We start from the raw sequence: 144,179 nt of genomic DNA, 5'->3' as shown, positions 1-144,179 counted from the left end.
TATTACAGAGAATGTGCATTAATGGGAATCGCTTCGCTTAAGTGCCGCAATTATACTCATGACAATCTCCTTAATTAGGGCCGCAGGACAAAATAAATGTTCATTCGCAAGAAAACTAATGTCAAATGCCAGTTGCCATTATTATTTCTGCTAGCTGGACCCTTCGGGGAAAACTATTTACCATCTTTCTCATTTATTTTACACCGTCTCCACCTGGTTTTTTCAGGTTTCCCTTGCCATTCCCTTCCACTTTTCGCGCTCACCTTTGTTTCAATGTGTTTTACAGTTTTCCAGTTGATTTAGTACGCCGCAATGTTTTTATTAGTTGCGAAATATTTCCACTTTCCACTTTCTTTCCCTTTCCTTTTTTTGTTTTTTGCGTTTTTCCACCGCATTTCCTTTTCACTGGCGGACTGCCTGCCTTCCCCATTGTCGTTTTGTGGCGCAATTAGTTCTTGTTTTGTGGCTATTTATTTAATTTCTTATTCCCTACGATTTTGTGTGGCAACCATTAATGCCGATTCCAGTTGGTTTCACGCGTTTTTTCTTAGCTGCTGCTTTCACTAATTAAGCTTAGCATTTGACCATTAATCAAATTAGATTTTCGTTTGCCGAGCAGACGCCCTTCCTGTTGCGCTCATAATTCGGGGATTGTGATGCCGAATGCCAGAGTGTCTGAGGAGATGTCTGAGGATGGCTCTGGCACTTAATTAAAAGATTACTTGTTAAAACTTTTGGCAGAAAACTTGATGTGAACATTGAGGAGACTGCGCCGGAGTAAGCGCCATGTTTGCTAAAGAACTTTAAATAAATAAAAGGAAATTGCAAAGCAAACACATTTGGGCACAAACACCCGAACATGGCACACACAGACTCGACTCGACTCGACTCACTCTTGCACATTGTAGACAAAATGGCAAACGTTGAACTTTGATGATTTATAGCCGGGGCCAGGAGAATGGGAATGCGGCCATAGCTACATATTTCTATGCGGCAAACAGCATTCTTTGTAGCCACTCAAAGTCGAATGGGGCTCACACTCACACTCACCCGCACACAAACACTAAACTCTCAGTTAGCTACACTCTGCTACAGAGTTTCACATTTAATTTACTACGTGTCACGCATACACTTGCAGCTTGACAAATAGAAGAAAGTTGTGGGGAGAAAATAAAAATCTGGTAAAAATCACACTACACAAACACACACTCGCTCTAGGTAAGATGCTCGATTGCGACCACTTTTGCACAGAATTCCAGGATTCTGGATTCAGGATCCTGGGAAACCCGGATCCAGTCAACTCTGTGGCTTTATTTGAAGTCTTTGATTATGTTTTGAGAGCGAGCCGCAGATTACGGTAAATATAAACAAGCTTTCGCTGTCGCTTCCGGTTCCTGTTTTAATGTACTTTTATTCACTCTGAAAAGTTACTCCTTTCGTCCTGGGCGGGGGAAAACGCAAATTTCAAAGTTTAATTTAACGTTAATAATGTTATTTGTGATTTTTATTTAATGCTACCCTATTTCCCCTTCTTCGGCATATGCATATATATTTTAATTTTCTGTTTATTTTATTATAATTTATTTTCAAGTACATACATTCTAGCGTATGTGTCACAGAGGAAAACAAGGGGGGAAATAAGAGAAAAAAGTAATGTTCAGGGAGTTTTAGCTGGCTGCCAACTTTGAACTCAAAGCCACTCACACAGACTCATTTAATTATCAAGTTTACTTTGTGCCCGCCGAGAGTGTGTGCGAGTGTGTGTGTGAAAGTATGTGGATTTAATTGGTTTTTGATAAAAGTCAGCTAAGCATGCTAATTAATGTGGCTTTGACTTTGAATGCATAAGCTTTCGTCACTGCAGGTGGTGCGGAGTGGTGGGGCTTATGTTATTTTCTATTCCGCCATCTAATACGGTTGTGAGACACTGCAAACAACGGAAAGTGTACAAATATTTTTATTTTTCCAGCCAGGATGGGGGAAAAGTTTTCTCTCGCTTTCACTCAGCCTCCTTGCATCTTCTGCAACTCAACACGACTCAACTTAAATAAATAAATTGTTTGGCTGCATCAAGGATACGTAATACGTATACGCAGTGTGGCAGCATGTCAACACAATAAATGCGAATGAAAATTGCAGCAAAGTTTTGCTATTTTTGGCACATGATTCCTGGCCAAGGGAGGGTGGGTGTGTAATGTACAAAAAATAAGTCCCCCGTGACCAAGTTGCAGCACCGAAACAGCAAAAGGCAACAGCAACTGCAAAATAATTAAATTCCAACAAGCAAGTTATAGACCCAAGACTTTTTGCTTGCCTCTTATTGTGTCTTACGACTCTAATTTCATGCAAAATGCTCGTGCTTCTCACTTTTTTTTGGGCTCAAGGCAGAGGCGTAGTCAGAAATCCAAAGGATTTCTTCAAATCTATATTAAATTTGCAGGGAAAACTAATTTAAAATCAGGTAATTTTTAAATAATATAAACTACATATATGGATAATGGAATTTTAATTAAATTAACCGTAAAAAGAATACAAACAAAATAATTGCTGATAGTTTCATAATACAAAGCTAGTGATTTTGATTGCATTAAATATTGATTGAAAAATCTCCACATTTATACCCGGTAAAGTAAAGTGTCTGAACATAAATTTTAAATGGGGATTCTGAGACCCCCTTTTCTGGCGCCCTAAGCCACTGGAGTGTGTGTGTTCTTGATGGCACTGAAAGTTATGCCCTCAACTTATTGCCGCTTTCCGCATTGCTTTTGTTTCGCCAGCCCAGCCCAGTGTTTGCTGTTCGGTTGGGTTTCTTACGGCTTACGACTTGTCAGTGGCTCAGTGACTCAGTGGCACGGCGGCTCAGTGGAGCACTGCTGGGAATCATTCCGTTTGCTTCGGGTCCTGCTCCGGCTCCGGCTCCTCCTCTGCTGCCAGTGCAGTTTTCTTGCACATGCCGGAAGGAAATGAGCAAAAATGACAAAGTTAACGGATGTGCACAAAACACAACGCACCACCAGCTCACACTTTGCCACACGCTGCCCCCTCCCCCCAAATCGAGCCACCAATATGCCGCCCCACAGCTCCACAGTCCTTGGGCTGTCCTGCCCAGGGGCTGGCCAATGCACTTGCACAGGATCAGGATATGTGTGCGGAAAGTACGAAAATTTTACATGCATTTGATTTATGTTTTTCCAGCTCCCCCTCCCCGCCCCCATTCTGCGTCTCACCCTTGTCATTGGGCCAACTCCCCTGGCAGGGATCAGCCCCACGCCCCTGTGCCACTGGCAAGTAAGCAAATCATAGCCTACATTTCCGCTGTTGTTTATTTGAGAACATTTCTCTTTCTTCTGTTGCTGCTGCTGCTTCTGCTACTTTTTCGGTTTCTGTTCTTTTCGACTACTCTGGGGAGTTCACTTCACATCGCATCCCTTTCAAGACGAAACTTTTTTGTCTTTCGAACATTTTTACCATGAATTTTCATATACAAAAAGAAGAAAAAAAAGTTGGGGAAAACGTTGTCATGTTCGGCTAATATGCAATTGTCTCAGCAAAGCTGACAAAATTTATGTCGCTCGAGAGAATGGCCCCAACCCTTGGCAATTGACTTGAAAGAGTATCGACCAGAGGAAGGACCTTTTAATAAATGAAGTGTTTGGGCCAATCAACGCTTAACCTAACCCCATTTGGGCTATAGAGAATATTAGACTAAAGGAGAGGGTCGAGCACCTTTTCGAAGGCGGACAAATGAAATTATATTTGCCGCCCCCTTTTTCCGCTTGTTTTGTGTTTCACTCCAGGTTTTTTTCCTTTTGGTTTCGTTTGTTTTCTGTGCCCCCTTTTGTTGGTTTACGTTTTGAAAATTTCATTTATCAACGGCATTCCCATTGCTCGATCCCAGTCCGGAGCCCTTCCCAACTCACGTTCTCGTGGCTTCCAACTTGCCTCTCGGCCATCCCGTGTCAACAGGCAATTATTATAGAAGCCTGGAGTGGGTCAGGAACTCAGGCTCAGCGACTCTATGGGACTCTGGTTACGGATCCCGGGGTCCGGTCAGGTACTTGTACTATGCTAAATGCCTTGCCACTGAAAAATGTGGCTTTAAATTGCATGGAATCATCGCCACATTCCACAAGTAATGAAATTAGTGCAAACAAAGCAACAAATGCGTGGCGGGGCAATGACTTCTCTCCCAACAAGCGCTATCGAGGCCAATTAGATTAGCAGCTGGGCCAAAACAAAACAAAAGCGAAACAGAATTAGAAAAAGTACAAATAAAACCAAACAGAAACAACAGAAAGCTATAAAATGTGACTGCCAAGTGGATAAACAGATATTGTGTTTATGCCAAGTCTAGTTGGCAGAAAATCATCGTAAAAACCTTTCATGAATTGGATTTAAGCACGAAAATCGTCTAATGGTAAAATCATTTAATGTGGGCCATGACAATTTAGCGTGACCAAATCCCCATGTGCAGCACAAGCGGTCACATTAATTCTAATCGATATTTAAAAGTGTGAGATACCCCTTTACTTTTCTTATAGTGTCAGAGAATTTTAAAAAATTTCCTGTTACCATTATGGCGTGCAACTTTCGTCTTTCGAACTTTGTGTTGCTGATTTTCACTGCTGTAATTTATACTCGGATCTTTGTGTTCTGCAGAGGTAATAACTTATCTCTTATTCTCCGTAATAGGCTTTGGAATCGGTGGCCCTGTATTTCCTCATCCGAATTCTGTTCACACACTGTGTCATGGGCGAGGAGTATGGGATATCGGTGTGGTTGTACCTATTCTTTCTGCCGGTCATCACCCTTCAGAGTGTGGTTCTCGGACTCTTTCGGCTGTTCTGCGTCACCGTGGGCATGGATCCAATTGTGCGTATTTACAGAGTCCTGTGCTGATATTATCCCAATGGGTGTTGTCCTCAGGCGATGGTGTTCAATTTGGTTAGTGGCTTGGTGTGCATTGGGACTGCTCTGACCCTGCTGGTGGCCTCGGCGGCGCATTGCGGCAACAAGTTCCGCTACATGTTCTTCGTATCCAGCTGCCTCGGCCTTATAGCTGGTATCCTGCACATTATAAACGCATACGTGTGCAACTATTTTATGCCCAAAGACGAATGGTATTTATTGAAGAAGCATTTTAAATCGTTTAATGATGAATTTAATTCCCAATCATGTCACAGGACCTACGCTAAGCCATCAAAAAGGCGAAGAATCAAAGATTCAATGTATCGAAATAAATTTTCCACTTGAAGAAACTTGACAGGTTTTTTAAGAGATGTTCACTCCACTCTGCTCTATGTTAAATAGAGCCAAGAATAGTGAGTTTAATTCAGATATTTTATGTGTCTCATGTTAATTATTATTGTTCTTTAGGGATGAGAAGTTTTTGATGGACAGTAAAGGACCCTTGGTAATCACTATTAATTTTTGAGCTTTTGCACCTAAATCAGTTTAAATTCCAAAGAACTAAATGATCTTATAATGGTATTAAACTCTAAATTTGCCAGATACTTGTCTTGAAAATAAACAACTACTCGATTATCTTCCCTCTGAGCTATTAAACCAAACATGCATCCCGGCCAGCTTTATTAAAAGCTGACTATTAAAACATGCGATCGAATTAATTGCATTCACTGTTGAGTGGCTGGCAGACGGCCAGACGGTGTGTGAGCCAAAAACATTTTGGAAATACAAACCCAGTCCGAAAGTTTTCGGCCCAGACGAAAGCCGGCCCCAAATTAAACACGGCCGCTTTGCGCCGATTGTTGGTTATTGTTATTTGTTATCGTTTCTGGGACTTGGACTTGGACTTGGGCCGCCGTCTGGCCAGCGGTCATAATCAATATTATTTGGCGACCTTTGCGTGTTAATAGCCTAAATACTCAAGCCCCTGTCGACAGCATACACAATGGCACATGGATTGTTTGGTGATTTTTGGGGGCAGGGGAGATTGCCTTGAGCGCCATTCATTTGCACAGCACGAGAAATCAATAAATTGCTTTTCGACAATCCCTCCAAAAACCGCTCAGAGCTCTTTTCAAGAGCTCCCAATGATAGTTGCATTCGCATAATGGAAGGACTCATACTTCAATCAATACGCAGCGACAAACATGGATGGCATTTTATTCACAATTCGCAATTCGCAATGTACATTCGCATATTCATAAGCATAAGAGATTTACGTGATGCCATGGCAATCAAATGGAGAGACAGCCACTCCTTTTAGCCAACTGACAATCACTAATACAAGCAATCACAGGAGCTGCAACAGCTGTCATGTAAATCTTTGAGATCATGATGATGATGATGATGGTGGGGGAAGTGTTGATGATACTGAAAGAGGATGGTGTCAGTCAATTGCTGCTGCCATTTCCGCTGCCTCTGATGAATGCAAACTAGCTGACAGCCTCACACCCGAAGCGTTGATTCCGAATATATGTACATATAAATCTATATATATGTATATATATCTGTAGAGCCTCATGGCTGTTGGTTTCATTTGATGACTTTGATGCGCCCCGGAAAATCGCATAAATGTGAAAGCGATGCAACCCACTCATCCTCATTTCCTGCCTTTCGATGCGATGTGAAACCCTGTGCAATGCCGGTAAAAGATTTTACGGCCCAAAGAACGTAATGAAGCCCAACTTAATTAAATAGCTGCTCGCTTGATTAACCGTCGACCTGGCTGATTGCAGCACTTGGTGGCCTAATTAAAAGCGAGAGTAGTGCCGATATCATAAATTCCACCTTTTTGGAGGGGCAATCACAGAGTGTTGTACACCAAACAGTGGCAGCTCTCGGCCCTCCATTCGTCATGGAAACAAATGACAAAAACAGCCAGTATACAAATGGAAAAATATTTGGCACTTCAAAGTGATGCTGCTGCTGCTGCACAGACAAATACGACAAACGTTGAAGAGTCATTTACCAGGAGTGCCGAGCAGCAACAATAACTAAAACAATGCTTTTCTCCTACGTACTGGTGTTGGCTTGAAAAATGGCGGCAAATGCAGGCAAAGCGAAGGCATTCAGTATACGCCATGTGCGCCTCCATCCTCGCTGTTGGGAGCAAACAAAGAGCTGCTGGATGATGAGCAGGCAATCGGAATGAAACCAAGCACTAGAAGTGACTAACACGAGTAGTGCAAGAATCGGGAGGAGAATGGGTGGGTTTTAGAGTGGAAGTGACTGACTGACTGACTGACTGTCTGTGTCTATCCGCTCAACTGGAGCTGGAGCACGTCAAAGGGTAGAGAAGCAGGAAAAATCGTGGAGGGCAACGCGTTGGCGTTGACGACAATTGCACAATTCATAATAGCCAACATGACACCGCACGAACGCACATGCCGTCGCATCTGAGTGTTAACCAGTTGGAGGGAACAAAGGCTTCCCGGAGATCGCCATTAAATAGTGGAAACTGTTGAATGTAACTAAGGATTGCACTGGGATAAATTATGGTAGCCCCTAAGTAACAATTAAAGTAACAATTGAATACTATTTGAAATACTATTTGGATAAAACATATATTCTTAGGCTTTTTAAATCAGTTCTTGTTTTCTTAATGCTTAATTTCAATAGTCTCTCTCTCAGTGTAGAGGCTGTGAAATGGCATAGATAGTGAAAAGCTTAGAGCCAGTTGAGTTCCGTTGTTTATTACCCTTACTACTCACAACACTTTCACTAATGTGCGGGAGTCGAGAGCGTTTGCCTGGAGATTGCATATTGCAATCCATTTTGAATGGAAGGGGCAAACAGAGAGTAGGGAATAGGAGCAAAAGCAGAAACAGGATCGCAGTTGGGAGTCTATGGGCCAGGGCCATGGCCATGGCCAAGAGCTGCAAATGATTGTGGTAATAAGCATTATGCACAGACCGGCGGCCGACATGTCCGTCAGTCAGTCAGTCAGTCAGTTGCCTGGTTAGACATTTGGAGGAGCAGACAAACAGACAGGCAGACATTCCGTCCGAGTATCTTCTCTAACTCGTCAGCGTCAAATTAGGTTGGACACTGGGCATTAGCTGGCTGGCCTCAACCTTCGTCCTTCGTCCTTTGCCCTCGCCAGTGACAGCAGCTCAACTATTTCGCTTTGATGGCAGCATCTCCTGCTCATCCGGCTGCTCCGACTCGGCTTTGATTAAAATCGCAAATTGCTTTGGTCAGCGAAAGGTAAATAAATCGAGGCCAAGATTATCTTTTGTTTGCATTCCAGCTGTGGCCAGCCTTTGAAGTGACCCGCCGCCCACAGCCGAAGTTGGGATTAAGAAAGCCAATGAAGAATTCGCACATTTCACCCATAACCTTAAAAGGGACACAAACAGAGTCGCATAAAGCATCCGGCCAAGTGTGTCTAATGTGTCCTTAAAGGGTTCTTGGCTCTGGCCTTTTACGATGATTGATATCGGTGTTGGTTCTCATAAATGGAGCAATTGGCAGAGGGAAATTATAATTAATAAAATAGGGGGCTCGTCCTGGCATTCTCTGCTTTGGCTGTAATTGCTTGAAATTAGTTGAGTAAAGTTGGCAACACGACGGCATTAGGCCACTCACTGACCGGCAAGTGACACTGGGTCAGGCCAGGGTCCAGGGGCAAGCAAATAAAAAGGCCGTAAAAAGGATCGTAAAAGCGGCATTAAAACCTCTGAGCAACAACTCAAATATTAGCTTAAATGCAATACACATTAAATTACTCGTAGCAACAATAAAAGCGTACGAATAAAACAGATTTTCTGCTAGTAAAACAATAAAAAAAGGCAAACACACACATGCGCACCCTGCAAGGATGGATGACATTTGGGCAGGACACGAGCCCAAATCATCTCCGAAAGCGACTGGATACTAGATGTGCGAAAATTGTCGATGTCGAGGGACATGGCAAGGAGCTGACACAAATTGAGCAAAGATGAGTTTTTAATTCGATTTCCCGGACCGAACCCTTAACGAAAGGAGGAGGGACGTGTTCGGGTTGCTTTCAATATATACAGATATGTCAAAGCAAATTTAAAAGCTACGAAATTGTCAAGGGGCACGCGCTGAAATATGAACGCCAAATGCGAGAAATAAGAAAATTGTATTTGCGAGACAAGTGGCATCATAAACATATCGCCTCGGTCTCATTTTGAATTCTTGGGCCCATTCTAGGTCCGTGTCCCGTGTCCGAGGGCGAAATTCAATTTAATAAAAGGGAAAGCAGCCGGCAGGCTGAGAGGACACTGACACACAGGGTAAAGGACACTCGCAGACATACCCATACACACAAGCCGGATTTTCACCCAATTTTTCTTTTGGCAGAGAGAGAGAGAAAGCGAGCGAATGCCTCTTTTTTGTGGCAACGCGAATGAAGCGAATTTCAAGTTTGTTTTTTCCCTGGCCACGTTTACGGTTACGGTTTTGTGCTCTCCTATCCTGTGTTATTTTGCGTAAAAGTTTAGTTAACAACATTTTTTTGGGGAGGCACCCAACCTGGAGTGGCCGTCCGACCGCACAACGACGTTAATATTGTTCGTGATGAAGCCTGAAATGGAGACACAGCGAAAGCATCTTGAAGATGATTACTTCCATGATAATGATGGCGAGGCCTCAAGGATGAGACGAGTGCCCGGATCCGGACAAACTGAAACAAAATATGGGAAACTCTTAATTAAATTTGAGTTCATTTATAATAAGCGCTCGAGCTGGCAGCAGACTGACAGCAAGCTTTTCTGAGAAGCTCCGAGAGCCTCTGGAATGCAGTTAGAAAAATATATAGTTCCTCAAATAAAAAGAAGCGGAATAAAAGTGAAATTAAGTTTGTACTAAAGATTTATAGTTATGCGAAGTTTATCATATATAAAAGTCAAGTTTTGCTTACTATTTTAAATATTTATCAACGCGAAGGCAAAACTACTCATATTATTTTTAATATTTTGAGAAGAAAACCCTTTTCTTTGTTAATTTAAAGATTTCATTCACGCTTCATTTGGAATAGAAATAGCCTACTGTAATCCTTGTGTTCCTTTTTGGGATCCTGCTGCGATATAAGTCCACCCATTAGTTGCGGGGCCACACATGGCCGGGTTCTTGGGGATACAAAAAGGAGCATGAGTCCTTGATGGCAACCGATAAAGTTTGTAATTGTTTCATTTCCAAGATTTAAATTGCAAATATGAGTTTTGTGTCTTTGGCGGCCGGCGGGGTACTAAATTATGTCAAATGGCGAACACGCGTTCGGCTGCCCCTGCAGAGCCCCCTCTCAAAAAAAGGGGACTGACTTCATTACGGACTCCTCCTGTCCCATGTACATATATGTGCCCCCCATCCCGGACCCAAAATCCTGAGGCCCAACCCAAGGAACCCGGGGAAAACACAGCAGAGCGTCGCACAGTAGATTTAACCTAATTAAGAATGTTCAACAGGACACAATGCTTCGAATACAAATGAAATGCCAGGGAAAAGTGGGAGTGTTTCAAGGGGGATGAAAAAGGGGGCGTGTGCATGGGAGGTGGGTGGTAATTGGGGGGAGGGGCATGAGGTAGGGGTAGGTCGTGGGATCTAAGCACCCCGACAGGCTGTGCGCAAAATGAATGAGCTGCCGAGCAAATCTGCTGTCGTGTTTTTGCTTCCAGAGAAAGGTTGGCTGCAGGGTTACACGGCTTTGTTGCCGCTGCTTTGCGTATTTTTGTTCTCCTCTTTTTTTGTTGTATTTTGTAGCTGCTGCTGGCAAGACGAATGTTAATTCTATTTAAGCATACACACGGAGCACACACACCCAGTTTTTGGGAGGAGGCGGAGCTGGAGGGACAAGCTGCTGCCGCCTTTGGCGCCTTTGGCATTCAAAGTCACAAAGATTGTCAGCGTTTTCATTTTAATTCAAACAAATGTTACTAATGTTGTCATTGTTGTTGGCGCTTTTTCAGCTTGCCGCGTGGCTTGTTGAATATTTTATCGTTTGACTTGACGCCTTGGCAACATTTGGCTCCATCATTTCACCCGCCAAAAATCCTTTCCTCGTCACTCGCTAATGGGCTTAGTCCTCCCAAACTCAGTCAGGCTGATGGGATCCTGCGACCAGGACCCAGCCCAGTTACGGTACGGTTCGGTCTTCAATTTACAATTTGCATATTTGGCAATATTTTGATGGCTTGATTAAAAACCAGTTTATGCGAAATACGGCGTATAGCCCGGTCCCATCGATGGTGGGATAATATTTATGCAACTGCAAAATGCTCTGTATTAAAAGTGTGAAAACAATGACGAGGATGGGACCGCAACATGCAACAACTGGCTGCGAAAATATTATCTTTATTGTTATTTTTATTATTTTTATTTCTTCGGTTTTCGGTTGTGCGTGATGTTTTTTGTTTCATATACTTTTTTTTCTCAGTTTATATTTATTTTTTCATGTATTTTTTTTGTTTGTTTGTTTGTTAACTCCCAACAACCCAGGTGTGCTGGCAACTTTTACAGCACTGAAAGACTGAGAGAACTGGTGACAATTGTCCCTGGAATTCATTTTTTCGTTTTTTTTTGTTTTGTGTTGGGTTGTGTTTTACCTTCTGTTTTGTGTTCGGTTAGTCCTGTTCCTGATCCTTTGCCTGTCCCTTCCCCGTTTTGGTCTTCTTTGGCAACATTTGCTTAAACAGCGCCAGCAATTTGCACACTATCGCCATTGTGTCCTGGATGGCCAGCGAAGGATATCTTTCATCTTTTGGCATGAATTTAAATTGCTTTATGAGTGCAAATTGTGCTCAGCTTGTGGGCGATGCCATGGAAATTATGTGGATCCAGCAATATTGCAAGGGAACAAAGCTGTTTTGAAGCTATGACAGACAAGGAGGATATTCTGAACTGTTATCTATGCATTTTTAAGATATTTTCCGTCAACTTTCTTCCCCTCACAGCTGTGCTTTGTTTATTTTCTAGAGCTTGTTGCTTTAAGACAACCTTTCAAGCTGATGAAGTTGATAGTTTAAGGGGAAAACAAACTGTTTTTTAGCTCATAAATACAAATAATATCAAAACAATCTTAAAGCAAACACTTCGTCTTAAGCTCCCTTGACCTGGCCCAGACGAAGGTCTTAAAGGAATGTGCTTATAAAAAATCATTTGAAATATGAAACACCAAAAGTTTGGCAACAGTGAGCTATTTATCGATTGAATCCTTTACAGCCAGACTGGGTTACCCATTTCATTTTATTTTATTTCTTTTTTCGGCTTCTTCAATTGAACGAAATCCAATTAGCTTTTCTGTGTGCGCTTATCAAGGCGTTTACATTTACTCCCGGCAACAATGGCAACGTCGGCCATAACCGTCGAAATAGTATCCTTCGCAGGATCTTTCCGCCTCGAACTGTCTGTCCCTCTTGTCGACATGTGATGAACTGGGTGGGGTGGCGGGGGAAAAAGGACAGAACAAAACAAAGAGCTTTTGGTATTACAAAAAAATGAAGAAGAAAATTCAGAAAAAAACTCGGTGGAAATTTTTGCACTCTGCCAGCAGAGTGAATATGGCCGTGGCCGCCTATCTATATGTGTCTGCGACTGTCAGTGTCATTGCAACTTCACTGTAACTGCAACCAACTGCGGCCACACACACACATACAGAGAGAGTGTGCCGCTTCCGGTTGCATATCTCTTAACGCTTCGTTTATTTAGTTCTGTGCACTGTTTTTCTGCCTCATTTTTTTCGCACTGGGACCCACACGGCGTATACTTATTGTTGTGCAATTTCCAGCGCAAAAGCAAAACCGTTTCGGGTTTCGAAAGCCGCCAACAACATTAGCAAGTCAAACAAAATTTTGTTTGCCCGGCAAGGGGCAACAAAATCTACAAAAAAAAAAAACGGTGGAAAATAATTTGAAGCAAATTTTAATTAATGCCGGCAGCAATGCCAACGGACACAGACAGACAGACACACACACAGCAAAAGGAAGAAGGGATATTCCGCCAGACCGGATCGTCGGCGAAGTTAACCGCATAGCAACATTTGGTCAGGAGCAGGACTGGGACGAGGACGAGGACGAGGACATCGTCAGCAAGCCACCAGACCGCAACACCGTGTAAATCCCTTTATCAAATTAATGAGCTCATTAAAATTCGTTTAGCAATTACAGTTTTAACAATTTCCGCCCAGCCACCGCAACCATCATCAATATGCTCCCAACCGAAATGAGAGTCCTGGAATATGCTGAGCCAGGAATCGCACAGGTGGCGACTCCAGGACTACCAGGACAACTCCCTTCCCCCCTCACGGCATAAGACTTGCACGTGCGCACTGTCGCCAGGTTGCCAGTTTCCCAGTTTCCCAGTTTTTCGGGCCGGCCTATATTATATCCATAAAAATCATAATAAACTCCTGAAGTGAAATTTTTTCGCTGCCAAGATTGTTATATACTCCTCCTCGACGCCGTGCCGGGCTGTGCGCTGTTAATAGCAAAATCGTGTGGCCGGGAAATAAAAGGGCATAAAAATGCTTTAAAAGTAATAATAATTGCGTTTAGCCTTGTTCGCTCACCATCTCGGCATCTTGGGGGCTGAGAAGCTCCCTCCAGCTTTGACTAGGTAACAGTTCCAGCTGCTCAATCGCGGGTGAAACAATAAAACGGAATAGCAATGTAATAATTTATGATGGCATCATTAAAAGCAACAAACGGTGAGCTGCAAAAACTTTTGCCATTCGAAAGTATTAGAAGCTGTTGCCTGTTTTTGGGTGGCTTTCTGGTGGGCGGTTCGCCTTCGCCTTCGACAGCTCTTGGCAACGCTCCACTGCAGCAGTGTAATAAAAATGTTATTATTTCATTTTATTTATTATGCTTTTTACGGAATTTATGACGTGCGCATGTTTTGATTCATTTTTCAAAAAAACTGTTTTGTAATTTTCATAAAAATGTCGGCCGCCCAATGCAAATCCGTTACAGGATACGGAAAGGAAGCGGAAAAGTGAAAGGAATGGAAAACTTCAAGTTCATCCATACGGCGAATGATTAATTGAACGTTGTGGCAAATGCACATAAACCATAACTGACAAATTCCTTTTTTATTTGCCATCCGGCTTGGGATACAAAAGTGTTTCGCCCCACTTTATACGCACTCCGGTGACTTTGTCCCTGTTCCTGTGTGTGTGTGTGTGTGTTGGTCCTTTTCATTGTCCCTTTGTTGCCTTGAGGCTATTGATTTTTCATCCTTTGCCGCGACCGGTCCTGCCATCTCGCTGCCTTTGTATTATTTTGCCATTTATTGTACATTATGCAGGCGACTAATATTGACATTATCTGTTCACAGTCGAGCCCTGCTTCCTTTTGTCGCTCTGTCACTTGAATCAAAGGCGTAAATCCGTCTTTTTATCGTCCTCGCAGTCGTTTCCCTTTAATATCCTGACGCTGGCTTGAATATCCCAAAGGAATTCCAAGCAATTGAAACGAAAAATTGAAGCATTTTATTTGTACAAGAAAAAGTAAGAGCTGAATGGGAAGCAACATAAATAATTTGTCTTGCCATAAGTTTAAGAGTAAAATTGTGTTGCCCATTCTTTGCATGTAGACTCCAAACTTACATTGTAATCAATAAATTCTGCAAATACCTAAGCCTTCTTTGTGCTGATAAAATATGAAAAAGCCCAAAATGGGCCGGTTTGTATCTCTTAAAAGACATATTCAACCCAGCCCATTGGCCATTGGGAATGTTGATTGTTTCTAGTCCCTCTCGCAGAGGGAAATATCCTTATTCACTTGCAGCTCGTTTCCACCTCCTTTTTGGCAGGGCAATTTATGATATTTATTTGATGCCCTGACATATGGCCAGCGTTTTGTGTGCTCATCTATCCGGCAATTCCCTGGCTGTTGACCCCGCCCCATTCGGTGCGGCCAGGGGTCGTGGGTCATACATCAACCGTCTGCGTGCGTAGATTGCACTCGCAGCTGATGTGTATGTGTTGATGTCACAGCGGTGGCACTGGCAAAAAATTGCATTATTTGTTTTTCCACGTTGTTAGGTACATATAGTAATAGTAGTAGTAGTAGTTTTCCCCCGTTAGCTGCTTTGTCTGGGCGCTGACATCGCATGACTATGCATTTCATTTGATATGACGATATGACGAAGCGGCCCCCCTAGTTCCAGCTCCTGCTTATGGTCCTGCTCCTGCTCCTGGTCCCACCCTCCGCACACACAATGATGAATTATTGTGCCAAAGGTGACTTTCATTATTCCCTCTGCATTTTTCATATCGCTCGCAGCAGCAGCAGGAACAGCAGCAGCGTATCTATGCAGAAAATTGAATTCCAGATATCCTGGTCCCCTTGTATACAGCTCACACTCTGTATACTGCCATGTCACCCTCTGCGTTTCAGGTCTGCAAATTGATTGTATGGATTTAATATTAAGGATTAGACATCAACGCACATCTGAGCAATCCCCGGCACTCCATTTGGGGTCATGCATCATTCGGGGGGCGTGTCTGGCAAATAAATGAAATTGCGCCTTCACCCATATATCACATCACTGAATTCGCAACAAAATGTATGTGTTTCTCTCTCAATTCTCAACTTCATGAGCATAAATTGCATTTTGTGCAATTTTCCATTTCCATTTTACTTTGAAAACGGCTTCGTCGTGGCCAAAGCTAGGCCATGTTTTTTCAATATCTCTCAGTTTTTGTGTTGCCATTTTTTTGGCTTATTTTTATAGTTTATTCTTAGTTTGGTCTATTGATATTTTTGTTTTCATTTTTGGCCTTTGCAATGCAAAAGGCAATTTTCTATAGTCTTTCCTGGCTGCAAGTTTTATATGGCGGAACCTGTGCGCCAGCTGCACGCAGAGAAAACTTTAGGGATTTGGCTAAAAATTACAAAAGAGGGGGAACTAACTTCGGGAAGCTAAAGTTGCAGTCTGCAATTCCCTTTCACGATTGAATTGGATATCGATTAATAGTTAAATCAATATTTTTATATGACAATTTTTGCGACAAATCTAAGCTTAAAAATTCCATAACTTGGCCAAAAAAGCCTTCATTTTAATTCGGAAATCATTCCTATCTTAGTCTTTATCAGGGAAATAAATCTGCATACTCAATTTATAATTTAAAAAAATTAAATTTTTTGGCTAATTTTTTTTTGACAATTTTAACGATGTAACCCTTAAAAAATTTTCAAAATTTGGAAAAAATTAAATTTTTGCCGGACACAGCTAGATTGACTCGGCTTTTGATTCTGATCAAGAATATATATGATTTATAGGGTCGGAAATGACTCCTTCACATCGTTACAAGCTGCTGACTAATATTAGAATACCCTAGAAAAAAGGGTATAAATATTCGTTCAATATTTCTGAATGTAAATTCTAGACTCTGGTAATTCTCTATAAGGTACTTTAATTATAACAAATCTTTTATCCATTTAACACAATTCATAGCAAATATCCACCAAGTTTTCTATATTAAACCTAAAATTTTGATATCAATTTCGTAAACGGTTCTACGCAAAGATTTTTCCCCCAGTGCACACACATAAACACACATTCTAACCGCTTAGATGTTAAGGAAAATTGAATTTTTAAAAACTGTCCTGGCAGCAGACTAAGGCGGAAATATGAAAGCTTCTAGCCAGCCAAACCTCGTCCCAAGGCAAAATGCTTTGCTAAACCCAACGAAAAAAAAAATAGGAAAAACTAAAAATAAAAATATATAAAATATGAATAAAAAAAACACACATGTTGCTGGCTGCACATCATCAGCTTGCGAGCAAAATCGATCCAGCTGCGAGTCCTTTCGTCCTTTTAGTTTGTTGCCTGCGCTGTCTCGCAGTTTATTTGGTTTTGCCAATCCCATCCAGCTATCCATGTATCCAACTATCCAGTTGTCCAGATCCTGCATCCACATACTCGCCGGCAGTCGGAATTTGTTTAATTCGTTGTCAGAAATATGGGTCCATTGTCTGTTGCTGCTGCATTAGACTTCGCCTCTAATATTCGCAGCAATTTGTTAACCAAGTTCTCGCTCATTTCCACCTTCCCCCCTCCTGCTTTTCCCATTTTCCCGGCGTCTGGTTTGTTTTTTGCACTTTTTTCAATTTGTTTTCTCATGCTGCACGCTCTCGCTTTTGTTGCATATTTCATTTGCCGCCTTTTAGTTATAGCCATTGTTGCGAGCCATGTAAAATATTCAACATATTTTGCAAGCTGATTTTGTTTTTATTTCTATTTGAGCAGCGACGGCGGGAAAACAATAAAGGCAGTGATAATAAAAAATGAATTTCACATGCGGGTTAGACAAAGCGGTGGGCGGTGGGTGGTGAGGCCCTGGAGTTGCAATTGTTGTCGTAATAGTTTTTGAAGCTGTCAAAGTATCCAGCTATCCGCGTTAAAGTAAATATTATTGGAGATTAAAACTCATTCCATGAAAAATATTGTTGAGTTTATAAAGAGCTAAACGCATTTTTATGAACTATGTTACAGGAAAATATTATTAGCTTTTAAAATCATAGGAGTATGCTTTGATTATCCAAAATAAATAATCCCTAAGCTAATTACAAATTGTCCCCATTTAAGTTTATTTAAAATCTGATTTAACGAGCTCAATCGCATTTGACTAAAACCCACTTGAAAGCGATTATTTTGACCGCAGATTTAGCAGTTAGTCCGTACCGCACAGGACCGTAACACAAGTTCGATTAATTGAAATAGTGATTTAAATCTGTTATTTTGTTGTGTATTATTAAAAGAGCTTCCTTAACCGAATGTTTGAAGAAATATTGTCAACATATAGCAATTTGGGATATCCATTTGTTAATAGTTGGCTCAATTTCAAACACAATCCTTTCACAGCCGAGCGTAAGCCCATCTGGCCAAAGCAATTCTTCTTTGTCAAATCTACCAGGGCAGCCCTTACTCAATTATGCCTCAAGTTCCGTTTCATTAAATACGCTTTTGTGCACTGCAGCCCCACACTCTCACACATCTGTGAGGGGTGAGGGGTTTATTTATCAATCCTTAGACATATTATAATGCATTTTAAAATGTTATAGTGATGTCTGCTTCATTTACTGGAATAGTCATAATTTTTTAATTTTAATCAAATAATTTAAATAGAGTAAACAGAGATTAAGTAAGTATAAGTTTAGTATAAGTATAGTAAGTAGTAAGTTTGCTTCATTTGCATTATATTTTTTCCTTGCTTCCCCTAATCATTCTTTAGTCTTTCGGCTATATTCAGTTGATTAACAAATGTGACCACCGTAAAAGCCAGTTTTGCAACCTAAAAAGAGAATAATCAATACAAATTCCTATAATTTGTTTTCTTTGAAACCTACGCTTATGTTTGTGCTCGTAGAGATTCGGAAAATATAACCAGCAATGAAAGCAATGGGAATCTGAGTGTTTTGTAGAAAGTAAAGCAGCGATGTTTTATATCTGCGACTAGTTTTTAGCCAGTTGGAGTGGAATATGGCCATCTCAAGATGATCACAATCGGCCTTAATCAAGTCACATACGAAACAGAATGGAAAGGTTTGCAACATCACGCCAATGATATAGACCACTGTGGCGAAACCCGTCCAAATGTCGGCAAAAAAGAGCAGGTTGATCATACACAGGCCCAAGCAAATGCCAATCAGTAGGAATTGGATGAAGATAGTACGAGCGATCACAGGTCGAATCATTTGGGTATATCTTTAAAGAATAAAAGATAAGTACATGATTCTGAAACCGATCTAATAGCTTACTCTTTGACGAGCTTATGATCCTTGATGCAATTGATCAAATCAATTTGGTTTTCCTCTTCACTCTTGCTGGGATCCGTGCAAAGTCTCTCCACTCGCTGCCGCAGCAGTTTGATGTGAACTCTCAGCATCAAACCATATAAAAGAGGGTAAATGTCACTCAAAAGGGTATTGGTCGCCGTGCACATCATGAGCATGGTCTCATGGATGGCTGCGATCCAGAAGTTCTGTCTACTCTGTCGCCAATCCACGAAAGGATTATAGATGCGCCATGGCAGCTGTCCTGCAGCTACGGCCGACAGAAAGGTGGATATAGCGTAGCAAATATACATCAGCTGATAGATTAAATAGGCCTTGTTGTAATGGACGACCCTGCGATGCACTTCTATGCGCTCCTCCAGGCGAGTGCATCGCTTATCCAACTTTCCCAACAGCTCCTTGGCCTTGTGAAATCGCCAAGAGCTAAGATTGCAGATCAGCACCTTGAAAGGCAATCCCACGGAATTGAAGAACAGTTGAAGTACTGTCAGCAATTCACTGGGACTGAAGTTCCTTATATCCTTCAGGAAGCTAATGCTGATTCCAATCGGCAAATATACAACACTCCAAGTCATTATGCAAGCAGCGGCAATATAGTACAATATCTTATACTTCTGGGGGGTCCACCAGCCCATGGAGAACATTCCGGTCTCAAAGTACCGAAATGCATCCGGTGATCCCAGTAGATTCGAGGGAGTCGGTTTTCGCAAATAGTTAAATATCATTATTGCACTCAAATCTCTTTTTGAAACTGAAGAGGAGTATCCACTGACCACGGTATTTATACCAGTCAGGTAATGGCAATGGGTTGAAATAGTCGTTTTTTGTTTTGTTTACAAATGTAAATTGAATTTAATTGACTGTGAAACAGAGCCAAGCAACCTACGCACAATAATCAATTATTTTTTAACTATGGGTTAGGAAAATAATACCCACAGCAGGGAATATTATTTGTTGAATTGTAGATGATACTGTTACATCGGGGATTGCTAAGGAATTTCTCAAGGATTCTTTAAAAGATAAGCAGGGATTTAATAAAATCATTTCGCAAATAGTATACAAATTTAATTGTGCCAAAGCAGCATTCTGCTGGAAATCCTACACTCTCTGAAAAGGATTCGTTTGAAAATGCAAACTTAATTTCTTCAATTTTAACAAACAGTGAGCAGCAATCAATTATCATATAAATATACGTTATCCATTGCGTTCTTTCGCAGGGCCTATAATTTGCTAAAGTCTCGATACTGTAATCACCTGCATTTCTTATTTACTTTGCTTTCCACACATTTTTCCCTCCCTTTTCAAGACAGTGCCATAAAGTGGGCAACAGATTTCCCAACCAACGACCACCGACCATTTAGATGTAAATGTCTTTGCCGCATGATTAATACATGTATGTGTCTATGCTCTCGGCATATATGTACATTGCGTAGCCGACATGGGTGCCGGGTGCCCCCATGCAGCACAATGCCTGGGCATTGTCTGACTCGCGTTCTCGGCAGACGCGTGTGTTCGAGTTAATTTATAGACTTATCAACACTTAATCACCGGAAAAATGGCATGGCGCATGTGTAAACGCACACAGCGCCACGCATGTTGATTACTGGCGCTGTCTTTGCTCGTATTTCACCCGGAGATGAAGTCAGAGCTAGGAGCAGAGCCATATCCATATCCATATCCCAGAACCCAGAACCCAGAACCCAGAACCCAGATCCCAGATCCAGAGACTGAAACAGAGACAAAGGCTTAATAGTTGTTAGTTAGTTGTGCGTGCAGACTGTTGCTCTTCGCAACGCTTCGCATTTGCCGTAATTTATACTTTATAGCCCTGGCCAGATATGAAAAGTCCTGGCACACATTCGCACGCATCACTGTAGCATAATATCGGGGGCTATATTTTTTCCAGCCGCTGTTCAACATGTTGACTTTTATGCCATTTTCTGCGGCTGCCAAGTCAACTGTGGTCAGACCCATGCCCCTCAGATATTTATGCGTGCATTTAAATAACAGGGTCTCTGACTTTCCACCGACTTTTCCCTCTGTAGCTGTAGCTGAACTACTTCTTATAATATTGTTTCCCTTAGAATTCTATGATGCAGCATTTTCTCTCATTTTAGTTTATTTAAAATCTGATTTAACGAGCTAATCGCATTTGACTAAAACCCACTTGAATGCGATTGTTTTGACCGCAGATTTAGCAGTTAGTCCGATTTAAAATAGCGCACAGACCCTTATCACAAGATTGATTAATTAAAATAGTGAGTTAAATCTGTTATTTTGTTGTGTATTATTAAAAGAGCTTCCTTAACCGAATGTTTGAAGATCTATTGTCAACATATAGCAATTTGGGATATCCCTTTCTTAATAGTTGGCTCAATTTCAAACACAACCCTTTCACAGCCGAGCGTAAGCCCATCTGGCCAAAGCAATTCTGCTTTGTCAAATCTACCAGGGCAGCCCTTACTCAATTATGCCTCAAGTTCCGTTTCATTAAATTCGCTTTTGTGCACTGCAGCCCCAAACTCTCACACATCTGTGAGTGGTGAGGGGTTTTGTGTGTTGCAGTGGGAAAAGTTGCACAACAACAGCAAGTTGGCAGCTGCTGTAGGCTAGGAAACTACCAAACAGTCGGGCCTATGGCTAACACCCATCCACACACACATACACACTTCAGTCTTCTTCAGTTTCTACCCAACATACACAGGCACTTCAAATGCAAACGGGCGTAAAATTTTAATTGAGCCTTATACACTTTGCCCTTATAAGTATGCAAAGGTTTATTTTTTGTTTGTACTTCGCCCGTTTCTGTGTGTGTGAGTGTATGGACACTTAATGCGGCAGCAACCTTGAAACCACCACCCACGCTGCCTATCCTCGACCCGGCTTATGTACATATGCATGCATCCTGCCCCAATGGAAACCAATTTGCGAAAACAACAAGAACAATGGCAACAACAGCCAAAAGGACATCAATCAGTGGGCAATAGAATGCGCACAAGGACCTTGTATTCATACGCAGTTACAGCTGCAGGCAAAGCAATAGTATCAATCTTTAGACATATTATAATGCATTTTAAAATGTTATAGTGATGTCTGCTTCATTTACTGGTATGTTGGGAACATGAAGCAAATGAACAATAAAGAATATTTATATTTATTTATGAGTAAATATGAGTTTTTATAGCTATTATTTCATTCTAGTCTGTAGCTTAAACGCATAAGTAGAGGGTATGCAAAATTGTTTTGCAGCAGCTGGCATTGGCATTGTTTTTATCGCCGCTGTCGTCAGAGTTTCACCCACTGTACGACCCATTGGAAAAAGTGCGCATCAATTATTTATATTGAATATTGTGCCTTCGATTAGACGGCGTTTGTTGGCCATCCAGGCAAACTTGGCAATGCATGACAAGTGGGCCAAGAACGAGGGCAAGGGCTCACGGAATTGGGTTCTAGTTTAAGGGGGCTTTCGGGGATATGGCGGGAAAAGACACAGCAGACACACTTTCCTTTTTCAACCAGAATTGTGCACTCGAATCGTGCCAGTTATTGCATTTTGCAAATATTTGCGGAGGGCAATGGTTGGAGTGTGTGCGGACAAAAGAAAAGTTGTCAAGTCCTCAGCGTCATATGTCTTTCAGCATAAATGTCATTTCGATACTTTGCACAAAGGATTCTCGTTTGGATGTGTTTTTTTCTCGGTTTTTTTTTTTTGTATATATATTTGCACCCTCTATTTGCCTATATTGGTGAATGTGTGTGTGTGTCCCTGTATGTGGGTGCGATGTCCTTGTCAGGTTCACGCATGAATTGCTACTTACTGGCCAGGACTTTGCAGCATTTGCAGGATGCGTAAATTGAATTTTGCGGTAAAGTGCAAATTGGTTAGTGCCATTCGCCTCCGCAAAGTCAACTATCGGGCTTTAGTGCAAGGCCTTAGCCACTCTGTGGGACTCTCTCCTTGATTATGGTAAGGCCAGCAGAAGGATGTGCAATTTAAGATGCCGCCCGACTGCTTTCAATTTGGCGGCGTATTAAGTTTTCAAGCTGCAGCTTGAAACTTGATAAATAAATTACTTGGCAGTCCGACAGTCCGGCCTTACACTTTGCACATTTTCCAGAATTATTGCAGTCAATTGACGCGCTCCGCTCGCCGAGACTCCAGACACTGCGATTTGCAGTTTTCATTGGGTCTGCTTTTTTATGCTCCACCATCGCCATTGCCATCGCAGCCATCGCATTTCTCTCCAATTGCAAGAAAATATTTTCATTTCTTAGGGATTCTCCCAGCTTGGAGGCGCAAACGGAGAAGGAGACGACAGCGGAGACTCTGGGACTTCAGGTCGATGCGTCACAGTGTCGAGGATTGCTTTGCCTTTCCCGGAAAAACGAACGGACTCTCAGCTCACTGGGTCTGCAGCCAACCCATCACTTGGCCGTACTTTATTGGCCCGGCAAAAGTTTTGTGCCGTCACTCGAACCGGAGTCTGGGCGATTTAAGTTTCATGGAGCAACAGCGTCGGATTCGGCTCAACTCCGGCGGCAGCCACTGGCACTGCCGGAGCTCAGCTCAGCTCAACCAGTTGGGTTGACTTTGACTGACGGGTACAGCTAATGCTAATGCCAATGCCCTTGCCTGAAGCCAGAGCCAGAGCCAGAGCCAGAGCCGGAGCCAAAGCCAAAGCCAAAGCCAAAGCCGGGCTAACGGGCCAAGTTGGTCCGGTGGAATAGTTGCGCCGTTGATTTAACTAAAGGAAAATTGATTTAATGCCATAATTCAGTGTCCGACCCTGGCTGGCTAGAATGTGCCAACTGACTTTCAATCAATTTGACGCATAATTCCTGATGGATTTAATCGTAATTGATGATTGATTGCCGTCTGCCTTGAAGCACGAGGCCCTCGAGAGCCCCGCTCTCTCCTTTCCGCGAGGCAACGGGGCGTATGCGTAACGCAGCAACGCGAGTACACTTTTGGCAATCGTTTCGGTCCTAATACCTTGTAATTTATTTTCGCTTAGCTAAATCGAACTACTGGCTACCTCTACCTGACCCAGCTGATACAGCCTGCAATGGTCTTTTCATTAAGTTGCCTCACATAAATCAATGTCAGGTGAGAGAAACTACACAGATTGGTAGGGAAGCAGGGCAGAGCGAAAGGATATCCCGCTGACATGGCACTGTGGTCGACATCAAAGCCTTGCCTTGGTCCACGTATTTTTAATTTTAATCAAATACCCAACACACCCCCGCCCGCCCGCTCCACTGCAAAATGTCTGGCTGCCTTTTATTTGACTTGGCCATTTCAATTGCCGAGCAATTCCTTAATGGCTTGCTCGACCCCCACTCCACTCGGTGTGTTGTCCTTAGATGTAAATAAAAATGCATTGCACTGCCATTTCCTGTGAAAGCCAAAAGCATTTGATGTAACTCATTTCAGCTTATGCAGCGGCCACGTGACGACGACATTTTCTCCTCCCCCAACCCACCCAGCGTCCTTAAGCCCTACCCATTTGTTGCTCTATTTGTATTTGCATTTGCGTTTGTGTTTGTGTGGAGGGGCTTCTCTTCTCTTTTTTATACAATATATATACCCCGGCACTCGAAGGGTTCAGTGATATATTGTATTCGTTGGTGTTTATATAACATGCAGAAGAAAACCCAAACGATACCATCAAAAATATAGATATAGAGCAGTATATGGACACTAACGTCAATATTATGAAAGCATTAGATATTTACTAGAGTAAACTTTTTAATAACAGCTTAAATGGGGAAATGTAAATGATGTATATTATTTTGTTTCTATCAAATTATTGCAAATTTTAAATGAATTTGATCAAGCTGAAAACTATGCAAGCAATCTAAAGTTAAGACCTTATATTAGATATTAAAATGTTTTAAGAGGTATCCCCATAGTCGCCACCTTTGGCATTGCTTCCCCTTTTTATAATGTTAAGCTCTCCTCGTTTTTTGTGGCCCTGCAAAACGGCTTTTATATGTTTTTCTTCACCAAAGCTGTGTGAAATCAATGGAAGCTGTTTCAGTCAGCCGTCGCCACCCGTCTTCTGGCCTGCATTTCGTGGAAAGAAGTGAAAACTGAAGCGGAAAACTGCCCCTCGACTGACTGGCCGCTCTCTCGCCGGTGTGTGTCTGAGTCTGTGATTGCGCAAAGTGCGGTGTTGTCCTGGGCGATGCGAAAACGTTTTATTTAAATATGTATACATATGTATGGTGAGTGTGTGTGTTCCACGTGTGCACGCAAATATATATTCTATGGAATGTGTGTGCGTGGTGGCAGGTAAACCGTAACGGTTTAAATCTGCTTGTCCAACACTCGGCTTCCGCTCCGCTCCGCTCTGCTCCTCATCGCTCTGCAGTGGCACTTCAGCGGCCCCGTATTTGTGTCAGTTCCGTGCAGATCGCTTACATTTGGCATAAAAAGGGCTGCCAGCAAAAACGGCAGGAGGACAGCGGGGGAAAACAAGCAGCAGGACATGTTAAAAACAGTTTTATGCACTGCCAGAACGAGTTGGAATAAAATAAATATGCTGGCTGACTGCCTCAACGGGTGGCGACCAGCTCCTGGTTCTGCCTTCGTCCCTTTTTGGTTTTGGGCATGGACTGGATCCTGGTCCTCGTCCTCCGTCCTGGAAAACGCAAAAGTGCCCACGCTTGAATGCGTGTATCTGTCGCTTTAAAAAGTGATTTTTACAAGCCACACTCACTGGCAGTCACTTAATGACACCGACACATGTCCTCCAGTCGTCGTTGTCGTCCTTCTCATATGCTAAAAAATCAACCGGGCATCGTAAAGTACACAGCACAAAAAGGTCAGAGTGTTCTTTTTTGTGCCTGAATAGTCAAGTAAGCTAAGCTGCTGAATTGAATCGCAATCGAACTGAACTGCAATTTTCGGGATTTTGGCCAAAAGGGTTCACGGGTTAATGAATGTTATATTTTCCCGGGCTGTTTGCTTATGCTGCCGCCTGCAATTGATGGAGATTGAATTTTTTGATTGATCGTTTGATTGATTGAACTAGTTTGTGTTTCTTTTTTTTTTTTGGCCGTGAGGTTAAAAACTAATAAAAAACTAACAGCAGCCATGGCAACCAACAGGCGAAATCCGGCGAAGCGGCTTAATTGAAATGCGGCACGGTTAAAAAATGACGTAGAAACTCCGGCGGCCTAAAAAACGAAGGCACTTGGGGAGATGCGGTGTTTTTGGCCCACCTTCGGGGAATACTTGCAATTACGCTAAAAGCAATTCCCGGCACCAAGGACCGCTCCTTTCCTCGCTTCTTCCCGGAAAGAGTTAGCTCCGCGACTCGAACTCAAACTCAGGGCAACCCTTAGCCTTTGGCTCACACAGGACACGGACACGAGCCGAGCTACAAACAAACAAACAAACACACATTTGCCACCTCTCTAATACCAGGCCCACAAATTTTTATTTAAAGCACTTTACCGGGATCGTGTTTCTTTTTCTGGCTTTTTTCTACACGGTGATTGGTATAGTTCCAAAGGTGTAACCATTCTTGGGCAAATGTTGATAATAATAGAAAAGACCCCCTTAAAAATGTTTGGGATAAAAAGTACAGATAATGCAAAATGAACTTTTTAAAAATCCAATAAGATGTTGTTATGGTTTAAACTTATTAAAGTTATATATTTTTTACCGAGGTATCATATAGTCGAGGTCCTTGGTGAAAGCATTTTTTCTTTTTCTATCCGAGTGTCGTACAATCAACTTAAACTAAGATTACAAGCGCCGTCCCGCTAAGCTGCAGAAAAATGTGTGCCAGCGACCGGAGTGGAGTCCTGCGGGTGGTTTTGTGGGTTGGGTTGGAGGATGTGGTGGCGAATCCGCAAAACCACTCACGGCAGACAGACGACTCCCGCATCCGCAGCCCCTCCAGCTATACGCATGCTATTTGTATTTAAAATGGGATTTACCTGGGGTTTTGTCACTTCTTTTAGCGGGGCTTTTAATTTGATTTAATGCGTCTACGCGTGCCGCGTCAGTGGAACCCCCCTCGCCAGGACACATTCCACTCCACTCCACTCCTTTTTGGAGACTACAACTGTGTAAGCCTCGGGCAAATGTGATAGGCGGTGTGCTGTTGTTGCTGGCCATTTGTGCGAATTAAGTTTTTGGCGCCTCGAAGTGGAGCAAAGCCACCGAGATACCGAAGCCACCGAAGCCACCCTCGCAATCAGCCAACCAGCACCAACCGCCGACACTGCCACAATGCCCCTGTGAATTGGGCGAGTGGAAACTTGTGTCGGAAAACTTGCCGTGCGGCTGGGAAAACTATGTACAAACTCAATTGCAAATGTACGCGAGCACGATGCTGCTGCTGCTGTTGTTGTTGTTTTGGGGAAAAATGCAAATTAATTTTCCGCAGGCTTTTCGCTGCGTTCCCATTAAATATGAGTGCTCTGCAACTCTGCGGTGCGGCAAGGTGGTCTCTATTTTTGGGTTTATGTAAATCCAACTCCGATTCCGTCTCCGGATCCTCATCCTCATCCTTCGCCTTAGCCTCGTGCCGGCACATTGCTGCACATCAAAGACTGGCAAGAACATTTTCGCTAGCGGCTAGACTTTGAACTTGGGTCTCGGGAATGGATCTGGGGCCGGAGGAGGTAATCGGGAAAGGAAATCGAGTTGGGGAGTCCTGGAGTCCTTGCTCTTGGCTCAGCCGCAATTAAAACAGATTTCTTGTTTACGATGTCCTTGGCGAATTTGTAAATCAATTCTATGCGTATTTTAAGCAATTAATTTTCTTGAATTTTAATTGACTTTGCCATCCAACTGCTCCAACCCCTCTCCGTCTGCCGCTTTTGTTTGTTTGTTTATTTACTTGTTTTCCCTCAACTTGCCCCAGATATCCCACAAAATTGGTAGTTGTTGTGTAACGGATATGTTTCCTTTGCGGTTTGCTTAAATTGATTTTAAAGCTAAGCAGAAAGCATATGTACTTAGGTCATGTGTGCTGGCAGTTAAGTTCAAACTAAACCTCTTCATCCTGCCGGCTTTGCGAATTTCCACTCATCAGTTGGTATTTAGGAGATGATAGCTCCACCCTCTCAGATATATATAATTGTTTATTTTGACAAACACTTTCTAAAGATTCAAATAATTTAAATTGAGTAAACAGAGATTAAGTAAGTATAAGTTTAGTATAAGTATAGTAAGTTTGCTTCATTTGCATTATATTTTTTCCTTGCTTCCCCTAATCATTCTTTAGTCTTTCGGCTATATTCAGTTGATTAACAAATGTGACCACCGTAAAAGCCAGTTTTGCAACCTAAAAAGAGAATAATCAATACAAATTCCTATAATTTGTTTTCTTTGAAACCTACGCTTATGTTTGTGCTCGTAGAGATTGGGAAAATATAACCAGCAGTGAAGGCAATGGGAATCTGGGTATTCTGTAGAAAGTAAAGCAGCGATGTTTTATATCTGCGACTAGTGTTTAGCCAGTTGGAATGGAATATGGCCATCTCAAGATGATCACAATCGGCCTTAATCAAGTCACATACGAAACAGAATGGAAAGGTTTGCACCATCAGGCCATTGACATAGGCCACTGTGGCGAAACCCGTCCAAATGTCGGCAAAAAAGAGCAGGTTGATTAGAGACAGGCCCAAGCAAATGCCAATCAGTAGGAATTGGATGAAGATAGTGCGAGCGATCACAGGTCGAATCATTTGGGTATATCTTTAAGGAATAAAAGATAAGTACATGATTCTGAAACCGATCTAATAGCTTACTCTTTGACGAGCTTATGATCCTTGATGCAATTGATCAAATCAACTTGGTTTTCTTCCTCACTCTTGCTTGGATCCGTGCAAAGTCTCTCCACTCGCTGCCGCAGCAGTTTGATGTGAACTCTCAGCATCAAACCATATAAAAGAGGGTAAATGTCACTCAAAAGGGTATGGGTCACCGAACACATCATGAGCATGGTTTCGTGGATGGCTGCGATCCAGAAGTTCTGTCTACTCTGTCGCCAATCCACGAAAGGATTATAGATGCGCCATGGCAGCTGTCCTGCAGCTACGGCCGACAGGAAGGTGGATATAGTGTAGCAAATATAGATCAGCTGATAGATTAAATAGGCCTTGTTGCAATGGACGACCCAGCGATGCACTTCTATGCGTTCCTCCAGGCGAGTGCATCGCTTATCCAACTTTCCCAACAGCTCCTTGGCCTTGTGAAATCGCCAAGAGCTAAGATTGAAGAACAGCACCTTGAAAGGCATTCCCACGGAATTGAAGAACAATTGAAGCACTGTCAGCAATTCACTGGGACTGAAGTTCCTTATATCTTTCAAGAAGCTAATGCTGATTCCAATCGGCAAATATACAACACTCCAAGTCATTATGCAAGCAGCGGCAATATAGTACAATATCTTATACTTCTGGGGGGTCCACCAGCCCATGGAGAACATTGCGGACTCAAAGTACCGAAATGCTTCCGGTGATCCCAGTAGATTCGAGGGAGTCGGCTTTCGCAAAAAGTTAAATATCATTATTGCACTCAAATCTCTTTTTGAAACTGAAAAGGAGTGTCCAATGCCCACGGTATTTATACCAGTCAGGTAATGGTAATGGGTTGAAATAGTCGTTTTTTGTTTTGTTTACAAATGTAAATTGAATTTAATTGACTGTGAAACAGAGCCAAGCAACCTACGCACAATAATCAATTATTTTTTAACTATGGGTTAGGTAAATAATACCCACAGCAGGGGATATTATTTGTTGAATTGTAGATGATACTGTTACATCGGGGATTGCTAAGGAATTTCTCAAGGATTTTTTAAAAGATAAGCAGGGATTTAATAAAATCATTTCGCAAATAGTATAAAATATAATTCTGCCAAAGCAGCATTCTGCTGGAAATCCTACACTCTCTGAAAAGGATTCGTTTGAAAATGCAAACTTAATTTTTTCAATTTAAACTTACAGTGAGCAGCAATCAATTGTCATATAAATATACGTTATCCATTGCGTTCTTTCGCAGGGCCTATAATTTGCTAAAGTCTCGATACTGTAATCACCTGCATTTCTTATTTACTTTGCTTTCCACACATTTTTCCTTCCCTTTTCAAGACAGTGCCATAAAGTGGGCAACAGATTTCCCAACCAACGACCATTTAGATGTAAATGTCTTTGCCGCATGATTAATACATGTATGTGTCTATGCTCTCGGCATATATGTACATTGCGTAGCCGACATGGGTGCCGGGTGCCCCATGCAGCACAATGCCTGGGCATTGTCTGACTGGCGTTCTCGGCAGACGCGTGTGTTCGAGTTAATTTATAGACTTATCAACACTTAATCACCGGAAAAATGGCATGGCGCATGTGTAAAACGCACACAGCGCCACGCATGTTGATTACTGGCGCTGTCTTTGCTCGTATTTCACCCGAAGATGAAGTCAGAGCCAGGAGCAGAGCCATATCCATATCCATATCCCAGAACCCAGAACCCAGATCCCAGATCCAGAGACTGAAACAGAGACAGAGGCTTAATAGTTGTTAGTTAGTTGTGCGTGCAGACTGTTGCTCTTCGCAACGCTTCGCATTTGCCGTAATTTATACTTTATAGCGCTGGCCAGATATGAAAAGTCCTGGCACACATTCGCACGCATCACTGTAGCATAATATCGGGGGCTATATTTTTTCCAGCCGCTGTTCAACATGCTGACTTTTATGCCATTTTCTGCGGCTGCCAAGTCAACTGTGGTCAGACCCATGCCCCTCAGATATTTATGCGTGCATATAAATAACAGGGTCTCTGACTTTCCACCGACTTTTCCCTCTGTAGCTGTAGCTGTAACTGTGACGGAGGCTTATGTTATTAGATTTACTGCGGGCGATGGGTGCTGCAGATGCTGATGCTGCTCCTGATGCGGTCATAAAAAGTCTGACATTCAAATAAACCGCAAAGAGTTGACTGCATAATTAAAGCCAAAACACGACGACGACCTTCAATCATGCTTAGGCCGGGAGAAAGTTCATTAAACTGGCTTGCTATCCACCATCTATCTAGCGAATAAGTGGAAGGCGGTATCCTGGCAATTGGCCGGGACAATTGTGAGCTATTTGAGCGGCATATGTGGCACGTTTGTTGATTCCAAACACACTCTCTACACTGGGAGAAATACGCAGAGATGGAAAGCAGATTCAAAGACATTTACGATTCACAGAGGAAAGACTAGAACTACTTCTTATAATATTGCTTCCCTTAGGATAATATGAAGCAGCATTTTCTCTCAGTGCCTTCCTAATGATTGCAACAACGTGACGCATCAACATTTTCTATCTCGCACAATTTTGCTTGGTTTATTCTTGATATTTTTGGTTTGTTTGGCATTTGCTCGATCTGAGCCGCATTGAGCTTTATTGTTGGCCATTTGGACAAAACAGGCTCGTGTGCGGCGGCCGCACCATTTGCGGGCCTAAGTGAAAGGCGCCGCCTGATGAAGTATTGTTTCTGAATCATAAACTGATTTGCCTAAAAGCGTGTCTGGCACTTGCTCCTACGTGCTCGGCATTCGCTTTTCCGGGGGGTGGGAGGCGTATACCTTATTATATTTTTGCGTCCCTAACCGTGTGCTAATTTCTTTTGAGTGGAAACCTCATAGCCAGTGTCCACTCAGCCAGAAGAGCCGTATCAGAGCCCTTGGTTTAGCTGGTTAACCCACACAGAGAGAGAGGGGGAGAGAGCAAGAGCTGGAGCCATTAAAAATTGATTTATTTTTAATTATCAGTGACGTGCGGCGCAATAATAAATAAACGTGGAAATTTATTGCAACGTCAAAAGCGACGGCCGGCAGCCGTCGACCTCAACAATAGCGTGCGTGGGTGGTTTCCATACACAACAGAGGCCAAATTAGTAGGACTGCAACATATTTTAACAACACATTCAATATGCAGAATACTCCTAATGTTGAATGAAGTATTTTTGGATGTATTTTAAATATATATAGTTTATTGAAGATTCATTTAAAATGAAGTTGTTTATTAAATTAAACGTGGAAATACCTCTTAGTATAACTGCAATAAATACATATCCTAAAAGCAAAGTTTACTATTATATTCATGTACATGATCTATAAAAAAACGATGTATACGGAAAAGCTGCAAAAATATAATATATATATTCCTGTTGCTATTACTTTGGTCCCTATTTTATACATTCACCTGTATCTGCATTTATGGTGGGCATTTTTTGAAAAATATTTAGAATACTGCTAGGGGAGTGAGTGTATGTGCATGTGTGTAGGTGTGTATATTCCCATAACAAGCTGGAAAATCGAGTTGTTGGCATATTTTACAAACACTTTGCTAATGTTGGCGCTTGTCTAACATATTTTCAGCTGCCTCCGATGATGATGATGATGTGATGTTGCCCGGGTGTGGCCGGCGATGCCTTTGCTCCTCTTATAATTATTATTACTATTATTGCAGCTGTTGGTCATGCCGAAATGTGAACAAAAATGTGGACAAAAATTCTATTATCATAGCCATTGTCGCGCCAGGCCGTATGACAACCGGTTGACCAAACAACGTTGTTAGGATCCGGAATATTTTACTAATTTATTAACTAAGCCAATGCCGATGGACACAAAACGAGGCAAATATTTGTCAGACTTCATGTGGTGCTGCATTTTGTTAATTTGAGCCTCTCGGCTAGGCATTCCTTCGGGTATCATGTGTGACATGTTGGCCGTTCTGCCGTGTCCTGTTTTAAATGAATTTTTGAAAATTTGAGATTTCTAATGCTAGTTTTCCCGCCCCACCCCGCCACACGTTAGTGGCTCGTTTTGCAATTTGCAGTTGCCACCCATTGTGGTTGCCCCTTTTTGTGGCCTGACGCGTTTAATGAATTTTTCATGTCATCAGCGTTGTTCTGTTGACCAGGGCCCCCATTCAATTATTCACCACCCCAACCGGCCCCAACTTTCAATGGTCGCTTTCAACTGTACTTACCGCATGGCAGTCAAATCAATTTTTGATTTGCCCGGTATATTGTACATTTATTATTTGTACGTACGTACGGCCAAGGAAATCGCTGTTTTTGCATGCGAAAAATTGTAAATTTATTTTCACTGAAATGATGGCCTGGTTTTTGCGTTTTTTTTTAAATCATATTCCTCATGGCTACAGGGTAGCAGGGTATGTCGGTATGCAAGAGACAAAGCAAGAAAAAAGCTCACTTATCCGGAAACATTTTCACCAATTAAACCTTTTATGTTATGGCTTATGTAGTTATCTACCTATTTTTACATATATATATGCTGTAAAATCAATTAGCATTCATTGAGGAGGGGAGCTGGTAACGCGTAGTCGAGACTCTCCTTTGGAGTGTGCATTTATTCACTATTCATTTAAGCTCTCTGTTCAGCCGCACTATCTCCATCGCATTCACTGATGAGCTGGACACATACTGGGCAATATATTTTATTCACATGCCAGTTTTTGCAGCAATATATGCGGTAATTGATACGCTAAACTGCATAACGCAGATTATGACGTTAACGGGGGAAATGGCCGAGTGAATCCCGGCCCCTGAATGCTGGCCAATAAATGCCAGGGACATGTGGAAAAATCCAGGGAAAACATATAGTGGAGAGTGCAACAAAGGAAACATTGAAATATGCAATAGAGGAAAAAATAGCAATGTTGATTATTATTATTATTATTATTGTGTTTTCGCATTAAATTTGCATGCTATCATGTAGTTATGCATGCGCTTGAATTTAATTATTCACATTATCTGCTAATTTTTAAAATAATTCTGATTATTTAATGCTCTTTTCATTGGCATGGCATTGCATTGCATGGAATTTAATATGCCAACTCCTCTACAAGGCTAATATATGAATGTGTATGGGTGTGTAAAAAGTTTGAAAAGCAATTTAAAAACGAAATTTATGAATTGTGTGCGCATAAAATGCAAAAAGCGAAGCGAGCGAGGAGGCTAAGCAAAGCGTAGAAATAGCAATTGCTCCTATTGCCAGAAGGTAATTAGAATTCATGACACGCTTATGAAATATCACACATACGCAGTGTGGCAAAGACGCTGCCTCCGCCTCCTCGTTCGCCTTTCTTCTTTCCACTCACACTCGTTTGATTTACGATTTTCAAATACACAGCCACACACAGCTATACACTCCACAAGGATGGCAGCAAATGCAAAGTAATTTATGACAATGCCTTGGCCACAAAAACTGCGAATTGCAATCAAAGCCAAAAATGGCTAAGACCAGGCCAGGCCAGGCCAGAAGCTCATATAAATGTCAGGATGCTAACGATGAATGCGATCCTGCCGGGAGCTGCTCTGCAGATGCATTAGTCGGCCACTAGGAGTGCCATCTTTATCTACATCTCTGCACTGAGCTAAAAATTAAAGACTCATCGTGGCTGTATTGAGTCAATAAATGTAGTCTTTATTCTACCATATTTTATGTATCCTTTTGAATAAATTACTAAGCAAAAAGTATTATTTACGAGTGTTTCAGTCACCAAAGTCTGCAATGATTTATCTCTAAAAATTTTGAGCAAATGTAAGGCTTCTCTACTTTAAAAAATCAAATTTGGACTTATTTGCAGTGCATTTTCATCTGCGACGCTTTCTTGTCACTCAGACTCCTGTATCCTTTTGTCCTTAAGACGCATTTGAGTCTGCTGCCCGGCTAAATAAAGCTCAAACTCCAATGAGGCAGCTGTTCTAGGAAAGTGTCCCGCCATGGTCCCTTCAACTTTTGCATATAAAATGGGTTCGCTATGTAGGTTGCACTGTGTATTTTAATGGCGTGAAGTCAGCGGCGCGTAAATAAATAAAAAAAGTAAGGAGAGTAACAAAAGATAACTTCCGAAGGCCGAAGGTTATATACCCTTTCAATTTGATTATTCAAATCATCATATCTCAACCAAAAATGCATTAAATTCAATTCGGAAAGCTTTTCTATGCTACTTTTTGATAGGCTTAGAAATCTGCATTTTTAATTTTAAAATGGAACAAAGTGAACATTTTTGTCAATTTTGAATTTTAACGAGTAACCCCTTATAAAATTTTCAAATTTTTGAAAAAATTAATTTCTACGGAACTTAGCTAGATTAATTCCCCTGTTGATTCTGATCAATAATATATATGGTTTATGGGGTCGGAAATGACTCCTTCATATTGTTTCAAGCTTCTAACTGAAATTACAATACCCTACAAAATGGTGTAAATATAGAAAAAACAGCGGAACGTGGAAACATCATGGGGCATCTTAATAAATTACTTTGGGGATTTTGGTGCACAATTTTTAATATTGCCAGGCCGCGGCCCAGACAGCCCACATTGCTGATGTAAAGGCATATATGTATATTGCATATAGTGCACACACCCCCATGGAATGGTATAGGGCCGCGGAGTTGGGGGGCCACTGACAGTTGCTTGACATTTCGAGTTTAATGAAATTTATGCAATTTTTCTTATTTGCCAAATGCACTGCGGCAGTCGCAGCTCACCCGCGGCGTCAGCAACACGCCAAAGTGCAATGCATCAAGCGGGTGGCCTTCCTCGAATGGGGCTGCAAGTGCACCACCGGGTGGTGTGTGGTGCAGTGTGGTGGTGGTGTCAAGCCGCTTAGATATAGACAGAGTCCTGACAGCTACCGGTTAATGGGAAAGTGTACTGGGTGAATACAAGTGTTTAGATTAATGGAAATTATAAGTATTTTGGATGGAAATCCTTTGATAATCCAGACTATTTTTAGGGAAATGTTCTCAGCTTGATTGTAAATGGTTGTAAACTCTATATCCTTTACTTTTTACAGATTTTCTGAGTACAGCAATTCCTTGTTTTGGTTCTCTTAACAAACTACTTTTTCTTAGCTCAAATTTAGGCATGCAATTCTATATGTTTCCCTGTGTTCCTGCAACTCTATGGACCAAGTTAGTTGGACTTGGCTTGTAACTTTTGCTTAGCTCTCCGAATGTTAAATTTAAGGCCAAAAGCTGGCCGAGAAAGTAGGTACTTGTTGACAAAGTTCATAAAGGTGACCTCCCCCCAGCCTGCCTAATGATGATTATTTCTAGTTCATTTTCATTTAGCGCCATTCTCCACTTTTGTTTCATTCTTTTTTGCCATTTTTGTGGCCACTGACAATAAGGCAGGGGCTGGGGGGACTGGAGGGGTAGATCCGACGACATTATATTTTCATTGTTGGTCAGCCAAGCGCAAAAGGCTTCGACGAGGGCGGACCAGGGAGCCATTTCCCGCTGCCTCTGTTTTCTGGCTTATGCTTTCAACGGATTTTGGCTTGGCTGCCGCACAAAATAAAACAGAGTGTCGTCGGAGTGTCATTTGGCTTCGAAGGCAGCGGAAAAGGATGGGGATTCCAGCTTTCAGGGGATAAAGGGGGAGCAGCGTTGAAGCGCCTAATGTGCTCTCCGAGCTGCTAAAGACTCGGCAGTCGAGTTAATGAAACCAATAAATTAATTTTAATGATTGCATAGACATACACACACATACACCGTATATACGGTCACCCACAAATAAGTAGAAAGAGGATACAGTGAAGCGTGCAGTTTGCTGCGTCAGGACCTTCCTCCGCTTCACCTCTTCCTTCTCCTTTTCCTTCCTTGGGCGTGGCACTCGCCATAAGTAATTGACAAAATCTTAATTAGTCCTTGGCATGTCCATTGAATGGCTTCTGTTGGTTGTCGAGTTTAATTAGCGTTAAATATTTGCAGCGTCTTGAGTTTAATCAAATTAAAAATGCCCTCCCGTTGGCCAGACACAAAAATCAATGCCTTGCACGCTAGACCGCCAATCAATTAGACGTTTAATCAAATTTTCATTAACCTCTCCAACGATTTTCGTTTGGGCCAATTAAAAAGAGGCCCAGTTTCGATTGTTGCCCAGAGTGTCAGCTTAATCATTTTAGCGCATTAAGCTCGCACACGTACACACATCCGGTATTACGTATTTCGTAGTCCGTAGCCTGTAGCCTCGTATCCTTGCCGATTGTCCTGGCTCACTCTCTCCCCCCCCCCTGGGCGTAGAAGTGTTGCTTGCATGGAAAACAAACCGTAATCAGTTGAAGAGCTGAGTGCGCTCAAGAATTTCCACTTGCACTTGCCAACGGCCACTTGGAGCTATAAACTGTGAAGAGCTCTTCCGGCTACCAGCAGAAGCGCCAGCAGCATCCGGATGCGGATGAGGCAGCTGCCCCATCGAGTGTCCTTGAAATCGAATACAGCTGCTATCCCTGCTTCTGCACAGAGGTAAAAATCACTATCACAGTTTGTAGAAAAACATCGTACTGCCAAAGCACTTATGTTGTTTTTTTCTCAAATACGAGAGAACGATATCAATTAGGTTAGAATTTGGAATTTTAATTATTGTCTAGAGGCTTTAACTTTTAAAACAAAGTCCTTTAGATGTTCTGTATTTATTATCCAATTACCCAATGAAATAGGTTTTAGAAAAGACTGCACAAGTTTTTCACAGATTAGTTTTATATATCAATTCAATTTAATTCAATTGACATTGATTGATTTTCAGTTGTCTTTAAAAAGACTGAATTAAATTATGTCTGCCGATTGAGCTTTTTTCCCAAGTGTAGTGATTTGTATGCGCTTGTGGTCGAGTGTCCTGTGTTATCCCCTTGGCAGTTTTGAGTGACTGCCGTTGGGAGCCAGAAAAATGGTGCATAAATCAGAGAGCAAGTGCATCGACATTTATGCGTCTGGCCAAAGTTGCTTTAATTAAAGTTTGGCTTAAGCCGGGTCAATTGGGGAAAATGAAAATGAGAGATGTGACATCGATTGCCCTGGCAACCTTTTGGCCCCGCTTACTGTTTTCGCAACAGGACTCGTTTCTGGGCCTGGGTCACCAGGATACACCAGGATATGCGGATCGTCCGTGAGCTGGCCGTTGTCAAAGTGTCAAAGTGTAATCATGCTTTGTGCGAGAGGCTTAAATTAAATTAATTGACGGCCACTTGAAGTAAATTAAACTGGGGCCGTAAGCTTTTATTTCAGCTGCCGTCGGCCCGTGTTGCCATCGTCAATGTCCTGCCATTAAAGAGATTACAAAGGGTCAAAGGGATAGCTGCGATTGCTCATAATTGCGCGATGTCTGCGGCTAGCCATCGAATGTCTCTTTGGCTCCTTTGGTTCCTTTGGCTCCTTGTCCCTTAGTCTACAGTCCTTTCGGAGTCCGACTCTGAGTCCGAGGTCCTTGTTGCAAAGTGTCATTTGCTTTGACTACTATCCAGATACTGTGACAGAGCATTTGGATGGCAAACTAATTAAATTTTGCCGGCTGCGACTGCCTCAGCTGAGCTGGGGGTGACTTGGTTACTTGGTGCGGCGGATATGGGCAGCCAAATTGGCGCCACAAATTGGTAATTACCCCGGCCGAAGTGCATGTCAAACACGTAAAAAGGCGACAGAGACAGAGAGCGGCAAAGAAAGCTACTCGTGCCATCGTAGCTGCCGGCAACCATCTCTGAACAATGTGCAATTAGCCAACGACAACGGAAACTACTGCAACACCACTACACTGACTTTAGTTGCACTGCAAACAATTGAGTGATCTAAGAGCATTCAAAGTCTTTTGAAAGATATTCAAAGATCATGAAAATTCTTTCACTGATCTAAACATTTATTCTACTAACCGATTTTGAAAGCCATCATGGTTAAGAATCCTTCAAGATCCTTTAGTTGAAGGCCGGTGGCTGGGGCTTTGGTTGAGCTCCATCCTGGTTGTTGTGGCACCTGGCACTCAATGGCTTCCTGCTGATCAGTGGACCCCAGGAAGTGGCACACATGATGAAGACTGCAAACACCAAGAAGGTGGCTTTGGTTATGTCAATGCCTTCTCTTCCTGTGCCTGGTCTGGCGGTCTGCTTTTGGCGTAAAAGATTTAAAAGGCGCTGCATTAAAATTCTCCAGGGCCAGGCTTCCGACATGATGTCTAAGGGATTACAAGGATGTGAGTAAATATGAAACCGAACTATAGAATTTTAGTATACAATTTTTATATACGGCCAGCAGAGTTTCAAATTGAAAACATCTAATTTTCAAGACAGTTAAGGCAAAACAAAGTGATAGTTAAAGTTGTGAACTAAAGGTAGATTTTTAGGTCCTTTTAATATTTCTTCCTTTTTTGTAGTGTATAAAACTACAGTTGCATCTACCCGCCATTGTGGCGATGACAATCAAGCAAACGATGCCATCGTCCACGCAAAGCAGCTGACGACGCGTGTCCTCGATGTCCTTGCTTGTGTATTTTAGTGGGTGTGCTTCTATGTGAATATGTGTGTGTGGGGATGGCCTTTGGCCGCCTTGTGGGCGGAGGCGTGGTCAGCTGCAGTGGAGCTGCCTAATTACTTGTAAGTTGGCGAATTTGCGGCATGGCATTTTCGGGGCCCAGCAAACTAAATTGAATTTGACGTGCCAGCAAGCGGTCAATTGCTAACGAGTCACACACCGCCAGCGTCCTGCGTCCTGCGTCCTGGAAAGTCGAGCGAGATCACCAGCACCGCCGGAAGGTTGCTACTGAGACGGACAAACGGACAGACGGACGGATGACGTCGCGTGTCCGTCGTTTCCTGTTTCCTGTGGAACCGCAACTTGCTGATTGCCAGCGTGTAATTATTTTTTAAGCACTTTGTCTGCCCGGAGAAATTAGACCTAACTAAGCCAATCTCTTTTATTTCATTTCAAGGGAATTTTTTGTTGTCCTTTTCTGTTATTTTTTTTTTCTCCTGCATTTGAATAGCCTGAGTGGAGGATGGGGATGGTGAGAGGGAGCAAAAAAAAAAGGAGCCGGCAGATTTGGCTTTTGGGTCACACACGGCGGTCGGGAATCCTTGGCGCGTATATCCTCTTGTTGCTTGGCTTTCATTTTTCGGTTGCCTTGTCCAATTAGCAAACTGTTTTCGGGGGCTACGATTTCATTTCTTTTATTGTGCTCGTTATCCTTTTTATTTTGTTCGCAGTCACTGTTGCCAGTGCTGTCTCCACGCTCGGTTTCAGCTTGTGCAAATTTGATATCCTTGTTACAGCAAATTGTTGTACAATTATTCTGGCTACGCCGTTCCACGGAAACCCCTTGTGTCCGCTGACGGAGGACCTCTTTAATTCGACCATCGACCAAATCGAATCGAATCGAATCGAATCATATTTATATGCTCCACAAAACGTCAGGGTTCGGTTCGGTTGGGTTTCTCTCTCCCTCCCCTCATTGTCATTGTCCTGCGCCAATATTGTCGCCCTTTCGATTATTTATGATCTTTACTTTGCAGCGAGTGCTCCCCACGGGCCTGTGGCCAAGTTTTAGTAGTCATCGTCCTCGACTCGGTAATAAATTTATGCTTTTTTATTTCCTCCTGTCATAATTTTACCCTCAAATACACAGACTGGGCCGCCGCACACACACAGACCGAGATGGTAGGGTGGCGATAGCAAAAATACTTGGGCAATTTTCCCTGGTTTACTCCTTTTACTTCCCCACCGCCGAAAGAGAGAGGGGGGTCTGTCTAGAAATTTTCCAATTGATAAATTATTTTATGGCAAATACACAAATTTCCTCATACGCACACCCTTGCCCCTCCAAACCAAGTGTGCGTGCGGTTTTTGCGGCCTTCGGTTTCTCGATTTTCATTTGGTGGGCTTTTGGCTCCTCTTGAATATTTGTTGTGTCTTGCGCATAAAAGTCGTATATTCGTATTGCTTTGGGTACGCAATATCCTTGTGTACTTTTGCGTATTTCCTGTCCTGTTGGCCAAGCGGTCACTCATTGCTCCGCTCGTCATCATCATCATCATCATTGCTCCTTCGAGCCTGTACTCCCTAGGCTTGCTTCTGGTCTTTTCTTTTTTTTTTGTTATGGCCCGAATACATAAAATCAATCATGTTTCCTCGACGCCCCTCCTTGTGGCCATCTTTATCAATATTTTCCCTGGCAGAACCTTTCATCAAAATTTGTTGCTTCGGTTGTTTTTTGTTTTCTTTTGCTGGTTCTTGTTGTGGGCTTTTTCCTTACCTATGTCTGGGTTGAGTCTTCACATAGAAAGGAATACAAATTCGAGTCGATTTATAAAGCATTTAAGTTGCTTTTGCTTTCACTTTGGGCGACTCACGAATCGAGGCCGCTATAAATATGCTACATTTATTTTAATAGAATTGTTTATGAGCCTCATATTGGCAGCATTCGCGGGTATGCTGCGGGACCCCAAAATGCGCAACTGCCAAAACATATTAAGCAGAGAGAAATGACAATAAACAAAAAATAAAAAGGCAAGAAAAACGTTGAATAAAAATCGAGAAAAACTCATACAGGAATGGCTGAAAAACCGCGCCAAATCAAAGACAACAAATCCGAAATGCGCACACAATATTTTGCGGGATTATTTCAGTTGGCTTGCTGTCACTGCAGGGCAGGGCAGGAGGGGACCGAGAGAGAGAGAGAGAGTCCTGTGCACTATCCTGCAGAGACTAAAAGTTCGGGCTACGATCCAAATTTCTGTTAATTTGGCAGCTTGTCCTGCGTTGGCATTTTGTTTTTTGCCTGTTTGCCTGCCTGCCTGACTGCCGTCGTTTATATTTTTTTACGCTCTGCTTGAGTTTTATTCGCCTGTGGAAAAAAGTCCAAGAAGAGCGGTTCCAATATATACGGATGTTCGTATGTGCACAGTGGGAAAAAGAAGTCAGTTTTTATTCAACTAAAAGCAGTAAAATTTGACATTAAAATTGGATCTTAATGTACAAAAGATTTGAAGCCATGAGAAACCTATAAACTGCAGGAGAAACGGAAACAATAGGATAGAAAAGCACTAAAATCGAGATTCCATATTTAAATATAAGCATAAAATCTGAAACTATCTCTTAAATTTCTACAATTTCAGAAATTATAAGAAGTTTCCTTTGAACTCAATGATATAGCTTACAGTTAGTTACTATTAGCTTACACAAATCTTTAGAAATACAAACTTTTTTCAGTGTATTAGGACATATCTCGCTCTTGGTCGCCTCTATTCTGTGTGCAGATATGCAAAACGCTGTGCGCACATAAATTTCAGTGCTGGGCCACGCTTATTTGCATAGGAATTATGTATTTGGGCACGGCGGCTTAGCTGCATTACACAGGACACCAGCACATAGATCCTGGAGCACACACATACTATACTATACTATAGAGTAGAGGGGACTCTCTGTGGTCATGCAGAAAACTAACGCATATCGTTTTCCTTGTATTTTGCAGCTATAAATTTGCAACGCCCCAGGAAAATGCATTGCAGCAAAACAAGCAATTAAAGCAGTGCAGCCCCGCAACCACGAACCGAACCTGTAGTATCCTGCCGCCTGCCGCCTGCTGTGCTAAAAACCTATTTTGAATAATTAAAATTCCGTAAGTGCTGCAGTCGAAGACGTCGGCAAAGGAGAAGTGGTAGTCGAAGGAAACTGAATTCTAGAAACAAGAACGAAAAGAACCCGGGGCTCCCTCTGTTGCCCGCAACACAATCTGCGGCCTGCAAATTCGTGTGCAGCAATGAAATAATTAATTCAATGCACCTCACTAAGCCGACGAGAAGCAGCAACAGCAGCAGCAGCATTGCTTATAAATTCAAGAGTCCTCGTCTCAGCCACATCCACTTCAACTGCCCCTGTAGCGAGCCAAGTAAAATGGCCGCAGGAACGAGGACAATTAGCCAGCCAGGATATATCCGCGATCAGCGGCAGATATCCATGAGGAATCTATCGCACACCCTGCTCCTGGCCATCGCTATGATGGCGCTGCACTTCGAGAGCGGTAAGTTCAGACAATCATCATTCAAAATATTAGAAAAATCTTTTCTCCCAAAAAGTATTTCATAACCTTTAAGTATAGCACTGTGAAGTAATAATTAATCTTGGCTTAAAAATGAGTATTCAGTTCATGAATTACATAGTTTCTTACTTGCCAGTTAATAACTCTGTGTAGCAACTTTTGCCAGAAAGAAAGCTATATTCCTTAGCACCCACAGTTACCTGTGGCAGGCCCAGGTCCTTGGCCGTAGTTGCAAATTCAATCGCGTGCACGAAGAGGGCCAAGTCAATCAGCGGGCCAGGCCGCAAAGCCATTCAATTGACAAAGCCACAAATTGCGGGCGGACGGGCGGCCGGGCGGACGCTCGATGACGGAGCTTTGTCGACCGGCGAATTAATCTCACGGATGAATATTTCAAAGCGAAACTTGAGCAATTAATTTCGCTAATTGCTTTTCTTCGCCTCGTTTTTGTCTAGGGCCAGTCCTCGTCCTCTTAGGCCGGTCCTTTTTGCATTTAAATGCATTTCAAGGACTCAACTTTTGCCTGTGCATAAACCCAATCTGACATTTATGCGAATGTCCACGGAATCAAATAAGAGTAATGACATTGCCCGCAAAAGGACCGACCGGCAGCAGGGAGCAGTAACCACCGAACACCAACTACCGGCCCAATGTCTTGGGATCTGGCCGAGTTCCTTGACAGAAGCACTGGCAGTGCAATGTCCTTTGGCTACTCAAACATTCCAGTGGCTATTAGTATTCATATCTTGACTGAACTAAACTGAAAGCTTAAATTCCTCTGGCCATTCGCCCTTCCTTTTGTGCTGGCTCCCCCCGTCCTGGACTGGTTTTGGGATTCCGTTTTTATCTGAGCAGCGTTTGCATGAATTTTCATTTCGTGCTAGAATTGTTGAAAAAGATGCAATTAAATTTTAGGGCCAGGGGTGTCGGCAGCAAGAAGATGCAGATGGACGTGGTCCCGGGTTCGCCTGAGACGAATGCGAGAAATAGAGTATGAACCACGTATATATATTTATATATGTATGAGAAGCTAGCGCGCAAAAAACTCAGCACGAAATTTTCCAAGTCCCTGACAGTGTCTCAGTTGAGTTTTCCTCCGTGCGCTCTCCTCCTCCTGCGGCTGCAGCTGCCGTCAGTGGCAAGAACGCATTATTAATTTATTTTTCAACTTGCTAGATGAATAAGCAAAGAGCAAAAATGCTCCTCGAACGCTGCCTCGGATGCAGCCAAGCTGAATTTCCCAATTTAAGCGATGTCTCGTCGACTGGTTCCCTTCTCCGTCACTGCCTGGATTTGAATGTAAGAATCCGAATCCGCTTCGGTGCTCCATTGTCGGGTCATTTTGCATGCAGCTTTGGCATGGCTAAAGGATGGGTTAACCGGCGGAGCGACGGCGACGTGTCTCGAACGGACTTCAATCTGCTGTCCATCACTGTCTTCGATCGTGCCTCGACCGGCACCGCAAGGAAATAAAATCCAAAAGTGAATAATGAACCGCAAATAACTTTACTTTGTCTCGAGAACTCATCTCCTCGCCAGTACTAGTTGCTCCTGCTCCTCTGTTGTTTTTTTTCCTTCAATTGCTGCAGGACGTTTGTCTGGATGGATGGAAAACTGAACAGAAGCTGCCGCCACTGCGAGTGTCAGTAACAATTAGTTTGGCTTGCAGTCCAGTTAACAGACATCCCATCTCCGGTCCGCTCTTTCAAATATTTGCATTTGCATTTGCGGTTTGCCCGACAGTTGCAGTCAATTCCCATTTCCCCCATTTTTATTCGCTTGTTTCGGGTTTAGTTTTTTCTGCACCGCATCCTTGCACAATTAATGAAGTGCAAAACGCCCGGACAGAGTTCCCGTATCCTTCATCTTCATTAATGCTGAATATATATTGTGACATAAATCACACAATCAAATTATCTGTTTCCCCTTGGAGCCCCGGGGGAGAATCTGGGGATCCCTGGATTCGGATTCAGCTGTCCGACTCAACTAATCAATTTGACATAGGTATGCGAAACTTTAACCCAAAAACTTTCGATACGAAACTTATTTCCACCCTAGCTCCTCCGTTTGGGAGATAACACTCTGGCTGCTAGAGAGTAAGTGAAATTAATTAACTGCATGGACCGCAAACTAAATGCAAATAAATCAGACATCAGTGCAAAAACTTCTTTTGGTACAAACAAAGGCCAACAAAGGATATCGGCAAGTGGGGCGGAAAAGTTGCAGAATGTTTATGGGGTTGGAAAAGCAAAACAAAAAACCGCAAAAAGGATATTGACGTGTGACGAGGACGAGGACGAGGACGTGGCATCGAGAGGCTCTTGAGGCAGCGCGCCTACGAGTTGATGGCATCGCCAGGAGTCTGAGTGGGTGCTCCTCCATCCATCAATCCATTCCCTTACCCATACCCATACCCAATCCATTTTTTTCCACTCTTCTCCTTGGCTTAGGTGCGGCGGTGTCAAGTATTTGCACTTGAATTGCGCGCTAAGCAAAATTTACGCGCATTTGGTTGTGCGACTCCAGAGAATTTGCTTGGCGCGTTCGCCAGCTCAAGTGAAAATCGATGGGGCGATGCCAACATCTACACAGTGAAATAAATCAATAAGATTAATCATCAGTTCAATAAACCCATTTACACATCAAAGGGCTCTTCAAAATAGTACTTGGAACCTTTTTAAAATTGAATACACATTAGCTCTTACCCCTTTAATACGAACTAATGTCCTGCAAGTTATTTATACAACACTTGACATTTGTGACATAATTAAGGAAGAGGGATTCTGTTCAAGTCTTTCCTGCACCTTATCACTTTCATTATCGAATATCTTATCCAAAGGAAAACTATTATTATGTTTGTTTCTGTGTATCCTGGTTATGTTGGCATTGCTGCTTGGCCACAATGTTTTCTTTTCCGCCTCCGTTTCGCCTGGCTTTTTATTGGTTTCCTTCGCCTTCCTTTCCCACTTTTTCCGTGTTGTTTGATTTGGCTGTTGTCCTGCTTCTGGTGTCATGAGCAGAGGACCAAAGGAGCATTTGAGCAAACAAACTAGACCTGCCAGCAAACACGCACACACACAGGACGACTCCCTTGGCCAGGAACGGGAACACTTGAAGCCTTCGTCCCGGACACATATTGCTTCATCTCCCTACGTGAGATGATGTCGGGACAGGCATCACAACTGTCGACAACATCAACGCCAACGCCATCATCTCAGCCAGCTCTGTGCCTGCTCCAGCCTCAGCTTCAGCTTCGGCTTCAGCTTCAGCTCCAGATCCAGATCCAGATGCTTCCTTGTTCCATATCCCATCTCCATATTCCACTCTGCCTGCGTCATTATGGGCTTCGTCTGGCACTTCACAAAAATGCACACAAAATCCTCAACTTTATCTCGTCAATAACTTAAGTGCCAGCCAGGACTCTCAGTTCCTGAGGGCCCCCCACAGTTTTAGTCGCTTTATTTTGGCCCTGTTTTACACGCAAAGAAATACCTAAAGATGTAGGATATGTCCTTTGATTCGAAATGTAACAAAAACGGAATTTGTATCTTGTGGTCTCAGAATAATACAGACTTTATTAAGTCAAATGTTTCCTGTGGAAGGACACACGAAAGTTTTAGCTTTCTATGTCCTATCCTCGCTGGGTATTATAGTTTCAGTTAAAAGTGAAAAACGCATTGAAGGAGTCATTTCCGACCCGAAGATCCGGGAATATCTATTCATTCAAAGCGATTGATTTCTGGTTCGATCTATAATTCTATTGCTTTGGCTTCCGGAACTTTGGCTTTCTTTACAAGAATCTGTTAACTAAAATGAAAACAGTTCAAAGGCACTTTTGTCTGATTTTGATTATTCAAATATTTTCCCTCAGTGGAATTTTGTTACTGCCTGTGCCATCGATCTATCCTTTTGCCTTTTACCCACACTCGATTATGGGTAAAAATTTTGCTGGAATTCAGCTTGACACGTACTGCGGTTGCAGTGGCAAAAGGGCTTGCAAATGATTATTTTATTGACAATTAAATCATAAACATAAAACCAAGCCGTACAAATCTACCAAAGGGCTGATATGCTGCATGGAGTGAAATTTTATTGCCATGAATGTCAGGAGTTGACATTAGTCACAGAAGAAGCCAGAGTTTCTCTATCCAAGCCAGCGATTCCGGTTTATTGCAGCATTTAATGCCAGAGATGGCATCGCACTCAAACGCAGACGCAGACGGACGCAATGTGCCGCTTATGGGCCATCCACTGCATATGTGTATGTGTGTGTGCTACCAAAAAAATACAAAAAAAAAAACCTTACCAGACTTGGTAGAACGAGCCCTGGCCACAAGGGAAAACTTGTTGCCTGGCTCCTTTTGACCGGGCAACATCTGTGGGCCAGGGTCATAATCATCGTCGAGGTGATATTAAAAAGTTACGCTGCAAATGAAGAAATTGTGTTGGCCCGATTAACGTGTCTGCAAAGTTGGCCATCGCTTTTGAGCTGGCTAACTGGCCTGATTGAATTGCTAGCGACAGCTAATGGCAGCAGCGGAAACCACTTAGCCGGTGCCCCCAGCAGCGGACCATATTTAATTTGTGTGCAAATGCTTGGCAAACAGGTTTCTAATAAAATAAAGTGACTCTTTCTCAGTCTGCAACTGAAATTGGAACAGAAGCAGGAACTTCATTAGAATCCACGGATGGTACGCTCTTTCATTTTGTCCCGCCCTAGAGTAGAGTAGAAAGCCATTTCATTATGGCACTCGCCTAATGCCGGCCAACTGACGAGCTGAGCAATTTTAATTTGCAGCGCATTGGCATTGGCTTTGCCAGCTCTCGAGCGGAGGAGCACTCCAAGCTAATTGACATGGACTTGGACTCGTACCCGGACTTGGATGCTGGGTCCTTTGCGTGTTTTTTGGTATTGTGTCTTCTGTTTTGTCCGGCCGCATATAAAATATGGAAAAGACCACAACACAGAAAAACATTGCTTAGTGCAGTGGCAACAATGAGGATGCACTGCGGGCTACTTGTGGCCCGGGTCCTGGTCTCTCGGTGAGTGTCCTCCGACAGCCGACATGCTGCCAAAGGAGGTTAAAATATTTTTGCAGCTTTATCTTTAGACATTTGTCGGGTCGTCGGTCAGGGGATGGTGGAAGGGCGGAAGGGATGTCGTAATGCAGCGCCGGGATTTAACTGACAGTGAGTGCATGCGCTCGCAGGCCACTCTAGGACCTGTCCTCCACCCAATCCTCGCCCGCTGGGCAAACAGATTGCCTCGCTCAGCTCTCTCCGCCCGCTTCCATTCCTCGAGAGCCCAGGGGAGGTGGCCATTTTACGGCTGCCCTTGCAGTTGGCTGTTGGGAACCATTCAGCTGGCGAACCTGTGCGAACAAGACTGCACTTTCCGGAGGGTGGCCAGCAAATGCTTCAAATTAATTTCACCGCATGGGGAAATTGCCCGGCATTGTTTGGGCCCGGCATCAGGCATCAGGAAGCCGTAAATCAGGGTCCGGCACAAAGGACTTGGTCTCCGTTTCGTACTGGGATCTCTCCGTATCCCGGATTCCGGATTCCGGAATGGGGCGTTTCTCATTTGCCTGGCTGTTTGCCCACGATGGCGCTTATCGGCGTCTAATCTCTTTATGATAAAATGTTTATATTGGCGACAATATCAAAGGCACAATCCTCCTCGGAGGTGGTGGTTTTGCCATAAATTCCCTGGGCACCGCAAACAGCCGGCAAAGTTTCCACTTCGCCATATGAAAGATAAATTCACGGATAAGAAGTTTGTGAAAAGCGGATTGTGTGTACAAGCTAATTTAAGTTCGAGGCCAGCTGTCGCACAAAGCGTTCTGTCCGGGCTCTGGCTCCGGCTCCGGCTCCGGCTCGGGCACTCTCCGGCGTACAGACCAGGTCCAAAAGGAGATAGGAGATGCGGAAAGACGGAGCGAGGCGCAGCTGTTGTCCAACCGCAGGAGGCGAGGCGACTTTATTATTATTATCCCCGGCGCAAAGTGGCAATGGGCGGCTCAAGCTCGGCCAGGACCGAGTTTTCGCCGGTCGACATTTGTCCAGCTGCTTCATTTCATATTCAGGAGATACTTTTTCCATCATTACGATTTGCGCGGTGATTCCGAGGCTATATGAAAAAGCGAGAAATCACAAGAGCGTGTAGGGTCTGGGATTAGGAGTCCTTGGAATGTTGCCTCCCTCATAATTTATGTTTTTTTTTTTTTTCCAGACAGGTATATGTACTTTTATTCATCCATCCCTTTAAATGGCCTGTGTAGAGAGATGTGTCAAACCTGTCAATGTTTTTGTTTTGGCTAAACATTAATTTCATTTTAGAGATACGTGACACTTTTTCCGATTCTAATTGAGCTTGAAAGCTTTTGCCAATTATAACGAAAATTCGATATGATATTCAATTACATTCTGCTTAGGGGCTTCTAACAATTCCTATTTAAATTTGCATTACAAATTTAATTGAAAAAAAGGGAAACCAAAAAATTAAGATATATATATGAAATATAGAAAAAATACGAAGTTTTGAGGCAGAGTATTCAAAGTGTCATTGCCTGTTTTTTAAGAAGGTCTCTTCTGTTGTGTTCTTTCTGGCACAGCTTCTCAGTTATTTTTCATTTTTCTTTATTCTGGCAAAAGTTGCGACTGGTGGAAAATAAAGAATATATAAAAAAATGAAAAAACAAAAACATAAAAAATAAGAAAAGCAAAGAAAACACAAAAGGCGAGCGCAAAGTTTTTTGGCCTCGCAGGCTGCTGAAGCTGCTGAAAAACTGAGAACGTCCGACTTCGACTTTGGTTGACAGATGATAACGCGGGGCCGATGGGATGCAGGACTCAGGACACAGGACGCAGGACGCAGGATGCAGGATGGGGCAAGGCTGCTGGTTGCCGAATGGCTGATCTACTGGAAGAGGCGCACGCCTCATCAGCAGCTCATCAACGAGAGCGTCTAAAATTTCACATTTTTTAGCTGGCATACTTTCTGCCACCCCAAGTGCCCCCAGGACAACTTTGTGCTGCGCGTCTGCGTTTAAATGACTTTAAGAATACATAACAAAGTTTTTAAATTATTTCTCAAGTTGAGGCTAAAATGAAATTATAAAGGGATTTTCGCCAGCGGACTGCAGCTGACGGCCTCTGCCCATTTCCCCATCTCTTCTCTCGCCATCTCTTCGCTCGGCTTATTAACATTGGAAACTCATTAATATTGTATTTTCTCCTTTTTTTAGCTTTTCTTCTTCATTATTCTGCCCCGGCTGGCTCACCCCTGGGTCAGCAGTAGTAGTGGCCTTAACTCGTTCATAAAAGTTTGGCAAATTTCATTGCATTAATTTGGCGCGCAGGTGTCAGCTCCGGTGTCAGGACACAAACGCACAAAGTGTCAAATAAATCAAACAGTTTTGTGTGGAAGGGTCCATCCAGCTCCTGGGATCAGGATCGAGTTCGCAGCTCCGAGCGGTATTCCGGTGGGGGGACGGGGTGTGCAAGTTTAATGAGTCGTGCCCGGCCATACGATGGCATTGGCTTATGCTGCTCGGGAGGGGGGAGGTGTGCAGAAGGGCTAAGGTCCCTCCTGGTCTTTGAATCGGTCACACTCCTGCCTGGCTGGCTGGGAACAATTGCAACAGATTTGACAAATACGACGCATGTTTTATTTATTTGTCTGCCCTTCGACATGGTCCTGGGACCATCCACACTGAGGATAAATGCTTTTCACTTAGTAAAGTTAAGTAGAAAAGGTTACACTGTGAAGAGTTTTCTATTAATAATGTTAGAAGATGGGTTTTCAGCAATTTGAAACATGAAACATCTTTTAACTTGACTAAAGTCTGAATCCATATATTATTTGTATATCGTTTGGTTATATTTTTTCTCAGAGTGCAGGATACTGATACCCGTGTTTGGTTTACTAATTTCCTGCTGCAAATATTTGTGAAGCGTCCGAGCCGGGTGACAATTGCTGCATTCGAGTGCCGCCGGTGGTGGTGGTGTAGACCGTTCCCATATGGCGGCACTTCATGTTATTGACATTAACCGAACAGTCCACCGAAGGACACGTTGCAACCCCTCAGCCCACGGAGTCGCAATCCCAAACCCTGAGGCCTTGGTCCTCGTCTGTCTTGTGCGATGTCATCGGGCGATGATGTGACAAGGCTGCCGTGAAATGATATACGCATTGTCCTTGCTGATGGGGGAGAGAGGGGGAGTTGCCTAGTCATGCTCGTCCTGGGCCACAGCACCTCAGATCCTTAGCGCCTCGAAATCGGCGGGCCTAATGAACCATAACGCTTTATCGCCGTTTATTCGTCGTGTTCGTCGAGGGGTCCTTGTCATCCTGCGAAAGTGTGCGATTGGGATTTAATTTGATTGCTTGTATCTGTGTGTTGGGCTTGCCGATGCGTGTGTGAGTGTGAGTGCGAGTGTGGCCTTATCCTGTGATTTACTGTGTTATTTGGTCTTACTTTGTTTTACCGCTTATTGCTTATTACTTTCTCCTCCACACTCGAGCTCGTCTGGGTGCGGCTTTGCTTTTTATATCGCTTCGCAACCCCCTGTCGGGAATTAGCGAGGCGATGACAAAGAGAAAAAAAACTCATGCTAAATCCTTTCTGCATTGATTGATAAAGTGCCTTATGCGAGGATTAAGGCGACATTGATTTACTATGCCTACGGCTTACTCGCACTCTTTTTGTTGCAATTTCTCGTCTCTGGAAAGCCATTCAAGTAGGTTGGGAAAGGCTGGGGCATTTTATCTAATTGTCCAACAATCTGGTGTGATTCCGGACCCCTCTTGTTGCCCCTCATTAAAGTTGTCCATGGGGGCAAGTTTTGACCCCAAAAAAGAGGTACGGTAGCGGTGAATGTTGCAAAGTTGAGTAAAGAGTAGGGGAACAACACCGGCAGAAGTGCTCACCGGCAAAGAAGAGGTGTTACATTTTATTTGAAAAGTTTCCCTGCATAAATATTGTCAGCTCTTCGAGGTCCTGGCTTGCAGTGTTGCATTGTGTTGGCCATGGCCATCGGATTGTGAAACCCAGTTGGTTTGGCTCAGACTTCGCCTTGTTGTGCTCCATTCTGTTCTGTTCTGTTGTCTGTTCTGTTCTGTGGCTGTGTCAATTAACGCCTAAGTTGTAAACAAATTTCGCCCAGTGGCCCGCTGCACTCATAAATTGCAGTTAGAAGATGGCAGTGAAAGTTTGCTTGGTCCACAGGACCTCTGTTCCCTGTACTCTGTCTCTGTACTCTGCGTATCCGCAGGACCAAGTTTGCAAGTGTTAGCCAAAGTATGCTTTAGCTAAATGCTGTTAGGTGGCAGTTGCTGTTTACTTCCGACTTGGCGTTGGCCTGATTAATTAGCTGGAGGTTCTTGACAAATTTCCAGTTTGCACTGCAAATTGAGCGGGATTTTCTGAGTTGGGGTAGGGGAAGGATATATTAGTAAGAGCGACAGTGGCAATGACAACAGAACGTGGCGCTTATCATATTTTTCTCCTCCTCCTCCTCCTCCATGGGGAGGTGGCTCAATCAGCCCCTAAGCCCTGAGAAAAGCCACTTGCCACTTGATCCCTAAGCCAAGGCAGCTATCTCATTTCGACCCCGGCTGCAGCTTGCCACAGAAATGTCCAATTAACTAAGGATACCCCGGCCTTATCCCGGCTCAAAGAAATGGGTTTGCTTCTTTCGCACCCATTCCGGGAAATGGCCAGGAGTCACAAAACTTTGACACTGTTTGGCGAGAATTTTAAATCGAATCGGAAGAGAGATTATATTGCAAATAATACTTATGAACTTATTATCTTGTTTGTTTGTTTCTGTCCTGCCCCCCAAAGACCCCTCTCTTCTATATCGAAATATATATATATTATATAAATATATATATATATAGAGTTATATATATAGACAACCTCTTGGCATGCAGAACACGAATCAGCCAGATATCCGTGCTCGCTGCGAGCTGGGATAGAAATTTAAGCCATAACTTGGCCAAGCGCAGAGTTTGGCTTCGATATTGGTCTTGGGGTTTTGATTTTGTTTCTGCGGCCATCCCCGAGTCCTGCCAGTCCCTTAGTTCTCCAGTCCTCCATTGTGCCAACTTCGATGTTTATTTGGTGCGGTACAAACTCCGTAAATAAATTCCAACAAAATTGTATAACAATACACCAAACGGGCCTCCAGGGTAAATACAAGGTTTTTGGGATAAACGCGCACCAGACCAGAGAGTGGAGACCGTAGCATATGGCGACGGTGGACTAGTGAACTGCTGGCTTGGGTTCACCAAGGAGCAAGAGCAGGAGCCAGAGCAGGAGAAGATTTCCAATAGTATTTGCGACTTGACGTGCCCATAACAATGAAACCAAAGGCAAACGGGGTGAGCCCCCTGGCTGGCAGTTTGGCAGATAGACAAACATTTCAGCGCCTGAGAATGAACGCGAGCGTTTAAGCTTTAAGTTGCGAGCCGAGTCCTTCGCCAAAGATCCTGGGCACAAATTATAAAAGAGCCGCTGGTAATTGTGCGTTGCTTTCGGTCGCTTTTCGTGTACTTAATCCAATAAGGCAACAACGGTTTTCTTAAGTAATTTGGACCAGAATCCCTCCAACCCCGTGGTCCAGCGCCTTTGTTGGGCCGTTTAGTCTGGCAAATAGCAAACAATTTTACCCAAACTGCCGCCCTCTACTATTCCCCATGCTAGGAGCTCCAAGCCCGGAACTCGGAACTCGGAACTCTTAACTCCGGCCAGCTCGGCATAGTTGCTTCAAGTATTTTTCAGCTTTTGTTTGTACGCTCGGCTGGCGGTTGCCATTGTTGGATGGAGAGAACATAGCTCCAAGCCTCCAATAGAGTGGTTCCCCTTCCCGCTGCTTCGCATCGCTGGGTTGCATCAGCGGGAAACTTCCTTTAAGCGAATCAATCAGATGTCGGTTTTAATATAAAAGCTTAATTGGAAAATTTGAACTGCAACTTTTTCCAAACTCTCATTAAGAAATTATTCAATTTTTACCAAGCTCTAGAGGCGGAGGAACTCCTCCTCCCCCGCAGGGAGTTGAAGTGCAAAGGAAAAAACAACAAATTGTTTTCAGTTATCGACGGTGGAGGAGGACTCTCGCCTCGTCCTGGACTTTTATTATTGCCTTTTTATTGCGTATTAATTTTGCGTGCTTAATTTGCCAGAGCTCCTTTCTGTCTGTGTGTGTGTGTGTGCGGGGGAGTGGCATTTGGGAGGACGCACTGCCACGCCTCCCTGCCCCTTGGTCTGTTGTTCTTCGCGCGGTTTCCGGGGGGCGCAAAGGGAGTTTGGCTTGTAATTGGCGATGTTGCCTCCGCCGACGCGTTTCCTTTGCTGCTCATTTTAATGGCAAGAAATTGAATTTTAATTAGTAACGAGGAATCTGTTACGCATCAGTTTGTATTTAATTTAATTTCTTAATTAAAATGCGTGAGCATGTCGGCATAAAAACCAACTGGCTGGCCGTCCTTTAGCCTTGTCTTTTCCCCCTCGGAGGCAACAAAAAGAAAAAAAAAATGGCAACTGCAAAATATTTCCATTTTAATGTTGAGCCGCGACAAGTGTTATGTTTTTCAATATCCTTCGTGTTTGCCACTTTACTCTCCAGGATATGGCCGTCAAGTGTACTTTTATGTTTGCTAATTGTCGGCTTTCAGTTTGGTATTTTGCCAAGGCCATTTTAGGTGAACAAACAACACTTGGCTTGGGTAGGGCAATTGGGTTCACTGGTGCGTTAAATATTCAGTCGAATCCTGCTATAGTTGTGTTAAAATCCCATTTCACAGCTTTAAAGTGTTTTCATATTTATAGGGACACCCAATTCGGTTGCTTAGCTATGCCCAAGGACTTCAGGCTGACTTGAGCACACAGAGAAAGAGGGACACCTGTTTTCTTATTAGCAGTTAGTGTTTTGCTAATATTAATTAAGTTAATGTTCAACTTGGTTTCCTTTAAAAGAGCAGTAGTATGATAAAAATCTTTCAAAATCCAATTGATTACATTTCGAAAATAGCAAAGTTTTTCCCTGTGCACCTTTTTATCCTTTGCCCAAGACAGTTTTCTTTGCTCTCTGCATTACTTTCAGCTTTAAGCTTTTTGCAGACAGCATTTCGGCGACTTGCACTGATTTGGTGGTTCTCTGAAAATTCACTTGTTCTAGTCGGGCAAAAAAAGAAAAAAGGAAGAGGATCCTGGTTGTCCTGGCACTCGCCGAGTCAGCTACTCAGCGGTGGAAAAAAAATGTGCCAGCCACATACATAATACACGTATCTTGGTGTCTGGGACAGCTGAGTTTTCTTTTGCTGCGGTCCCCATAAAATGCATAAATTATACGGCGTTTATGCCGCCCCTGTCCCTGTTCCCTCTCCGTGTCCTTGTCGTTTTTGGCCAGGACAACTGCATTTGGGGGCTGCTGCTGTGACAGGTGGATTGTGCATTGCGACTGCCAGCCACATAGGAGACCAAGCGGCTCAGAGCTCCAGCTCCACGCAACATACAAATTAGGGTTAATTAACTTTGCTTTTTAGACCAACTTCAAGGTGTTTGGGGAAGGGGAAAGGGGCTTGCGAACGAAACGAAAATCGGGTTATTCCAAGCACTTGAGTTCGCCGAGATATATCTTGCCGCTCTGCGGTTCCGTTCCGTTTTTGGCTTCACGTCCTGGCCTGGTCCTGGTCCTAGTCCTAGTTCTAGTCCTGTTCCCGCTCTTGCTCCTGCTGAAGCTGCAGTGTGTTGCAGTTTTGTGACGCCAACTTTGTTTGCCAAACTTTTTATTGGCACATATCCCCTCCAGTTTGGGCGCTCCGTGTGCAATGTTTTGGTGGCAACGAACTGGGCTAAAATTAAAATGTGCATTGTTTACGCTCTGGATCGCTCCGCTGTTGGGTTCGGCAACACGACATTTGCATACGGGACCCGTGGGCACCGGGACGCGTCTGTGGATTGTTTGTGTTTTTAAAGCCGCACACTTGACGCGCTCAGTGCCAGGGAAAACATGCGCCAAAGTGAGCACTTGTCGGGGATTTTCCACTGCGAAGAAATTTTGAGAAATTTGTGCCATGTTTTTGGTTTGCTTTTCACAAGAAAAGAGTCTTATAATTTTACCTCTAAACTGTTTAAAGGTTTAATTTGTGTATAATTTATATACAATATTATTTTTGAAATAACTTAAAAGTTGCCAGGACACCGTAATCATTTTGTTGCAATGCAACCACCAGAAGAAGTTGCTCCCAAACCAAAAATCGACAAGTGCTTTCCCCTCATAAAAGGTCGGAAGTGTTTTCGATATCATACATATACATATATATATATATATATGGGAAAGTCTTTCTATATGTTGGGTCTGATATATATACATTTCATCGCTGGTGGCTCCGCAATTTGTGCTCGCATTCGCCGCGTGCTCCGATGTCGAATTATACTCTTGAGCGTCATTTAACAGAGAAGACGATAAATTAAATTACCCGGCCACCAACGACAGCCAACAAATTTGGACTTTCCTTTTGCGGCCAGGCGAGGCTTCGGTCCTTAACCGCTTTTCCCTCCTCTATTTTCCGAAGAGCCGCCCTGGAAAAGCGGTCGGAATCCCCGTGACTTTGGGGCTAAAGTCATAAGTAAGATCTACACACTTGATAAGCGTTTGGGAACTCAACATCCGAGACGAGCATTTCTGAAACACTAACTCACACAAAATAGACACGTACAATAGTGTGTGTGTGGGTGTGCGAACACACTCACATTCCTTTATTTCCAGCACACACACATATATAGCATACATGTGTACATGTATTCCAACATCCGGCAGCATTTCCGCTTTATTTTTGGCACTGACTGCCAACGAACGTATTCCAATTCATTTGTTTTTCCCTCTGCCCTCTCTTAACTGCTTTCCCGACCGACTCCTGGTCCGGATCCTTACCCTGAATGGGGGGTGAGGGGTGGATCAGCCCGGCCACTATATCCTATTCACAAGCACTTGGCATATAAAAGAGAGCCGCCGCTTGGCCTGGCATATAAAAAATTTATAACTTCGATTATTTCCTTTTACACTAAATACTAATAAATTAAATTGTTTTTTATTTCTCAATAAATTTTTATTATTCTGCTACTTTTATACTTCATTTCGCCAGGGCCAGAGCCATGGAAGGTGTCGATTTAATGGCCCAGACGCGTTTGATTCGCTCCCGCCCAGCAGGTCCTTTGCGTCCTTGTTGCCTGCTCGTTGGAGGGATTTAAGGTCAATTTTTGATTTCCGCTCTCAAATTGCTCAACGCACACGCATCCGCATCCGCATCCGATTTGCACTCGCATCTCGGGTGTAAATGTGTGTATCTGTATCTGGGATCTGAATCAGAATCTGAATCTGAATCCCGGAATCGGGATCTGTGTATCCTGAAATGGCTGTGCTCGTGCGAGTGTGTGTTGTGTGGGAGTGTGGAATGGGTAGAGGAATGTGAATGCGAGTCCAAATGGGTATGAGAGTGAGTGTTCCGAGCGGTGAAACTTTGATTTGTTTTTCGTGCTTCATTTGATTCGAGTTGAACCGCTTCGTAGTTTCGGACGAGGGCCGTTTAATGAGTTGACGCTTTGAATATGAAAAGTTTGCCAGCACATTTTCCTTAAGCTTTTGGGGAATTTATTGCTCCGCTTTTAGTGTGATTGCTAATTTGTAATTTACGCAGTCAGTCCACGGCCGCCTTTTTACTACTCTCCAAACATTCTCAGATGCTCTCGACAGTCCAAGGTAATTTTTCCCAGCTCCCAGGCTCTGGGCAAGAGTTTTGGCCCTGGGCCAAATGGCCGTAAGTGATTCATTTGACGCGCCGCCACTACCGAGATGGATGGAATGGATGGGATGGGTGCTGGGAAGCTCCTGGGTTCCGCTCTGTTGCACGTAGGTCATCAGCAAATAATAAACATAAACAGTTTATTGTCGGCACTGGCTAATAAAACCCGGGAATGGGCCTCATAAAATTACGCACTGAGGCTCAAGTGCAGGGCATTAAATCGGCACCCTGGACACTTGTCTGACCCAGCTACGCTCACCTCCTGATCCTGGACCTTTGTTTTGATGCTTAAGCCGGAATGGCCCAGCAATTGGTCTGGGCCATCTTTGAACTTTTGGGCCAAAGAACTAGCAATAAGCCGGAACACGCGCCACATTCGTTTTTCATTTCGATTTGCATAAGTCGGGAATGGATTTGTCCCCCGCTGTCTCTCTCTCTCTCGCTCTGTCTGGGTTTTTATAAATTTAGCAAAGCGCTCGCAACAAAATTTTACGCTGTTTACACAGTGAAGTACGCATAAAAGTGACGCTTATGAACAAGTTGACAGCGCACCGCTCCCCAGAGTCGGTTTTAAAAGTCGTAAACATGCACAACTAACAGATTTATTTATATGCGGCATAAAAATGCACGAAGCCCCGACTGCGTCAGCAGCAACAGCATCGACTCGGCGACAAGGACACAAAGGCTTCCTCGCAGCATCCCCAGCATCCTCGGCATCCCCAGGATTCCCGCGAAAGGAGAGCTAACCAAACGAAGCGCAACGAAACACTCGCGTATAATAAAATTGGCTGTGAAAGTGTTTCAGGCAACTGGGATAAAAACGTAATCCGCGCCGAGTAAAAGCCAAATGACTAACAGAAATGGAAAAGCGTAAGCAAAAACGTGGCAGCTTGGGTGCACCCTCCCGGGAGGGGAGCTCCATCTCCAGCTCCAGCTCCGGCTCCTTGTCATTGACAGGCTGCGAGTGGGCTACAAAAATCTTAAACTGGCTTAAAAAGCATAAAAAGCTAACAACGAACAACGAACAACGGCGAATTGCGTCGGCGGCAGACGAACGACATCTTTTTGCTGGCATGTCAAACGCTTTGGCAGAATTTAAAGCAGAGTCCCAGCTGGCAACTACCCGGGAACCCATCAACCCTAGCCCCAACCATCGACCTGACACCCTTGCTCCCTTCCTGACACCCTTCTTCCTTGGCTTGTTGGCGCTGTTAACTTAATGGTGACAAGTGTCAAAACAGGGAACACCGAGCCCTTCAACTTCTGCTAGAGCTACGGGCAACCGGGGTCAGGTCTCGAGGCCCTTCGATTCGATTGCCTTTCGCCTTTTCGCCACATTGGGTAAATCGCCTTAAATCGCACATTTCAATCTTTTTAACGAACCTTATCGATATTGCCGGGAATAGGCCCCCGCCACGCAATATGCTAATGAGATAATTTCTGGGAGGGCGCGACACGAGCACGAAAGGCCTAGCTCCCCAATCCCAGTCCCAGTCCCTGGAATAGCATTGCTAATGGGTTTTTGCATGCCCAATAAGGGAAAACAATGGAGAGTGGAAAAACAAGAAAAGGAAAATCCAATCCATAGATCATCTGCTCTGGCATAAACTATAGGGGGATATCGTGAAATTTGTATGTGCTATGTTGACGCTGCATGTTGTTCCCGTAAACACGCACATATGGTGGCGCTAGTTCGATGTCCTGCGTTCAGGGTCCTGAGTCCTGGGTACTGGGTTCTGGGTTCTGGGTACTGGGTCGTGGATCCTGGGCGAAACGCAACTAACAATTTTTACTACTGCAAATTTACGACACAAGGCAAACAATTCGCCAAATGAAATTCCTGCGGAAAAGCATACACAAAAAAATATATAAAAAAAAAAAACATACGGAAATCGGGAGCAGCAAGTTCGGCTGCTAAGAGTGTGGGCGGGACAGATGTTATTGTAATTTATGCATACACATTTTTGTTCTATAAATTCCATTAGGTTTTTGTGCCGCCCCTCTCATATATACATATTTATTTTATAAATTGTGGCGAGATGTGCAAAATGATTTGGCACCGTAAACTGTCCGGCCTGAAAGGTTCATAAAAATATATCAAAAATGAACGTACATAACATAACATCGTATGCTATAATATTTGTGTTGCATTTCACCGTGGCCAAAGGAAAACTCGATTACTTTTTCAACTAGCTATCCGGCAAATTGATTGAACAGGGAATAATGTATGTGGGACGTGAAATGGTCGCTTTATTGCATTAGCAACAGTTTGCCAGGACATTCGAGGCATGGCTATAGTATGGGTATGGGAATCGTTGCGCTCGTCATCTTTGCCATCATCTTTAGAGTCATTAACATTGCCAGCCATCCGTGGCCATAGAGCATTACTCTCCCTCTCAGCCATGATCCTTCGACATCTGCGGTAAGTGGCACTACCTTCCTCCCCCCCTGACCCCCCGCCATCCGCTTCCGTATCCGCATCCCCATCCATATCCACATCCACGTCCACATCGCCTCCATCCCAGTTACCAGTTCTGTGGCCAACTAATGAGACTTTGCTGTTCGAGCGCGTGCAGACAGGAAAAGGTCCTTTGTAATTGCCATATGTGGTAATGGTCGTAATTGGTTTTCCTTTTAGAGATTTAGTAACTTTTGTATTGGCCGACATAGCGCCATCGTCATTGCTTCACAGGACACCGAAAGAAACATTACATAAATTGGGGGGTCTTGCTTCACATAAATCACACCGTGCTCCTTTAATATTATCGATATTATCCATCTTGTAAGAACACAATAAAGGGAACTTAAATCAAGTTGGATGATCATTTCAAATTTAAGCAGCTAATACATATATAAATTGTAGATTTGATAAGGCAAATATTTATATCTGAATCCACCTGATCATCAATCTTTAATTAATTTATAAAATATTAAACCAGACTAGAGATAGGAGTAATCTAGATTAAGGTTTTCTTTCGGTGCACGCCTGCCTGCCGAGTTTCATTAAATCTTTGGCGAGACTTAAATGTCGCTCAGTGACAAAACAGGGAATTCGTTTTAGCCATTAGCCAGCGGGCTAACAAGTTAACAAGCACCAAAGTCGCCAAGTCTAACACGTGACTTCGTGTCATTTGCAGAAATTTGGCGACTCGCTGAAGAAAAGGTCGCCTGCCAGAAGCATTTTGCAGCTTGAGTTGAGCTGCCGCCAAACAACTGTCTGTCGATATATATTTATGTACAAGAAGTGTCGGCTGGTAATTAGATGAATTATGAAAAGAGTTTTCCACGTGGGGGGGGCATTTTCCCATTTCTGTGTCAAGGTTTCTTCAACACACACACGCACGCACGCACACAGCGAGACAAAGGACATTCCATGCTGCTGACGGAAGCGGAAGCATTTGCATTCAACTTCATAGAGCGCCCGAAAGTATGCCATGCAAACGTTGCTCTGGCTTCCTTAAAACGCCTTTGTTGCCTTCTTTTCCCTTTTTCCTCTTTTCCAGTGTTGCCGATGCTATGTAGTGTACTGGGGCTTCTTGTGCTGTTGCCGTTGTTTTGCTGAGCTGTTGTGCTTATGAGGTCTTAAAGCGAAACAGAGTCCTGTAGAGGGACAACTGGCCAGTGCAATTCACAAATTTTATTTTTAATTGAATTTGACTTTCTTTTATTGCTATGGGCGTAATTGTTTCTTGACAGTGTCCTTGTCGAAATGCTCCGTGCGATTAAATTAATTGCCAAACTTGGGGGCAGAAAACAAAAATTAATGCATGAAATATGCTACTTCAACAATTTGTCGGAAGCCCCAACAAAAGCAGCCAGAAATTGAATTATAAGAGCACTTCAACAAGCTTCTCTAGCCATGCTCCAAACGTATATATATAGTACAATACATATACAATATATATATACATATATATATATTCAAGATATAAATATAGAAATGCAGAAGGAATTCCCGGGGCCGGGTGGCACATTGTTTGGAAATTTTTGACTTTTCTCCCTACAATTCGTACAGCCAAACGCTTCGAGTGACTGGCTGCGGCAATATCCTTGCCGTAGTCCTGGCGTCCTCTCTCTCCGTACTCTGTTAGGCGAAATCTAATAAAATTCAATAGAATTAATTTAATTTCGAGCTCTTCAAGAGCAGAGGTCAGGCGGACGCAAGAGCTAAGGCTAAAGCCAGGACAACGTGCTTGCGTGCATAAGTATTTTTGTCTGTCGACCTAAAAAAGGAACGACTGAGCCTGAGCCTGTGACTGAGCGGAGCGGGGCGAAAGATGAAAAACAATACAAAGAGCCAGGCTCGAGAGTAATTTGTGGCGGTGTTGCAGAAAAACCTGTAGGCGCTTTTGCATTGCCATAGCCATAGACCAAAGCGGTTCGAGTTGGTTAACACACACAAAACAACCGCACAACCAAGAGCACACACGTCCTTACACTGAGGGAATACAATATACGGAAAAGTATTAAAAAGCATTTTAGAAATAGGAAAACAATAAACTGAAAGTTAGTCTGCTTAGATTGAAATCTATTTTGACCAGCTTGGAGATCCTTTCCATTATTTGATACCCCACTTTTTTCTCAGTGCTAATTCCCACACATGCCCGCTAAGCAATTGCCATTGTCTGACTGGGTTGGCCACGGTGTTTTTGGTCTATTCGGCTTGGCTGGCTTGGGATTGTGTCTGAGCCGGTAGGAAGCGCAAAAGCAAATTGAAAATTTAACCTCAGGTTAAAAGCGTTAGCGACAGTTGAGTTTAACGGCATTACGGCCGTGCTAAGCTGTCGGTTACACACACACACATACACACACGCTCCCCCAGACATCGCCCGGAGTTCTAAGCCAACGCCCACAAGTGCTCGCGTATTCTTGGCCATGTTCACCATTTTGTCTCGGCCCGGCCCGGCGGCTGTGAATGTGTTTTGCAATTGTTGTTTGGCTTTTTGCTTAGGCGGCAGCTGCTTTAATGCCGAAATCGTGTAGTTCATTACGCAGCTACAACCGAAATGACAGCCGCAGATACGCAGATACAGATACAGGGGCAGAGGCAGAGGCAGAGGCAGGGACAGATACAGATACATATACACAGAACTCTCTGAATGGCGAGATACATGCTGAAAATACGCTATAAATTTCAAGAGCCATCAAGATGATTACTTCCTGCCATGGCACATAAAAAATAAGTTGCAGCTCACAAAATAAACAACTAACTATGGCACTAAAACTTGCTCATATCCTGAGCACATCCGTTTTGCGAGAAACGCATATGAGTTGAGAGGCATTGCGTTGGGCTCTGGTTCAGGCTCAGGACGAAAAGCGAAACCAAAGCCGTGGCTGTAACACTGAGAGGAGAGAAACAGGAGCAGTGTCTGAGGCCAAGACTTCCTGAAACGGGGAATTATCACATAAATCACTGGCAGGAGCAGCAAACTGGAGGCGAGAAACAATGCGCAGCTCTCCGCAAGGCCAACTTACAAAAGAACAACATTAAAAGTTTTGCAATCGCGTAATGAGAATCTGCTTTAAAACTTGCGACAGACGGCAACAGCTACAGCAACAGCAGCTACATACAACTACAACTACCGCCAGTGGCTCACGTAAATAGCCGAGTATCTGAGAGTTGAAACTTAATTGACGCAAAATGTACACCGTCTCACGCACGTCTTGCCTCGCAATTAAGCCAGGCATCCAGGTACGCCAGGTAGACCAGATATTCTCGCTGTGGAATCTCGGGGAGGTAGGTTTAACTGGCCGCCCAGTTTCTGTAAATAATGCACGTAGCGTGCAGTAGCAGTTGCAGTTGCAGTTGCACCTGCTCGGGGATAAACTTTTATTTACTGTGAAATTCAATTTAGTTTTTATTTCGGCTACAGCAGCGGCAGGAGTGGAAGCAGTACCGCTTGTTGATTATTCCAGAGCCTCTACAGAGCTACTCCCGGGGCCAGGCAGATAATTAAATGCAAAATATTTTATATTTATTTCGAGGCTTATGCAAATGGAGTCTTGAGCCGCAAGATAGTAAAACTTTGCAGGCATTTCCCCAGCGCTCATTACAATATTTGCATACGCTTATTTCGGTCGAAACTAAGTTTTTGCTCTTGCTTCTGCTTTCATGCCTTCGTGCTTTTGCCAGTTGATAAAATGTCTCGCTCACGCAAGTTTGTAGCAAGGAAATCGAGGAAAATCGAGGAAATCGAGGGAAGAGACAGTGGAGAGTGGCAAGTCGAGAGTATCAATATCAATAAAAATCACACTTTGCAACTTGAGCGATAAATTCAAAGTGCCATTCCGATACTTTAATCCCAGGGACATAATGTCAGCCTGATGACGACGTGATTTCATGCAAAGCATGTAGCCAGGAGAGCCCAACAAGCGCCGGCCAGAGACCCGCCATGAAACCCAAGGACTGTAAACAATTGCCCGGGTCGTCTAAACAACAACGCCCCAGTTTGCAAAGTAGGGAGGGAAACGGGTCACGGAAAAAAGGGAAAACTGCAGAGAAAAGCTGGAAAATAAAAAATGCTGTGGCGGCGGCTACGGCTGCTAGGCCGAGAAAACGGAGCAGAAAAAAATGTGGCCCAATAAAATCAAACAACAGACGTGATGCCATACCCGATGTCGATGCCAATGTCGATGGCCATGTGGATGTCGATCCCGATGCAAAGTGCGAGAGAATCAATTGTGTGTTGACATTTTTATCAGCACCCTTGGAGCAGTGCGTGCATGGGCATCTCGTAAACTGAAATATTCGAGGAGCTGTGATGTGAGATGGGCAGCAGAAGTAGCGAGAAGGAGCCAGGAGCCAGGAGCTGTAGGCCTAGAGCCTGGCGTCTGAAATCAGTGCCAGGAGAGAGATGGTCCTGACAATGTTGACCCTTTTTTTGCGCTAGATCAAACGTGACCGACCCGGAGCTGATAGCTTCGTTAGATGAAAGGTGCGACCCGCCTGAATTATACATGTAAACGCACGGTATCGTGCGTGCAGAGAGAGAAAATACTTCAAGGAAGTTAAAAAAAAACCCAAAATCCCAATTATTTTAGATGCATTTCTATTGTACTTAATTGGAAAATTCTGAAAATTAACTTGGGTAAAGCTATAAATTGTAATTTATATTTGTACTCTTTTACTAAGGAATAAACTCCATTCTTTTGGGTCCTGCTATGAAATAACCTTAAATTAATCTTAAAGTCTAATTTGTATATTCCCAAGAAAGCAACCATTTCAAACTCAATCTTCCTGTTTTAATGCTAGTTAGTTACTCGTTTAATTTCCCTCAGTGTAAGCGTGCAAATAGCGACAGTTGTTAGTTGTTTATGGCGATTGGCCTGCGTCTCCTTTATGCTAATGCCGTTGTGTGCGTCCCACGTGGCGTATGCGTGTTTTGCCTTTCAAGTTTGATTGGGTTTCGGCAGCGTCTGAATCTGGCTAAGATGCCGATGCCAATGCCAATGCCAAGGCTGATACAATCTTCTGTCAAGGCAACCGTTTAATTGTGCATCATAAGCCGCTTACTTAATTATGGTGTTCGGCTCCTGGCGTAATTAAAGGCGGAGTAGTTGGATTGCTGCCGTGTCTAGCCGATCGAAATGAATAAAATTATCGCACACTCGGGGCCCACGAAAGCACAAAAGCCGCCTTCACTAACTACTTGGAGAGCTGTAATGATTGGATACTTCTGTTTAGCAGAGTGTGGGTATGAGTACACTGGAAGAAAAGTATTAGGGGCAGAGTATTCAAAACACAAAACCTAGAGTTCTTAGATAAAACTGGCTGTCACAAACACATCTCCTTTTCAAGTACTCCTTCTCTCAGTGTGTGTATTAAGGAGTGTGTGCTATTTGTGTGTGTGTGTAACCTGACAACCGCTGTGCGTGCTGGGGTATTAGTGTCAAAGGCAAACCATTGACAGGTCGAGCTCATCAGGCAAGTGAGAGCAGCTGGAAGCTAACATACATTGCTGGGAACTTGGGAGATGCGGCGAACACAAGCGATGCTGATTGCTGATGCTGGCGATGCCGCCGATTGTTGCCACCGCCTGTGGTTGCCGTAAACTTAACAGCAAACAATTATTATACACACAAGCACAACCATACACACACACACACATGTTGCAAGCACACTCACACACACACTCGAGGCAGTGGGAAAACAGCCGCAGGATTTGCCATCTCCGTTTGCACACACACTGACACGCCGAGTGGGGAGCGAGTGTTGTTGTCCTTGCAACACTTAAAATTTAGCACCAAGGCTGTTTGTTTGCTTATCTCACTTGGCATCTGATTCCTCATCCGCCCCGTAATCCCGCGAATCATCTCGTTTGCGTCTGTGCCTGCCACACTCGCTCTCACTCACTCACTCTAACACGCTGTGGCACTTTAAGTCTAGTTTGCCAACTATTACGACATTGCTGCGTAATTAATTTCTCCCTCTCCTCCCCCCCCCCCACCAGAACCATTTTCCATTTCCATTCTCCCAGTAGCATTCGGATTCCCTTTTCCCTTTTCCCTTGGCCAACGGGCACTGCACTCTCTCTGTCTCTGGCCATCCTTTGTCCGTGTGACATTACAAGGTTAATTTCAGCTTAATGTCACCGGGCGACTAAGTTATGTGGCCACTTAAATTCCAAAGCGGCATCATTGTCAGCCTTAACCCCTTGTTGCCCTCGTTCTTTTTCTTTCTCTTTTTTTTGGCCCCCCTTGCACTTGGCCCTGTCGCATTTTTCATACATTTTCCCCAAGCATTTTTGCTTTTGTCTGCCGGCTCTAGGTCTCTGGCCTTTGTTGAAGTATTTAAATGGTTTGCCTGTCCATAAAAAATGCAACCATGTCCTTGCACACACACACACACATGCTCTCTCTAGTTATCATGCTTTGTACTACATGGAAGGTAGATGAGTGTGTGGGTGAGTGTGTGTGGGGAAAAGGACCCGCATGTGGAGATTATTGAACCCGTGTTTGGCCCCATTTGGGGAGCTGTAGTAGCTTTAAGAGCCATCTCGTTCGATTTTCATATAGTTTATGCAATCAGTCACATACATAAGGTAAATTGCCAATGATATAGGGTTGAAGGGGAATACCCTAGTGCAGGTCAGACTTCAACACGCACACACACATGCTCTCATAGCACATTCCGTCCACAATTCCGCTTCCGTAATCCGATTTGTTTCCCTTTGTGCGTTATTTTTCCCCTTTTGTTGCTGTTGTGGTTGCCGCTGCCATTGCTCTTGCTCCTGCTTTTTCACACTTTATGCATTCTGTTTTACACACATACACAAGCACAAGCATGCACACATATTCACGTACATTTTGGCAACATACCGCAGCTCCTGTTGGCTAAAACACGGCGAAACAATGCGCCAGCTGAAAACAAAAAGCCAGTTAGCGAGTCAACTGCAAGCGGAAGGACGAACGGATGGAGAGACTGGCAGGAATCGCATTATATACGACATATATACGTAGGTATATAGCTCGGAGGGGACACCACGCGAACCGCACTGATGAAAAGCCAGGAAAAACCTGGAAAACCTCCTAATTAAGTTGACCCCTCCACCGCGTGCACTACGTTTTCCCCGCTCTCAAACTCCTCGCTTCCCTGCACTTGCTTCCTCCGTTTTTCGGGCACTGCATTGCGAACCTGAAAATTAGGCCACGAGCCCCGGACTCAATGGCTGAGTTCGTGCTCGAGTTTTTCTCACCATTTTCTTGCCAGTCTTGCCAGTCGGCGACTAGAAAGTGTAATACATATTTTTCTGTATGCAGGTTTTGGAGAAATTTGCATATACGCATTTTTCAAGCGATGTAGAATTTCCCCCGGCTGCTAGCTACAATCGTTAGCTACATGTCCGGCTAAATTTCCACTTTTTGCTCAGCGATTTCTAAAGGTAATTTATTTTGCATTCTGGCCTAGACCTCCAGGGTGGCAAAATGGCCAAAATGGCAAACAAAGACCGAAAGAGAAAGAATTCCCCGTTGCAGGTTTAAAGCTTTTCCTTTTTACCTTTTTTTCCTTTTTTTTTTAATTTTCCCCGCTCTCTTTAGTTGTATTTTGTGTTCCAGCTCACGAAACTTTCTCCGCTGCACGTGCAGCATGTCACATTTTCCATCGCACTCCACTGAATTAAGCGGGGTTCCGAGAGAATTGTGCTTGTGCAAAAGTTGAGCATGCCACGGCTGTGAGAATTGTGCGAATTTCATTTGACGCCACCTCGAAAATTACAAAAATTTCATTTGACACGCAAAAATATTTAATATGCACAAGTAAAGGAGCGCCGTCGAATGCGAACTGTGCGTTGGAAGCTGAGAAAAGGGAATGTGTCCCGATGGCAGTGTGTCCTTGCCTGAAAGTCATGATATATTCAAATTCATTTCGTTGCGCATTAAACGGCAAACAAATAGCATGAATTTGCAGCATTTCTGTTGGAATTCGGCGACGGCCCACTGTTCTCACTTCCGGAATCGTCCTGCATAAATTATTGACGATGGGTCTGGACCAAGGGACCGAGGGCCGTTTGGAGATTTTTATCATTTTGTTTACCGAATTCAATTTCAGTTTTATCGCATGCAATTTACATGCTGCCTGCTGTCCATTTTGACAACATGATTGATGTCCTATGCTGGCGACAGTCAATTATCGTCAATCACTTTTGGCTACAAAACAGCCGACCGTGTTCTCACGTACATACGTACGCAAAAAAGCTGGCTGAAAAGCGAAGAAAAGCATCTACTTCCGCTGACTTGCAGCATATTGCTCATACGCATACGCATACCCACGTTGCGTATACGTAACACCGAAACACCGGCAGACAGGAATTTGGTAATAACTTTGATTACTCAATCTCTCCCGGCTGAGAGAGCACTTTAATGCTTAAAGCCAAGACTTCCAGTCTCCCCCCTCGCTCAGCTATCGCGAAATTGAAATCATTGCCGTCATTTGGAAACCATTACGTATGATATATGCGCTAATCTGATATGCAGGCCTCCTTCCCCCAATGGAACGCACAAACAAACACTTGCGCAAACCCAAATCGAGTGAATAAAAATGTCACCGAAAGCGGCAACAACAATCAAAAAATACAATTTATATACGAAGCCGCCCCCTGTACAAAAGGACCCACGAAAAGGCTCCGCTGCTGCCGCAGGCGAAAGGCAAACTAAACTCGTTGTCCTTGCCACGAAGGAAGGATGTGTGTGTTGTGTGTGTGCATGCAACACACTCGCTAAGTAGCTGGCGGATTGGAGTAGATGGGATTCGTTGGATATGGGGGTGCTGCTGGCTTCGGCGCGTGATCCTGCGAAAAGGTTGCCCGGGCAATTGAGTGTGAAAATTTTGTAGGCATAAGCGGAGGCACCAAGAGGTTGGCTAATGCACGAGCAGGCACTCAACTGCCGTGTCGATGCCACCCTGGTATCCCAGGAAGACCGAGCCCAAGCCCGGCCAGAAGTTCCACCTGACAGCTTATGAGCCAGGTCAAAGGACTGCCAGGTGGCAGGAATATGACGCAGAGATTGAACCTGAAGCTGAAGCTGAAGCTGAGGCGCGGCCATGGCCGGGGCAAGGGCACAAACAGGCGACGAAGCCGTCGACAAGTCAATAAATATATATGCTACCAGATATATGTATATATTCATGGGCGACATGTGCTCGAAACCGAAATCCGTAATGGGGCGGGGGGAAGGAAAAGGCCTGGGCTTAATCACGTGGCGACGGCACTCGTATGTAGCTTGTTACGTCTAATGTCGAGGGTCCTGCCAGACGTCAGAGCATTGACATTGATTTGTTTTTCGTCTTGATGAGTCTGCTCCGCGTCTCCGCTTCTCAGCATCTCACTTATTTCGGGGATTGTAATACGCTTTTGATTCGCCCGAAATTCCATTTTTCACAATTTAATGCGCATTTCGCTACGTGTTGTCGTCACCGGGGGCCATCTGGAACGTGCCCGGAGCCACTGGGCCCCGGAAGGCACGCAGGCCGGGCTCCGTCTGGGTACTCCGGCCCACATCTATCATAGTCCGGGCATTTGTCACGTGAGGGACAACGTGATTTCATTTTCCTGTCGCCATAAAGGTGACACATTGCATTCGTCGTCCTGCTCCATTTGTTGTGTATTAGTCTAAGTGCGAGTGCTTTTCCTCTCTTGTTTTGGTTTCTTTTTCTGCTTCTGCAACTCTGTTTATATTTCCGTTTTGGATCTTTTGTTGCTTTAAATGATCTTGCTCAAAGTGTGTGTGGCACTTGGAATTTATTCAGCGGTCGAGCGAGAAGCTTTCCATTGATTTTCATGGCACAGGCTGGCTAACATGTTGTTAAACCGCAGCAATGCGAGCAAACAAATTGCCCACAGCAGTTGGCCAAAAATTGTTCAACATAACTTCAGATTTTATGGCCCACATGTGTGCGAAAAAGGAGGTCGATCCGCGGTGGCGGCGGTGGAGGAGCATGTGGGCATTCATTGCGAGCTCAATGGTGCGGTGGTGGGCGCCAGAGTTTACTATCAGTTGGCCGAAATTAGCGCTCCACTGCCTCCTATGGCTCTCTCTCTCCACGCTGCTAACCTGGCCAACAACAATAGTTGTAGTTTTGCCCCGTGTTCATCCTCCGGCAACCGCCCGTTCGTTCGTTCGCTCGACTTGTTCGCCGTCTTTTGCGGCTTGGCCAAGTTTCATGTCAAAAGTGCACTCCATGAATATTTCACTTGCAATCACATTGTTTTCCCGCTAACTTTTTAGATTGTTTTAACATGTGGCGGAAGTGGGCGTGGCCAGCTTGGGGGGAGTGGCACGTAGCGTTTGCAACAACAGTATCAAACTTTGGTTTTCACTCAATTTTGGCAATGCTTGCCGCAACCTTGCAATCCCAACGATTCGAAGCAGTTTGGAAATTTTACATCCTTGCACGCAAAGAAATGTCAGGGAAAGGGACTCTTTAATATTTGGGGTGTAGTTTTTTGTTATTATAACTTTAAGGGATATGATTTAAAGGGGAAAAATTACAATATCCTTCTTCTTTAACTATTTTTATATTTGGTTACATAGAAAGAAAGTACTGAACTTTTTCCTATGTGCATTTGATGGTCTTGCTGCACTCTCACATCGAGGTAATCCTTGATTCCCTTGTGCTAAATTTGCCAGTTCAGTTCGGTTTCCTAACGTTGTCCTTTGTGCTCGGCACGTTAATAGTGCCAGGAGCTCTGGGTTCGTCTTTTGGCGAAATATGGGAGATTTATGCAGACGTCTGGCCAGTCAAGATGAAGGCCACTTTGGCAGGTGTAGCCGCTCAAGAGAGAGAAAGAGTGTGTGTAACGTGCTGGTTCCCCCTTCAACTGCCAACTGCCATGAAATGCACCTGCTTATATACCTGCTTCTTTGGCGTACTCTATCATGGGATTGCTCTGGCTTAAAGTTTGCCCGAGCTGTCAGTAGTTTTTTCCGCGCTCACCAAGCCATTTAATGAATTTCCCTTTTTTTTAGCTTTGTTGTCCCTTTGTTTGTCCTTTTTCTGGAGTGCTCGGATGCTCGCAAGTGCTCGGCAAGCTGTTCCAGCGCCGTTTCATTTGTCGCAGTTGCAACGCGGAAAAAAGCACACGGCAAACGGGGCACCGGAGCAGGTGCGTCCCTAGGCCGAGCGAGCTCTCGAAATTACAGCAGCTGTTGCTGCAACAACGAACGACGAACAGTCCTGGCATTTTCTATATTTTATGCACTTTGCGTGCTACCAAAATTTTGCCCATTTTTTTGTTGCCTAGTTTCCCCCGGGCTGGGCGGTTACTGCAGAATGCAAAATACAAACAGCAGACTGCAAACAGCAAACAGCAAACACTTTTGACGAAGGTCAGCGGGCGAGGGGTGCAAGGGGAGGCGTGGGACTAAACTAAAAAAACTTGTTTGATAATTTTCTACTCAAATTGAATATTTGCAACTGTATGTATATGCGAGGGAAACTTTCCTTATTCTCTGCGAATAACTTTAATGGAAAAACTTTGAATATCAAACCGCAAAAACAAAAAATCGTTGCCAGCGGAGAGCGGAGGAGCGAGCGGAAGAGGGCGGGCCTCAGGGCGCTCAGAATGGGCACTAAAATTGGAAAATTGAAATTGAATTGTGGACACAGACACAGACTGACCAGACACAAACAGAAAACTTGCAACTCCAATTCGACTTTCAGTTCGATTCGGTTCAATAAGTTCATATTCACCTCTCTGGGGGATGCGGAGAATAAAAATTAAATCAAATAAATATGCAGGATATAGTCCTGGGGCACGTGTGTGGCTACAAATGAGAGGCGAGTCCTTTGGGAACACTGAAGCAGACTGGAGATCAAGGCCCAAGTGGCACAAACTCATTGGGTTTATTAGCACTCGAAGTCGCCAAATCCCAAGACGCAGAGCCTGGCATGGCCGGAAACCCTTCCGTGGCGGAACTCGCCTCTGCTGACATTATTTCGTTATTATCCGCATCAAGGACTCGATTGACAGGAGCACAGGCACGTGCTGCCAACGCCTTTATCCGTCTTGCGAAAATATTGTCGCAGGCAACGAGCCTGGCTATAGCCAGCTACAAAAGAAATTATATTTACCAGCCCAGGAAGATCCAAAGCAAAGCAAAGCCAAGCAAAACAAAACAAAACCCAAATAGGCGACGGTGGCGGCAACACAAGTCAGGTCACAGGACGAAGGCAGAAGAGCAGAAAAAGTAAAAAAAAAAACAGCAAAGGAATCAAATAAAATGCCAGCGACATGGCATCGATGGTCGTGCCAAGTCCTGTGTCGTCCTGACAGTCTCCACTCCTCGCAAGTGCGTGCTGCTGACTTTTGGCCTGGGCCTACCTATTCTTTTTTTTTGTGCCGACTCCAAAGGACTCTCCCCTGCCTAGTCGCAGTGCCGAATGTTTCCGCAGCAGATAAATACAACATTTGACACTTCATTATTGTGCCCGCAGCGTAATCGAATCAATTCAATTCCAGGTCCTTGGCTGGCCACGTCAGGCCTTGTCATGGTGTCAAAAGTGCTAGGTCCTCTCTCTTGCCCGCATCCGCATCCGCATCCGCTTTCGCATTCACATCCGCATCCGCAGGACCCTCGCCCCGCCGTTCATTGTTCGCTGAGAGCCCCCAGGCTCAAGGCAGCTTGCCCTGTTGACACATTCGCTTAAACGTATTAAATTGTTTGCCATCGCCTTTTGGCATCGACGGACCTCGTTTGGCGTAGCTTTTGTAGCTGACGCACAGTTTTTCCAGTTTTTCTTGACTCGCATTTTGTTTTTTTTTTGTTAGTGTTTGGTTCGTCCTGGGCACTCGGGGATCCTTGATGGCGCTCCGTTTACTTTTGCGTGCGGAAGTGCGCCCAGCGTAGTCGTATCTGTATCCGCATTTGACCCTGTCACACTAAAAGTAATCGATTACCTTGTTACCGGATATGAGCGTATCCGCTTTGGGAGGGAGGAGACTTCCCAAAACCCCACGACAAATGATGGGTGGGTGTGCGGCATTTAATTGAGTTTAATTGGGGTCTGGCCGCAGTGCCTGGCTATTTATGCAATAATCATTGTTTAATTACAAAACCAAATAAATACTCTAATTCTCCTGGCATGCTGTCCGGGCCTTTGATGCGGTCACCACTGGGGCTGAATAAATTATGCAAGACACGAATACTCCAATTTCTATGTGTGTGTGTGCGCCTGTGTGTTTAAACAATTGAATTAATTCAGGGCTCACTGGAGAGCACTGCCCCAAAAGTATGCTTAAATATTTGAGTGCATTTTAACACTTTACACCCGCACACACACACACACACACATCTGCATCTGCAAGAAAACACCCACACAGACATGGGGGGATAGGATAGGATTGACATATAAAATTGATTAGCAAATCAACAGCAAGTGCATTAAATTATTTCCCCATCCATCGCAATGTATCCTCTTGACGGCCGTCCGTAAATTTGTCAACTTTCATTGGATGGGCATAATAAAATGCACTTTATGAACTCTGCCCGACATCTGACAAATATTCTTAAATGCACTAAACCAATTAGCCACACACATCACATCACCAGCAGCATCTATGTTGATGAAGGCAAGTCCTGTGTCCTGTAGACTCGACAAAACCGAGACTTAACCGAATGCCTCTGTGTGTGTGTCCGTGTCGGAGGCGAGTAATAATATTTTGAGTAATTTACTTTATATTTTGTGGGAAAATACCAAAAGGCATTTGATATTAAAAGTCTCTCTCTCTCTCTGTGTGTGTCTTTCTTTGCAGTGTCCGCCCAGAGCCTGATGACAAAGAACGAGCCCATGTTCATATCACGTTCGGAGACATTCAAATTTATCACCGGCGAGACAATAGTGCTGCCCTGTGAGGTGGCCAACACGGGTAAGTAAAAGGGAAATGTGGAAATGCGCAAGGAAAATCCCATTTTCCATTAGGCATACCGACACGACCAGGTTCGCCCACGCAGTTTGCATTTAAATGCTGCGGTCGAAGGCTCTGCCATACAAAATAATTAAGCCGACATTATGCGATGCCCACAACTATGCATTAATCCCGGTGGCCAGGACCAAATTTCAGCTCCCAGCTTACTGTCCCCCCACCCGACCGCAGAAAAAAACAGGACCAGCGGTCAAATCGGACGTCGGACATCCATCCGTCCAAGGCATGTATGTGTGTAGTGGTCACGGCGTTTTTGCTGCGGTCTTCCGCTCCACTCAAGTCTTGGCATTTGAGCACTGCTCCATCCAGCCATGTGTCCGTGTACGTTTTTCAATTTAAATGCGGTCGTGTGTGCGAGATTATTCGTACATAACAAGGATTTAGCATAAGCAACAGCATGTGAGGATGCGAAATGTGTGGAGGAATAAAACCCGGCAGAGGCCAAGACAGACGCCGCCACCCAAGATGGTCAAAACTTGCGTCGTCGTGGACAAAATGTTACATAAAAACTCGGACCCAAGACACTTTGGGGTACATTTTATGTGTACACAGAGAAAAGAGATTGTAAATAGAGAAGAGTTTCTAATTGGAATTGAATTGGAATATAAGAAACCTCTATCGAGAGTTGCTTCAATTCATTCGAATTACTTGTTTGATTCCTCTAATGAAAATTCGTTATAAATCGATCAGAATTACTTAAAAATGCTGAACTTTCTCACCGTGTACTATTTAATAGTATCTTATATAGACGCTTACATATGTGCTGGAGAAGTCTGCGGTTGGAGTATCCGTTCATAAGAAAAGGAAATACAGAACAAAGAATTTCATTTGCGTTTCTCATGCACTTGATTGCCTCTGACAAGGACGAACTCTGCAACTTCGACTAGGATGAAGACGAAGACCAAGTCTAAGGACCAAGACGAGGACACGGACACGGAGGAGGACGATGTTGAAGCTGGCATCGCAGACGATGCGATACATAGACAATTTTCTGCAACAAAATTATAGCTGCGGGCATTTGGGTACTAATAATAAAAAAGCAGGGCACAAGAGCAGAAAATACCGGAGTGGAGCTCAAGAAAGTAAATACGAAAAAGGAGGCAGCGGCCGGGAACAATACAGGACGAGGGAAATAAATTGCCTGGGCGTTGGTTTACCCTGCAGTTCCACAGTTTTGTCCCCTGGCAGAGGCCACATTATGCTAATAAAGTGCCCATACGACAATTTCATTACTTGGCTCGCGGCTTAGGAGCGTCCTTAAGCGGAATAATTAAAAAAGAAAGAAAGAAAGCCGCGGTGCGATTTCTTGCTTTTTAATAACGCATGCTTTATGGCCGAGTGAAATATGATTAGAAGCGATTCGAAATCCAGCGATTTTGCGGGCACAGGTGAGCCGGAACGCATCCCTTTTTTATGGCCGCGCACATAAAGTGTAAAAAATAATTGATAGAATTTTTAAAGCACCACTAAAACGACGAGTTTTCCAGTGAAACTCTGCAAACGGCACTTTGTACAATTTATGCGCATTTTCATTCCGTTTTATGGATGCAAACTCGTAAAATTCGAACGCGGGAAAAAATAAAGGAAATCACACAAAGGCGGCGTGTGTGAGCATTTCCATATTATATGAAAATGCCTTTAAACACTTATTACGCAGCTTTGCTCCGCTCCGAAAGAGTAATCTTTCAGCTCGAGTGCTCCGGGAAAAGGAGTCGAGAAACAGAAACGAAACTGAACGAATGATAGTCGTGTCTGGGTTGCGAGCAAAACAGTGCAAACAGTGAAACATTTCATCATTATCATTTCATTTGAATTTTTATTTGCTCTTCAATGTCTGGCACGCAAAGAGACTGTTTATTCCATTGTCTGCACTCTGTGTTGTCTGTTTTTCTGTTTGTTTTCACTCCTGCTTTACCCCAGAGCAGAAAGTGTATTCGGACTTGGCTAGAATGAACCATCTAGAGTGGAAATACTTGAACCCGGCTAGGGGAAAAAACCCAAAATATATTTCTTTGAACATAAGAGAAAGTATGAGTGTGTTCGTAATTCTGTCAAAGCGTAATTATAATACCAGTTTCTTAGTTTTGTGTACAATATAACCCCTCACCCACCACCTGTTTCCAGTCAAAAGGATGAGCCGTTGTCCTGGCACAAAGAAAACAAACAATATACAGGTGACAGAGTGTTCTTTTTTGGGGATCACAGTTTAGGCCTCGGACGTTTGCTTAGGCCAATTTGCATGTTTATCCCCAGGCTGTGCCTTTTGAAACGAGTAAATATTATTATATAATTTATGCTTGTAAACTTGTTCATTCTTAAAACTTTCACAAATATGTGTGTGTTTGGGCAGAACGATGGCAAGCTCACTTAATCCTTGGTAAAACCGATTTAATTTCCCCTCATAATATTTTCATTTACACAAAAAAAAAGAAACAAAAATATGACTGGAATGGCAGCAAGCGATGCTTTATACATTGTTGCAATGTTTAAGCTTTTTCAAATCGGCTAATTAATTGCTCTGGCCATTTTATCCACTGCTCAACTTGTCTGCATGCAGAGCCCTTTATGCCGCCAACTGGCCAGTGTCGTGTGAATTTTTCATTGCGGTTTTCCCGGCAACAACACATACAGGCATACAGTCGAAGAGCAAAAACATTTAACAACTGGCAACTGACTGTAACGGACTGTGACTGTAAACTCGAATGCAATAAAATTCAAAACACAAAAACCCCGTCATTGCGGCCATACAAACGCTCATTACGCTTTGATGGAGAGCCGGCACTCGAAACTATTACTATTACTGTTACTGGCACTGGGACTGTTCCTGTTCTGGCCCTGCTCCTGGTCCTGGCCCTGGTCCTCAAGCGAACGGAAATGGAATCGTACCGCAAAAGTTGAAGTTGTGCAAACAGCAGAACGGACCACTTGACTCCGGACTCCGCACTCCGCACTCCGCACTCTGGCCTGTGAATGTGAGTACGGCGGTACATTCAGTGCAGGCAACAAAGTTTCAATATTAATGCCATTTACAGTTCTAATTTCGCTTTTTACTTACACACACACACTCACACACCCTTAACACACTCTGGCAAACACAGTGGCAAAGTTTTACCAAGAAGTTGCAGATAAGTCTCCTTATAGCCCCCTCGCCAATGTCTAGTTTGCCTGCGGCGGCTTAGCCGCAACATCGTTTATCTTCGGGGGTCATCATCTTATAATATTGGCCTTTCCGACATGCAATAAATTGCGCTCAGACAAACAACATGTCCGTTGGTCGGCCTTTCGTCCTTTCGCCTGCTGCCACACTGTGAGAAAATTTCAGCTAAAGGCGGTAGTGGGGGAGACTGGCGATTGTTGGCATATTGCGCATACGCACAGTATGCCCAGAGCAAACACACAAAGGCGATGTTGCAACAATGCGAGCAGCATTGGCCATATTTGAATTGGTTATATGTGTTTGTTAGATGTGTGTCTGTGTGGAATATATATGTATGTATGTATCTCTGTCACTGGGTGAAGTGTAGAAAACTAAAAGTTGGCTTTCGGCTGTAAACAATGAACCGGCGGCTTACTCTCTCCGTCACACTGCAGTGCAGGACGTGCGGTCGGCCATTTGTCCAGGAGGCCGTGTTTATGTGAGCCCAGTGAGGATGAGCCCGACATACAGAAACCGAAATGCTTTTACCGAGTTTCCGCCCCATGCCAGCCACTCGTTCATTCTCATCCGCTTTTCCCCCCACACACACACTCACTCTGCCGCTTTTCCGCTTGCCGCTCGCTTAACGGCGCAATTGTTTGCATGTATTGTTGTCGTAATGTTGCCTAGCCTGCCCCTGCCCCGCCCCTTTTCGTCTCCCGCCCTTCTCTATGTGTGTGCTTGTGTGCGTTTCTATTTAGTTTAGAACACTTAAACCGGAAATTGAGGCGTTTCGTGTTTTGCTTGTTTTCGTTAGATTGTTGTTATTTTAGTTAACAATTTATTTAGTTGCAACCGGCAGTGGCACACACACACATGAGAACAAGAGGCTCCTTATTTATGTGAGCCGTGCATCGGACAAGAGTCTAAAGTCCACCGTCTGAGTCCTGGAGTCCTGGAGTCCTGAGTCCCGGAGTCTCCGAGTCCTGCTACAATCTTGGCTTCTCGAGAGGCAAGAGGCTGCTGACTGGCGTCTGTAGAATAATTATTTTCATAGTCTGTATGGAATTTAACTCTCCCGTTGGTTTCTAAATACGAACTTAGGGAAATTCCTTACAGTAAAAACTTTAAATTTAGACGAGAAGTTGCAAAGCTTCCCCTTAATTCTATGGGTGTAGATTCACCCTAACAATGATAGTTTCTATAAATATTTCCAGAGCCCACTGACAGGACTCGAAACACAAGCCTGCCAATTAGTCCGAAACTCGTTGAAATTAACCAATTGTATGCTTTTCAAATCCCCAAATGAAACCAAATAATTGACAGCCAGATATATTGTACAATCCATTTTGACTTGTTCAATTTAGAAGCTTTTTGCCCAATTTCCATATATGTATGTAGGAAAAATTCGACTTGGCAATGCACCAGCAGCCACCAACTGACGTTGCTTCATTCATAACTCAATCAGGCGGCTAATATGATATGACTGCACATCGCCAGCACGTATGTGGCAACACTTGCACTCCGTTTCCTCCCTTTCCCCTAATTCCTAAGCATGCGATGCATTTGCGAGGAGTGGGACTTTGTGGCGCAAAGCCCACAACTCAATGCCCTTGCACCTCCTCGCCCCAAAGAATTATATTTTCCGTTCTCTGTCGAGTCTCTCTGTGGCAGGCAAGGACACCCATCCACAACAGGCCCAGCGACCACAGGCTGCTCCTGCTCCTCCTGCTCCTCCTGCGGCAAATCCACCACCTACTCCACCGCCAGGAGCTCCTCCTTTTAGGGCACGCTAACGACAGCAGGTGGTGCTCGTTTATTTATTTGTTTTTGCAGTGCACTGCGCCTCAGGTTTTCAGGGTTTTCAGCCTTACAGCCTTACAGCCTTACAGCCTGGCAGCCTTCACCGCCGCCACCTTTACCACCGGAGCTCGTACCTTGGCTTGTTGATGTTGTTGAACTCATTGCAAATAAATACGCTTTTTGAATGCGCATGTAAATGACTTCATAAGCATTTTATTACGGCCCAGCCAACTCCGGGCTGAACTCTCTGGCTCCTCCTGCTGCACTCGCACTTGCACACGTTTTGGTCCTGGAACTGGAACTTGGTGCATGTCCTGGTGTTTTTTGCGTTCGGGGTAAAATCAATTTGAGAAAGAGCAAACAGCTGGGAACTAGGTAATGCCACTAAAATATCAGACTTTCATATAATAGATTTTTAATTTGTCTAAAAAGGAAGTAACAAACTAAAACAATAAAACAAGAGAGGAAACTAACTTTGAGAAGCCATAACTAAGCTTAAAATGCATTAAATCGAGTCGGAAATGATTCCTTCACATTTTTACCAGCTTCTGACTAAAGCAATAAATAAAGGTATAATAATTAAATATGACTCTAGAACTAGGCACTTTACTTAGCTTAAATTCCAAAGTTAATAGCTCAAATAAATGCTGTAAAAAGTAGAGTAATCGCTGCCATTTAACTGAGCGCAGCTGTGCATAATTTCCCGGTACTCTTTTGATTTTTCGGCAGCAGAAGAGCACACTTAGTCATCGATGGTGGGCAAAATTGTTTTAATTTTTAATGAACGCCACTCGTTGGTGCCGAAACACGGAAGTCATACATCATTAGTAGCAAATCCGGCGCTAGCTTCAATACACATTTTCCAATGCTTCCACCGCCACCTTCCCCCCCGCCCTTAAAGACTGGAAGTTCCCTTGCCACTGCCACTGCGGCACTTCCACTTCCGGCCCCATCCTTGTTTCGTGCTCTGCACGGTCGCGGAAATTTACATCGAGGAACTCACATAAATTGAAAAAGGAATCACAATTAATGAGTTCGATGAATACGCCATTGCCAATGGGGGTTTGCCGTACGTGAATGAGTGCTGGTGTAAACATTAGGCTGGACCTTGGGATAGATATTATCAATATGGATATTCAAATTGAAAATTCAAAGCTGCACCTTAAATGCAGCTTAGTTTAAGGGTCTGCAAAAGGGCATATAGAATTTAGAGAAAGTATCAATGGTCCACCCTAGCTTAGATGTGTTCACATGTGTCTGTCTGGCTGGCTTCCTTCCGCTATTGGCAGCATGCTGGCCCTGTTCCTGCTGCTCCTGCTCCTGAAAGCATCCTGGTGTCTCTGACTGCCTCTCATTCTGGCATATGATTGCAAATGCCGCACATTAGCGGATATCAAGTGGGTGTTACTGAGTGCCTGTCTGACTCTCATCCAGTGTTGTTCCCGCCGCCTGTCTGCGGTTTATATTCCACTCTGGATCTGGATGTGGATGTGGATGCGGATCTGCCTTTGGATGCGCGAGTGTGCGGGTCCATGCCAAATTGAATTCCTAGCCTTTTTAGATCCTTTGAAGCGTCCCGTAATTGAGTCATTTGAATTCTGACTTTTCAATTTGCGCTGCCAATGGAACGCAGCAGCCACTTGAATCCGCCATTCGAATTAATAACTCTTGAGCGCAAAAATTATCAATTATGATTCCCCATACTGATTTCGACATTCGATTCCATTTACAGACACGTACGTTGTGGCCTGGAAACGCGGCATTGCCATATTGACCGCCGGCTCAGTGAAGGTTACACCCGATCCTCGGGTTCGCCTGGTCAATGGATTTAATCTACAAATACGCGATGCCCTGCCCACGGATGCCGGGGATTACATCTGCCAGATTGCCACCATGGATCCGCGGGAAATCACCCACACGGTCGAGATACTAGGTAAGTACTATAAAGAGGCTACAGGATATAGAATATAATACTACTCACACAAATTTGTGAACGACTTTTCGGCACTTTTGCATTGTTATGCAAAGTTCCAATCTGCCGGATTGACGTTCCATGGGATTTTTATGGATGAAATTTATGCGGCTGGCTCAAATCACTTGGGCCCCATTGTTAGGCCTCATCATAAAGGCACGGGCACCTCTACTCTGGCTAAAAGGCTGTATGTGTTGTGTGTTGGTCAAATTAACATATCCTTACGTCCTGAGTGCCTAGTGCTTAGTGCTTTATGCGTCCGGGCCACTCAAATATGCAAAGTAGGTTTCGCCTGCAATTTGGCCGCTTTACGGCCAAAGATTCAATAGAAAGTGGAATTTTTGAAGCGGCGAAAAAATCAAAACTAATCTGCCATTTGCCCGGAATCGCTGCTCATCCCCAAACCCGACTGCCTGCATCCCTATCCCCCGGAGGAAGACGGCTGGAGCGGATGCAAATTGCTGCTCCTTTGGCTCCGCTTTAGCTTGTGTTCGACTATTTCCGGAAACGGAGATGAGACGGAGACGGAGACCCGGAGACCCGGAGAGGTCGCCTAACAAGCTCACGACTCCGGCCGGGGCTTTGAGCTTTGTTTCTTTTCCCAACCTTCCCTTTTCCTTGGGCCGGTCTTCTAATCAGCAATGATGAATAATTTACATATATTTCCCCCCAATTACAATGTTGCCCTTTATTTGCATACGCCTCACTCTCTCTCCCTCTCTGTCTGTGTGTGTGCGTTTAAGCCACGCATTTTAGCCAGGCCACCACTTGCCTTTAACTGTTCCACGAGTCCTGGCGAGCGAGCGAGTGTGTGTCTGCGGTGCATGCAAATTGCGATACAATTCCCCAGATCTCCAAAGTACGAAGCACTCCTTCCTTGTCTCTATCTGTATGCGATTGAAAACTAGTTTTATTGCCGAATTTAAGGCGCTTTAAACCACGCAAATGTGTGGATTTCCATTCAAACATTATTTCAAAGCAAAGGCCGGCCTATAAAAAATGCGTATTTATTTTAGCAGCCACAACTTTTTTCATTTGTCACTGAAACTTGGTCCTGGCCCCTGTCCCTGGCTTGTGGTCCTGCCACTGCTACCAACTCCCTTTTCCAGCTCCACTCTTGGTTTTTTTGGGCGTCGCCACAGGCAAACATTAAACGGAAAACTCCTTGGGTGCGGGGAAAACAACCACGATGACGACAAAGAAAGACTGGGACAGAGGGAGCAGGGGGGAAAAAAAGTCGATTATTGAAAAGTTTTGTTTATTTTATGTGTTTATTATGCGCTCCGTTTGCCAAATAATGATCATGGCCAGAAATATTTCGTTTATTGAACTTCGCAGCGCACGTAAATTTCTCGCCCCGTTTTTTTGCTCCCGTTTTGTTGTTGTCCCCCAATTTCCCCCTCCATTATTGTCAAAGGAGAGAACAGGGAAAATAATGCGCTGTCGAAGTTTTTATAGGCTCAGCAGCAGACACGGTCGGACAGCAGGCACCCTGGAAACCTCCTGGCTCCAGCTCCCAGTCCGAAAAATCAGAAATCCAAACCCAAAACCGAACCGAACCGGGACCGGGTCCCACACCCAAAAACGTATTCGTATATAAATTTCATAAAGTTTGCCGCTCTCTGGCATCTCGGCTTGGCAGTTTTTACGAGCGTAAATTACTTTCAGTTTGGCTCACACTAAAGATGAAAAAATAATGTGCGCCACTGCCAAAGTTTTGCACTTGGCCGGCGCAGCACTTACAAAGACATTAGCCCGGCGATGGCCAAAAAATGGAGCAAACCTCCAGCAAAGCTACCAAACTGCTGCGGATGGAAGGATGCCCGTGGGCAAGGGCAAAACAATGGCCCAAAGTTTGCCCGTTGACAAATCTTTTAATATGACCCGGGCATTAATATCTGCTCCTGCTCCTTGTGACCTTTCCCCACCCCCCCAATCATTGGAGGAACAGTGGACAGGCAGCAGCCATGTCCTGGGACATCTGCCACTCACCTAGCCGAGGTCTAACCAGCGGGGCTTTAATATTTGATGAGTCCGCCAAGGTTATATGTACATACATATCTGTGTGTTGGCCCAGAGCAAACTACGGGAGGAAGACTGGTTGCAAAAGAGGGGACCGGAATCTGTGTCAAGGACCTGAAAGCATTTTCGTCCATTTAACCCCGCGAAATGCAGATGCAACGGGCATTATTCATATGACGTTTAATAAAACCAATTAGGCTTCGACATGCCCATCCACAATCCATCCATTAGCCGGTGGCAGGCTGTCGCCATTCGGTTTGGTTATGGTGTCGGTATCGGTATGAGACTACAAGTTAAAATGGGTGGGATTCTCTGACCAAATTCAACCGCAAAACATTATGTTGTGCGGTCGGGCGTTGCGGCAATTTGCACATTTTTATCACGGCCATTGAAGCGATTTTTAAATGCCTTTTTCGCGCGTGACTTTAATGCGCTTCGTTTTGAAATCGGATTGCTGCCTCTAAATCAAAATAGGTGTGCACGGTGCACGGTGCACGGTGAGCTTGCAATTAGCAGCGTAATTACAGGTCCTGCCGACCGCAAAAGGTTCAAGACGAAGGGGTCTCTCTCTCTCTCTCTCTACTTAAAGTATCGATAACAATGGCATCATTGAACCGGAAACCATAATTATTGCATCGACCGTATGCGGTTTGGCATAGAGAATGAAGCTGCTGGCCGTGATTTATATGCACAATATGCCAAAACAACTGGACACGGGACACGAGACACGAGCATGGGGCAGGGGAAAGGAGTAGTAGTTGGAGTGGAACGGAAGATGCCACATCAAGTGGAGACAGGTGTGTGAAGAGAAGGGCGGCATTTAATTATGGCCAGCACTATGGGCGGAACAACAACAATGTTTGTACAATAACAAAGGATGCTGCTGGGCTGGGCTGGGTGAGACGAGGTGTGTCATAGTTATATGCCACAAGGACGATAAACAAATGCTGAACACTCACGGAGCCAAGGAGTCGGAGGAGGAGGAGAAGTTTCTTTAGGGGAAAGCCGAGACAAATTACCAACGAGGACCCTTGGCCAGAAGTGGGCCCACAATTAAATGCCCAGCTCTCGGCAGCCGCTTAAGTTTTAGCACTAACTTTATCGGCTGCAACAGAATATGGATTTAAATTACTTAGCAGACATGGCCAAAAGTTTCCCCCCTGCCACCCACAGCCCGGCGCACTTAAACTTTAAGCCAACTGGCATGTGTGGGTGGCATACTGGCCATGGACCGGGGCTTGAGTGCGAGTTTGTGAGCCACAAAACCAGGGCCAGAAGTTGAGGCACCACAGCACCAGCAACCAGCAACCGGCAACCAGCCGTGGATGCCTCGAAATCAATATGAAACAAACTCTGTCAAAACTGGCCGCAACCGCTGCTCCAGCTCCTGCTCCTGCTCCTGCTCCTGCTCTTGATCCAGATACTGCGGCCACTGCGGCAAGTGCTTTGAAAGAGCTGCTTATTAAAATTTTTGCCAGCTGCCCGCAAGCCATTCAACCATCGAGGCACATCGTCAGTCTGGAAGATTGAGACCCATTAAGTAGTCGTCATCTGCATGACATTACATGCCGCAATCCACGTATTACAAGCCGCATACTCGAAATCAATTTCAGTGCCCGGGTATAGAGTATTAAAAGAGCTTTGGGCCCCATCCCTCGACCCATAAGAATCTCCCGCAATGGAGACATATTTATTGAATTCAATATGCGAGTATACAAAGCGTGAGAATATATTGGGAATATTCCAAGCATTCACACACATACACTCAGGACCTCGGCAGCCTTGCCTTGCCTGCAACTTCATTGGCGAGTCCTTGCCGAGTCCTTTCGCTGCGCCTTTTGCCGGGCTCATGATTTATTACACTCTAATGCATATTTTGTGGCTGCAGAAGGACAGAGCTCTCCACACTGCACAGGAAGAAAAATACCAGAGTTACATATTTATTTATATTATTTCTTTACCAAGGTATTTTTATAAACTCTTTAAAGGAGGTTCGATTTTTCTCTCTGTGTAAGCATGACCTACGAGCTGTGAGCTGTTTGTGCGCTCCTATGTTACCTCCCTCCTCCCTCAGTGATCAATTGTAATTTTCTTTCGAATGCAAATATCCTTGGGAGGGCGAGAGGATCCAAGCTGGCAGGGCTTATTTGTTTTGGCCAGAGCAATCGAATATATTATTTGATATATTGCAAATCGTATATGTTTTGAAAGAATTGCATCAATAACACATGTTTGTGGGGCCATTCGCTTGGCTGAGTCTCTGATAATTTGATTGGGACCTAATCAGAGATGCAGCCCAACTTGTATTGAGTCTACGAAAGTTTGTTTTCTTGCGCCTTTCGGTTTATAAAGCTGTTGATACTGCCACTTAAAATGTGGCTATTTCTGAGGGGGAAAAAGAAAATATCAGCACATGGCCTCAATTTACGGACAACGAATTCTCCGGGAGAGCTTAAACAAAACAAAAAGTGAGTGGAAAATGGCCGACACAAAAAATAAACTAAGCGCAAAATCACAAACTCTAAAGGCAAACAAACGGCCACAAAAAACAAAGACCAACGGACTGCCATTCTCAAATAAAAACAAAGCAGAAAATAAAATATATATATATAAAATAATGCATAAGAAATGTCCATAAAATGGAATGAAGCCATCGACTGGAGCGGCCAAGCTGCCATTGTCCTTGATTTAGCCGCCGCACAGCGGACATAATTTTTAACAGCTGTAAAATAATGCCGCCGCAAGTATAAATAAACGCCGGTCCCGAATTAAATCAAACTATGCCCCAGCGGGAACAGAATCAGGGAATCGGTACTGGGATCAGGACTCGGGGTCAGGACTCGGGGTCCAAGTCCGAGTTGGAGACGCGTAAACGCCGTTTTCCCCCACATTCAATTTGCATTCGGGGCGCATTTATTTATTCAAATTGTGTGATGTCCTTGCCGGGGCCCACTTTGCATACATTTCGATGTTGAACTCGTGGACGATGGGGGACACTGGGACACTGGACCCAGTTTGTTTGGCCATTTCTAATGTGTTTTTTCTCTCCCTCACTCTCTGTCTCTCTCTCTCTCTGTTTATTTGCTTGACAGTGCCACCAAGGATTCATCACATTAGCACCGGCGGACATTTGCAAGTCAAGAAGGGCTCGTCGGTGCGCATCGAGTGCTCGGCCACGGGTAATCCAATGCCGAATGTGACTTGGAGCCGCAAAAATAATATTTTGCCCAACGGTAAGATTGTGCATAAGTGCCAGGACCCGAGAGTCGGGAGTCTTACAGTTCGACAAAAGGATGCCGCCAAGCAGCCGTACAACAAACAAACCGAGAACCAAGGACCCAGGCAACCAGAGGCCACGCAAATTAAAATCATAAAGAGCAACAAAGGACGAGCAATGGGGAAGGACGAGGCAAAAGTAAATGAATACAGTCGTAAAAGAAACTTTAAACAATTTCCATAAAAATGGAAAGTCAAAGAAATTATATGCCTTGCCTCGGTTTCGATCTTGCTCCTCCTTTTTTCCTTTTATTAAATATAATGCCACACGCTGTGTGGGGTGTGTGTGGAAGTGAGTTGCGTTGTTTGGCGGTTACGGCGTCTGTCCGGTGACCCCGCGGTGTCCTCCCGGACATCACTGTCACTTGGCCGCACGTTGATTCCCCGTAATTGGCCCTGTCATTCCTTGGACTTCCTTCGGCTTCTGGTCGAAATCCCGGAATCCTTGACTCCCACTCTCGGTCTTGGCTTGCTTTTCTTTTTGTTTTTATTGAGTTGCATTTTTCATTTTCTCCGTTCCAGGCGAGGAGAAGCTCCACTCGCACGTCCTTTCCATCGAGAATGTGGACCGGCACAAGGGCGGCGTCTACATATGCACAGCCAACAATCGTGTTGGCCAGCCCGCTTCCAGCCAGGTCGTGCTCCATGTTCTGTGTAAGTATGCCACTTGCTCCCACATCACTACACTGGAGAAATGCTATTTTTATTGGAATATATAGTAAAATACCTACAAATATTAGAGAGAAACTAAACCCGTTTATGGACATTAAAACGAAAATTTGACTTCTGAATAAAAACCAATGGAAACTTTTGTATCAAGGACGAAATAAATCCATTACAGATTACATAAAACAAACTAACTTATTCTCAATATTAGCAATAATTCGTTAGTACCCCATTCCACCACAATTTTTAATAGTTACTAAATATTTTTGCTATAAGTATAAAGTAATACTCATAGTCCTAGCAAGATCAATTTAATTTTGACGTGTATTCCTTACAATGGCAGCGAAACGAATTAATTTTTTCCGCCAAGCGCCACTGGGCCACGAAGTTCGACTGTCAGTTCAATTTATGTCAAATCTGATTTCGATTTCGAACGGGTATTGACTTTTAACGCTCTCGCTTGCAGTCGAGTAGATGATGATGATGATGATGGAGTCCTGGCCACATACTCTACCCAAAGAGGGAAGAGGGGCAGGAAGGACTTTTATTACATTTACACACTTACCGACATTTATTGGTTGACTGGCAATTATTGAAATGCCTTGCGGGTACCGCCGGTCCCTCTGACATTTATTAAGAATTTATATGTAATTTTGAAAGGGGAGTCGTTGCCCATTACATGTGCTAATTACATAGCTCCCATCACTATTTACACTTTCTGGCCTCGATGGCTGTCGGGGCCATTTAGCCATTGATTTTTCCCGTTCATGTTATTAACTAATTTCTTTACGTTCTTTTTCTCCCCCAGTTTCACCGGAAATCTCCGTGGAGCGTCCCGTGGTCTTCTCCGGCGAAGGGCATGAGGCCACCCTGGTCTGCATCGTCCATGGCGAAACACAGCCCGAGGTATGTTTTAATTAAATTTCGTACATAAATTTTCATTATCGCGCTTGCTCACTCGGAAACACACGATGCCACACAGCGGCACAGCGCCACCAGATACACAAATAGATGACCATAGATATATCCTGGCGATAGATTTTGACGGCTTTCCTGACCAACTCCAACTCCGACTCCAACTCCGACTCCATTGTTTGGTAGCAAACCAGGAACAGATGGCTGCTGCCACAACGCATTAATTAAAAGTCTACAAAGGCAAATTGAAGTGCACTACAAAGTGCAGATGAGAGATAAGAGCTAAGGCGACGGGCATAATTTTAATCAAACATCGCTCACAATAGTCCTACCAAAGGCAAAAAAAAAATAAAGGGGAAAGACAGTATGAAGACCCAAGCATGTCCTCGTCATCCCGCAGCCATTGCAGTTTCGAAAACGACTCTTTTTCTGTAGTAATTTCGTCTTTACATTTTCAGCCAGCTTGCTCTCCTTCTTCTCGGCTGGTGTTTATTTTTGTGCTATGCGCCTTTTGTCGACATTTAAATTAATACGCTCGGCTATAATTCAAAGTAAAATTGCGGAAGTTGCCAAAGCGGAAGTGAGAAGCGGCGAGCTACCGAGAAAGAAAAAAAAAACGCAAGAGAAATGCCAAAGAACTGAAAGGAAAACCCAAAATGACATGGCGCACACACAGGCAGGATAGCAAAAAAATGGGGGAGAAAAGTATACTAGGGTGATCCTGTGTGAACTTAAATTATAATTACAAAATTGTAATTCAAAATTGGTTTTTATTTAGTACTATTGAAAATAGAAAATTTGGCTCAATTATAGTATAGCTAAAGATCAACCTATTTATCCTGCAACGAACTAAGACATTGAATATATAACTAAATCCCTAAAGGCTTTTTTCAACCTTTATAAATATTAACAAATATATTAGTATTAAAATTGCTGCAAAGCACTTCAATGTAGGTTCCAATTATTATAAAGAACTCTGGATACAGATGCACCCTAACGTGCTCAAAGGAAACCCAAAATAATGACTTGCAACCGCAAATGTCAATGCTTAAAATTATACAGCTCCCGTTTCATTTCACTTTGTTTCGTTTCATTTTTGAGGCCAGCTTCGTGATAACTCAGTGACTGGCTCTGGCTCCTGGCCCGCCCCGGTTTTCCCCGAATTCCGACAGGGCATTAAGTTTTTATGCTATTTAATTTTTAACATTTTTTTGTGTGTTGTGCTTGGCCCTCGTTTTGTGGCCGCAAAGAGTTGACTGCTTTCCAGCGAACGGCGTAACTATTTATTTGCAGAGCTAGCTGCAGCTTTTTATTTGCTCTGTCCGACACATTTCATTATAGTCGTTGCCCCCTCGGAGACTCTCCCTCCCCCTGCCCCTGCTCCTGCCCTGAGCCCTGCCTCTCTGTCCTGGCCATCCGTCCATTCATCCATCCATCCATCCCCCTCTTGGCCATCTCGGCATTAACGTCAACGCCTCCTGCTTTGCATTGTGCATGCCATTGCCATCGCCATTGCCATTCCTGGTTGACGGAGCTGTGGGCGGCTGGGCGTGGCATTTAGTAGTCTTTGGGAATGGCATTTCCGCATGCAATTTTTACATTTACTTTCCACTTTCCACTTTGCTCGCCGGCTGCAGTTCGTCATTTTCCCCTTATTCATTTAAATTTTTTGTTTCAATTTTATTTGTATCCCTGTAGCAAAGTGTATACAATTTAACGCTTCCTTTTCGGTTTGCGTTTTTTTTTCTATGGTTTTCCAACGAGCCTCAAAGTACTTGGGGGGTCTGCACATATATAAGTTTTCAAGAGTGCCAGGTTTGTTCTTTTTTGTTGGATGAAGAGTTTTTCGGCTTAAATGTTAATTAGAGAATTCATGCATATGTAAGTCCTGCGGAGCAATTGTCCAGTAATATGCTATAGATGAAACTTATCTGTGGTATTATTTCAAGCATAATCCATTTGAATGGAATTTCTGATCTGTCATTAGCGGTTGGTAAATGATGTGGAGAAAAAAGCCCGCCAATATACTAATGAGTCCTGAATGGCGCCTATTGATATGGAATACTGTACAGGCCATTGTCCTGCGACAGCGTGCATTTTTAATTATGTCTTGTCAACTAACCGAAGCTATTTTGATGCGGAAAAACCACAAATCAGGGAGCCACGGGAGCCGCATATTAATTATTGAGAGAGCGAACGAGCTGAAAGCCCCTCCGAACACACAGACATCGCACTTATGTGCATATTTACATATTAATTACGCATTGCACCACAGGGCCCAAGTCTGGCATATTCATAATCCATTGATATTGTCGATTTGATGCATAATGAATATCATAAACAAGCACTAAGCTCCCTCCCTTTACCCCATATACCCAATACCCTCGCAAGGACACGAGGATAACAGGAGCAGGGTGCACACCGGGACGATGGGACAGCAACAAAGTCATTAGAGCAATTGTCATTAACATGAGCGACGGCAATGAGACAACATCATTATCAACGTCATCGGGCGGCAACAGCGGCGGTGGCGACGGCATTGTCAACGATGTTGTCGCCGTCATCGATGTCGGACGCATTAAACATGCAGCAGCATTTGACAGAGCCATCAACGTCAGCAGCTAACAGCATTAATGGGCGTCCGCCTGGACAGCAAACTGTTCCCCTAATACATCCACCCACACACACAGGCCCAGTAAATACCATACACCCCCACAGGAGGCACTCTCCCCCTCATCCATATCTCCTCAGCCTAACAACAAGGACCCTTGAACCGGACCAATGATGAGCTTTCATCGCTCGTCAGCTTGCCCAGTGATTGCAGCAGCCATGCCGCTACTATGGCTTTTAATTATTTTGCAAATTAATTTCCAAATTGGTAATTTTCTTCACATTTACACACACTCAAACAACACACACACAGACAGAGTGAACGTAATGAGTTTTTGTGTCGGGCGAAAGGACTGCAAGTTGGCCTATTGGCCCGATCCGAAATGAGATGTTTAGATGGCGCAAAATTGCGACATAATTACAGGATCCGTCGGGATGGAAATTGCTTGCCGGCAAACGACACGGAAACTACTAGATATATCGCATACATTTAAAGTGGGTATTTATCGGAAAACTGTCCAAGGGACTTAGGGTGGGGATTGAACTACCAATTACAGCTGGAAAAACAGTAAAGAAACACAAAGTGAATGCATACTACTTGTTATCATTCAGGGCAGACTTTAAGATTAGGGTTTCTTAAAGAGATTCATAACATCTTTGATATTTTAAAGACATCTTGAGATTATTATTCAATATTATATTATTCAATATTATTAGGATATTGTAATTCCACTCAGAAGCTTAAAATGCACTGAAGGAGTCATTTCCGACCATATAAAGCATATATATTATTGATCAGCATTAAATGCCGGATCGATCTAGCTATGTGTGGTAAAAATTTTTTATCTTTTTCAAAAATTTGAAAATTTTATTAGGGGTAACCCCTAAAATTGTAAAAAATTTGGCCAAAAATTTGATTATTTTAAAACTTTAAATAAAGTATGCAGATTTGTTAACCCAACAAAAACTAGCATATACCAGCTTTCCGATTTGAAATTAACGTTGTTTTGAGTTAGTTATGAAATTTGAAACCTCAAAAAGAAGGGTATACAAATTTCTCAAAGGTAACTTAATGTTACCTTCTTATTAACAGTACAAAATTAACAAATCGTAAACCCTACTTTCCTACTAAAGATCAATTCGATATATTCAAGTATTGTATAATGTTTTGTTAATTCATCAATAAGTTTACCCTCCCTTAATAAATCAAATATATAATTTCAAACTAATAATCTTCGCATAAGTTTAAGAGTACTTTAGAAAAGTCTATGAAGTTTGAAGTGATTGGCAGGGTATATTGACTTAATAACGCTGGCACTCTAAACTGCTGTTAAACTGCCGTAATTAATTACGACCAAGTTATTTATTGTCATTATCTAATATCTATTAGCATTTCCCTGGGCAGCAACTTTGGGGAGCAGCTGGCCCGAGAGTTCTGGCCAATTGGTGTAGGCAACAACTTAAGTCAAACTGTGGCCATTAACAGCGACACCAATACCAATACCAACATCGCGCTGGAAAACTCGGCAACTTCGGTGCCACACGCAATCCAATTCTCATGTGTGTGCGGACTGTGAGTTCGTGCTGGCGTGCCAACGCTGCGTATGCGTAATTCCCACATGCCTCTTGCAATTATTTGTTGTTTCCCTTTTTCTTTGCCGCTTTTTCACTCACACACACACACACACACACACACACCCATCTAACAACACTCTTCCTCTGGCAATTTCCGCTGTGCCAGCCAGCGGAGGTATTGCATAATAGATTGCCAGGCAGGACGACATGGAGGGAATGGGAAAATAAGGAGCTAGCAGGAGCTAGATGAAGGGCAGACGAGGCCAGAGTTGGCCATGTTGGCACGCATACTCTTTTCTTCCTTTTGGCTGATTAGTGTTGATTGGTATTTCTCGCTTTGCTGCTCATCAATGCTAATTTTTCGCCGCTTCTCCATCTCATTGCTGCTTTTGTTTTGCTTCGGGAGCTTCAAAGTTTGCCAAGTTTCTTGTTCTTATTTCGTCCCGATTCGATTCCATTTCCTTTCTCTTGTTCACGTGCCCGCGCGAAAAGAAAGCATTTGAAAATTAAGCGCAAGTGCAAAAGATTGATTGGCGCAACATTTGCGTGGATCCATTAATGAAGTGCACACAGACCGGCGGCCAATCAATCGCCAAAGTCCTGGAACTGGATGTAGGAGGGATGCAAGCATCGCTAATAACAACAAAGATGGCGGACGGAGAGCAATTAATTCACTTAGCCATCTTCTGCCGACGGGCGAAAATATTAAATAAAATAATTTCTGTCCATTTTTCTGCCACGTCAACACTTACGCCTCGTTACGCACGGTTGAGTTGAGTTCTGTGGCGCCAAAAAGATGATGATAGCTACGGCTGTGATCCAAAGACCAGACTATAGCTTAAATTAAGGAAGGAGGAGCAGCCATGAAAAACGCAAACATCAACAAATAAAAGAGGCGGAGGACTAGGGGGGAGAAAAAAAGGAACATTTATGGCAGGACGGCATAACTGTAACTGCACACGTACGGACAGGGACACGGCTACGGTCATACCCATAGCCAATGGGCGGATGTGTCTAAGCGTGTTTGTGTTTGTGAGTGGAAAATATGACAACACATATGCACTGCTGACAGCCATTTTAATGGAATGTGCGGCCAAAAACACCGCCACCGGCGTTAACTAATCTCACCCGGGGAGCAGCAAATAAATACTAGACTTGAAAATAGAAATAGAAATGCCATAGATAGGCTGGCTAACCCACACATTCTCTCCCTCTCTGGTCTGGTTCTGTAATTTTTTTCATCTATTTGTTTTAATATCTCTGCGCCTTTGTGGGAACTGGAGATTGGATTTTGGTATGTGCGTCATGCCGTGGAGCACCTGCTGCCGCCATGTCCCCCCTCCCTGGCCCCTATCCGTTGTTAATTCGTGCGTTCTGTCCTTGCTTATCTGGCGACTGTGGGCCGTATCCTAGCGTATCCCGACGTATCCCAGGGTATCCCTACGTATCCTGTCTGCGAACTGTCAGGGCGGCGACAGGCCGGCGCTGCAGCGACTCGCGTCCAATTCATTTACAAAACACGCACACCCCGTGCTGTCAGTCCTTGTAATTCGCACACGAACCACGTGGCGTCGGGCGTCCTTTTCCGGGATATATTTGCACAGGACTTGGATTCGGGTGTGTGGATACGGACCCCGGACCCCGGATTCCGATTCCGGCGCACTTGACACACAAAACATGTTGTCGAATGTTGGCTGAAAATATGTAACAAACAAATAGAGACAAACAATGCGGAATCGAAGATGAATTTCATGTGAGAGAGGTGGAGAGGGTCGAAATATCAGCACCAGCAGCCATTGGGCTGTGGAAAATCTGATGGAAAATCAATACCCATCGGCGGAGCACGTCGATCTGGTTTTCAATTTCAACAGGAATTACGCTTAATTGACGCTCAAGTGACAGCCGCATGAAGTGCAAGTAAAGGAGGAGTCGGAGTCGGAGACGGAGACGGAGTCAAAGTCGTTTGAGGAAGTCCAAGTGGAAGTACTAGCCGCAAATCGTCTTAACTTTTGCCCCCCAATCTCTTTCAACCCTATACCAAGCTCAAACCCAATCACGCACACTCGCTCGCAACTCGTGCTCGCCTCGATTGACCAACTTTTCAATTATTTACAGGTAATTTGGTTCAAAGACACCATGCAACTGGATACCACAGAGCGGCACATCATGGAGACGCGGGGATCGCGGCACACGCTGATTATACGCAAAGTGCATCCGCAGGACTTCGGCAACTACTCCTGCGTGGCCGAGAACCAACTGGGCAAGGCACGCAAGACCCTCCAGTTGAGCGGAAAACCGAACGTTGCCGTTTTTAATTCGCCGCCAATCAGTCAGTACAAGGACAGGTAAGTGCATCACGAATGCGAGTGCCACTCCTTTTCAGAAAGATGGAGAGAGAGCGAAGTGTGCAGACACGTGCCAAGTTAGACAACGAAACTTGTCCGCCTAATTACCAGAACCAAGAGCCATTCACAACCCAATTATTGAGCATAAAATGCAAAATCCGTGGCAAATGTCCGACTTTACAAGCTGATTGGACAATGGACTTTGAGCGTAGAACATAGAACGTATAACGTAGATGATGCACTGCCCCCGGACGGGGCAACTTTATTAGATTCATTCCGTTGACTGACATGGCAACCGACTGAAAGACTGACGTCGGGACAGCCCTCGTGCACTGCTTATACGTAACGTATGAAACTTTTAATTGGATTAGCTGTCATCAAACACACACGCTCGCCTTTTAAGTGGGCAGACAAAGCGTGGTAGAGCAAAGCGGGGGAGACGAGACAGTCAGTCAGTCAGTCAGTCAGTCAGTCAGTCAGTCAGTCAGGCGACAAACAAGCCCACACATCTCAGTCGCACAGAACGACGACTGCTAGATAAATTTACTCGATCTGAATATATAGAGCTGGGTGTGTGTTTGTGTCACTCCCACTTCCAATTCCACCTTTCAATAATTGAACGCGAATTGAATCCAATAATCTGAAAACATTTTCTAACTGCGATGTGAGGAGAGCACTGGGAAGCCATTATAATTTGGGCCACAGCCATATTGCGCATACGCCCCGTTAGCAACTCGGCAAAAAGCAACTAACCGAGCATCGGCCATGTCAACTTTTGCGCTGATTTCATTCCATTTCATTTGGTTTTGATCTGCTGCCGATGCCAATGCCGGAAACTGGTGCCGGCAATTAAGGCTACCAAAAAGGCCAACAGCAGCCCCGAAGCACACAAAGTACCAAAAGCGATTCTGGCGCCAGTCGCCGGCTCTTCAATTGTTAATAATCATTTTTATTGCCAGCGTTAGTTTTATGCTATATGCGAAAACTTTTCTGATTGGCGTTTTATGTTTTTATTGTGACCGTCCCGAGACTTCAAGTTATTAGTTCGCATGGCCCAATAATCATACAGAATACATCGAGAGCAAAACAAATAATGGCAGTCGTGCCGACAAAACAGGAAGGACGAAGGACCTTTGTTTACAGGCTGGCAGCCCCCAAAAACTCCCTCCTCTTCATCCCTGTGCTGATTAGCATTCAAATTGTGTGCCGACTTTATCGCAAAGCAATGAACTTGCGCCTTTTGTAATGGCGAATTGCGACATCCTTGGAACAAGAATGGGATGGGGTCACCTAATTAGTTGTTTACTCGAGCAGCTCCACTGGAGTGTGCCCATAAATAACTTTGTCCATCAGCAGCTCCGGCAACTAATGAGCTGCTCCATCTTAAAGCTCTCGGTCCCGCCGGGTGGGAGTGCGACAACCTTTAAGCCATCGGGGCCAATGGCCAAAAATGCATTTAGCACACCCTCCTTGGCGACTGGCTAGCTCCCTAATCACGGCATGGCACAATGCACCGGGCACAAGTCGGGGACCGGTCATATAACTTCATTTACACTTGAGCTGAGAATGTGGCAGGACTGTTAGCTTCTCGGTTGAATGGACGCATTGTGCGAGCAGCCCCTCAGCATCGGGATGGGTGGGTGTGACTTCTAGATGCTGCAGTCAGGAAGGGAGGGGGGCAGCTGAGCAAACAAGGAGCCAATAACAAAGGAGCAAGCGGGTATTATGTTAAGACTGCAGCAGCAGCAGCAGCATCGCAGCCCGACAACAATGCATCAGCGGGTTGGCTCATACGCAGTATCTTAACCCGGCCATTGTCGCCAGCCACGTTTCCATTGATTACGATGTTGTTGTCATTCTGGAAGCTGCCAGTCCTGTTGCAGCTCCTGCTCCCCAGTGCTGACAGGTCACAAAAAGGACAAATAAACCGAAAAAATCATGGGGAAAAAAGGATACCAGAAGAGCAAAGACATTTACAAAGCACGATCAATTAACTATTTCGCAAAATAAAGTCTAAAATTTAGCTTTGTTTGGTTTAATTAAACTTTTAAACTCCATTCCATCTCCCATCTTATTTACGATGCATTTAAATAAATAATCGGCAATAACTATATAATTTAATAGTATGACAAAGAGTAAAATTATTATTCAAAATAATTTGTGAATGTGCATCCCGAAATACCACAATAACCCAAGGGACTTAAAGAAAGAGTGAAGATTTACTTCCTACGTATATATCATTAAAGAAACCCCAAAAATCTGTCCATAAAATGGACAAAGTGGTTGCACTACTGCTTTTCCGATGGCTTTAGTTACACTTTCAGCTTTTGTTGCTGCTGACGTGACTGAAGCTTGCGTGTTTGCCTTAACTGCAGCAACACCAGCTCTCAATGGAGAATTTAACAATTACATATTGATTGGAAGCGCCTCGGAATAAATCCCCCACCAACTGTTGCACGCAAAAGCTGCCGATAACCACTAACCCTTCGTTCTTTTCCCCCCATTTTCAGATACAACATCTCCTGGGCCGTGGACTCGCATTCACCCATCGAGGAGTACAAGTTGTCCTTCCGCAAGCTGCCGCAAGGACACGAGGTCGTTGGCAACGCCATCGATTCACCCTCCTCCTCGCTCTCCTCATCCTCATCACAGATGTACGGCTCCGGACTTCATTCACATCGCTCTGGCACTGGCAGCAGCAGCAGCAGCAGCATGGCCGGACTTGGAGTCGGTCTCGGTGGCAACTACGCCGGCTACGGCAACATGATGCACTGGGGCCACAACGACTGGCGCAATGTCGTCCTGCCGGCCATTCCCCTATCGCATCACTATGCTCAGGGCATGAGCTACATGGTGCGCGGTCTGGATCCTGACCAGCACTACGAGGCCACCGTTCAGTCCAGGTGGGTGAAATTTAAAAACAAAAAGCAGTTTCAGTTACAGGCAATCGAATCAATTGTTTGTGCGTGCCAGGATTAAAGCGAAATGAGGCGCACAGTGGCCAAAAAAAGGAACATTTTAATGTAATTTGAATTTAATAGAGAAAGAGAGAAAGCTTCATTGTTAATGAATACTGTGCAACAATGTTTATTTTATATCATTTTCGATATATTTGCTAATAATTTTGATGAAACCATGTACATAGCTGTCAACTCCACTGTTCTCGATGTCCTGCTAATTTGGCCACTTCAGGTATTATTTATGACCCGAGGACAGTGGACCTGTCAGCGTCGGTGCATCCGACTCGGCTCATTTGCCACAATTAGCATATTAATACCAGGCTAATGTTCCTGAGTTGTATTATTAATACAGAGAATGCTTATCAATTGCAGGAATCGTTACGGATGGAGCGATTTGACCAACAGTTTTGTCTTTTCCACATCATCGAATGGTAAGTGCGAGCTTGATTATCTTTTTCCTTACTTAACTATATAAAATTTGTAATTTAAAAATAGGGAAATTATCCCTAAGAGATATGTATTTGTTTTAATACATTCAGGTTATATATAACCTTGCATAGGATTATAGTTTCAGTCAGAAGTGTAAAACACATTGAAGGAATCATTTCCGACCCCATAAAGCATATATATTCTTGATCAGCATTAACAGACGAATCGATATAGCTAGTTTGGCAAAAATTTATTATTTTCAAAATTTTGAAAATTTTTTTAAGGGATTACATCGTTAAAATTATCCAATAATTAATAAGAATTTGAATTTTTTTTAAATGTTGAATAGAGTATGCAGAATCATTAACCTTATAAGAACTAACATAGGAAAGCTTTCCGAATTGAAACAAATGCATTTTTCACAAAATCATGGTATTTTAAAAACTGTGATTTAGCCAAACAATTGTTATATAAAATAATGTGTATTTTAAGCTTAGTTATGTAGATTTCCGATAAGATCCTCTAATTAATTAGCAAACTGCAAGAGTATATAATCTCCAGCTTCCGGAATTTAATTTCCTTTCCTGTTTTAGAGTATTACCTGCTCGGCTAGCCGAGTGTCAACAGAATCCTTTATCGGTTTGTATACCTTCTGCTGCCGACCGCATGCATAATAATTTCGAATTATACGCTGTTTTCGCTGATAATCTGCAAAAATCACAGTGAAACTGCAGCTTCACAAACAAACAGAAACGAAAAAAAAGCAAACGCTTTGTATCACAGCCCGCGGGAAAATATGTTCAGGCTGTCATAACTTAATGCTGTTAAATTTATTACTGACGAGGGCCAAGTGAAGCGTAAAGTGAACACGTCGCAGTCCCTCGTTTGTATCCGTTGCGAGAGCTTCATCCTTAATGTCGCACTCACACTTGCACTCCATCCGGCACATGCACAGCATGTCAGTTAAATCACACACAGTTTTTTTGTTTCGTGCACTCTCTCAGGTGAAAGGCCGCGGACTTTATTGCCGCCTCTGGGCTTTAATGAGATCCCTTTCAGATCAATTGAACCATACCTAATGGGGAATATTAATAAAGCTGTCCGACAAATAGCACTCTTCTAGCCTAACACTATTATTATTTTCCAGTTCGACCAAGCGCACCCATCAAGTATACGCCGCGTTGTCAGTCAATTTGAGGGAACGGTTGAGCGAACGTGCGCATAACTAATTGATGGCAAGTTTTTGGGGCCACACATTTGACTCTGCATAATGAGAATCGAAATGGTTACACAAGACTCTCGCTAATTGGATGCTGAAGCTGGTCCTTCCCTCCAATTCCTTTGCAGGAAGCGAGAAATAAACAAAGATGCACGACATGGCAGCCAGGCAGGTGGGTTTTTTGGGGTAGACACACTGTGGACCTCTAAATGCGCACTCGAAATCCATTTATATGCAAAACTATTGTTGCATTGCATACGGAATTTCTGCGGCGGGAAAAGCGGCGAAAACGGGGTCCACCAGAAAAGCGATTTTCCATGCAAATGACGCACATTTGTCGGCGCCAGCAACGGCACCATCACTGGCTCCAGAGCCAGAACCAGAGACAGGACCGCAACCAGAACGAGATCCTGCGTCTTGCCATCTTTTGGCTGCCATGCGAAATGCATGCAAATGCAAATAGTGCACAGTTCAATGCCGCTGCTGAGGCTGTTGCAGTTACGGTGATGGGTCTGCTGCCACGTTGCCTGGCAAACAAACGCATAAATATGCAGTCGCAACAGCAACAGCAGAAACAATAACAAAAGCCAAAAGAAAGACGCAATAAACACGCACATGGCGAGTGAGATACTTGCACAGAAAAGTCCTGCGAGGCGGCGGAAATTTAATAAAGCAAAACGTGAATGCCGCACAGAGAATGGCACATTCAGGACGCGACAGGGCTAGGGCCAGGACAAGGACCAGGACCAGGATGGGAAGGTATCAATGTCGCCTGGCAAAGACGTGTTGCTTTTGACGGTCTGCGAGTGAGACACGTATCCCCCGTATCCGTAAGATGCCTTGCACAAAGCTCTGCCAGGGAAGAACTTCATTATGCGCGCCATTGAAATGCGAAGTTCCAACGGTTCGCTTTCAAAGCGAAAGCAACTTCGTTTGGTGGCAATTTATGGGTTCGCTTTTGTGCTAATGGAAATGACTTCATTATATTTTCGAAACGCAAACAATTTACGCAATTAGTGGTCTAGTATGCGATGCAATAAGAACCACCACCAATACCAACATTACAAGCAGCAACAACAAGGTGCAATCCAGCAAAGCGGCAACTAATGAGCCTCGAGTGTCATAACTACAACTGCAGTCCTCGCACAATAACAGTAACGGTAATGCCAAAGGACGACAATCGTCCTAGCAGATACACAAACACAGCCAGTATCGCCAGTTCATTTACCCGGGCTACGTGTCCTACGGGTCCAGGACTCCAGCCAGCATTCATGACATTAGCCTGGCCACCAAGAGAAAGGAAAATGCCAATTGAGGACAGAGAGAGAGAGAGAAGAGAGAGAGAGAGAGAGAGAGAGCGGGAAGGAATGGCAGGACCTTTGGACATTTAAGATCCCAACAGACACTATATGACAGGCTTCCGCAGGTAGGACACATTCGTGCTGGAAATGACGTTTGTGAAACGACTGCACTCCAACAGCTTCTCTACCAAATCTACAAACTCTACAAGTTCGAGTCGGATAAAGGATTCTAAAGGAAGAGATATTATTTGAACAGGAGCAAAGTTTCTATTTACAAAGTATTCTTTAGTTAATTCTGAAGCTCTTTTTGAATTGATTTCTATACTCGTTAGCTCTCATAATTTAAGCACTTGAATAGAGTGTTTCCTAAGCAAAAGTACTTTTTATCCTGGCAGTGTGGGTCAGCCTAAGGACACCCAAAGGACATATCAACATCGATTTCCCTCGTCATATTATCCACATTCTGAATGGCCTTTAAGTGCATTTAATTTTTACGAGTCCTCGTCTTTGTGCCGCTGATATTATCCTGGCTGCCATTGTTTTTTTTCTGTTTGTCATAGTCGTTGTCTAGATGCGTAAGGAGGATGGGGAGGCAGAGAAGTTGCAGGAGGTTGAGCTGGTTTTGTGGAATAGACTCCGGTAGATGCTAGGTATGCAGCTATTTACATCATAGAGCTCAGTTATAGTAACGACGGCAAGGCACGCGGGGTCACAGGGCCGGGGCACATAGAGACATAAAAAATAATGCATTTTGTGCACGCGAAAAAATACTCGACATAAAGCAAAAAAAGAAGTTAAATAAAATTACAACATAAAGTGCGGCAACGAGTGTTCGCTCTGTTTGTATTTGTGTGTGTGTGTGTGTGTGTGTGTGTGTTTGGGGGGTTTGGACGGGAAGGAATATCAGAAAATGAAAGACTCGTTGAAAGTTGCGTAAAACTTGCTGAAACTGCCAACTGAGGAGCGCTGCAATAACAGCAACTACCTCCACACTAGCAGCAGCAGCAGCAGCAGCAGCAGCAGCAACAGCAACAGTAAAAGCAACAGCAGCAACAAGGCGAGGCATTCAAACGATGACAAAGTGGACCCTCGCTGCATGTCCCTTAGAATGCGTCGCCGCTTCTGGCAGCGAGCGTCTGCTCGAAACTTTCAATTTACTCGTCCTAGTCGACGGCCATCGTATCGTATCCTTGGATCCAGCTCCTACGTATCCCCCCTCAGCTCCTCAGGACGCCGTCCCTGTGCGTTTGAAGCTTTTGTGTTGCCGGCAGGAATACTTTAGCCGAGGCTCCACCAACAACTCCAGCAGCATCATCGCTTTTTTTCGCCTTCATTTTTTTGTTTGCCGGCATGTAAGCTGCAAAGTTTGCCCAGGCATACATACATACATAGATATATACGTAAGAGAACGGCGAAAAAAAATGTAGGGGAAATGAGCCAAGAGATGGCAGAAGTAGAAGTTTTGTAGTGGCAGCATAACAAGCACTGGCAAAAATAGCACCGCTCTCAGTTGCAAGATGTGTAATGCGAATTCTCCACGTGAATGTTATGTTTATGTAAAGTGCAGGTCCCACAATGCCATCCCGACACCAAGGAGCAAGGATCTTCTCTCCATGCAGACACACAGACACACACGGTTTGCCGGAGTTTCTTGCCGCAAGTTGCTGAGTGCTCGTTGGCACAAAGAAATGCGAAAATGCATTGTATGTCAGCAACCGGGGCTTTAATCAGGGCTTTAAGGGTCGGGCCACCGAGCCCACTTGACCGTCGAACAAGAAACCAAAAAAAAAACGGACACACAACTACCGGTATACATAATGGAGGGCCCAAATCCGTGTGGTCAGCAGCGGACATTTTGCGACAAACGAGGAACAAGCCAGTGCGTGCGGAGTTCGCTGTTGAAATGTTGCTGCCGCTGGCTACAAACAACAAAAAAATAAAACTTCAAAATCCGTGGTGAGGCGGCCGCAGCACTTCGCGAATCTGTAATAAACTGTCGGGCTGGGGCATCGGTCCCTGGGGCCAATGCCAATCCTAGTCCTCGTCATGCCCACTATGCGAAAAATCGGATTTGCCTCCTGTACTTACAGACACCAGCGACATCAGCAGGACCATCAATACGTCTACACTGAGCCAAAGTTGCATGCAACATGAAATTAAAATTGATACCTAAAACTTTAAATTGCAAAAAATAAACCTACAAGGAATTAATAAGATATTTTCTCATTGGTTTATATATAGTAAAATCATGCTTTTCTGTCTGTGTAAAAGCAGCAGCAGCAACAAAATCCATGCGGATTGCATTTGGCCATTTTGTATTTGTTGCCGCACCGCAATGCTATTACGTGAAGAGTAAGCGTGGAGGAAGAGCTAAATCCGGACAGGTGCCGAAAGCCGGACCCTATATGGCAGCCTCGAATTGTCGATGCCATGGACCACGGTCACGCCACTGCGGCGACATCGATGGCGGCGGGAGCGCTTATTTAGGAGCACAAACGAGAAATCACAAGTGACGTTACGGTTTTGTGCCGCCAACCGCAAGCAATAAAAGTCGCAACGACAGCCGATGCAAGTGCAGCATTCAACGGACCACATTAGCCGGACAGCCACATGGTCACGAGTCCAGCTTCAGCTCCATCTCTACTGCATCCTGCATCCTGCATCCTGCATCTTCTGCAGCATCACGGGTCCGTGGTCGCGTCTGTTTTCATTACAAAATTGCCAGCGTTTGCTGGCACCGCAATTGACAATTTGCTTTTATTTTATGTTGACAGTTGGGGAATTTATATGGTAATGCCCACAGTGTGTGCTTGTGTGTGCAATGCATTTGATCACCGCCCGCTGGCCATTTTTCTTAGTCGCTTAACCGGCGTGTACAGGACTAAATGGTCAAATAAATGGCCCAAAGGCTGGAAATGTTTGCGTTTAGACAAACAATAAAATCTGAATCAGAATCAGGCAGCCCTTAATCAAAGAGATTGCGAAATAAATATGTACTTGCAACACAGTTTCAGAAATTCTTCCCAGCGGCAGAGACTTTCAATTTGGGGCAACTTACTTATTAAGTAATTGAAGTGGTTTGTGAAAATCCATTTATTTACCAACACCACAATGTTCATATTATTCTGTCATTATTATAATTATTAAGGTTTGTATTTATCTTTGATATAACTTGTTGGTACAACGAGAAAACCTGTTGAGTGAAACTTATTAGTTACCAAGACAAAGATTCAATTTACTAATTACTTGACCTCCAACTAAATTATAACCAAAGGTTATGTAATAACCTCAGGTTGAAAATGTTGTTGCAAGAGGGAAAAACTAAAACCAATAGTCAAGTAAAAGACACAGCACAAAATTATAACAAAACCTTTAGAATCATTTCATTAGATTTATATTTATTACATTCAAAGTAAAATGACTGTCAGCATTCATTTTCTATTTATGTTTCCATAAAAACATGAGTTTCTCATAAATTTCTTTTAAGCTATATTTTAATATTTAAGCACACAAGAGCCTCTGTGTAGAGTATGCTTATGGCATATAATTCGTGTGTCTATTTGAAAATTAAAGGTGTCATGTTTCGAGGCGTTGGCAGCCCAGATGCCTGGATAGATAAGCTGTCCCGGTTGCTGGGCAAACATGTGTGCAACATGCAACCTACATTGATATCACGTCCGGCATTCGGCGCTATCCTCTCGGCACTCAATGTTGCCTGTCCATTCAGAGTGTCAGCAATCACTACTGATGCGAGGGAGGAGGGAGGGTTACAAGGATACAGGACCGCAGCGGTCCTTTTGCGAGATCTGTACGCCTTAGATATGGCAGCTAACTGGCTGGCAGGCTGGCAGGCCATCACATATTTATAAGTTTTGCTCGTAGCGCCCACAAACTCCTGACAGGCATCGCATTGCATTCGATAAAGAAGTCAATGTCCCTGGCAGCCAGGATGTTTCATTAAAGTCGATGGGCGGCAAATGATATATGCAGCAGCTTATCGAGGGCGGCGGTCGGGCTGGTCCTTCATTTACGGGTGTTTACAGAGTCAGCTTCGCTTTTGAGTCGCGCTCCGCTGGCCAAATGCTCATTTGTCATTATTGACAGATGCAGAACGTTGCCGTTTTAATTGGCGGCCTTAACGAAATGAGCTGCCTGCCAGCCTGCCGAGGAATGACCTCATTGCTGAATCTCCTCCTGGCCGCCCACTTGATTGGCCATCTGCATCCGGATTCGCATTCACAGTGGCAGTCGCAGTAGTCTGCGTAAAAGTAAATCCATCTGATTGCAGATTGCACTTTAAGCGTTAATGATTTATTTGCCCGCATGGATTTGATTTAAATGTCGAAGCGGACATTTTACTTAATAGTAGCAGCACCACCAATAAGCCTTAAGCCGTATCGATAGCACCTCCATCCCCCTTTTACTCTCTCTCGACTATCCTAACTTTCATCGACTGCTCCACGTACTAATTGCAGATGGGCCTGTCGATCTGTCAACCTATTTGAATCACGGTCTGTCAGGTTAGTCTAGCTATCACTTTCACTCTCACTCCCTCTGTCTCTCTCTCTCTCTCTCTCTCTATCTCGCTCTTTTATCCTATACATTTCTCTTTCTCTCTTTGTCTCTGTCTCTATCTATCTCCATACCAATATCTCTTTGCATGTTTTCATCCGCATGATATTTATTTTACATATAATACTCCTGTACACACTGCGCCATATTTGCGCTAAGCTAAAGCCTGAAAAAGAAAACAAGGAACTGTAAAAAAAAAGAAATAATAAGAAATTAAAATTGGACATTCCATGAATATATATATATATAGTATAGTATATATATTCGAATGCATATGCGTTTGTCCGCGCAGTTTAGCAACTATTTGGCGTGCCATTTCACTGCTCGATCAACAACAGAACCGAAAACTAAAACCAAATACAGAGAGATGAACGGAAAACAAGTTTTAATGTCCGTTTAGATGGCAGGTGTGCGAATGCACGGCTATAGAGGATTTCCAATGCAGAGGTGTGCATGTTGTGTCCCTTTGATAAAACAAAACAAAAAATATATACATATAAAGGGGGAATTTCGTCCATTTCAAATATGTTGACTTGCATGCCCAACCAATTTGTTTTATGGCCACGGCCCGATGGATATTGAAATGCATACATTGCGCCGGATTTCTATGTAACCATTTGTTTGATCAGCGTTCAGGAGCGGATTAATAAAAGCGATTTCCATCTATCTTAATTGCAGATAACGAGATGCGGGACCTGAGTGTCACCTTCTACGGCAGCAGTGCCATCAACAGGCAGAAACTGGGCCTTCTGGCCTTGAGTTCGGCCACCGTGGCCCTAAGTCTGCTCGTGGCCTAATCACCCGCTTCGATTTGAGCCATGAATTTCTTCGCCAATAGCACTTCGACATCAACTTCGAATTGGGGACGCAATGGAACGCCGACCGACGTCTACTCACAAACTCTAGTCTAGTCGTAAACTGGTAGAATAAAAGAAAATCTATATATAAATATATATAAATATTATGCATAAGCGTAATTAAAAGCATTCGCGCTACGATTTCTCATTGTTCGATTCGAATTTCTCAAGCAAAAAGGAAAAACCAATTTCGAGTTTAGTGAATTAACCACACAACGGAAAACGGAACCATACATTATACATGTAACAATCAATGTAAAAGAGCATGCAACTGTTCAAACTAGTACCCCTAAAGCATACACACACACACCCTCAGATTCCCCCATATCCTCCTTCGCACATCCGGCGACCATTACTGGCACCCCCATTCCCCGTGTACATAGATTTTATTGCATACTTTTAGGTATAAACTGCACCAAAGAAATAGTCACTCGACGATCGAAAGGAAAAGAAAAACACACAAAAATATGAACTAATAAATAGCAAGTACTCGATGCATAGAGGAGGAAATTCGTAGCGTTATGCAGATAGTTAATTTAATTGATACATAAATGCATTACCTAATTATCGGATACGAGCCACGCCATGCAGCAGCTTAGCCGGAATTCAGATAAAGAAAATGGAGCAACTTAAACTAATTTGCAGCATTTGCATTTGAGATGGCTTAAAGCAGACGGCGTTTTTCTAGCTTTTTGCGATTTGTATGTATGTAGCAGCTAAGTAGCTTAATTGACCGCATAAATGCAATTAAATTAGGAAACAAAACCTATTGATTTGGTATGTAAATTAATAATCCACTGCAAGCGGAGCCACAGCCACAACAAAAAGGCAAAGCATATAGAAACTTCCATATGGATTTCGGATTACAATTAGTGCGTAAGTGTAAATAAATATGATTCACATCAGTGGGATATAATAAATGAAAAATATATAATAGTCTTTATAAATAATACCCCCCAATAGGCAGTTTACTCTCGAACACCGAACACAGGGTGCGGCCAAGGTTGTTTTTATGTAAATATATATTGCACCGCAGTCTCGAATCTCATATGATATATGATATGATATGATAGGTACTCATAGTTCAATACTCGTATCGTTGCTTCACAAAACGCAAAACGGCACCTTTCGAATTTGGTTCTCTCTCTTCAGCACCCTGTATTATCCTTTTTAGCATTCCGAAATTTAAGTCGAAATCGAAACCGAAACTAACACCGAAAGCCAAGCCAGTGCACTCTTGATGCATTCGCACATGTATGAGCTAGACTATAAGTAAATATTGTATTGAGATTAACGAAGACGTAAAGACGTATATGTATGTGTATAGGAAAATATCGTAATTGATTTCCGAATTAACTCAGCCATATACAAGATACACATTCAGCTTTTATATAGAACCTAAATAAATCGGTCAGGGGGAGTTTGGACCGCAAAATAACAAAGAAGTATATGTGTAATTAATACGATTGGCCGCAAGAGCGTTAAGTGAATTATCGTAAACTTATAATTTACGTTCGTGTGTATGTATATTGATGTGTAACACTTACAAGCGATACAATTATTATAACAAAAGAAAAAGAAAAACGGCCCCAGATCCAATGACCCGCCATCCCAACCCTGAACCCAAACGATTCCCACGAATCCCCACGGAAAGTTGCTTTGGTCCGGCGACTGGAGCCCATCGATAAGTTAGCTACATGATGATATCGGTACTCAGCATATATGTATGTACACCTGAATATATAGAGAGGGATGTGTAATTTACAGCTTAGTTATAGTTTATAGTTTATAGTTTATCCTATTTTGTTAGTGCAACAAAAAACCAAGGCAAGACACGAGCCGTGCGTGTACAATTCTACTTTAAAGTAATAATAATACTAACCTACACACCTACAGACATCTTCGGTATTGAATGTATATGTGACTAGAAACGTATGTGTATGTATATTTGATTATTTTGTAAAATTTTTCAAAAACTATAAATAAAGTCTATATTACCATATAAATGTAAACCGGAGGCATCAACCTTTTCTGTGTTCTATATATTTTCTCATAATTTATGCATCCCCTTTCAGGCAGTATTTTTCCACTCACGATCCATTCTATCCCCACGTCAATGACGCTCATCAGAGGCCCTCTTGGAAGGAGGATGTCTTCCTTTGGAGACATAACATATACATATACGTAAAGGATGCATCTGCAGATAGATGGAATGGTGGCGCGACTTGGGCACTGTATCCATTCAGCTGTCGAGTGCTCCGCTCGGAGGAGCCCGGAGCTCTTGGAGTTGCGTAAATGCAAACTTGGTTTATTTTATTTACTCCATCCAGTTGTCATAGCCCAATGCAGGCGGCTCACCTTTTGTGTGTTGCCCCGTGATGGCTGTGTAGACATTTAAGTGAGCCGGCAGAGTTGACGACCCATCTCCTCACACATCCTCACACATCCTCACACATCCTCACACATCTCCATGCCCATATGCCCATCTGCCATCCGGCGCCGCACATGATGGAATGGAAATGAAAATGGAAAAGTTTTCAGGCTGCCAGAGATTGGAGTAGCTTGGCTCCGACTGGTTACACACAGAGCTCTGCTGGCTTGAGGAAAAACTTTAAATGGGAAATTTGACAGACAGACATAACGGTATTTTAAATGCGATCCGAATCACATGTGCGTCCCGGAATCCTGCGTCCCTGCAGCATTGTGTGGCCATCAGCAACTCAGTTCAACTAAGCCGGGCAGGAAACTCCTCCTCCTGTTTACCTATTCCAAATCTATTCCAACAGGATATGGTAAGTTAGCTGATGGGCGACGGCAGGCGGCAAATTGAAAAGTTCACCTTGGCTAATGAAATACCCGGTAAGCATTAAGGAACGGTATACGTGTACACCGCTGCATTTTGTTAAATAACCTCAAAAAATAATATATATAATTTCCCTCAAAAAAGCGGAATAAAGTGAACAAAATCCCGAGAGTTCAGCCGGGAAAATTGCAAGGTGCAAATGGCATGAAATTACCGCAAAGAACTGGCGACCCAAAATGTCTTTTGCCGCCGTTGCGCCATGCCTGGCCAGAAACGAAAGCGATTGTGCAAGTGGTTGTGTGAGCCGCTGAGTTTTTGGCCAGAGGAAAGTGCGGCGGGGTCCTAAAACAAAACCCAAACAAGGCCCGAATCTTGCACACGTATACGTACAGAATGTGCCCATGTGCGCTGCTGCTGTGCGTGTGTGCACCTCATTTCCGGGCATTGTTTTCGTCCCGAACACGAGGCAGGCAGGTGCCTTGCAGCCTGGTGGGGCTAGGTCCTGTGGCAGGACCTGAATTTGGCACACTTGGGAAAATATATGAATGTTTCTAGGGAGACTTAAATAATTTTGTAAGTTTGAGTCAATGTGTTAAGGAAACTTTCAGGTAATTTTGTGCTATAGCATTTCCTTTACTTTAATAAATGTATTTCTTTCAGTGTCTGACTGCCTCTGCTGCAACTTCTGGTTCTGGGTGCTGTTCTCAATGCCATTCTCGTTGCCGTAGTCGTGCCCGTTCTACTTCCTGTTGTCGTTTGGCTGCTGTTTTCACGTTATGAGCTACTTGTTGTCCCGGTACCTCTCTGTCTTTGCCCCCATCCCCAGGACACACTCACACACAGAGACACTCTGGCACAGGATCCATAGGCCTGCGTGTGTGTGTGTGTGTGTGTGACATGTTTACATAAAGTCCTTTACCGCTTCTAATGCATTATGGCAACAACACGAACGCCACTCGACGCTGCTTGCTTGCTTGTATTTATCGTATGTGCCTCTGCCTCGGCTGCCTCGGCTAGTTGAATGCGACAAGCGGCAACACAGCAGAGGCACCGGCACAGGTGAAAATTTCACAGATACAGACACGGGAGAGAGAGACCAACAAAGACACACACATAAACACATAAACAGTCTCACGCTGCCGCATAAATATTTGCATACGATATTTATTATGCTAAAAATAAGCCAAGATTTAAAAAGCGACGACGTCGCAGCCGGCAAAATAAGGCCAACTTGGCTAAGAGGGGAAAAACAGGCGCATAATGAAGGCGAGCAAGGGAAAAGAAAAATGAGAAAAAAACAAATGTATGACGACTCTCACTCTGGCAGCCTTCACACCTTTGCATTTTCGCAATCCGCCATTCGCCATTCGCCATTCGCTATTCCCCTTTTGTGGCACCGGAAGTGGGTCACGTATGCACCTTAGTCTCCCCGGGCAAGACAAAGCGAAGCTGCCTGTAATTAAGCCCCGTTTCCAAATGGGCTCGGCAAGTGCCAGAGCCGGATGTGAGTTCTAAGGAACGACAGTGGGTTTCTCAGGCCACCTGGCAAATTAACTTAAATTTTAAAAGCTTAATTCAGTTTACCAGAGCCGTAAGCGGCGCCTAAGTCGCCTGTAATGCGTTTAGCAATTGGCAAAGCACTTGCATGCTTTTAGCCGCGCGCCGCATCCAAACGAAAAGGAAAGGAGCAGCAGAAGAAAGAAGACTCCCCCCTCCTCGAAAAGGGAAAACAAAGGCTCAGGATGAAATGTGCCAGGCTGGTAAATCCATTTTACCGACAAGGGCCGCCCACTGGATGCGGATGCCTGACTAACTATGTAGCTGCCAGACTGGCATTCTGGCTGTGCGTGTAACAAGTGCCACTCAAAAGGCCGGCCGGGAAACAATGAAGGCGAAAAGCGAAAAGCAAAAAGCACTTAATAGGCTGCCACGGTGCCGTTGACATGGCCATTTATATGCCGCAACTTGGCAACGTTTTTAATTCATAATGCACGACAGGAATGGCGGTTGGAGCTGTGACGTGGCCCCTGCCTGGGAACAGGAACAGGATGTTGACTGCCGCCGGCAAACTTTGCGACACTCGCCTCTAATCCGAGCAGGATGCTGTCCGCCAGCTGAGTGTTGCCTGTCACCGCGGTTTCATCTCATCTCATCTCATCTCTCCTGCGCTGTCAGGGCATTGAATGTCAGATTCTGTCCTGTTGGATTTCTCTGGTTCAATAGCTAAAATTGATTTCATTTTCATATCAGATCCTCAGATCAATCTCTGTTTATCGACCCCGCCAGCAAAGTGTCGGTTTAATGTGGATTCGAAAATCGGAATATAAATATTTAAGAAATACCTGTGATAGTCTGACGACTGATTCGAAGCTTAATTAATAAACTTAGAGACTTGTTTAGCATTCAATTTCAGGGAATTTCAAGGCGGAAAGCCCTTCTTTTCAGAGCTACTGAAAAGGCCTCCGTAATGAGAGGATCTAAGTAAGCCGGGCCTGAATGACCAGTGACCATTTTACTCGCAACATTCTTCTTTTGGCTAAAGTTCTCTTGTGCCAACTCGGCCTTTTGTTTGCTCTTTAAATTGGGACATCGATACGTATACGTAATATCATTTATAAATAGCCTAACAACAGGCCCCCATACGTATTGATGTGCAGCTAATGCGACCCCAGAGGATGACTGGCCGGCAGTAGCAACAGTGGCACTATTGGCGCACCAGCAGAAGCAGGAGCTGGAGCGCTAACGAGCTGTGCCTTGGCTGCAATTGTTGCCAGAGCTGAATGCCAAAGCAAATAGCAGCTGAGGGGCAACTGAAACTAAAGTCAAATGCAGCAAAAAAGAATTGTAAAAAACGAGGCAGCAGCGGCAGCATGGTCCGTACAACAAATGGCAAGTTTTGTCGGCGCCAGGGACACCAAAAAGGGGGAGGGGAAGGGGGAGCCGTGGGCGGCAGCAACCAAATCAGAAAATCCGATTTGCATGGATTTGTTGGTTTCTTTTGTTGCCGTCGAGTATCCTTGCCACTGACGCCAATGCTATGTTGCCGCTATTATGCTGCACAGAATTGTTGCTGTTGACTTTGTTATTTTTTCTTAATGTCTGCTCAATGAAAAAAAAAACGGCTCTGCCGAGCGAATCTCCCCATCCTGTGGCACTCCTTCACCACCGCTGGCATCGCCTTCGGTGCCCGCTGAATTCTGTTTTGTTTGTTTGTTTGTTTGTTTCTGCTAAATTGTGTTTTCCCTGTTCATTCATTCGTTTGGCTTTCCCATCCGTTTTCTGCTTCTGCTTTCAGCTGCTGCAGAATTTTTCAGTGATTTTACATGTAAGCATCCTTGTGAGCTCTGTGGCATGTCCACAATTGAGGCAACCACTACGAACGCTTGCCAGGACAAGCTGGCCCTCACCTCCATCCGTCCGGATACCCTGATGTCTCCTCCTCGCCATTGTCCATCTCGAAGTCCTGTCCGATTTTATATGTTTACCCCGCTTACAATTTGGTCCACTGTTTCTCCCTTTTGTACAACCGGAATTGAACGAGTCTGAGGGTATATTGTATACGTAAAGATAAAGACATTCTGCTAAACATATTAAGTATAGTACCCCAAAAAATCACAAATCCTACAGTGTTCTTTTGACTAAGTCTAAGAATCGATTGAGATCTTTATAAATAATATCTTTCGATTTCCGACAAACTGATGAAAATATATGCGAAATTATGGCTTACTTTCAAGTAGGTATTCTTTGGTCTATTCCCCTATAATAACTACATTTTTTCCACACTATTCAAAGGGCAATTCCCGTGGAGTAAGCGTCAACGGAGTTGTCGTTTTGGACTGCGACATCCACCGATAGACGGGGGAGTCGGAGTGCCCACCTTCAGATCCATGTATGACTTCCGTTTCTCTCCTTCTCCACTTGCCAATTGTTCGATTCTATTGCACACTGTTGCTCACAGGGACGGACTGCTTGCGCGAGTGTGTTTGTGTGTCCTACAAGGATTTCCCATGTACAATAACGTAATCTACATAATTTTCTTTCAGTTTGGTTCTTCTCTCATGTCTCCCATGTCAACATATCCCACACCGTTTTTCAATTTTTGTGGCCAGCATTTGACTTTGGTTTGTCCTTGCTGCAGACCAGCTCACTTGTTGCCCATCACCCACACACATCCTGCTGCCTCCCACTCCCGAGTGGTGTCCTTCGGAGTGTCCTGTATGCTGCCTTCTCCTGCCTGCCTCCTGTTTCTGCCTCTACTTTTGCCCCCATGTGGCAGCATGTGTTCGCCTTCCGGCAGCAGTTGCAGGAGAAGCACTGAAAGCACGGAAAGAACGGAAAGGAGCCCGGTTAGTGGTTGCAGCTGACCCGTGCTCCAGTCACGGTCCACTTCCCGGCAATCGCATTATTATGCGGGACATTGTGGCCAGCTCTCAGCGCTGCCATAACAACAACTGCGGCGCCAACTTTGCACACACGGCCGAAGCCATAATCCATCATAAGTTAAAATGCCTAACCCATTTGCAGCAAAGATCGCCGAGCCATTCGCTCTCCTCTTTGAGCACTCGGAAAACTCGGCATAGCCCATTGTTCGCCCGGCTCAGCTCGGCCCACTTCGCTGGCCAATTGTTGATGGAAATCCATTTCATTTTACGAGTAACATGCTGGCCAGCGGCCGCAATTAGTGCACATCCAGCAGGGTAGCGCTCGCCTGGCTCAGGAGTGTCCTCTTCCTCCATTCTGTTCCCTCCTTTGGCCGGACTTCGGGTCAGCCGGAGGAGACTCCGGGTGACCGAGTGACTGGCTGACTGGCTGCCCGGCTGTCAAGCGCTTGTTGTCACAGAGCCTCCAAGTCCATGGCACATGGCATGCATGCAACGTCGTCGTCGTCGCCGTCGCCATCGCCATCGTAGCCATAGCCCTGGACATGGCCATAGCATCGCCGCCACCATCGTGGTATCTGGACGTTGTCAGGCAGCTGCCAGCTGAAGTGGCATTAACTTCTCCGTTTCAGCCTCTCTTCCCCAAGGCTCACTCCGTTCCCACTTTAACAGATTCCCGGTGCCGGTGCCGAGCTTATGTTTTAATACTTATTTCTATCCCATTGTTTTTTTCGCCCTAGCTTTAATTTTCCTCGATTTTCCCAGACCCGCACGGCAAAGAGTAAATCAAGTCGTTGTTCAAGCTGGTAAGTGGACTTGTGATTAATTAAAATCTATGTTGTTAGGGGAAAATTTATTACTTGAAAGGCTCTTCGTTATGGGCTATATTTTACATATTCTGAGAGTTATATAAATTATATATTATTATTAAAGTTATTTTCTTTGGAAATACTTTAATAATTACTTCTACCATTTGATTTAAAATATTTCATGCAAAGATTGATTTAAATAAAAATCGTTAAAATTGAACAATTGCAATTGCAACAAAGGAAAACATAATTCAAAAATAAATGCTAACCTTTGTCCGACAAATGCCATTGGCTTGCCCAACTATTTACCTCGGACTTTAGCTAAATAATATTTTTAATTAACATTTCAACTTTTTCCCTTTCGTTTTAAGGATTTGATGGCAAATCGCTCAATTTAGTTGCTCCGCAAATTGCACACTTGGCCCTATACAGCAGAATGTGGACCATGGCTAACAAAGTGCCACAATTTTCTAATTACTGACGTTGTGTGTGCGTGTGTGCCTTTGCACCAGGCGGCACGCAATCCAGGGGTATGCAACAAGCGCCAAACTGCTGCATTAAATTAATTGAAAAATCCGAAAAGTAAATAAAACCAAACGGGGGCCAAGAAGGTTCCAAATGTGTGTGTGGAGCCGAGTGCAAAATAAGGAAATTCAGTGCACGACAAAATCGAATAAACAGCAAACTGGAATGGGGATGGAATGGGCTGCTCTGGGCTGGGCGGTGGATTCAGGTCGCCTCCGCACATGCAACTGCCAAGTGGCAGGCGCAATCCCATCCGGATCCCGCGGACTTCGGGCACAGGGACGTGAGGTCGTGGGTCCGACCTCGTTCATTAATCAAAACAATTAACGAGGCCGCATTTGCGCGACATTTCCTTTTTTTGTCAAGTGCCCGAGGCGGTCGCCCTCACGTAGCCCAAAAATAATGAGCAGACATATTTAGCGCCCCAACATTATGGACTGGAAATCTACGAGGACTTGGTCTTCCTTCCTCTCCGTGTTTCAGTGCCCCAACCAGGAGATCCAATGGGGATCCGCAAAAACCATAACAATAACCAATTTGTCAAGCACATTGACCACATCCACAAATTCTGGCCACGCCTCTACCGCCCGCCGGTTGCCACCCCTTTCCGAAATGGCTCCGTTTCGCCACGCCGTGCCACTTATGGCAGGAAAACATAAATTTCATGCCAAGGAGCAGTCCTGCCATATCCCGGGCATAAAAAGCTTCGCGTCCAGGTCCTCCTCCTCCTCCGATTTCCGGTTATGAGAAATTGCTGCTGATGTCAGAGCTGCATTTCCCGTTCAACTTAATTTCTGCGGTTCACTCTGGTGAGCCAATAATCTTCTTTACTTTTGAGAATAGCCCCGACACAGATATATCACAAATCTCCCACCCAGCAGGAAAACTCGGTTTTGTGGCGAGATTTCCAAGCTGATTCCAGCTTGAGTCGCCTGTTATATATTCTCACTTAAAGTAAACCTTTTGCTGGTATAACGTATACGTAATATTACTCATACGCAGTGTGGCCCTTGTGGTAAACAAATAAGTTGTATCAAAGTCACCTAACCTATCAATCTACATTGCCATCTGGTTTAATATTGACTCTGGGTAAATATTTTTGCAGTGAAATGCTTTAAAAGAGAGTTTGAGCTACATTTTAGGTTTTACATAATGTTTACAATATAAATCCATTTGAAAACTAATATTTCCCATAGATATTTCCATAAAAAAAAACCCATTCTCAATGAAATCAGATCTACCCCGCAGTTTAAGGACACGTGGAATTAATTTTAAACGAAATTCGAGCATATTTCCCACACTTTATTCAGGCCAGGAGTGGCTGGCAGGAACCAGGTCCTGCATCCTTTCACTCCACAGCCACAGCCTGATTGCAGTTGATAATCAAAGAAGAAAGCGCATCGGACAGCAGACACGGCCACCGAAGTGGCAGAGAGTGTGGCTCAGATGTGCCCCAGCCTCGGCCGCAGTCCGCTTCGTTTATGCAACAATTAAAATTCGGAATGAGCGTGATTGTAAATTAAAAGAGATAAAAAAATATGTCACATGTGCGGCCTGTTGGTTTTCGGCGGCTGTTCGTGTGTGTGTGTTTGTGCATGAAATATGCGGCGGACTTTTATTTATGATTTCCGTTGATAAATACGCCGATCTGCAACGCCGGTGCATGTGAGCAAACAAAGGGCGGAACCGAAAAAGTTATCGAAAAGCCTGCAACACGACGGAAAGATTGGTGCTATGTGGGTGTGGGTGTGGCTGTCGGTGGGTGTAGGTGTGGGTGTGGCTTCCTGTTGCATTTTTTAGCAGCAACCTTGGCACCTGCCGCTGCTGGTGCAGCTCTGCAATTAACTGGCCCACACAGCACTTAGCCGGCAACTAAGTTGGTCCAGCCAGCCAGCAGATGCAGCAATGTCCTTGCGAATCCTGCATCTGATGCCCGACGGCGGGTCGTTTCCTTAACTTTTAATTATTTCGCGAAATGCGAAAAAAGGGAATTGCATTTCGACGCAGCTCAAGGAACGAATTGCGAAATGCGAAACTGCATTTCGCCATTGCCCCCGTTTTGGCCGGCTCCCTCCTTCTGGCGTTTATTTTATTTACCCAGCGCCATGCAATCTCAACTTGCAGCCTTGTAAATCAGTCAGTCAGAGCCGGGTTGCCAAGGTGAGGGAGGGGTGGTAAGCCATGTGACCCCGCCTCCACCTCCCGTGGCTACCCCTCGGCTCCTACCAGCATATTTGTTTTGTTGTAAATCACAAGGAGCAACAACGAAGCGAAAATGTTGCCTGCTGCTGCTGTTGGGTTGCATCCCCGTCCAAGTCCACCACTACACATGCCACTTTACACCCAAAGCAAACACGATTTTCATTTGTATAGTACACACCGGGAGGAGCAGGACGAGAAGCAGGAGCAGGAGGACCCGGATCGTGGGGTGGCTCCTGTGTTATTTATGCAGGCCCTATACCTCTCTATCTCCCTTGCCACGCCCCTTTGCCATCGAAGGCAGCGCGGATTGCTTGTTTCTCGTTTTGCCATATTTTTTCTTTTGCCGCCGCCATTGCCATCGCCATCGCCTCTGCTGCTGTTGCTGTTTAACAAAGCGCATAAATTCGCTTGCAACTGTGTCCTCAGGGTTGGCGGATTGGTCAGGGGTATTCAGGGGTGTTCAGGGGTGGTGGTGTCCATGGGGTTGGACAAGCGCCCGCTCTCCCGCTGATCGGCCCCGCAAAAGTGTTCGTTTCGGCTTGCTGCGCTTTCTCATCTACCCTTCCCTTCCCCTGTTCACAGAGGGTCCTTTTTTTGTGCGCGCTCTCTGGTTTGTTTGTTTGCCAGTGAGCTGGTCAAAACGATTTTTGCCTTGGCTCGTTGGCAGCAGGCCCCTGCCCCAGCTCCTGCTCCTGTCCCTGTTCCTGCTCCAACCCCTCTGCCTTAACCATATGCAAAATGTACTTTTTCTTGCTTTCCTGTTGCCTTGGTTGTTTTTTGCCCCTTATCTGCGCCCAGTTTGCGCTGAAGCTCGAGCTGTTGCCCTCGCTAAATATAATAAAAAATAACGCTTGCAACTTAATCTCTGACAGCTCGTTACCCGTTTGCATGAGCACGATATTCATGAGCTGCTAAGCTCGAGTTACAGTTACTTGGCCAGCGCACCACCAAATCGCTCAATCGCCGGGCCAACGGCACCGCCGCGAGTATTTGTCACAGATTGCCATTCACCTGACGCTGGGTCTTAACACTCCCTTTGCGAATATATTTATTTATATATTTACTAATATGAGAACCAAAAAAAAAATAAATATGATATCCCAGATGATTTTTAAAAGGAACGGATTTCAAGCAAAAAAAATAAATAAACAAGAAAAGATGAAAACTTCGCCCTGCAAAAGTTTGTATACCCTTGCAGTTTGTAATCGAATCATAAATCGATCATTAATATAAAAATCAATGCCTGCAAGGGCATAATAAATAGTAAATAAATATATAAATCAGTATTCATAAAGTTTTTGCTTTTATTTATATATTAACTAAAATGAGAACCAAAAAAAATAAATATGATATCCCAGATGATTTTTAAAGGGAACGGATTTCAAGAAAAAATAAAATAAAAATAAACAAGAGAAGATCAGAACTTCGGCTTGCGAAAGTTTGTATTCCCTTGCAGTTTGTAATCGAATTGGGAATCGATCATAAATATAAAAATCACGCCCTGCAAGGGTATAATATATAGTAAATAAATATATAAATCAGTATTCAAAAAGTTTTTGGTTTTTTTTATACATTAACTAAAATGAGAACCAAAAAAAAAAAAAAATATATGATATCCAAGTTGATTTTTAAAAGGAAAGAATTTCAAGAATAAAAACAAAAAAAAAAAAAACAAGAAAAGATGAGAACTTCGGCTTGCCAAAGTTTGTATACCCTTGCATTAATATAAAATTCATACGCTGCAAGGGTATACTAAATAGTTGATAATTATAAAAGTCGGTATTTATTAAGTTTTGCTGTGCTTTTTTTTACCCACAAATTGCCCAAAATAAAAATGTAAACAAAGGTAGCTTTACAGCTTTCCAACTGTCAAAAACAGGTCCCACAGGAGTGGATCATATCCCAGCGCTTAGATTCCGCTTTACAGGTTAAGAAGAAACAGATATTCAAGGGCAAGAGAGGGGGGGAAAAATGTGCTTTACAAAGGGCATATAAAGACAAAGATAAGAGCAAGATAAAAATAGATTTGTTTCACTCACCCTTTTGCATTAGATGTTTCTTCATTTCTTCTTCTTCTTTCATCGATCCCAATGATATATTAATCGACAATATAGCCTTCTTAATTGCAGGTATAGCACACCTTTTACACATTGTCTTTGCCATTATGAAATAGTCAAACAATAAGTTCTGATCTTGGCTTACTTAGTTACACTTTTCACCTTCACTTAACCTTCACTTAACCTTCACTTAACCTTCACTTAACCTTCACTTAACCTTCACTTAACCTTCACTTAACCTTCACTTTATTTCTTCTTTTTTCACTTTCACATATAAAAAAACAAAAAAAAACAAAAAAAACACTAGAAAATGCATTGATCTTGGCACAGAAACAACAAACACAATAGGGGCCGTTCTCGGCCTTGCACTTTTACTTATACTTATACTTTTCACTTTACTTTTAATAATTTCACTACACTTTTGCCACCTGTCTTTGCTTTTGCGTCTTAAGTTTTTCACATTTTAATTCAATGATCTTCGGCTGCTGACGTGGAAGGGAGTGATTTGCAATGGTCAGTGGGAGAAGTTGTGGGAGAGATAATGGAAGCTTTGGCTTGTAGGCGAGAGAGGGAATGGGAAGATGATGTCGCCAATATGAGTTGGCCACTCTTCCAAGAAGCTTTAAGTTATGACCTAAAGCCAGAAATACGTTACAGTTTGTTTTTAATATAACAAACTTTTTATAGTTATTTAGTTGGAATTAAAGAAAAAAACAAGTAAATAGGAAATTAGTTTAAATTTATTTTATACAAGAAATGAATTTAATTTATACCCTTGCAGGGTAATATTATTTTAGTCAGAAGCTTGTAAGAATGTGAAAGAGTTATTTCCGACCCTATAAATACATACATATATTCTTAATCAGCATGGACAGGCGAACAAATCTAGCTATGTCCGGCAAAAATTTAATTTGTTCAAAATTTCAAAAATTTTATAAATTGTCAAAAATTAACCAAAAATTTCATTTGTTTTTAAACTCTTAATTTAAGGATGCTGATTAATTAAAATAATTAAAACTCACATAGGAAAGCTTTCCAAATTGAAATTAATGTATTTTTTGGCTTATTTATGAGTTTTTAAAACTGTGATATTTCGAACAAAATTTCATATAAGATGATCGATAAATATCTATACAATAAATTTGATTTTTTTAACTTAGTTATGATCGATTTGCGATTCAATTCTATAATTAAATTGCAACCGGCAAGGGTATATTTCCTTTCTGCTATTTATATTATCATAGAAAAGTTCAAGGTATCAAAATATACAACAAAATGTAATGTAAATTTTCCTTTTTAAATTTACATTAACAACAAACACCCTTTTTCGCTGTCCCTCCATGTGTGATAACCCATTTAAGAAAGTGTAAATTAATGCAATTTTACGTTTCTGCAGTTTCGTGTGACTTTGACATTTCGATTGAGTTACCAAGGCTTAAACCGCAAAAGTGGGCTGCACTGGGCCCACATGTAATTCGAGTAGGGTCGAGTCCAGTCGGGTCGGGTGCCATTTAATTTATATAATTATCAACGCTGGAAGCGCCAAAGGGTTCAGCTGTGCACCCGATAAGCGACTTTCAGTTGAGACCTGACACTCGCTCCACGGGCGGTTCCCGATAAGGCTCACACGCACACGCACTCACACAAACACACAGAAGCAGACGCGGACGTGCAATTAGCACTGGCCAAAACGCACACACGTGCGTGTATCTGGCACACCCCATCGAGGGGAAACCCCCGGACTGCCGGTATTCCGGCGGCCATTACGCATTCATTGGTCCACAGGGACTTCATTGTTGCGGGCAGCAGCTGCGTGCTGCCAAAACCAAATGAGCAATTGACTGCTGCCGCCGCACCCAGAACCCCACCCGAAGGCATCGCCCCCCTCCCATTCACCACCATTTGACCTGACCTTCCCCAGCGAAATGGCACAACCCCTCGGTTCCGTTCCCATATCCATTCCCATTGCCACACTCCCATCTCCCGCCGTTCGCCATTATCTCTTGGCGTTTTAATGTGTCGGTTTGTAAATAATTGCAAAAAACACATAAATTATGTATTTTAATTTACATTTATTTTGCGCGTATTTTCAATGAAACTGTTACTTGGCCGCAACTCGGGCCCGGCCGACAACAATGTTAATTTATTGTTGCATTCCCGATTCTTCCGCCATGACATTAAATAATTGTGCATTTATATGATTTAATTTGTGGCCACTGGCCAGCAAAGGGTATGGGTTTTCGGGGTAAGGGGATGGTATATCGTTATGGTTATGGGGGGTTGAGAGGCTCTGACTAATTGCAAAGGCCACGGCAGCGCTCCATGGTGTCACACATCCCGGATGTAGCTCTGTTCGGATCGGGGTTACTGGGTTACCAGTGGATCGATCCTTTGCCACAAGGATGCCGAAAACAAGGATGCACTTTAATGAAAAGAGACTTGCAAGTTATGCAATCAAAAGGACTTAATTAATTTCATGGAATTGTATCTTTAATTAAATTTCAACAAATGACCCCTGATAATATATATATATTTAGAGTTGCTTTTGAGCTCTACAACTCTACCATAAATTTCCTCTAGTGTAAATGGCCAAGGACGAGTCCGCCACAAGGCCGAAATATATCCATTTGTGGATGCTGGTATGGCTGCAATAATGGGCGTGGGTTGTACAAATAAATAGATGATGTATGTGCAACCGCAGAGGCTTTTCCTCCTCCTTCTGCATCCATATTCAGGCGAGGTGTGTGGTGTCTGTGTGGGATTTAATTTGGATATTCTGCTCGAATTTCCGGCATTCTTGAGCTGCACTTGGCACTCGGGCAGACCACAGCTGGAGATTAGCTTGGCATTTAGCACTGGTCGGAGTCGTCTCAGGCGGATCAATCGAGCGTCGGGAGGCGGGAAATGAAGCGTGCCCGGCTCAGAACGATGATGTCCTGAAGGAGGAAGCGCAGTGGCAAAATTACTTACAAACAAATACGTATAAGTGCAAAGTTTTCTCAAAAATTTTTCTCAGCGCCGACGCTCCGCTGCTGGCACATGTAAGCCGTGGCGGCAAAGGCAAAAGTCGTTAAAAGTTTATGAAAGTCAAACAGAGGAACGTGCTGAATGGCAGAGCCAACAGGAGGAGACCAGGGCCAGGAGACCAAGGACTCTGGCGAAGACGAACCAGAAGCTAAAAAGAATGAAGACCAAAAATGAAGAAATTTTTATAAAATAACTAAGCGCAACGAAACGTGGCCCGATGGTCAGCGCGAGAGTTACGCCCGGACGGCCATGTCGTCATGTCGATGTCCATGTCCCTGCTGATTATGTGCCTTCCTCGAGCAACTCGAGGAAACTGCTTTTCAGCTTTTTCCAGCACTGCTCCGATTTATCCCTGGTATGCCGTTTCCTTTATTAAAGAGAAATATATATATTTAAAAACATAACATTTTTAAATCCAAAAAGGTTATAAAAAATGCAAGTTTGCAGCACAAAATAAGCACCACACAACATCAACAATAACAGCTTCCTTAAATTCTGGCAACTATTTTATTCATTAATCGGATTAAAAATTATTTGTCACTCTGCCTGTCTACACTTCATATTATACAATACCAAATTCATATGAGTAAATATTTACCAATTTAAGTCCATTTAAACAATAGTTAAAATGTATACCTATTTTAATCTCAACTGAATTTACTTAAGCTTGAACTGGATCAATATTTTATACTTTTATAATAAGTAAGCTGTGCTTAAAGTCTGGTATTGAGTGAAATCCCTTATCCTTTTGAAAATTACAGGTCATGTCCAAGTCGCTAGTGCTTTATTTGACTTTAGTTTTTACTGACTTTGCCTGGAAATGTTTGCCATTTTTTATATAGCGCCGCAAACGCTGACATCCCACAATGGCAAACAACAATGACTCGTCGGGGCCTTGAGTATGCTGTCAAGCGCCATTTTCCGCTTGCAAAATGATTTGATGGCAGCGGCATATCCGCTTCGAGTCGTCCTCGTCTTGGCCGTTTCCGGTGAGCTCACCACTCGGCGCAATTCCAATCCCAATCCCCAAGTCCATGTCCAGGTTCGTTCCGCCCTGTTTGAGGAGCGCTGCATGCCATAATCTTTCATATTGCCAAGTCGCTTTTTGCATTATAACTCTGGTCGAAAGATGGCCAGATGAGTGGTGGTCCAGTGGCCCAGCATTATCAATTTGTGTTCCCAACTTTTTATTTAACTTTTAGCCCACGGCCTCGGACTCGGGTGCCTTGATCAATGTCTCCCACCTGGACTTGGGACTTTGTATTTGGAACTTTTCAAGGGCCGCACCCATTTTAATTTGAACTGTCAAAGCCGTGCGTCAGAATCATAAATTTTATTAAGCGCAACCGAGGGGCCATTTTTGGCCACTGACTGACCCTGCTTACGGGTATCCATGTCCGCATCCTTCCTCATTCCTCATCCTCGTCCACATCCCATCTATTAGCCGGACTGCACGGTTTAATAAAAAAGTTTCGGCGTCGCTTAAGTGGATCCGGATGATGGGCCAGGAGGTTGTGGTTACATACACAGGCATGCGTATATACATATATGTATATATATATATTTATACTTAAACCTATTGGTGCTTGCTCCGCCTCTCCTTTTTGTAAACTTTTTTAATGCAGCCATTTTATGGAGACGGCAAAGGATGAGGGCTGAGTCCTGGTAACTGGAAGCTGGAAGTTTGGCCGCCTTCTAATAGAGTCGTAATAACTTCATCATTATTGACGCATAAAACAAAATTTATTTATGCTCGCCGGGTGCTTTTCGCTTCTGCTTTTGCTTTTGCTTTAATGCAATACATCCCCGGAAAGCAGACTAAATAAATGCCTTTATGCGTGTGTCTCGTCGTTTCCCAAACGATTGCCTTTTCCACCGGAACGCCTCCTCCCCCCTTGGTCGGTCGGTAGGCAGGATTTTATGGAATATTTTGGGGAAATTTTTTTATTCCTTTACGCATTTAATGAACTATGATGAGGGTCCCGGGGCTGGATCCCTTTCTCGTGGGCATCCAGACACCCAATTCCCCAGTTCCCATGGCATCGAAATCAGCACCCTTTTCGATTTTATTGAACTTTTTTTTATTAACTTTCCCATCAGTCGCAATTTATTGCCCTTTTGGCCAAAAGGAGGAGTTTTCATTTCGTTTCGTTTCGTCCTGTCTTAATGATAATTTTCAGGAGTGTATATTTTTTTCTTTGTGGTTCAGGGAAGATGGGTGTAAATATTTGGTAATTGCAAAGAAGAGCTCCGTGGAAATTGTGGCCTTTATTTATGCATATTTTTTTGGCGAACAAAAGGCGAAAACGACCACGCCCACACCCACACATCAAATACGTTTCACCATAAATTGCCAGGTGAGGAGAGAGTTCCTTGCAGGATTCAAGGGACATGGGAGGTTTTGAGGCAAAACGAAACAAAAGCCCCCAACAAGACAAACTTAACTAACTGTGAAATTTCTTATTGTGATTGCGTTTGTCATTGCGTTAGTTTACAACTCTGCACACCTGTACTTGGCAACACCTTACACACACACCTGCCACCTCACACCTTACACCTGCCACCTCACACACACATACCGCCGTCGCATGCCACAACTTTGCAAGGAGTTGCTGCAGCGCTCAAAGACATTGACTGCACATCTCTAAGTTATGAAAATCTGTGCGGGAATTCTCTTAGCTAAAGCGCATTGAACTGTGCAAATTGCGAGCAATTTAATTTTTTTACACTCTCCGTTCGTTTTTCTCCATCAAAATCAGCTAGCAGGGATATCCCTACACAGGAAGAAAAGGTTACAAGTGGAATTTAGTTGAAGATAAAGTCAGAAGATGGTTGAATTGAACAAGTATTTATATTAATTGAAAGAAGTTAGGGAGCTGCTTTAGTAATTTGTTTAAATGATTACATAATTCTTTTAAGGATTGAAATACCAATTGATTTATTTTTTGCTATGTGCATTTCCTAGTGTCCCGTTACCCGATCCCTATCCCGTATCCTAGCCACCTCTCACGCAGCTACCCCGCGGGAGGTTGCGAAAACTTTGCGTAATACCAAAAAGTGCTGGCAGCACATTTCGAGTGCAAACTTTATATTAGAGTTGAAGTGCCATATACACACACGCAGCACACACACACACACAGCAAGTAAGTAGAAAAGTGGCAGAAATGCAAGTACGTGGCTTGGCTTGCCCCACAGGCCCCCAACCACCCACCACCCCGCCGTTCCCTTTCACGCCCGCGTTATTTATGAGTTGCGTATGCCATACCGAACTGCAGCGGGGCAGCAAAGCGCAGTGCTGTTGCAGTTGCAGCTGCAGTTGCAGCACAAAAGCGCAGCAGCACAAAGCAATGAGCCAATATGACAACGACAACTATGCAAGAAGCTGCTCGCTGAGGAGGAGGTCCTGCAAGGAGCGACCGCTCCACGCAATTACAGAGCACAAGTCATCGACTTGGCCAAAGTTCAGCCAACTTATGATACTCGACAGCGATTCTCTGCTCAGTACCTTTTTCCTTTTATACTATACATACATATACATATATATTTTCCTCTTTTCTATTTGTGTGTTCTTTGCATACTTTTCCCGGTAATTCGAAAATATTGCGAATTTCCTCCCAGCTGCATTTAACTCTCGCGAGTTGCTGGTAGTTGTCACGGCAACGGGGCCACCCATGGCACCACCACCAACACTCGCACTCGCAGTTGGACGCGGCGATGAAGTTGCCTTTGCATTGGCACCCACTTAGCAGTCACCGAATGCCACCCCCACCTGTCCCACCTGTCCCACCCGTCCAACACCCACCCACGCCCGTCCTTTGACACGCTAGCTTGCGTTTTTAAAGAAATTAATACACTTTCAGGCATATGCCCGCCCAGCGCTTTTACCTTATTGCCCGCGTCGTTAGCCTTTGTTAAGTCCGTTCCCTCCCTCTCCATTGCACTTAGCATTTGGCATACATGTGCACTGAGGCAAAATGTGGGAAATATATCAATAAATTTAATATATCCATGTACTTTGTATGTCCTATCCCACGAGCTATAGTTTCAGTCAGAAGGGTTAAACGCATTGAAGGAGTCATTTCCGACCCTATAAATCATATATATACTTAATCAGCATGAACAGCAGAATTGATCTGGCTTTCTTCGGCACAAATTAAATTTTTTCAAAATTTTGAAATTTTTATAAGGGTTTACACCGTTAAAATTGTCAAAATTTGATCAAAAAATTTAACTTTTTAAATTTATAAACTTAGTATGCAGATTTGTTAACCTTACAAAAACTAGCATAGAAAAGCTTTTCGAATTAAAATTAATACATTTTTGGCTATGTTATGATATTTGAAAAACTGTGTTTACCAAAAAAAATTAGCATATAAAAATATCGATAAGTATGGCTTTAAATAATGCGAATATTTGAAGCTTAGTTGTGATCAAAATATAATATTTGGAAAAGACTTATAACCAATCAGTTTTTTTTTTAAAGGATTGTAAAAATGGTAAAATATATATCAATTATATCGCACATAAGTCTAATTTAAAGAGAATTTTATAGAAACATTCAAAATGTTTAAACAAAGTCATGAATTTAATTTATAGTCAAGCAATTTGGCTTATATGGACCTTAATAAAATGTAAATTTATTCATTACCTTTTGGAAACATGATAATTTAATTGCTTTCTAGCCATCAAGAACTAGTTCTTGCCTTTTATTGTTATTGCAGTTGTATTAGAAACTTGCTTAGATAAGTTTTTACATCTTGGTAACAAATAAATTATATATTATAACTTATATATTGTAGTATAAAAATTTAATCTTAGTTTTCTTTCCATGTATTAAGTATTTTCCTCTGCCGTTCGTGTTGCGTTTGTGCTCAACGATTTGGCTTTGGAACGTGCGAATTTAATTGCATAATTTCAGATTTATTTTTTATTCAACTGAAAAACTGCTCCCCCCCCCCGACACGCCGCCCCTGTCATCGCCATTTGTGCCGCTGGGTGTTCCTTAATGGGCGAGAACAAACCGTTAGCTACTTGCCATAATAACGGGTTACGGGCGAGTCAATAAAAATGAATTTGCAAATTGTGCGCATTTAATGAGTACCACATGTGCGTTTTTAATTAATAACAAAGCGCACGAGCTCACACAGATACATAATGAGATCTACATACAGGAACAGGCGCTGGTTTATTAAAATAATTTCCCGGGGATTTCCCCCACCGGATGCAATTGCATTGTTCCCCAAAGCCAAATGCTCCGCTTAGCTAAATCCGAACGCGTTGTTCATATTAACTATTGAATTACTGCGGCTAATTGGGAAATATCGAAGAGCTCTCTCTTTCCCCCTCCCATATTTTTTGGGCTGCCAAATCAAAACAAATTTAATCATGTTAATATAATTACTAAAAATTAAGCCATAATCAACACACACACAGTTGGCCCAAGTAAACACCTGCCAGCTAACGGCAAATGGCAAACAACAAGGACTCGTAGGACGCAAAAGGGGTGTAAAGAGCGGGCTGGGGACCAGGGAATGGAATGGAACATAACACCAAAACGACCCAAATTATTTTTAATTCCCCGCAGGATAAGCACACACACGAAATGAGCAGTCAGGCAGGACTCCTTCGAGGCCTCGACTTCAGCTTCAGCTACAGCTACAGCTGCAATTTATCCTGAACGGGGGACGCCAAAGCCGCGTGCTGCGCATATTAACGAAATGATTATGGAATTCATAATTACGCACACACACACACACACACTCGCATTGCCGCACACCCGCCATGTTGGTCCCATGGTGTATTGTAAAATGCGTCAACACATTTGCCAGCCGACGGCAATGGCACCGCTCCCTATGGACCAGAGGTCGTCGTCAGACAGAGCAACGAGTCTCGGGGAATGGGGACCACATGGCGCATACGCAATTTCCAATGCCTTGGCTGCTCAAATATTTGACGCATACAGTGCGTGATTAAATTAAAGGCCCAGTTCGATTCAGGGAAGCTGGCGACACAACTAATTAAAAACGCCCAACAATGCGACGTGACCGGGGCCGTGAAAGGAATTTGTTGTGACCGAAATTCGATTGCGATTGCGATTGGAATTGGGATGCGGGGTCACCGACCATTTGACCAATGCCCAAATATGTGTGCCCTTCTCTTCTCGCAAATGAGGTGCTGCTGTGTGCGTAATGAACTGACCAGGCCAGGCCAGGACAGGCGGCCGCATAATGCGATTATTGTCCCTGGCATACATATCTGGGCTGTGGGCCCGGATAATTCAATAAATTGCAATGCCATGCTGTTAACTCGCCTCCCCCGGGGGCATTCTCAGGATGCCAAATCAAATGCACTTAACTAAACTAAATGTGGCCGCAGTCGGTTCTCCTACTCCCTTGGCTCTGCCGCCTCAAAAAGTAGGCAACGATTTGCTTGCCGCATAAATTTCACTTGAGTGGAAAAGAGGAAAATTGTTTAAAAAAAAAAATAAAGGACAGGCCAAAACGAAACGATTCTCATTCTCCTCCTCCTTCTCTGACTGGTGAAAAGTTTTTTAAGTTAATTGAAATTCGGCCAGGATGCCCAAAGGATATTAAGGGATGCACACTCACACTGCAGAACCCTCTCAGATACTACCGGCAAAAGGTTTGAACTCGTGTTTTCTTTTGATCAGAACTGGGATTGCCAGTCCGCCACCATTCCCTGGTATATTTATGGGTGTGCGTAGGCCTCGAAAGGCGGATGGACTTGTTGAATGGCCCACGAATATGTTGCCGCCAGGTTTCGGGGGGTATATCTTGCTCCTCGAGCAAACAGTTTAGTCAGTGCCCGGTCCCGGGACCGTGCAATGTGCTTAAGTCTCATTTATTTTTCATGGCCTGGCCTATAAAAATTGTAATTTCATTACCACCGACAGGCGGTTACGCCGAAGGTGGCTCCCAAGTAGCAAGTGCAAAATTGAAACACACTTGAAAAATGAAGGTGCCCGGCAAAACAACCACAACTCTCACTTGTGTCTGTTGGTCACTCCTGCGGATCCTGCTGCTCCTGCTGCTGGCCTTTTTATGAATTTTTAAAAATGTTGCTGTTTTGGCGGCGGCCGGCGCTGATTTCGCAGTCATGGGCAGCCGTGTGGCCACAGGACCCAAATGCCCGGCCACTTGTTTGCTATTTTACGTTCCCACAAACACCTGTGTGTGAGTGAGTGTGTTCCCGGAGCTCTTCCGGTGTGTATCTCTGTGTGTGCCTGTGTGTGTGGCCAAGGTACTTAACTTAAATGGCATATACACTCCTTCACTTGGCCCGGCCAGTCGACATCAATTTAAATTGAATTTTCACTTACCCAAGGAGAGGCTCTTGGTCCTGGAACTGGGCATCCTTTGGTATGCAGCACAGACACCCGACAATTTACGTCCTGAATTAGTCTAATGTAAAATTTAAACCTTAACTTTGGCATTTCCTTTTCGGTTTTGGTTGCTTTTATTTTTTGTATTTATTTTATTTTATTTTCCTGCTCCTGGCCAGTGAACGGGGTTAAGTTCTTAATTGATTAGGCCTGACATTTAATTAGCAGCGAATATTTTTGAGCACATTCATCATGCTTTGATGACTCCCCAGGTCGTGCCAAAGGACCTTCATCGTCCTGCTCCTCGTCCCGCCTCAATGTCACCAATTATGCTAATTAAAGGTGCCGTGAGCTTGGGCTCAACAATGCGCGCAAAATGTCTCCGTTTATCGGCCAGCCAGGGGTTAAAGGGTGTTTCTATTTTTAAACGGCCAAATTGACGGGGCTTAAAAAAAGGGCTAACTAGCTGGGCGACTGCCGGGTCGTAATTATCAAAATATGTGCCTGGTGGCGAGCTACCTTCTGGAATTGACAAATTAACATAAGAATGGTTAGCCAAATGAGCAGCAGCAGGAGGAAGAAAGGATAACGCTTGCGGAAGGATTCGGATCCAATTGGCGCATATCTTAAGCCTCCGAGCGGTAACGAACCTGTTGATGAATCAAACACGAATTTCAAATTCCGGCCTGGAGTGGGCGTGTCCTTGCACAACGTCTGCGTCTGCTTAACGCTTGCTGCACTAATTCAATTAAATATTTGTCTTTGTAGTTTGTGTCGCAGCCAAGGAATAGAACAAAGGCGAGTAGGGCCAGGAAATATGACGAGGGCATCCCAGCCAGCTCCAGGCCCAAGAAGACAAAGAGAAAGCCAAGGCTGCTGGCTGGGGATAAACAGCTCACCGTAGTGGGTCTCCATCTCCCGTCACCCGTCCCAGCTCGTCCCAGCTCGTCTCGCCGGGATAATGCAAATATTGTCGGGAGCGCGGAGCTTTCACTCAACAAGCGAGAGCAGCCTGCCGGCGGCTGGAAGGAATGAATTTATTGCTTTTGGGAATTTTCCACTTGATGGCATTTAATGCGATTTAGTATTTAAATGAAGCAGCGCCAGAGCAGCAGGAGTTGGTCCATGATGGCAATGGGGACAACAAAGACGATAAACTCATTCGGGCGCATTAAATTAATCTCGGCCAAGGCAGGAAGGACTTGACTTATTATACAGCCCCCGATAATCCGGCTCCAATGATTCCATGTCTCTTTTTTTAGGACGGACTCTCTAAAATTGCTGCACGGCCGGAATAGTTTTCGCTGATTGAAAATCGCAACGGTCACACACGAGTGCAGTTTTAGCCCCCTGAAACCCTCAATCCCATATCAGAGGTATTGCAATTGGTAAACCCCCCCCCCCAAAACCATGACTGACAGGGCAATCTAAAATGTTTTGCTCGCTGCACAAGAGCAGCTCCTTCGCTTACTGCAAAATTTCAGTTGGTTTCGGTTTCAGATTCGGTTTCAGTTTCAGCTTCAGCTCTGGAAAACCACACACAGATAGTCAGATTAACCAGATTTTAAAGTAAATATTTCCGTAATTGCCTGGGCTTTTTTTTGCTGTGATTTTTATTATTATCTGATAGTGTAGCATGACAATATGTTAGTTGAATAAATAAATAAATAATTGGTGTATCGTAAAAAGTGTAAAGTGCATAAATCTAGCTGCCAGGCAGGCTATGTCCTAATTATATGTGTTGGGAATATGCGTATAAATATTTTCGTAAGCGGTAACATTTCTATTTGGTTAACAAATAAGCCAAGTAGCCAATTGGCTGTTGCATAATTCAATTAGTTAATGCAAATAGAAGCACAATAATTGACTTTTCATAATATTAGCGCTCGGTCAACTTTGCTGGCCCGGAATAAATATTAAAATTAACTTAAACTCCCTACCCGTCATATACTTGAAACTAGAGAGAGAAAAACATTATGCTAATTGCGAATAATCGAATGATAAAACAAAGACAAACAAACTATTTCTAAGTCAAACCACCACCTGGTAGAGAATAAATAATTGACATCGATTGACATAATGCAAATCGTACGAGGTCGAAAGATTTTTAACTTGTTTGCGGAAGAGAAAAAACTTTCAAGGAAACCTAGGGCTAATCGAGGGTCCTTAACACTACTATTAACAATTGTTCGCTTATTAAGTTGTTCATAGAACTTACTTTTGATATATCATAGATATATGGTTCCTAAAATTACCTCGACACCTTCATGCTGCCAGCACAGGATCCTCCCCAGGGCGACGGAGTTCTCTGGATGCTGCGCCCTTTCAATGCCAATTTCGCCTCGGACTACTAATGGCAGGCACCAAGCACCAGAGCAAGCTCCTCCGCTCCAGCCAGGATACGGTCATCCCGGAGAGTCATCCTGCGCACGGACAGGCAGCAGTTGAATAAAGATGTCGCCGGTAAGTCAAAACATGCGCTTTGCAGCCGCTTGACCAGCTGCAGGGCGGGATCAGGGTCGGATCTACGATCGGTCGCGGTGAAATCGGGGGGTCACTTAAAACCCTGCCCCGGCGAACTTACCTTCGCCAGCGGGCGCGGGTTTGAGCCTTACACTAGAGCCAAACTTAATCGCTGCACGAACTTACCTTCGTGCCTAACAAGATTGCGTGTGGGAGTCGGGGAATATGTACAAGAGGAGCGGCGACTAGAACCCGCTAGGCCCACAAGGCTAGCCGGGCATAGTCAGCGGAAAAGGGGTCAGGTGGGTCAGGTGGGTCAGGTGTCAGGTGTCAGGTGACAGGTGCTGGGTTCTCCACTTACAACTAGTATTAATTAAGGAGTCTTGGCGACACCTACTGGCTGTAGGGGTGACAGAACTGGTACACCAGACGCTGCGACCTCTCCGTCTTCTTCATGATGCCCTTCTTGTAGTACTGCCTTATGGAGCGGGACAACTTGTCGTAGTTCATCGCTGGACGATTCTTACGCCTGCCCCACAACTTGGCCACCCTCACCGAATCCTCGATCTTGAAGATGCCCTTGCTGCGATCAATCCACCTTATGGCCGTGCCATTGACTTGTGGTGAGGCTAGCAATTCCTTAAGGAACTGCCAAAGGTGGATATGGGATCCACCACCTCCACCGGTACGTCCGCCATTTGAACGCTTTGCCGTCGGTGCAGCTCCAGAAGTGGGCGTGGTTGTGGGTGTAGAGGTGGAGCTGCTGGTCAGAGGTGTCACTACCGCCTCCGCATCCATGTCCTCATCATCTGGTGAGGGAAAGGGAAATATTAACTCATTGTAATTCTAACAGTTTCATGAGATTAACATAACTCTTATATTTTATTACTTTTAAAATGTTGTAAAAGTAAATCTTTTAAAAAATGCAAGCTTTGACCATTTGAAAACCTCTCAAAATCAATTGGAATGAGTTCTTGTTTATTTTGGTTATGCAAATCAGCTTTTCGCTCTTCAAAGACTCACCTTCGCTATCCTCGTTGTAGTCCAGATCCAAATTGGGCATCGCATAGCTGGCTGGCCAGAGATCGGACTGCTGCTGGTGTCCAGGCTGATCGGCATAGGCCATCTTCCATATCTCCAGCTGGGCGTGCAGTGTGCTGCCGCTCTATAAAAAAGAAAGAAAAAATAAATAAACTTAGAGGGGGCGAAAGTGAGACATTGCGAATGGGCACAGAGCCTTAATCCTGGCCAGATCTCAATCTAGACGGTGCATATCAATTGAAAATTCTTTGGCTATCCAAGTGCATAAATTATAGCCAGTCTTCATGCTGCATCACAACAACAAGAGGCAAGACACAAGAGGCAACGAAGTAGACGACGACGACGACGACTTACTTTCACCTTGCAATGTCGTTGCTGGTCGTTGGCTCAGTTCGAGTGCTGCCAGTGGGGGGACCCCCCGCCCCTGGCAGTCATCTGAGCTGGCTCGTAATCATCCATCCAAGTGCTGCAGTTTCACCAAACAACCTTCACACATTCTTTCACCTTTACAGCCATGACCACGGTTACTAATTTTTGTTTCTTTTTCGACCGATCTCCGATCTCCGATTTCGGCGTTGGCTTTTGTCATTCGCCAGAGCCATTCGCGCTCCCTCGCTCACGTTCGTTGCCTAAGTCTTTTGTTTTCCATTCGTCTTTTCGCTGCACTCTCTGCGGGCAGCAAAACCTAACGAGCCTAAGCGAATGTAATCATTGATATATTTTTGGCAAATGGGAGAGCACATGCTCGGCGGGATTGTGGAGTAGTTTTAGATGCCGCCAGCTCTTTGCCTAATTGCTGGGCAACAGGTTTTTTGGTGGGGGGTTTGGTAGTGATTTTGAGTCTCAAGTTTTGCTTTTTGCGTTTTGCTTTCTGATTTTTTTCGATACCGAATGGGCTTGTAAGCTCCGCTGCCATGACGTCAACGCCAGTTACGAAACTTGTTTCGTTTTAGTTTTCGTTTCATATCGATTCGTTTTGATTCGTTTTGTTTTGCTCTTTGTTGGCTTTTATTTCTGTTTCTTTTTCTTGTGCCTCCATTTCCATTCCATTTTGCCCCCCCGTACGCGAAATTCAATTCAATGGAACTCTCAATATGGAATGCTTTGACCATTTGCATTGTGTTATTGTTTTATATGCTCCATGGTCCCCATTGGCTATTGGCCCGCTGCTGCCTTGTGATCTGATGGATTTTGTAATATGACCAACTATTTTGGCACTCGCCCAGTTAAGTCATACGCACATAATGTAATTAATTATAAGTACCACCTCAAAATCAACCTCATTCCTAAGAAATCTTATTTATTTGGTTTTCTTGAAGAAAATGTAAAAGACTTAGTCATAGCTTTACGCTAAATGAGATCTAGGTGTCATTGAATTTCTGGATTTCTTGTTTTTGGTAACTTTAACGAATGAGTCAGAATTTTGGTAAAAACCATACTATTTCCTGTAGCTATTTATATCATTTCTTACTTCTTTAATGAATTGTGAGATTAAATTTATATATATTAACCTGCATAGAAATCACAGCTAAACTGTACGTAAAACCCAAGCAATAAAATATCAACCAATGGAATTTCAAAGACTTCTGCAAGCCAACTATACATGGCAGTCTCTCTAGAGATTTCTATGACACCTTTCGGCTAGTGGCAAGTGTGACTGGACTGACTCTGGGACTCACCTCGGGCAATCGGCGCACGAATTCCTCCTCGCTGAGTAATGTCAATGCTGCGCCATCTTCGCAGAACTGCAGCTCCAAGTCGGCCACCGGCGGCAGTCGGAACTGGGCCAAGGTGGATCGAAGCCATGCGTGTACTTGGGCGGGCGACCAGCCATTTGGATCTACACAGAAGCAACACTGGGTTAAACTCCATATAATTTAACCCTTTAACCCCTAACTCACCCTGCGATATCTGCAGCTCCGCACAGATGGCGTCCGCCTCCCGCTTGGCATGCTCCAGTGCCAGCGATATGACTGGCTCAAAGTCCCCACGCACCTCGGCCAAGCCGCCAATGAAAGATTCCAGAGCCAGCGGCTTCAGATTGTGACGCTTCTGGAAGCTGGTGTCCTCCAGGCACTCGCGCAACAGCTGATGGTCGGGCTTGGTATCCTGGAGACTCGGCTGGCCGCTCTGGAGGCTCTGCTGCTGCAGCAGCGTGTTCAAATCGATCAGGCTCTCGATGTCCGCGTCAAAGGGCTCGGCCTTGATGCTCTCCCCGCAGGCGGAACGCGGCGAGGGAGTCTCGCAATTGGACTCCGGCGGCGATGGTGGCAAAATGTGTAGCTCCTGCTTAATGCTGGCCGCCTCCAGCGAGGGTGAGGGGCTGCTCAGGCTATCGTAGCTCCCGCCTAATCTTCCAAATCCGTAGGCGGCGAACTCTGACTGCAGCGGACTGGACTGTGGTGAGGGATAAGCGCTGTGCGGATAGGCGGGCGGTGGGATTAACTGGTGGGTGGATCTGGGATAAGACTGTTGCTGCTGGTGCAGCTGCTGCGGGTGCGTCTGGCTCTCCCAGGCGCACTCGACCTTGATCTGGGGGGCGTTGTACTGGAAAACAGTGGTGGGAATGGGGGCGGGTGTGGATTCCTGCGGCAGCAGCGACAGGTCAAAGTTATCCGCATAGGCTGAGTACTGATCCGGCGGAGTCTGGGCCTGGAACTGGTGTGGCTTCAGTTGCGGACTGTGCGGCATCTAAACAGAAAGAAAGAAAGTGGTAGCCAAGATCAGTACACTGGGGAAAATTTCGGTTTTATTCAACCAAAAAGGGTTTGCTGAAGACCATTGTGCACTTTTAAGTATATGCATTTCAATGATAAATTATTATTTTACCAAGCTTTTTAATCATTTCTTTTTGACAACTAATTAAAACTTTGCTTTTTGAAACCTTACCAACTTGTTCCTATTATACATGACTAAATTTCTCTCTGTGCATCTACAAGAACTAAAGTTATTTTGTCCAAGAAAAGAGGGACTGGCCAGTAGCTAAGTTGCTAATTGAAAATCTAAACACGGGAGGCGCCATCTTGACGGAGCCAACACTAATTATCAGACGAGATCTTAGATGCCAAATCGCGGCCACCTGTCTTAATTATCACGCCCATGAAAGTTAATTAGTTTTATTTCTCCAGTTTTGGCTTTCAGTTTGGAATTTGCGCATGTGTGGCCGCCTTTCTAATTCGTACTCGCAGCACCTACCTGGCCAGCAAAGGTATGGAAATTTTTGGCGGACTCGGTTCGGTTTCGGAAGCTTGATCTGATTCTGATTCGGTTCTGACAGGGTTCCTAACCTTAGATTTCCAAGGCGGTGGTCCCACTGGCGGCTGGCGGGATTCGAAGCCGACGAGACAAGAGCAAGAGGCGTACTAAGCTCCAAGTGGCATTGATTTTCTCATTTATCAAGCTGCGAGTTGGGGCTGTGACGCCACAGAACACCTTCTGTGCCTGCAAACTGAGCGAAAAAAAAAACCCAGAACCCGTAGACCATCGGGGGGTGTGCTTTTTACGGGCAGCCAAACAATGACTAGATCGAAATCAAAGCGTTCTCCATCGCTCTCACATACATTTCTGTACTTCACCAGCCTCCCACTCTCTTTGCCGTCACTATCTGTTGGATTTTATACGGTTTATACCCTGAGAAGGGCCATTATAGATTTGTTAATAAGCTTATAGTACTTTATATATTAAATTAAAGTATGATAATATACGAAAGTCAAGCCAAGCTTATTTTTAAAATTACTTATACAACGATAAATTAACATCGAACTTCTTTATAGAACAAGTAACTTTGTTTTATTTTTTACTTTTGAAAAACTTGCAGGGTATTATAGTTTCAGTCAGAAGTCTTAAAGGCATTGAAGTACTCATTTCCGACCCTATAAATCATATATAATCATGATCAGCGTCAACAGTCGAATCAATCCAGCTATTTCCGGCAAAAAATTAATTTTTTACAAAATTTTGAAAATTTTTTAAGGGGTTACATCGTTAAAATTTTCAAAATCTGATATAAATATCAAATTTTTAAAATTTTTAATTAATTAATTTTTAAACCCCCCAAAAAAAATAACACATGAAACCTATCCGAATTAAAATTAATGCATTTTTGGCATAGTTGTAAGATTTTCAAACTTTGATTTATCAAAAAAAATTGTCTTATAAAATATCAATAAATATCGATTCAAAGAATACGAATATTTTAAAGCTGACACTCATCCTGTTGCTTAATTTGTAATTAAGTATACAGTGTACAAAAAAAAATAAATAAATAAGCTAAGTTATAATCAATTTCCAAAGCAATCCTATAATTCCCTAGCAAACTTCTAGGGTATATAAATTGGGGCTTCCCGAAGTTAGTTTCCATTCTCATTTTCTTACTTATTTGCACAGCGTCATAAAAGGAGGCAATGCTAATCTACGGCCCGAATGCGCTACCAATTTGTACCTATGAGAAACTGGTTTTTCATTAAGCCAAGCTCAGTGCAGCAGTTGGCTCTCAGGGAGCTACCTGTGTCACCTGGGACTCGAAGGGGGCGGAGGAGGAGCTCCTGAATATATATATATTGCATATGGCTATGCGCTGTGCGCTTATTATTAATAAAACAGCTCATACTGGATTTTCCGACAAGCACACTCAGTGACAACCAAAGGGGGAGTGGGGGGTGTTATTATTGTCTAGGCGACGACGCCATAATTCTAACTAGTCACGATGTTATTACAATTTCTGTGTTTTAATTGTTCGACAACGGGGCGTATGAGTGATTTCAGTTCGCTTTTCTCGCCTGCCCGCTAATTGCAAGCGCAAACATTTCAGATTTCGCTGTACTCGGTGATTACCTTGCGTAATATGCATATTATTAGAGCGATATCTAAGCCTCATACATTGCCGTGTACTTCACCCAAAGCAAAGCTCAAAATGGGAGTCGAAATCTGTTGGAGATACCAAGGAAAACCGAGGACGAGGATGATTCAGCAGCTGCAGCCAATGACTCAGTCAGACTAGCCATAAAAAAATGTGATTGCTGGACAAAAAATGCATAATAAATCGACCGACTAGAGGCCATTTATGGACCATTAAGGGAGGGTCCCCTTGCCGCAAAGATCTCTACTACTTATTACACCCAAATATTCTTAAAAATGTTTAAACTATTTTCATATCACAGTTTATGGCCATTAACCGACCCTCACTCAAGTCTGCCTCCATAATTTTTCCACAAAAAGGCCTCTGCCGAGGGTAAAAGCTCTCCTAAATAGGTAGTTCAATATAATGCCAATATATATTCCCATCTTGGGGCAATAAATGCTAAGAAAAATTTGCATTTTTTACGGAAACTTTGATTTATTCTTGAAGCAGACAATAATGCCGGGCCCACATCCTCGCAGCTGTGCGAATTAGATCACTCGGGTTATTCCATTCTATGGATTTCCTGCTGTTCCCAGACGGACGGACGAACAAAGATCTGAATCATGTGGTGTACTCGTAAATTTTAATTAAATCTCGTTCTACAAAAAAGCGAGAGACCCGCAATTCTGACAGAATCGGAGTTTCCAGCACCGTGGAGGGAGAGATGCAGACAAAAGGCACTCTTTCTATTTTTTTTTTGTATTTGTTTGTTTGCGGCGCTTAAAGCCAAACGCTTTTGGCGAGTAATATTTCATTGGCATGGCCGACATCGGGCGGCTGTCAATAAACGCTTTTGTTTCGGGATCGTTACTGGTCCCCAGAATCGAATCGAATAACGCCACAGTACCTATATACATATATATATAGATATATATAGCTTATACTGATATGTCGACATGTGTGTGCCACTAGCACCCACCCACCCAATTCACGTCACAAATTGCTTGTTTTGTGTGTTTTCGTTATCGATCACCAAACGCTTGGTGTCAGTGAAACAATGAGCCCGGCAGCAATTAGGATTTGGCATGGCTCTCTCTCTCCGGCCAAGTGGCTGTCAGGTGTTGCTGATATTTTTAGAAAAACCGCAGGGCCATAATAGCCGCCGGTTCTATTTTTAAAGTAATTTACAAAAGGCACAAAACTGATACGGTTGGGAGTGTGGGTGTGACCATGTTTGTGATTGGATGGCTGAAAGGGAAATACAGTGTGTGTTGTGTGTGTTTGTGTTTCGGGCTTTCCACCTGCCTGCTAACAGGATACATTGACCAAGAGTACTCAACACTCACTCGATTCGATTGAAGCTCTTATCGCGGAAAACGATCACTGGCCATATAGCCATAGCTGCTGACTAACCAATAATCATATTCATTCACATCGGTTAGATGGAACGGCTTTCATATGTTAGCCACATTTAGACTGACACGCACTGGCACAGAAAAAATATTGAATTGAATTCCAATTAAATTATAGCATATCGATGCTGCTAAAATGCCATAAACTTCAAAGCTGACTCATGGACGGATAGACGACGACGAGGAGCAAATAAATCGAATATGCCGAATTTATTAAAATTCCAGCAGCAGGCCGATAAAAATCCATTTTCCAGCAAATAACAAAGGACAAAGACGTTTATCCAAATTCAAACAAAAGACAAAACAAAATAAAATCAGAGCAGCGATGGATTTGGATTTGAAAATCGCAGACGGAGATGGAGACGAAGTAAAGGCAAATACATTTTGCTGGACTGTCAAAATCAGTGGCAGACTTGATTTCCCTTTTGCGCCAGCAAAATTGAAAAACCCTTATCCAAATTAGCAACAATAATATTTGAGCAATGTGCCAGGCTGACATCCAAGAGGGCAGCGGAGGAGATAGAGCCTCTCAGGCACAAAGTAATAAATTGAAAATATCTGGCTTTGGTCGAGGCCACAAAAAGCTGAAGTGAAAAACAAGTTTTATGATTTTTGTGGCTGGCCAACTCAAACAAAATTCATTAGAACAAGTCGAAGCCACTGTCAAGAATGTGGCATATTTATTTACAAACACACAACGCTGTCGCCTGTGTATCTGTTTCTCGGTTTGCCTGTGCTTATGGCTTCGCCTAATAATAAAATCAAGTTTACGTTTTAAGAACGACAAAAAGCATTATTAAAAGCTGCGATCAGATAGCACTCAGCTCATTGTCTCGTACCGCAGATAAAAAATGGAACGAATGAAATGGCCAACGCCTTAGGCCCGCGCTCACGACCGATCTATATAGATACACTTAACAAGATCTTACAGGGGCGCGCCCAGGCCCATAGACAAAGGAAACCTTGGTACAGAATCGAAGTTGGGTATCTGAACTCTGGTTCGGAATCAGAATCAGAATCAGAATCAGAGTCGGACAAAAGGTTGGAGTGAAGGGTATTTCGCTTACAGTTGCAATTGCAGCCTTGAAGGCCTTGAGCGCATGACATGATGTTGAGTTATGGCCAGGTGATATTTAAATTAATTTATATGTATCTTTGAACTAAATAAACAAACTATGCTAATGCCGTGTGCTCGCTCCTAACCTCAGGTGTTCGTTCAGCTGGCTGCGACAATTGTCAGGTAATCTGTTCTAATCGCATTATGGCAATGGCGCTGGTTAAAGCCACGTTGAGCGTGGAGAGACCAGAGACCGAAGTTTCCCCTCCTCGACTGGTCTTAACCCCTCCACTCATTGAGCCCCGCTTCTGGCCGATGCGCAAGCGCAAATTGTTTGTTTAATGAATATTCGCTTGATTCGCGGGCTTAGGGATTGGATACTACAAATGGGTTTGGTGCCTGAGGGGGCACCAAGGGGTTATGGCCATGTTGAAGTGCGCTGTCAACAGCAAAAGCATATATTCAGCAGAGGAGATACACTTCAAGAAACAAGGAAGGTATGCCAAGTCTTAAAAACATACTTGAGCAAAAGCCATACATAACAGAACATTTAAAAAGATTAGTATATGATAATTCATAAGATTTAATACCTTTCTTATAAGTATAAATAGCCCATGTAGAGTTGCAGTATTTAGATATACTTTAAGCTAAAATTGTTCTTTAAAAGTTTTTCTCTCCCTGTACAGTTACAGTCGCAGACAGCCACAAAGATAGAGATACTCTGCCAAATCCCCCGCCGGTATCCACGTACAATCTACGGGCGGTTGGATGCGTGGGTTAAGCTGTCAAAGAGACAAGACTTATTTCTGCTTATTTTTACATGGCTCGCCTCTGCCTTCTGTTTCACTCATTATTCCGTATCTGAGTATCTGTATCTCGGTGGGATTGTTTGTGTATGGCTGGATATCTGTGCGCTTGGTTTGCAGTTTGGTGGCGTTGGTTTCAGCCACTTCGTGACGGTGCAATTGCGAGTGCGAGTGCGAGTGTAGTTCTTGCCGTTCTTAGCTATTTGCATTGCATTTAATTGTCGACATTTCATGCTAGATAAATGGCTGCCAGCAAGGTTAATAAATATCTCGGCTCTCGGGGTCTCGACACTCGACTTGACTCGACTCTTCAGCTGGCTAAAAGGGTGCCACATTTCAATTATGCTGGCTACTTGCCTGTCTGCTTAATATGCAAAATATCTGAGGTAAATGCAACTGTAAGTGCTCTAGAATGTTCCAATGTTCCGGCTCATTGATGGAGTTGTGGTTGCCGTGGAAAGCCATGGGAAAATTAATTAACACACCAACTGAGTGAAGACTTAATCGAGCCCAAGAAGATTCTCCCCCGCACTTTAGCCTGTCCAAGAGCCCGAGATTCTATCCCACATTAACCTGTCTAGAGAGCCTGATGGACACGCCAGACACACACCCACCTGGGATTGGGGGGAACTCAAGGAGCGTCCAAGAATGGCCGGCCAGGAATGCGCTTTAAGTCTAGGCACCGAACCCTGCTGATCCATTCCCATTCCCATTCCCAATTCCATCCAATACTAGCCAATCCAATACGATCCAATCCCTTTTGCACTCATTATGCACTGCACGCACTGACAATTATTCCGAACAAAAGACGTTGCGAAGCCAACTCATTTCAATTTGCATAAAAGCCAGGCGAGATTCCATGCTGAAGCCGCAAGACAGGAGCCGCAACCACATTTGCGCCAAGAAGAAGGTGGAGCCACACCCAAAAGGTGATTATTATTGTATAATCGGTTTGATTGATAACCAGCCCTTGGCAGAACCAACTCTGTGGCTGAGTGCCACTCTGGACAGATACAAAGATACACAGAGGCAGGAAGGCAGAAGCGAGAGGCACCGAGGAAAACCTGACAAGCTGAAGTATTTATGTCATGTCGAGTTTTCCTCAACTGCAAGTACGACGCCGGGCTTAGCGTGGCTGAGCTGCGAAAGCGGCTTGCATTTATAATTGCTGGCAGTAGTATTTATTTTATTATATCCATAAATATAATGAGACATGAGTGAGGCTGCGGTGCATTTCTAAATGCTCTTCGCTATTTGCTATTTGCTGCATGCTGCAAGCTGCTTGTTGGGAAAAGCGCGAGAAGCAGAAGCGGCTTTAGCTTTGGCAAAATCGCATCGGAGACACATTTCCATCAAATCAATCAAAAATGGTAAATACAAGTTTTTTCCTAGCCGTATTTTCTGTATTTTCTTTTATTGCAATGCTGCTGGCAGCGACACAAAACGTCAAAGACATATGGAGCCTAAGTAGGTCCAGCAAAAAAGTATCTGCTGGATTGGAATGCACTTTCCGAGTGAAATGCCAGGCCGACATGGCCGTCAGCTCTTACTATACGCTATGTTTGTATTTGTGCTACTGTTTGTTGTCATGCCATAGTTGACAATCATTTAGAATCACTTCTTGCAAAATGAAAGCATCTTTTGAAAGTTGCTGCCACTATGGTTGCCACAGCCACAACCACTGCATCTGCCACTGCCACTGCCATTGCCTTTGCTATTGCTGTTATTGTAATTAAAGCGAAATGCCATAAGACAAATGCGAAAATGTAACTAGCAAGTGTTACTGCTGCTAGCTGGACAATTGCACAGAGAGAAAAAATATATATAATCATGCCTTGATGTGGTGATAATATTGATTGAATATTGATTATAATGAATTACTTTAAAGAATGGATAATCCTAGATACTTTTAGTAAACTGAACTGTGCCTAAACTCATTAAAAATCATCAAAATACATACAGAAATTAGGTATTTCTCAATTAAATAAAACTTTGCCTAGACATATTTCCTATAGCCTTTCCCTAGTTTCTGAGCTCATTATAACTCTTTTCCCAATGAATACACCATCAATAAATCTTGAAATTATCTTGAAGAATTTAATACCATTTGAAGTAACATTTTGGCTCTGTGTAGCCAGCTCTCACCCAGTGACACGCATTCGCTGCGCGGCAGTCGCATTCGCATTCGCGAGATACATCTGCCGCCTACGCGAGATGCGCTGCTAATTAAGAGCCGCAGCTTTCTGCCGCCGAACTGCGCACAATGCTCGCATTCGACAGATACACAGATACAGATACATTCTGCGACTGATAAGCAGCCGCGGTGAAGGGGGGTCATCGATGGGTTATCGGCCATCGGGCTCTATCAGCTATATAGTTGCGCCACAGCCAGCCCCTAGCCCCTTGTTTTTTTTTTTTTTTTGCTCTGCAGAGGAGATGCCGATAAAGTGGCTCGAATCTCGTCGAATCTATAAGTACGTTTCACTTACCTCACTGCCACTGGGCATGTACAGCATTTTCTCATACTCCATTTCGAAGCCTTATTAAAGACAATGGTGTGGAGTGGTGTGGTATTCGGCAGATACTCGCTTCTCAGGCCCAGCTAGATACCCTGGATAGTTGGTGGTACTGTATCTGGATCGGTTTTGGGGGTTCGCATGCAAAAAAATCAACGTTGAAACTGCGAAAGTCTCCGTCGGCTATTGGCTATCTCGTTCTCCCTCGCGGACCGCTGCACACCTCCCGCTCTCGCCGTCTTTGTCTGGCTCTTTCACTTGTTTTGTTTTTGTTTTAATTTTGACTTTTGAAAATGTTAAACTAGATTCAGATTTCAGATTCACTCAGAGTTGCTTTTGACTGCTGACGCTGGTTTTAGTGTTTTTCGTTTGTTTCACTGTCCCTGCCTTTGTGTTCATAATGAGCTTTAAATTGCTTCGAGTCTATATATTTCTTCAGCCTGTTTGCCGTTTGCTGTGCATTCACTTGACTGGTATTCACTGCATTTCGTTACTAAAATTTCCACTGGCAAACTTGTTGCTCTCTCTTTCACTCGCTCGCTAGCTGTCTCTTTCGCAGTGTCTGGATCCGCTACCAACCGTTCGCAAAGTCTTCACGCTCAATTCTGTGAGCGGTCCGAGTCGCGATCGCTTCGCTTACCTCATGCGCCGAGCTTTTGAGCCGCCAAACTGGTTCAAGCTCAGCTCCACCGTCCAGCTTTTAGCGCCCCAAGCTCCCCAGCTCCCAGCTCCCAGCTCCCAGCTCCTAGCTCCCCGCTTCCCGCTCTCAGCTCCAAGTACCCACCTGGGAGCTTTGCCATTCAGACATCAGCGCTATCGAAGCCAGTAAAAGTCCATCAATTCCGAGATGAAATTTATTGTTTCGCATAAAATGACACCGACAGGAACTGCCACTGCAAAACAGCCACTCTGCCTGTGGCACAGCCAACAACTGTGATTGAATTGGCCAACAGGGATGAGAAAATATGGTAGATAAGCTTAAATTAAACTAAGGTATTATTATTTAATATGTGCAAGTAATAAATTATAATATCAAAAGAGACCACAAGTTTTTAAAAGAAATTGGCAATCTATTTTCATTCACTAGAATTCTGTTCATTTTTTCAGATTATTTTAAAAGTGTTCTTATTAATAATAATTTCTTTACTTTAAATATAAAGTTATATGTATATATTAGTTAAGGTACATTGGTGATTTAAAGGTATCAAATCAATAAAGGTTATTCATTGATTTTTTGGCGTACGCAATTGATATTTTTCTTTACTAATTTTTTTGGGTGAATTCAAGTTTTTCAAGTGTCATAACTAAGCCAAAAATGCATTAATTTTAATCTGAATACATTTCATTTAGCTGTCATAAGGCTAACAAATCTGCATATTGAATTTCCCAATCTAAGAAATTAAATTTTTGATCTAAATTATTTTTAATTTAAACGATGT

At 43.8% G+C, this 144,179-nt stretch overlaps 5 protein-coding genes and 2 long non-coding RNA genes across 9 annotated transcripts in view; 3 read left to right on the top strand and 4 right to left on the bottom strand.

The window, feature by feature from the left end:
* Positions 1-42,606, top strand: part of LOC147643047 (uncharacterized) — a 65,882-nt gene extending 23,276 nt beyond the window's left edge. Inside the window, exon 3 of the long non-coding RNA XR_015272623.1 lies at positions 42,004-42,606. This is a non-coding gene — a long non-coding RNA (uncharacterized LOC147643047). The remainder of the gene's footprint in view (positions 1-42,003) is intronic.
* Positions 4,469-5,258, top strand: LOC110177437 (uncharacterized). The gene is made up of 4 exons (XM_020944164.2): positions 4,469-4,627; positions 4,693-4,872; positions 4,927-5,120; positions 5,184-5,258. Exons 1-4 carry the CDS (start codon positions 4,577-4,579, stop codon positions 5,251-5,253), a joined length of 495 nt encoding a protein of 164 aa, XP_020799823.1. The 5' UTR covers positions 4,469-4,576; the 3' UTR covers positions 5,254-5,258.
* Positions 18,074-20,409, bottom strand: LOC110177433 (odorant receptor 98a-like). The gene is made up of 3 exons (XM_020944156.2): positions 18,693-20,409; positions 18,282-18,639; positions 18,074-18,226 (listed from the first exon to the last, which is right to left on the bottom strand). Exons 1-3 carry the CDS (start codon positions 19,451-19,453, stop codon positions 18,152-18,154), a joined length of 1,194 nt encoding a protein of 397 aa, XP_020799815.2. The 5' UTR covers positions 19,454-20,409; the 3' UTR covers positions 18,074-18,151.
* Or98a (Odorant receptor 98a) lies at positions 27,959-29,260 on the bottom strand. The gene is made up of 3 exons (XM_020944157.2): positions 28,500-29,260; positions 28,089-28,446; positions 27,959-28,033 (listed from the first exon to the last, which is right to left on the bottom strand). Exons 1-3 carry the CDS (start codon positions 29,258-29,260, stop codon positions 27,959-27,961), a joined length of 1,194 nt encoding a protein of 397 aa, XP_020799816.2.
* LOC110177438 (uncharacterized) lies at positions 38,351-38,891 on the bottom strand. Its single transcript, XR_002319302.2, has 2 exons — positions 38,771-38,891; positions 38,351-38,712 (listed from the first exon to the last, which is right to left on the bottom strand). It is a non-coding gene; the product is annotated as an uncharacterized LOC110177438 (long non-coding RNA).
* A 31,006-nt stretch (positions 42,607-73,612) lies between the features above and the next one.
* Positions 73,613-107,473, top strand: LOC110177431 (lachesin). Its single transcript, XM_086836979.1, has 10 exons — positions 73,613-73,746; positions 80,475-80,675; positions 85,829-85,969; positions 86,535-86,666; positions 87,487-87,584; positions 93,894-94,123; positions 96,634-97,026; positions 97,456-97,514; positions 104,508-104,552; positions 105,283-107,473. Exons 1-10 carry the CDS (start codon positions 73,650-73,652, stop codon positions 105,399-105,401), a joined length of 1,515 nt encoding a protein of 504 aa, XP_086693105.1. The 5' UTR covers positions 73,613-73,649; the 3' UTR covers positions 105,402-107,473.
* A 22,873-nt stretch (positions 107,474-130,346) lies between these two features.
* Ets98B (DNA-binding protein Ets98B) lies at positions 130,347-143,411 on the bottom strand. 3 transcript variants are annotated; one of them, XM_020943969.2, is made up of 5 exons: positions 142,714-143,411; positions 134,011-134,800; positions 133,789-133,949; positions 132,092-132,233; positions 130,347-131,877 (listed from the first exon to the last, which is right to left on the bottom strand). In XM_020943969.2, exons 1-5 carry the CDS (start codon positions 142,753-142,755, stop codon positions 131,462-131,464), a joined length of 1,551 nt encoding a protein of 516 aa, XP_020799628.2. In that variant the 5' UTR covers positions 142,756-143,411; the 3' UTR covers positions 130,347-131,461. The 3 variants fall into 3 exon arrangements, with proteins under 3 accessions (XP_020799628.2, XP_020799629.2, XP_086693104.1); XM_020943970.2 differs by lacking the exon at positions 142,714-143,411 and adding an exon at positions 135,397-136,310; XM_086836978.1 differs by lacking the exon at positions 142,714-143,411 and adding an exon at positions 135,305-135,573.
* Between the last annotated feature and the right edge of the window lie 768 nt (positions 143,412-144,179).

This window comes from Drosophila serrata, unplaced genomic scaffold, assembly GCF_035046125.1.
Source record: "Drosophila serrata isolate PLE 108 unplaced genomic scaffold, ASM3504612v1 contig_295, whole genome shotgun sequence".
Taxonomy (NCBI): domain Eukaryota; kingdom Metazoa; phylum Arthropoda; class Insecta; order Diptera; family Drosophilidae; genus Drosophila; species Drosophila serrata.
This window is presented reverse-complemented; position numbering and strand designations above follow the sequence as displayed.

Coding starts and splice junctions, on each gene's coding strand:
- LOC110177437 (XM_020944164.2), top strand. CDS start 4,577: ATGGCGTGCAACTTTCGTCTTTCGAACTTTGTGTTGCTGATTTTCACT. Junction 4,873..4,926: donor CCGTGGGCATGGATCCAATT/GTGCGTATTTAC, acceptor TGTTGTCCTCAG/GCGATGGTGTTCAATTTGGT. Junction 5,121..5,183: donor TTTATGCCCAAAGACGAATG/GTATTTATTGAA, acceptor ATCATGTCACAG/GACCTACGCTAAGCCATCAA.
- LOC110177433 (XM_020944156.2), bottom strand. CDS start 19,453: ATGATATTTAACTATTTGCGAAAACCGACTCCCTCGAATCTACTGGGA. Junction 18,640..18,692: donor GATCATAAGCTCGTCAAAGA/GTAAGCTATTAG, acceptor TATTCTTTAAAG/ATATACCCAAATGATTCGAC. Junction 18,227..18,281: donor CTACGAGCACAAACATAAGC/GTAGGTTTCAAA, acceptor TTCTCTTTTTAG/GTTGCAAAACTGGCTTTTAC.
- Or98a (XM_020944157.2), bottom strand. CDS start 29,260: ATGATATTTAACTTTTTGCGAAAGCCGACTCCCTCGAATCTACTGGGA. Junction 28,447..28,499: donor GATCATAAGCTCGTCAAAGA/GTAAGCTATTAG, acceptor TATTCCTTAAAG/ATATACCCAAATGATTCGAC. Junction 28,034..28,088: donor CTACGAGCACAAACATAAGC/GTAGGTTTCAAA, acceptor TTCTCTTTTTAG/GTTGCAAAACTGGCTTTTAC.
- LOC110177431 (XM_086836979.1), top strand. CDS start 73,650: ATGACAAAGAACGAGCCCATGTTCATATCACGTTCGGAGACATTCAAA. Junction 80,676..85,828: donor CCACACGGTCGAGATACTAG/GTAAGTACTATA, acceptor TTTGCTTGACAG/TGCCACCAAGGATTCATCAC. Junction 86,667..87,486: donor GGTCGTGCTCCATGTTCTGT/GTAAGTATGCCA, acceptor TTTCTCCCCCAG/TTTCACCGGAAATCTCCGTG.
- Ets98B (XM_020943969.2), bottom strand. CDS start 142,755: ATGGAGTATGAGAAAATGCTGTACATGCCCAGTGGCAGTGAG. Junction 134,801..142,713: donor ACATGCCCAGTGGCAGTGAG/GTAAGTGAAACG, acceptor CTTTCTGTTTAG/ATGCCGCACAGTCCGCAACT. Junction 132,234..133,788: donor TCGTGCGCCGATTGCCCGAG/GTGAGTCCCAGA, acceptor TCTTTTTTATAG/AGCGGCAGCACACTGCACGC.